Source organism: Dendrobates tinctorius, unplaced genomic scaffold (assembly GCF_039654945.1).
Source record: "Dendrobates tinctorius isolate UK_male_01 unplaced genomic scaffold, ASM3965494v1 ptg000011l, whole genome shotgun sequence".
Classification (NCBI taxonomy): domain Eukaryota; kingdom Metazoa; phylum Chordata; class Amphibia; order Anura; family Dendrobatidae; genus Dendrobates; species Dendrobates tinctorius.
Genome location: NW_027361679.1, coordinates 95,696,434 through 95,840,612, shown reverse-complemented (window position 1 = coordinate 95,840,612; position 144,179 = coordinate 95,696,434). Strand labels below are relative to the sequence as shown.

The window sequence follows — 144,179 nt, the reverse complement described above, 5'->3', positions numbered from 1 at the left end:
ATGACTCATTAAGAAACCCCTTCCCTTTGATACATATGGTTTAGGGTCTTGAGTCAGCGCCAAGCGGTGACACTGCATAGCGCCGCAGTGCTCCCAGCATCTATTACACGCTCAGCCAGAGAGTGTCCTCTGCACAAGACACCTCTGTACCGCATACGCCGCAGTGTCCGTCTCAGCGGTGCCGTGCACAGTTATTGCTTTCCAGCGCTAAGCTTGAGCTGGTTAATGGCATCCGCCAGGACGGCGCTGTACACACGCAGTGCGGTAACACTACTGTCGGCTGTGTTAATCCCTGGCGCCGCAGTAGCGGTTCCTTTAGCCATAGCCTGTGAGGTAACAGGCTTTGGCGTCTCTTTCTGCGGCTCTGTGCTGTAACAGAGTTTGCTCCTGTGCACACAGGGTCTGCAGTTACTCCGCCGGTGTTCAGTTGGCGTCCGCCATTACCGAGCAGCAGTTTGTCATCTCTGCACGGTGGACTCCGGGTTGCGATCGCACTTTATTATATTTTATATTTAGTGCGATCCCTAACATTATACTAGCGCCAGAGTCTGGCTTTAATAGCGGACGAACAGCGACTTCTTGCGTGCATCCGGCAGCTGGAGGGCAGGTTGGTGGCCCTTGAGCGTCCAGCCTCAGCTGCGGATGTTACCGCGGTCGCACTGCAGGCAGCCACTGAGGCTGTCTCCCGTGTGTCGACTGCCATCCCTGTCCCGACTTTGTCCCACCTTCCACTGCCCGACAAGTTCTCGGGCGATAGTGTATCATGTAGGGGTTTCGTGAGCCAGTGCGCTATACAGCTACAGTTGCTGGCTGCACGATTCCCCTCCGAGCGGGCTAAGGTGGGATTTATCATTTCCCTCTTGTCGGGCAGGGCTTTGGAGTGAGCCACACCGCTGTGGGAGCGTGGTGATCATGTGGTGCAGAGTGCCACTCTAAAGCAGGTCTTCTTGGGGCCTCAAATCACCCATGACACCGCGCTCCGGCTGCTGGCATTATCACATGGCTCGTCTTTGGTCAGCCACTTCGCCATGCAGTTCAGGATGCTGGCCTCTGAGTTAGAGTGGCCAGATAAGGTCCTCATACCGGTGTTCTGTAGAGGTTTGGCTGACCATGTGAAGGACACCCTGGCCACCAGGGAGGTTACCGCCACACTGGATGAGCTCATTACTGTCTCCACCCGAATTGACCTTCACTTTACCTAGCGAAGGTTGGAGCGGTCCCAGTGTAGGCAGAGGTTTAGGTTGGCACCTAGTTTTGCCAAACCTCTGGAATCTCCCAATCGGGCGTCCGAGCCTCAGGTGGCCATGGGGTCTTCTCGTGCGGGATCCAGGTCCCGGTCCGCTCGAGTACCTGTGGTCTGTCCTGTTTGCCGGCAGTCTGGTCACCTTGCCAATCGGTGCCCACAGCGGCCGGGAAAACGCTCGCCTCTAGTGGTCATAGGAGAGGGTTCACTAGAATCCGCAGCGTTTTCCTCCAAGCTGACCTTTAAAGGAAAGCTTGAGGCTGGTTCTTCCACTCTGGCGGTGGAGGTTTGCGTGGACTCCGGAGCGGAAGGCAATTATAGGTCTTCAGCCTTCGCTCAACAACACGCAATACCCCTGGTTATGATGGCCAAGCCAGTCACTGTCAGGGTGGTGAACGGCATGACTCTACCCTATCCAATTACCCACCAGACCATCCCGTTGATACTCTCGGTGCCTCCATCTCATCAGGAAACGATATCCCTTCTCGTCATGCCCAAGGGTATCGGTCAGGTCCTCTTAGGGGTTCCCTGGTAACGGTTCCACTCTACCCATATAGAGTGGTCCTCGGGGAGGATTCTCGGTTGGGGTAAACTTGTGAGGGTGGATGTCAGAGGGAGTGCATTCAGGTTACTTCCACCGAAGTCCCCGCAGATCTTTCCTACTGTCACGACTGCGACCGAGCCGGCACCTCCACGTCGACCGACCACTCCGACGTGGGGCGAGCATCCCAGGTGGGGATGGAATGTGGACCCACTGGACCACAGGGGGGACCCGGGCCTACCCGGACTAGGGAAGAGTAGCGACCGCGGTCTGTGGCAGCTGAGCATGTGGACGAGGAGGCAGAATGACATGACACCGCACAACTTCAGGTATAGACAAAGTTTACTCAAAGTCAAAACAAAGTACATAAATAGAACATAATGCCAGGCTCCCGATTCCGCACATCAGGGAAGGGTACACATCTCAGGATAACAGACGAAGGAAGGAGGACATCACAGATTGATGCAGTCCAGGGTTGTCTGGCAAGGGCATACTAGGGCGGCCTCTTCCTCAGGCCTCAGGCGTAGCACAGGCTCAGCAGGAGAACATCAGACACATACCCAGGACAGACGTCAGATGATGGCAGGAGTCATCACGGGTTGATGCAGTCCAGGATCCTCTGGCACGGGCATACTAGGACGGCCTCTCTTTCAGGCCTCAGGCGTAGCACTCGCTTAGCAGGAGAACATCAGACACCGATCCCAGTGGGACATCATCACTGGGTGGACCTCAGGGAATTGGCAGAACAGTGGACACAGGCAGGGCATCAGGAACACAAGTAGGACATCAGGAACATGGACTGGACATCAGGAACACGGACTGGACATCAGGACACCAGGAACATGGACAGGACATCAGGACACAGGCAGGGCATCAGGACTCGGATCTCAGATAGAGCATCAGCACACTGGCATCGGACTCCGGACATCTGGCAGCGATCGACAGGCTCCGGACATCAGGCCGCAGTCATCAGGTTCCGGACCACTGGCAGCAATCGTCAGGCTCTGGACATCGGGAAGGGAAGCATAGGATCCGCACATCTGGCGGAGGACAACAGGCACAGCACATCTGGAAGGGGGTCGTCAGACACCAAACATCAGGCCGTGGTCATCAGGCTCCGGACGAGAGGCCACGGACATCATGCTCCGGTCAACTGGCAGCGACCTAGAAAGGAACCCCAGCGGTCTGGTGCAAACCCTGCCAGGTTGGACTGGAACCGGCAGGGGATTGCACCGAATCCCCAGCTGAGCACAGAGTGGCAGAAACTCAGCGGACACACCGGACTCTTACTTCCAGGATGAACCCAGGTTAAATCACAGCAAGTCAGGTAGCAAAGAGTCACAGTCACTGGGCACAGGGTTCAGGACAAGGAAGGACCTCAGGAACATAACACACAGGGCACAGTTCAGACAGGGTCAGGTTCATGAACAGATCCAGGATTCAAGACACAACATGGACGGGCCTGGATATGCAGCCTCCAGGAAGGGCGGTCTGGGTATTTCTGCCCCCAGAGCAGGCAGACAAACAAGACACAATTCAGACAGGTTCAGGTGCAGAAACAGATCCAGGATCAGGGATTCAGGAAACAAGACACAACATGGACAGGCCTGGATATGCAGCCTCCAGGAAGGGCGGTCTGGGTATTTCTGCCCCCAGAGAAGGCAGACAAACAAGACACAGTTCACACAGGCACGAGGAGCAGCAGCTCCCCCAGAACTGATCACAATCACAGCAGGAGCTGAACACATAAACTCACATGGCTAGGTTCAGGAACTCAATGCAAAGATCTGGCAACGCCCCACAGGGCAGGGAACTTTTATATATCAGCTGCCTCACAGCCATTGGCTGGAGCAGCAATTGTAGCACACAACCATTCCTCATAAAAGCAGGGGAGGTGTGGCCGCGCGCACCCTAAGCAAGGCCAAACAGAAATCAGCATTGCAGAGGACACCTGGCGAGAGCTGCAAGCCTGAACACACGTGATAAAGCTAGTTTCATATTTGCGTTTAAGGCAATTTGGTGTGGTCGGCGCAGCATCAAAAGGACGCATGCGCTGCCAAACGCATACCTGCGCACGGCCTGCGTCCCCAGTGCTAAAGATAGGGGACGCAGGACGCATGCAGCGTCATGCGCCTGTAGGCGGAGCTACTGGCGGAGGCACAGCAGGGGGCGGGGCTTAGCGGCGGCCTTAAACGCAAATGTGAAACTAGCCTTAGCCATACATAATGCAAAGGACCTATACCCACGGATAGCTTTCCACAGCAGCAGCCAGGGACCGTACCAGCGGGTGGTCTTGCAAAGCAGCGGAGCCACGCACGCATGTACGGCTATGCAGTGGGGCAGGGAACTGAGCAGCATCCATAACGGTAACAGGCAAGAGTATTCCTACTAGTTAGGAGGAGAGGAGCAAAGGGTTAATGCAGACATACAGAGTAACGCCGGGGAAGCAAAGTACAAACACATCGGCGTTACACCTCTCTCTCCAAACACTATCAACAGTATGCAGACGTGTTCGCCAAAAGAGCGGCGGAGACTCTTCCACCCCATTGCCCCTACGACTGTCCCATTGACCTCTTGCCTGGTGCTGAGCCTCCTCGGGGTCGAGTCTATCCCCTTTCCCTCTCGGAGACAGAGGCCATGTCTCAATATATCAGGGAGAATCTGGCAAGGGGGTTCATTAGGTTAGGAAGTCGGTGTCACCTGCTGGGACGGGATTCTTCTTCATCCTGAATAAGAACGGAGAACTACGTCTCTGCATCGATTACAGGGGTCTTAATGCTATCACAGTTAAGAATAAATACCCTTTGCCCCAGATATCAGAGCTGTTTGATAGGCTATGGGGAGCGAGAGTGTTTACCAAACTCGATTTGCGGGGGGCTTACAACCTGATTCGCATCCACGACGGGGACGTATGGAAGACAGCATTTAACACCAGGGACGGGCACTATGAATACCTGGTGATGCCCTTCGGGCTCTGTAATGCCCCAGCCGTCTTCCAAGACTTTGTGAACGATATCTTCCGGGATATGCTTACCACCTCGGTAGTAGTCTATCTGGATGATATTCTCATCTACTCTCCAGATATCGACTCCCACCGGAGAGATGTTCGCAAAGCTTTCGACCTCCTGCGGGCAAACTCCCCCTATGCCAAGTTTGAGAAGTGTGTGTTTGAGCAGGAGTCCTTGCCTTTCTTGGGCTATATCATCTCCGCCCAGGGATTGGCTATGGATCCTGCCAAGCTACAAGCGGTGATGGTTTGGCAGGAGCCCCATTCTTTCAAAGCAGTGCAGCGATTTATGGGGTTCATAAACTACTATCGCCAATTCATCCCCCACTTCTCGACTTTGGTAGTCCCCTTGGTGGCCCTCACCAAGAAGGGCGCAAATCCCAAGTTGTGGTCGGTGCAGGTCTCCGAGGCCTTCTCCTCCATTAAATCCCATTTCGCTAGTGCTCCCATTCTACATCACCCCAATGTAGATAAGCCCTTCATATTGGAGGTGGATGCCTCTTCCGTCAGTGCTGGAGCGGTCCTTTTTCAGAAGGATACGCAAGGTCGGAAGCAGCCATGCTTCTTTTTCTCCAAGACCATCACACCGGCGGAGAGGAATTATTCCATCGGGGACAGGGAGTTGCTAGCGATGAAGCTGGCCTTTTCGGAGTGGAGACACTTCCTGGAGGGGGCTCGCCACCCTTTCCAGGTGTTCACCGACCACAAGAACTTGGTGTATTTGCAAACGGTCCAGCGGCTGAACTCTCGCCAGGCCAGATGGTCCCTGTTTTTCTCCCGGTTTCACTTTACCCTACATTTTCTCTCCAGTGAGAAGAACGTCCCCGCCGATGCTCTTTCTCGCTCCGTGGTGTCATCAAAGGAGGAGGAGCCTCGGTTGATTGTCCCATCCGAGAGCCTGAGGACCGTGGCTTCGGTCGCCCTTGAGTCAGTCCCTCTGGGCAAGACTTTTTTCCCTGCCCGTCTGCGACTGGAGGTCCTCTCTTGGACTGACTCGTCCAGGGTGGGTGGACATTTTGGGACAAAACGGACCTCTGAGCTTCTGGCGAGGACATACTAGTGGCCGCATGTGGTCCGTGACGTCAGGCACTATATTCAGGCGTGCGTCTCTTGCGCCCAGAATAAGTCTCCTCAGCAGCGGCCCACTGGGCTACTTTACCCCCTGCCGGTAGCGGACAGGCCCTGGGAAATGGTGGTTTGGACTTTGTGGTGGGACTGCCCAAGTCCAGGGGCAGCACCAACATTTGGGTTGTCACCGACCATTTCTCCAAGATGGTGCACCTGATACCATTCTCTCGGTTACCTCCTGCAAGATTGTCAGCGACCGGGGTCCTCAGTTTGCATCTCGGTTCTGGAGAGAGCTCTGTACCCTGCTCAGCATTGAGCTAAACCTCTTCTTGGCCTATCATCCCGAGACGAACGGGTTAGTACACAGGGCCAACCAGACCCTGGTCATATATCTGCGACATTTTGAGCTCTCATTTCTACATTTGAGAGGTCCCTCCCTCATTCCAAATTGTTAGCTAGATAGTTGAATACATATTCCCCATCACTATGCCATTTCAAACATGCCCATTTGAATTTTGAGCTTCGCCCGCCACCACCACCACCACATTCACCGCCATGTCATTTTGCGGCCTTCGCTGACAATTAGCAGAGGACCACCAGGTGCTGTGAAACCTGTGTTTTGTAAGATCCACAGTTCATTTTTGCTACCGGATCCCATTGGAGCCACTGTTATAGAGGGTGAAGCCGCTGTAAGGTGAATATAATACAGGAGTTGGGGTAGCTGTATGATCAATGTCAGTAAATTGGATTCTACCAGACACCAAAAGCATTATAATTAATTTCTGAATACAGTGTATGCAAACGAGGGCCTGTATTGTGATCAGTCTGTCAGGCCTGAAACTCATGTCAGGAACATGTACAAGCCTCATTTTACTTGGTAACAGCCTCCTCAAGGGAAAGAGACAGGAGTGCCATTGACCAATCTGCACAAGCCTACTGTACGCATTTCTTCTGGAAATTACCCAACCAGGCAGAATGTATCTTTTGAATGGTTTTGAGCAACAATGGAGTAATTACAGGATATGCCCCAGAGAGTGTCGAGGTCTGTGGAGTGTATTACTCATGTGACAGGCAGTGATACAGAGCTCAGGTAAAGGCCTTAGCGTGGCAATGACCATGTTCCAATATGCGTAAGGCTGTGGCCTAAAAAGGACTGTGGAGCACATTAACAGTCTCTTAGATGTGCTTAAAATGTACAGAAAAATGTATTTAAACTGCCTAATACCCCACTAAGATTTTTTTGTAAGGACCCAAATTTTGAAAATGTAAGGGAAGCGACAGTTTAACAAAGAGACAGAAGTCTTTAGGAGCCTTAAAAAGTCAGCAGTGGGTCTTTGGTCAGACAATGTAAATTGCTAACGAATATGTATACCCTATCTAACTAACAATTTGTGAACATACATATATGCTGACAAAGGACAAGGGAACACTGTGCTGGGACAACAAACTGGACGTGGTTGCTGACTGTTGAGTCTGTGCAACTGCAGGTTGTGGACAGAAGGCATCAGTGCCTTCTTCCTGGACAGTAGATTGGGAAGGACGTAACACAGGGGATGGGCCAGTGGCTTCACCGTCAGACACAGATTTTGTACCCAGGCGTTCCGCCCACCTACTGGGGTGCTGCATATATGAGCAGTATATGTTGTATAACAAAGGTATTATGTCGAATTTCCCTTTATAAAGGGATGTGTGGGAAAGATTTTCGAACTAGCAGCATATATATAGAGCAGGTGTCTCCAACCTGTAGCTTGGGAGCCACATGTGGCTCGCGGTCCCATGAATTGTGGCTTGCAGCTGTCTTCCAGCTTGGTGCATAAGCTCCAGGTCTAACAATCAGGTATGAAGAGCAAATCTCAAAAAGGTGAATTTTGTGAGTAGCCCTGCACCGACGAGCAGATCTGGATGCACATGTGCTGGTCTTAGGGGTTTAGAGATAATTTAAGTAAGGTACGCTGGAGACAGGATGATGCTACCTGTCAGAGGAGGTGCCTGAAGCTAGATGAGACAGTGTGTTGGAAGTGTTGGATGGGAGAATACTGATTGGGGGTATTTTGGGGATCATTGGATCTTGGTATACTGCTTCAGGATGAATTCTGTGGAAAAGCTTTGGTTATCATTATATCTGTAATGGGGGCTCTGGTTGCCTCTACTGTGAAGAGGGAGGGAACTGGATGTGGCTTGCGACCCTTTCTCAGAGCAGAATGTGGCTCTTTAGGTCAGAAAGGTTGGGGACCACTGATATAGAGCATGTTTCATTAGTCATATTATTATTGTGTTATTCCCATCGTCCTTATTGTAACATCGGCCGTGGTCACTTCAATTTATATAGTACACATAATCACCCATGGTAGGACCCATAGGAGATATGAAGGGAAGAGACAAAGTAATATTAAAAATAAATGTATTTATTGACAAAAATTTAAAAATAGTAGGAACAAAATTAAAAAACAGGACAAAAAATGGACCTCCAAAAAAGGGGAAGGGGAGGTAAACACCAGCACAACCCTAAATGAGATAACTATGTAATTCATAAACAATGATTAAATATAGTGCAAAGTTGCATTGTAATTAATTTACAAATAATTGCCTAAAAACCATAGAGTAATATACTGTATGGTTAGAAAGTGCACTCAAGAATGTCAATATTGCCAGAAAAGAAAAGGAAAAGAAAATTAACCCTTGCTAAAGTGCTAATGCCAAAAATGCAAAAAATAGGTATGGTGGAAAAATATATTATTGCACCTACAGATGGTAAGGCAATATTGATATTGCTGTATTAACCACCAATGTGAAGCACAATTTCCACATCTAATAAAAAGCTTGGCCAATGGTGATATACATAATATATATTGGCAAACTGTCGTTTTTCATAACAGTGGTAAGGCAATATAAATTTGCTGAATTATCCACGCAGCGTAAAGGCACTAATTTATATAAATATGAGAAGTAATCCTAGCCAAGATTTTGGAACATAAAATGCCATTAGGCATAAAGGAGGCACCAGAGGTAAATACCTTAGTGTAGCAGGGTATTGGATAGATGTCACAAGGCAGTGCACGGAAGTGAAGGCTGGAGGACTCCCCACCTCCCGCCCGACGAGCGCCGTTTCGCAGACTTGCTTCTTCATATCTCCTATGGGTTCCTCCATGTGTGATTATGTGTACTATATTATTATTGTGTGTAAGGCTGAAACCTGAAGAATTGTTTGGAGCATATTGATGCATTCATATTCCAAAATGTCCACGTATAGACCTAAAAAATCAACATCAGGCTACCAGATACCCACTTAAAGAGACCGTGAGAAGGGAAACACAATAAAAAAAAATAATAAAATAGAATATATAGAGATTGAGAGTAGAAATTTGACCTTTGCACAATGTACAAAGGTTTCCAAAAAATTACCCCAAGGGGTCTGTATCAAACACAGTGAAAGAGGCCGTGACGGAGACTTTACAATAATTTAGCAGTTGTTGCAAGAGGTAGAGATAGGGAGTACAAGTTTCACCATTGCACAATGTGCACAGTTTTTAAAAAGTAAAAATTAAACATTACCCACGTGGGGTATACATAGATGACCACTAAGTACTTATTGCAGAAGCAGAAGGAAGATGAGGAGAAGGTGATTTCCTGAACAAAATGGGTTTGAATGGTAAGGGATGGATGTTAAGACAACTTCCAAAAACAACCAATTGGGCTGCATTTACATAACGTTGCTGTCATCCATAGGGCTTACAAAGTCAGAGGAAATTCAGCCCTTGTTAAATTTTAGAAGAGTCATCCTGTCTGCATTTTCCATTGACAGCCGTGTGCGCCTATCCGTTATGATTGCACTGGCCTAACTAAAAACCCGCTCAGACAACACACTTCCGGCAGGGCGTGGCAACACCTCCAAGGCGTACAAGGAGAGGTTGAGCCAAGTGTGCAGCTTGGACAACCTATAGGTAAAGGACACTGGTATGGTCACTTAAGTAGTCCTTCACCATCTTGGTCATCTTCTCCCTCCTTGTCATAGACTCAGGGGTGGATTAAGGGTAACCAGGGCCCCGGGCTTTTCAGACTCTGTGGGCCCCCGGTCATGTGACAGGGTCATGTGACGCGGTCAGGAAGTCACTAAAATACTTAAATACTGCGGTAAAAAACTCAGCAAATACACAAAGTGTGTACGAGGCCTCATAAATACTGAGGTAAAAAACACCAAATACTCAGCGTGTCCATGAAGCCTTACAAATACTGAGCGAAAAACTCACCAAATAAGCATGTGCACGAGGCCTTATAAATACTGAGGTAAAAACTCACCAAATACTCAGCGTGTGTACGAGGCCTTACAAATACTGGAAGTCTTCTACCCAACATCTAGTCCTGACTCACCTGTACCTAACATCGAAACCAGCTAATAGTCTGCAATCACCTGCTGACCTGGACCCATGACCTGTCAGAGAAGTTACTTCACATGAGTCACACAGAGCCTTCTGCTTCATGAACTTCCCCAGATAGAAGAAGTAGCCTCCGATGTGCAGCCTGTGGCTGGAAACACAGGAAGAGACGCTCCTCGTCACAGGCTGTGCCCAACATGGCAGCAGAGGGGTTAACGCCACAGACAAGTCGCCGTCTCCTTACACACTGGGCATGACGCTGCATCTGGCGACGAACAAGCGCACGTTGCGCAATGTTAGTCATGTCCCAGATGTTCAGCATGTGGAGGACCAAGAGGGGACCAAAAAAGACCCCAGGATTGGAACAGGAGCATGGGAAAGTGGACGGCGGTCGGAGGGGCAGGGTTTATGTAGGGGTCGGACTAAGTAAATATATATATACATATATATACAGTATATACACACACACATATTACTACATGCGGGCAGCGCACACATGCACAATCCTCAGGTTAAAACATTTCTCTCAGTAGGCCTAGAAAGAAATGTGGCAGGAATAAAGTACACCTCATAGTAAGTTATGTGTGAGGCAGAGGTGACAAGACCCGCCATCTCGTGCCCACCTTTCTAGAGGTGCCCACTGCCCACATATAACAATGTTGATGGAAACAGACGACTTCCACTATGATGATTGGTTACCGGCCGCCCGACCACACCCATTTTACAACTAGACACACCCGTGTCCACACCCCAACCACACCCATTTAGCACTGCTGATCACACTGACTGGTACTGAGGGCACTGTGGCTGGCATTGTGGGTACAGTGGCTGGTACTGTGGGCACACTGACTGGTACTGAGGAAAAGAAAGAAAGAACAGAGAGAGAAAAAATAAAACAGAGAGAGAAAGAAAGGAGAGAGAAAAAAACAGAGAGAAAGAAGGAAGAAAGAGAGAAACAGAGAGAGAGAAAGAAAGAAAGATGGGAAACAAAGAAAGAACAGAGAGGGAGAGAGAAAGAGGGGAAAGAACAGACAGAAAGAGAGAAAGAAAGAGGGGAAAGAAAGAACAAAGAGAGAAAAAATGAGAAAGAAAGAAAGGGGAAAGAAAGAACAGAGAGGGAGAGAGAAAGAAAGAACAGAGACAGAAAGAAAGAAAGAACAGAGAGAAAGAAAGAGGGGAAAGAAAGAACACAGAGAGAAAGAAACAGACAGAGAAAGAAAGATTCCATAAAGATACTATACCAGTCCAGCTCACATTGTGGTGCCCACCTGAGCCTCCTGGTGCAGGACATATCATGATCAACTCACATGGCTGACAGCCCAGAGTCCAAGGCGATCCTGCTGTCCACGCTGTCGGAGGAGGACATGGTGATGATCTGAAGCATTCCCTGAAGTGCCCCCATGGTTCCGTCACAATCTCCTCCCAAAATTACCTAATTTCCGGTCAGCTTCCAGCACATCACTTCCGATGGAACGTCATGTGCGAGCTTTCAAGTGCTCCTCGGGGCTCTGCCGTGTACTCCTGTGTCCACAGGAAAAGTAAGCTCATGGTAGGGGCAGTGGGGCAGACTGTCAAAATCTGGGATGGTTGGGAGGTATGAATGCTCCCCATCATACATCTTGTACACGCATGGCTCCGCACACCTCATACACACACTGTTCCGCTTTGTATGCCTCGTACACACACGGCTCTGCTCCGTACACCTCGCACACACACGGCTCCACTCCGTAAACGTCGTGCACATGCGGCTCTGCTCCGTACACCTTGTACACACGCAGCCACTCTCCGTACACCTTGTACACACATGGCTCCGCTCTGTAAACCTTGTACACATGCGGCTTTGCTCCATACACCTCGTACACATGCGGCTCCGCTCCTTAAACACACGGCTCAGCTCCATACACTTTGTACACCTCGTACATGTGCGGCTTCGCTACATACACACACGGCTCAGCTCCGTACACTGTGTACACGCGTGGCTCCGCTCCGTACACCTCGTAGGCGCGCGGCTCTGCTCCGTACATCTTGTACACACGCGGCTCCGCTCCGTACACCTCGTAGATGTGCGGCTCCGCTCCGCACACCTCATACACATGCAGCTCTGCTCCGTATACCTCGTAGGCGTGCGGCTCAGCTCCGCACACCTCGTACACGTGCGGCTCAGCTCCGAACACCTCGTAAACGTGGGGCTCCGCTTTGCCTGTACACCTCGCTCATGAGTGGCTCCGCTCGGTACACCTCGCGCATGCGTGGCTCCGCTCTGTACACCTCGCGCATGCGTGGCTCCGCAGCGTACACCTCGCACACGCGCGGCTCCCCTCCGTACACCTCGCACACACGCAGTTCCGCTCCGTACATCTCGTACACACGGCTCTGCTCCGTACACCTCGTACACATGCGGCTCCGCTCCGTACACCTTGTACACATGGGTCACCCTCCCAGGGCCGTGGGGTACTCAGTACCGGGCCGTTGTCAGTGGGATGTGTCACAGCAGCAGTGACCCGGTCCGTGGCCCTGGGCGCCCAAGTATTAGGTGAAGTTGAATGGTGGAATGTAGTTAATGGAATAGTTCGTGACGCCACCTGTGGTGTTCGGCAAGTGAGATGTTAAGCGACTCTGCATGCAGATCCACTGGGACTGATGGTATGGTGCAGCAAAGATGTAAAAGCTCCCCACAGGTGAAGCTTTAGACCCAGGGCAGTGTAGATGTGGTTGGCACGGGGATGTAGCAGAGCCGGAAGGGTAGGAAGCAGACGAAGACACAGCGGGGTGCAATTTCTGTACCTTTACTTGATAAATGCAGTCCAGGGTCCTGATTACAGATGGTACCGGAGCAGGCTAGCCTGGAAGCAGCTCAGGGATTCTCTCTCAGCAGATGGGCTGTGCAGTCTCCTTCCTAGCGCTTACTTGAGTGAAGTACTCCTAGTACTGAGTTACACTGAAGTTCCTCCTAATTCTCTTCTACTCTCACTCCTCGTATGGCAGACAGCTGTAGCCGCTATTCCTCTCCTGGCTCACTCCGTGCTGTTGTGCCTCCGAGTCTTAGATGGGGGTAGGGCATTTACAGCCTCCTACTCCTCTGGTGTCTGTTGCAGGATCCTTAGTATCCATACAACCGTGGAGACCAGGCTCCAGTTCATGCGCTCTCACTGTGAGGGAGCTCTCTTTCCTCAGCTCAACCTCCAGCTTCTCTCCACACGTTTACACACGTGGACCTCCTCACACTAACTGACCACTCCTTCCTCTTGGCCCTCAGAGTGCACTCCTCCCTTCAAATCCGGTTCAGAATCCCCCCTGCTGGCCTGGAGTGGAACTGTGTTGCATGTATAGGTTAACTGCGAGAGAGACCCTTCACTGCTTCCAAGCCTGGCATTACCCTCTCTGGAGGAAGGCAAAGCCACTGTGGTGGCCATACTCCTGGGGGCGCAACACACACATGGCTCCACTCCGCACACCTCGTACAGACACGGCTCCGCTCCGTACACTTCGTACACACGAGGCTCCGCTGAGTACACTTCGTACACACACAGCTCCGCTCCGTACACCTTGTACACATGCAGCTCCACTCCGTACACCTCATACACAGACAGCTCTGCTACATCCACCCTGTAAACCCCTCCTGATGCCAAACATACTTCCCTCAACCAGCAACGATGACAACCAGCACAGCATAGTCCTGCATACAGGACCTGTGATGAGGTCACAGGAGGGGAGGAGTCAGGGGTCACATTATCAGGGGCGTCCGAGGCCCCTGATCATGTGACCCCTGTCTCCTCCCCTCCTGTGACCTCATCACAGGTCCTGTGCGCACAGAGCAGTGATTTATCAGTGAGGGGCTGCGGTGGCCGGTGGATCTGTCTGGGAGGGCAAGAATGAGGTCGGTGCATGGGGGGGCGTGGCGCTATGGTGGCGGATTACAATGGGGAAATTTACCCTGGGCTGGTGGGCCCCCCCACACCACTGGGCCCTGGGCTACTGCCCAGATTGACCTTATTATAATCCGCCACTGGTCTAAGTTACACCCACATATAGCCTTTACTGATGTGATGGTTTCATGAAAATGGCCCAGTTGGTGGACATCCCCCCCTGAGTTTCACCTGGTGTGCATGACCCTCTCCTGTACTGCTTGTGGGTGAAAGATGCAGTACCTCTGCCACCAGCGTGTTGTCTGAGTGCAATCTTTTTCGCAATTCTTCCACAATGGCCCTCTAGCATGCATGCACTGAAAATAGCACATCTGCCTCCGATATGAGAGAAGCAAATTTTGGCTTGTAATGTGGGTCAAGAAAGGTGCACAGCCAGCATTTCATGTTGGACAAAATGTGTTTCACGTGAGGGTCTTAGGAAAGGTATATGGACATGAACTCTGACATGTGTGGCAGACTACAAAGAGTCAGACGTTCAGTGTCCTCACCAAGAAAAACACTAGCAGTCATCTCCTGCTCATGATGCATAGCCTCTTCCTCTTCTTCAGGCCATCCATGTTGGACAGGCATGAATCTGGGATTGGGAGTCCCCTCTGTAGCACAGACCAGAAATACCTTTTCCTTCTTATCCTCCTTCTCCTCCTTCTGTTACTCCTCATCACGCAATGTGGCCTGAGAATAATGTTTGAGGCTGGGCTGTGTGTTATCAGCCACTGTAAAATCTTGCTCTAAAGTCACCTGCTCGGAATTCAAAGCTTCCTCTTTGAAATTCTGCAGCGAATGTTTTAATAGACAGAGCAGAGGGATGGATACGCTGATAACAGTGCCATCAGCGCTCATCATCTTGGTGCAGTACTTAAAGTTTTGAAGAATCTTGCATATGTCAGCGATCCACACCCACTCGGCACTTGTTATGTGTGGGAGCTGAGTGTTACTCTGACGGCCATTGAAAGCTGGAATCCAGACACTGCCCTCTGCTGCTCACTAAGCCTTGCCAACATATGAAAGGTCGAATTCCAGCATGTGGTCAGGTCACAAATGGGTCAGTGACGAGGCAAATTAAAGCGCTGCTGCAGCCTGAGATGACTTTCGGAAATGTGCGCTGACATGATATACCTTGGTAAGTAGGTCCGGCAAGTCAGGGTATGTTTTTAAAAACCGCTGTACGATCAAGTTCAGCACGTGGGCAATGCATGGAACTTGTATCAGCTTGCCGAGCTTTAAAACCACCACCAAGTTACCCCCATTATCGCAGACAACCAGACCTGGTCGGAGGTTCAGCGGGGATCGGTCTGTTCTTTTATCCATTTTGAGAGCTAGGCTGCGTTGTGAGCTTTATCACTTAAACAGATGAGCCTCAGCAGAGTGTGCTGCCGCTGCGCCAAGGCAGTGCTGCAGACTTCCCAGCTGGGGAGTGATGGGGAGTCTAGTTTTGCTGATGATGAGGAGAGACAAGAACTGAAATACGAGACTGAAACCCTGATGGAAGTTGGGCCCGCTATTCTTAGTGTGGATAAGATGTGTCCTGTCCCATCCGCTGACTCTGTCCCAGACTCCACCAGGTAAACCCAGTGTACTGTCAGGGAAATGTTTCATCCCTGACCACAAAAACTTGTCCACGTGTCTGTGGTTAGGTGGACCTTCCCTGCGACTGCGTTGGCCAGAGCACGGCTGATATTGTGTAACACGTGCTTATGTAATGCGGAGATGGCACACCGGGAAAGATAGTGGCGGCTGCCACCACCAAGAGGAGGCAGAAAGACTCAGTTCCCACAAGTCGAAACGGCAAAATTTACAGGGTTAGCAATCTGGCAATGTGAGTGTTTAGCATTTGTTTGGGCCTGTTAGATATTTCTGCCTTCAGGTAAACGTCTGGGGTAGGGACAACTGAACGCTGCATTGCGTCAACAAACCGGACGTGGTTGCTGACTGTTGTGTGTATGCAACTGCAGGTTGTGGGCAGGAGGCATCAGAGCCTGCTTCATGGCCAGCAGATTGGGAAGGCCTTAACATGGAAGTGGCAGTGGTTTCACCCTCAGACACATATTTTGTACCCAGACGTTCCGCCCACCTACTGGGGTGCTTGGCTGTCATGTGCTTTTTCATGCTGGTTGTGCGAAGGTCGGCAGTATTCTTGCCTCTTCTTGCTTGGTTTGGCAGATGCTGCAAATTACAGTTGTTTTGTCTGAAGGAATTTCAGAAAAAAGCTGCCAAACGGGGGGGAACAATGCACCATTGGACTATAATCTAGCCGAGTGCGGGGGCTCTGTGGAACAGTTGACTGAGTTCTCCCTCTGGAACAAACCACTACCTCTTCTTGCCTGTTCGCGTGCTATGGATCTATCCCTCTCTGCACTGCTGTGCTCGCTAGGCGTGCCACCATGCCAGGTTGGATCAGTGGCCTCATTATCGACCACGTCATCTTCCAATACCTCAATTTGATCCTCCTTCTGAGTTGCGATTTGAGGCTGACCTGATGGAAACTGTGCGTCATGATTATCCTCCACCTATTCAAACATCAATTGACCTTCCCCAATGTGGCTTTCTCCTGGCCTTGGGTGCTCAAATGTTTGGGCATCACTGCCCTCCACCTCCTCATGGCCCTCTTTAATGGTGCACATTGAGAGGCCTGACCAATTACAAGGGAACGTAAACAATTCCTCAGAGTGGCCAGCATTGGGGTCATATGTCTCCTGGGACTCTTTATGGTGGGAGAAAGGCGGACCAGGTTGGGGATTATATGGTCCAGCCTCTTGGATACTGAGACTGGACCATGTTGAAGACTTTGTGGTGCTGCTTGTCACTTGTAAGGAGAGCTTTAAACTAGAACAACATGGGAAGGGAAGCAAAAGACCAGAAAAAGCCATACACCTGACAAATGCTATCGAGAACTCTGCTATTAGAAGTGGAAAGGAAGAACAAAGACGAAAGAATCTAATTAATAAAAATATTGGAGAAAGAGAAACCAATCACAAACTAAAATGTTTCTATACTAATGCACAAAGCATGGGCAACAAACAAGGAGAATTGGAACTACTAACACAGGAAAAGAAATATGATGTCATTGGAATCACTGAAACTTGGTGGGACAATACACATGATTGGAATACAAGACTAGAAGGATACAACTTATTTGCAAGAAACAGACTTGTAAACGAGGAGGGGGTGTCGCATTGTATGTTAGAAACAAGTATATATGCACAGAGATTGAAGCTTCAGAGACTGGGAGTTCTGTGGAAACTGTTTGGGTAAGAATACAAGGACAGAACAATGGAAAGGACACCATTGCAGGCATTTACTACAGGCCGCCTGTGCAAGCTGAAGATATGGATGAACTCTTTATGCATCAAATGGCCAAGTTCTCCAAAAAATATGACATAGTTGTCATGGGAGATTCCAACTATCCAGACATTTGTTGGGAATCTCTCTCAGGCAAAACTAACAGGTCAAGGAAATTCTTATCCTCTCTTGCTGACAACTTTATCTTCCAAAAGGTAAGGGAGAAAACAAGGGGAACTGCTACCTTGGATCTAATCCTTATAAACAGGGAGGAAATGGTTGAGGAGGTAAAAGTGGCTGGGACCCTAGGAGGTAGCGACCATGCTATTTTAGAATTTTGGATAACTAGAGGCGGAAGACCTGTGAAGACTCAGACGTCAAGGTTAGATTTCAGAAAGGCAGATTTTAAGGGATTCAGAAAGAGAATTGGAGGGATCCAATGGCTGGATATCCTAAAAGACAAAAATGTCCAGGAGGGATGGGAAATCTTGAAAAATGAAATTCTCAAAGCACAGTTGTTAACAATTCCGAAAAGAGGGAAGAATAGGAAGCATTTAAGGAAACCAGGATGGATGAACACAGAACTTAAGCACATGCTAAAAAGGAAGAAAAAAATGTTTATAAAATGGAAAGAGGGAGGCATATCTAAAGAAGAATATAATGCTGTCTGCAGAACCTGCAGGGCACAAATCAGATTATCTAAAGCTGAAAATGAATTGAGGCTTGCAAGAGATGTCAAAAGCAATAATAAAGGATTTTGGGGATATGTCAAAAGTAAAAGAAAAGTCAAAGATGCTATAGGATTTTTACAGGATGAAAATGATGAAATGGTAAGACAGGATGTTGAGAAGGCTGAACTTTTAAATTCCTATTTTGCATCTGTACATTTCCTCAGAAAGGAAATGTAACATCAACTGTTATTCACTGTCCTATTAAGGGAATAGAAGAATCCAGGATATCTATAAACAGAAAGATAGTGAGGAAACACTTAGCTAACTTAAATGAATTCAAGTCTCCGGGTCCAGATGAATTACACCCCAGAGTACTGAAGGAGATAGCAGAAGAAATTTTTGAACCCCTCTCCATAATCTTGAAAAAAGCATATACAGAATGGGAGGAATAGGGCTAAGTGACAGCACATGTGAAAAAGACTTGGGTATACTAATAGATCACAGACTGAATATGAGTCAACAGTGTGATGCAGCAGCAAAAAAGGCAAATGCAATTCTAGGATGTATTAACAGAAGCATACAGTCTAGATCACGTGAAGTCATTATTTCCCTCTACTCCTCTTTGGTCAGACCTCATCTGGAATATTGTGTCCAGTTTTGGGCACCACATTTTAAAAAAGACATCAACAAACTGGAGCAAGTTCAGAAAAGAGCGACCAGAATGGTGACCGGTCTGCAAACCCTGTCTTATGAGGAAAGGTTGCAGGATTTGGGAATGTTTAGTTTGCAAAAGAGAAGACTGAGAGGAGACTTAATAGCTGTCTACAAATATCTAAAGGGCTGTCACATTGTAGAAGGATCAACTTTATTCTCATTTGCACAAGGAAAGACTAGAAGCAATGGGATGAAACTGAATGGGAGGAGACACAGATTAGATATTAGAAAAAACTTTTTGACAGAGTGATCAATGAGTGGAACAGGCTGCCACGAGAAGTGGTGAGTTCTCCTTCAATGGAAGTCTTCAAACACAGGCTGGACAGACATCTGACTGGGATGATTTAGCGAATCCTGCTTTGAGCAGGGGGTTGGACCAGATGGCCCAGGAGGTCCCTTCCAACTCTACGTAAAAAATTAAAAAAAAAAAAAAATTCCTCAGAGTGGCCAGCATTGGGGTCATATGTCTCCTGGGACTCTTTATGGTGGGAGAAAGGCGGACCAGGTTGAGGATTATAAGGTCCAGCCTCTTGGATACTGAGACTGGACCATGTGGAAGACTTTGTGGTGCTGCTTGTCAACACACTGGAGTGGAGTCTTTGTCTGCCATCCAACCAACAATATCCTCGCACTTGTCTAGGTTCATTAGAGATGTAGCGAGCTGACCAAATTTTGATAGGAAACTAGAATGATATACTGTCTCCTTCTGATCTGTAACACGGCCTTGGTGGGCACCACCACATCCACGTCCCTTAACGTCACCCTTTCTCATATTGAATGTGTTATGCTTATGACAATAAAAAATACTGGCTTTATTTTTCACAAGTACTCTCAAAAAGGTCTTATGTACAAATTCATTGTATCTAACAATGTGTGGCTATTGTTTTTTTCAGATCTCAGCTTTATTATACACGGCAACAGCAGACTGAGATAAATTACAGGTAAGTAGTCACATTTGCGTATCTCTTCAGGCTTTGTGCAAGTTGCACACCTGCTAGATAAAGATAAGCTATCTATTAAACCAATAGAAAATGATTTTTTTTATATAGCCTTGGTGACACACTGCAACAGCAGACTAATGAAAGTTATTGCCACTGGTACATTTTGACGTTTGCTTAATTTATCTCTACCCGGATTGCGCAAGTCGCACAACTGCTAGATAAAAATACGCTATTTATTAAACCAATAGAAAATTAAATTTTTTTTATATTGCTTTGCTGACACACTGCAACAGTCAAGTAATGAAAATTATTGCCACTGATTACTGATCTTTATTGCCCCCAATACTGATTGGCAGCTTTTTGCCCATGCAAAGTAAACACAGAAAGCTGTCAATCAGTGGTGAGGACGGATTTATGAATATGCCTGACTACCTGGCAGCAGGTCTACTAGGCTTCTAATGATGATCCCATGCAATTGCATGCAGCACTTGAATTCAGCCTGTTTCTATTATTGGGATGCTTATTGGTTCAGGGGCTGGCTGGCCCAGGAGGCAGGGAGGCAAATGCCCCCCAGGCCACTACCCCAGCAGCTGTGCAGGGCCGGCCACCTGATGGATGCACACGGCCGAGTCTGCTGTGCTGTGATGAGGCCCGGCAGTAGAACAGCCACGCGCATCAGTTTGTCTCATAAGTTTGTAGACCATGGCTTGTGAGACCTCAGCGTGCTCATGCAGGGGGCGTGATTATGTCATTGTCTGCCACTCTACTTGCTGCAGTGCCAGGAATCAGGATGAGGTGAGTATAAACATTATTTTTTATATAAACAGGCTGTGGGGCCATCCTACTATGTATATGGAGGGGAACTGGGGCCATCTTACTGTATATATGAGGGCTGGGGCCAACCTACTATATATATATGGAGGGGAACTGGGGCCATCATACTGTATATATGGGGGTTGGGGCCATCATACTTTATATATGAGGGGAACTGGGGCGATCATACTGTATATGGGGGCTGTGGCCATCATGCATCATATATGGGGAACTGGTACCATTATACTGTATATATGGGGGCGGGGGGCCATCATACTTTATATATGGAGGGGAACTGGGGCCATCATACTGTGTATATGGGGGAACTGGGGCCATCATACTGTATATACGGGGGCTGGGGCCATGATACTTTATATGGAGGAACTGGAGCCATCATGCTTTATATCTGGGGGGGGACTAGGACCATCATACTGCATATATGGGGGCTGGGGCCATCATACGTTATAGGGAGGAACTGGAGCCATCATACTGCATATATGGGGGCTGGGGCCATCATGCGTTATATGGAGGAACCGGAGCCATCATACTGTACATATGGAGGAACTAGTACTATCATACTATATCTTTGGGGGCTGGGGCCATCATACTGTATATATGAATATATATATATATATATATATATATTCAAATTTCAAATTCAAAGAAACTTTATTGGCAGGACTAAATACACATTAGTTTTGCCAAAACAAGTGTACAAAAGGGAATAGGGATAGGGACTGTAGGGATGTTGGGTAGGGGCTGTAGGAAAGGTGGATGGGGCAGATCCAGGATGGGGCTATAGAAGTCCATGGCATAGGGAAGGTGGATGGGGGGCATGGGACAGATCCAGGGTGGGGCTATAGAAGTCCATGGCATATCATAGGGGAGAACTGGGGCCATCATGATATATATAGGGGAACTGGGGCCATTATATATATATATATATATATATATATATATACACACTCACTGGCCACTTTATTAGGTACACCTGTCCAACTGTGTGTTAAGACTTAATTTCTAATCAGCCAATCACATGGCGGCAACTCAGTGCATTTGTGCATGTAGACATGGTCAAGACAATCTCCTGCAGTTCAAACCGAGCATCAGTATGGGGAAGAAAGGTGATTTGAGTGCCTTTGAATGTGGCATGATTGTTGGTGCCAGAAGGGCTGGTCTGAGTATTTCAGAAACTGCTGATCTACTGGGATTTTCATGCACAACCATCTCTAGGGTTTACAGAGAATGGTCCGAAAAAGAAAAAAAATCCAGTGAGCGGCAGTTCTGTGGCCGGAAATGCCTTGTTGATGCCAGAGGTCAGAGGAGAATGGGCATACTGGTTCGAGCTGATAGAAAGGCAACAGTGACTCAAATTGCCACCCGTTACAACCAAGGTAGGCAGAAGAGCATCTCTGAACGCACAGTGCGTCGAACTTTGAGGCAGATGGGCTACAGCAGCAGAAGACCACACTGGGTACCACTCCTCTCAGCTAAGAACAGGCATCTGATGGCTACTTTCAGCAGGATAATGCGCCATGTCATAAAGCTCGATTCATCTCAGATTGGTTTCTTGAACATGACAATGAGTTCACTGTACTCAAATGGCCTCCTCAGTCACCAGATCTCAATCCAATAGAGCATCTTTGGGATGTGGTGGAACGGGAGATTCGCATCAGGGATGTGCAGCCGACAAATCTGCGCCAACTGTGTGATGCCATCATGTCAATATGGTCCAAAATCTCTGAGGAATGCTTCCAGCACCTTGTTGAATCTCTGCCACGAAGAATTGAGGCAGTTCTGAAGGCAAAAGCGTGTCCAACCCGTTACTAGCATGGTGTACCTAATAAAGTGGCCAGTGAGTGTATATATATATATATTATATAAAGCTTAAGTGTGTGTATGTATGTATGTATGTATGTATGTCCGGGATTGGCATCAGCACCGTCGCAGCTACAGCCATAAAATTTGGCACAGTCACACGTCTGGACCCCGAGAGCGTCCTAGGCTATGTTGTGAGGCAAAATTTTAAGCCCGCGCATTCCAATTCACCAAACAATTTTGCTCCTATCTACATAATGGGGGAAAAAGTGTGTGCGTATCAAGCCCCGCCCCTCATTATGATGTCATAATGGTTGCAATGGCGACGCTGATGTCATCATAGGTTGCAAGCTCCGCCGCTCACTATGATGTCATAATGGTTCACTATGGGATGGAGCATGTGTGATGGGTATATGGGCACTGGACTATGGGATGGAGGATATGTATGACGGGTATATGGGCATGGCACTATGGGATGGAGGATGTGTATGATGGGTATATGGGCATGGGACTATGAGATGAAGGATGTGTGATGGGTATATGGGCATGGGACTATGGGATGGAGGATGTATGATGGGTATATGGGCACTGGACTACGGGATGGAGGATATGTATGATGGGTATATGGGCACGGGACTATGGGATGGCGGATATGTATGATGGGTATATGGGTACCAGACTACAGGATGGAGGATATGTATGATGGGTATATGGGCATGGGACTATGAGATGAAGGATGTGTGATGGGTATATGGGCACTCGACTATGGGATGACGAATATGTATGATGGGTATATGGGCATGGGACTATGGGATGGAGGTTGTGTGATGGGTATATGGGTATGGGACTATGGGATGGAGGATGTGTGATGGGTATATGGGCACATGACTATGGGATGGAGGATATGTATGACGGGTAAAAATAAAGATAATGTTTATAGATGGTGAAATACGTGACGCCACCTGTGGTATTCTAGTCAGAGGTGACCAGCGCTGTGGTGTTGCTTCTCTGGGATGGATGTTGGGCACAGCTATGATGCTGTAGCCCTCCACAGGTAGGGCTGTAGTCCCAGGGCAAAGATGTTAAATAAATAGTAAAAATGGCTGTAAACGTTGGGGTGCAGATAAATGAGAGAAAGACACAGAGAGGTGCAGTTTCTTTACCTTTTACTGGTAATAGGTTGCAGTCCGAAGTACCACATACAGGTGATGGAATGAGTCCGGCTCGCCTGAAGGCATTCAGGGGATCCACCTTGCCAGGTGGGGATTTAGGACCTTCCTTTCTGCGCTTTGTGTGTGGGTCTCCGCTGTATATAACTATGCTGCGACCCTCTATTCGTGATGGATTCACTAACCTGTACGGCTGTCAGTGTGAGCCTATTCCACGGGTACCGTTCTCTTCACCGTCGGCCCCTGGCTCCTTATCCGCTGCCGTGCCCTCAGGTGATTAATGTGCACCGGAATTTACAATCCCTTGTACTTTCAGATTCGGCTATCAGGGAGTACAGCTCCTGTCAGCCTAAGACTCTGATGTCCCTTTTCTCTTTATTAGCGCTTTGCTCTGGGGGTCTGCTATATGCAGTATTTTAGCTTTCCCAGAGCCTCTCCGTCTCTGCTCGTGTTCTATTCCTTCTTCACAGATCAGCTCTGCCTATCGAGCTCCTCACCGATCAGCTCCCTGTCTTGAACTGCCAGGATCTTCCAGAAAGATCCTTTTACCTCACATCCTCACATTTAACTGTCATCTTTTTCCTCACAGCTCACAGCTGTTTCGTTTCCATGACAACTCCCTCAGCTGACTTCTATATGTGGTGAAAACTGAGGCCATATATAGGGGCAGTGGGGACAATGATATTCTATACAAGGGGCAGTGGGGACAATGATACTCTATACAGCGGGCAGTGGGGCCCATCATACTATATATACGGGGCAGTAAGGACATCACATTGTATATAGGGGCTATGTAGCCATTTTACTATATGGGGAGCTATGAGGTCCTCAATGTATAATAAAGGACTTTGAGGACCACCATATTGTGTATTGGGGACTGTAAGACCATCATTCTGTGTATGCAGAGCTGTGTGTGCACTCAGGACACTATTTGTTATAAATGGGGACATATTAGTTTTGATAGGGGCACTCAGGTTCCAATATTTTTTTGGGTTGGGGACATTGTTAACTTGAAATGGACACTCAAGGGCATTTGTTGCTGGAAGAGGGTACTTGGGATATTATATCCTTCAAAGGAGCATACAGGTCTATGCACAGTAGGGGCATTAATACTTTCTATGGGACACTTTAATTTTTGGGGGAGGGAGTAATCCTCGTAATGACACATTTTTTAAATATCGGGGTCAGTATTCTATGCCTCAGATGCATGCAGTGTGAAGAGTTTTTGTAGGTTGGGAAAAGATGGAGACATCACTAGAAATGTGAGTAGTCAGATGTGTTTTTGTTGTAATCTGTGCAGACGAGTTGTGGCTGGAGAAGTGGTAATGAACGTCTGGGCCAGATGGAAAAGACAGGAAAAGAATATGTAACTGTACTGTACTCAGGTGTATGTTCTGCGGGACTGGTATCTACCAATATATGGTTACAGTAAGGTGGTAATATTGCTCTTTTTAGTAGTCTTTTTTTCCTTTTTTTTATTTAGTAACACCTAAATTTGTTTCAGTCTTTATGTAGTAGAAGGTGTATGGTGGTGTCATTGGTGTCTGTATAGTGTTTTGTTATGTAGAGGTAATGGTAATTTTATTAATTCACTGTTAGTGGTGATGGTGGTGGACATTGAGTAGTTTTATTGTTTTGGTCTTTTATAGTAGTAATTTTGATAATATTGGTCTTTGCATTGTATGTTTTTGGTTAGCAACAGTGGTATACTGTAGTTGGGTCGCCCTCCCAGGGCCGTGGGGTACTCCGTACCGGGCCGGTGTCGGCGGGATGTGTCACAGCAGCGGTGACCCGGACCGTGGCCCTGGGCACCCAAGCAATAGGAAGATGTGAATGGTGGAATGTAGTTAATGGAATAGTTCGTGACGCCACCTGTGGTGTTCGGCAAGTGAGATGTTAGGCCGACGCTGCATGCAGATCCTCTGGGGCTGGTGGTGTGTTGCAGCCAAGATGGCGAAGCTCCCCACAGGTGGAGCTGTAGCCCCATTGCAGTATAGATGTAGGGGTAGAGGAGAGGCGCAGGCGGTGTAGAAGCTGGTACCCAGATGTAGCGGTGCTGGGTGCGCTGGCGCAAGAATCAATGGAGGACACCGGGGCTTGTAGTTCCAAAGCTTTAATCACAGTCTGTAGTACACACAGGTGCCTTCCTCTGTGCGGTGTCCTCCGGGACAGGGATTGAGTCAACCTCCAGGCAAGATGGAATGCTCCCTTCCAACACTCCGCCAACATGTGCCTTTCTGAACGTCTCCTCTAGAGCGCCTTTAAGTGTGAAGTACTCCCAGTACTGAGTTACACTGGAGTGCCTCCTGACAGATGTTCCCAAGAACTCTACTTGTACGGCAGACAGCTATAGCCTGCTTCGGGGACTCCTTACTCCTGAGTCCCGGCTCACTATCCAAGTTGCTGTTGTTCCCCCAAGTCTTAGATGGGAGTAGTGCATTTACAGCCCACTACTCCACCGGTGTCTGCTGCAGAACCATTAGTGTCCATACAACCTCAGGGACCGGGCCCCGGCCTTGCGCTTAGAACTTCTAGTCAGGGTTCTTTCCGTACTTGTCTTTCTTTCTTATGGAAGCTCAGGCTTCAGTTCAATGTCTTTCTCCTTCTTTCCTTTCCCGTGCCAGCTGGCTCAGATCACTGAGTGCTGCACTCCTTCCTCCATCCCTCTTCCAGGGATCTCCTTTCCTCACTCCTCTCTGAGTGACTTCCTCCCTCAGACTGACCTACTGACTGGCTGACTGAAATTCTAAACCTTCCCGCTCTTTTATGTATTCTCAACTCCACCCGCCTCCCAGCACGTTTAGTGTTCCAAGCAGGGAGCCACCAAAGGTGCTCTGCTACACTCCAAGCAGGGAGCCGCAATGTGGCTTTGCTGAACTACTCTGTTGTGTGGGGTGCGAGTGTTGGAGCGTGGTCAGGAGCCTTCAACTTACGTGGATGGTGGGGCACCACACCTCAGGAGGAGGTGCAGTACCTCTACATCTATAGATGCTCTTTTAAATTGCTATAGGGGGGTTAGATGGGGAGACATGCACTTTGAGACTTCGACCCCTGAACTTTTAGAACCCTAGCAATGTCCTTGCCGTACTGTGTGTTTACTTGTCAGTGTTTCTAGAGAAATATTTATATTTGTAAGTAAGCTCAGTTATGGTACCATATCTAAGCAGTAAGCTTGGTTCTGGTACTGTATTGATGTAGTAATCTAGATTCTTGTAGCACATGCATGCCGTAAGCTTGGTTCTGTTCCCGTATCTATCTAGTAAGCTCGGTTCTGCTCCCTTATCTCTGTAGTAAACTTGGTTCTGCTCCCATATTTCTGTAGTAAGCTCAGTTCTGCTCCCATATTTCTGGAGTAAGCTCAGTTCTGCTCCCATATCTCTGTAGTAAGCTTAGTTCTGCTCCCTTATCTCTGTAGTAAGCTTGGGTCTGCTCCCTTATCTCTGTAGTAAACTCCGTTCTGCTCCCCTAGCTCTGTAGTAAGCTCTGTTCTGCTCTCATATTTCTGTAGTAAGCGCAGTTCTGCTCCTATATTTTTGGAGTAAGCTCAGTTCTGCTCCCTTATCTCTGTAGTAATCTCAGTTCTGCCCCCTTATCTCTGTAGTAAGCTTGGTTCTGCTCCCATACCGCTGGAGTAAGCTTGGTTCTGCTCCCTTATCTCTGTAGTAAGCTCCGATCTGCTCCCTTATCTCTGAAGTAAGCTTGGTTCTGCTCCCATATCTCTGTAGTAAGCTCTGTTCTGCTCCCTTATCTCTGTAGTAAGCTTGGTTCTGCTCCCATATCTCTGTAGTAAGCGCGGTTCTGCTCCCTTATCTCTGTAGTAAACTCCGTTCTGCTCCCCTAGCTCTGTAGTAAGCTCGGTTCTGCTCACATATCTCTGTAGTAAGCTCAGTTCAGCTCCCTTATCTCTGTAGTAAGCTAATTTCTGCTCCTATATTTCTCTAGCAAGCTCAGTTCTGCTCCCATATTTCTGGAGTAAGCTCAGTTCTGCTCCCATATCTCTGTAGTTAGCTCAGTTCTGCTCCCTTAGCTCTGTAGTAAGCTTGGTTCTGCTCCCTTATCTCTGTAGTAAACTCCGTTCTGCTCCCCTAGCTCTCATATCTCTGCTTGGTTCTGCTACCATACCGCTGGAGTAAGCTCTGTTCTGCTCCCATATCTTTGTAGTAAGCTGTTCTGCCCCCTTATCTCTGTAGTAAGCTCAGTTCTCCTCCCATATTTCTGTAGTAAGCTCGATTCTGCTCCCATATCTCTGTAGTAAGCTCAGTTCTGCTCCATATCTCTGTAGTAAGCTCAGTTCTGCTCCCTTATCTCTGTAGTAAGCTTGGTTTGCTCCCTTATCTCTGTAGTAAGCTCGATTCTGCTCCCTTTTTTCTGTAGTAAGCTCTGTTCTGCTCCCTTATCTCTGTAGTAAACTCTGTTCTGCTCCCCTAGCTCTGTAGTAAACTCTGTTCTGCTCCCATATCTCTGTAGTTAGCTCAGTTCTGCTCCCTTATCTCTGTAGTAAGCTCGATTCTGCTCCCTTATCTCTGTAGTAAACTCTGTTCTGCTCCACAACTCTCATATCGCTGTAGTAAGCTCAGTTCTGCTCTGATATCTCTGTAGTAAGCTCAGGTCTGCTCCCTTATCTCTGTAGTAAGCTCAGTTCTGCTCCTATATATCTCTAGCAAACTCGGTTCTGCCCCCATTTCTCTGGAGTAAGCTCAGTTCTGCTCCTATATCTCTCTAGTAAGGTTGGTTCTGCACCCTTATCTGCTTAGTAATCCATCCTTCTCATGTCTATGTAGTCAGATTGCTTCTGTTACAGTATCTATGTAGGCACTAAGCTTGGTTCTGCTCCCATATCTATGCAGCAAGCGCCATTCTATTTATATAACTATGTACAAGCCTGTTATCTCTGCTGCTTTAATGCAGCAGCCAGAGATAAGTTTAGCAAAGGTGGGCGACTGCAACTCAAGGGCCACTGCCTTGTGATTGCCCCCCAGGCTGAAAAGTGACAGCCAGCTCCTGTATTGGTTAAACTAATTTTTTGGGGGGAAGTATAGATAAGTTGAGCAACTGTGATTGTTATTTTGCTCAAACAAAAAACAAGGGCACCATTCTGATGTTAAGGTGACATTGATGATAATGTGGCGCCCCCAGGAGTATGGTCGCCACAGTGGCATTGCCTTCCTCCAGGGAGGGTGATGTCAGGCTTGGAGGCAATGAAGGGTCTCTCTAGCAGTTAACCATGTCATGCAACACAGTTCCCACTCCAGGCCAGCAGAGGGAGCTCTGAACCAGAATTTGGGGAGGAGTGCTCTCTGAGGGCCAGGAGGGGAAATTAGTTAGCTAGTGTGAGGAGGGCAACGAGTGTAGACGTGTGAAGAGAAGTTGGAGGTTGAGCTGAGGATAGAGAGCTCTCTCCCAGTGATAGCGCATGATCTGGAGCCTGGTCTCCACGGTTGTATGGATACTGAAGGTCTTGCAACAGAAACCAGAGGAATAGGAAGCTGTAAATGCTCTATTCCCAACTAAGACTCCGAGGCACAACAGCGACGGGTGAGCCAAGAGAGATAGAGGGCTACAGCTGTCTGCCATACGAGGTAGTTCTAAGAAACGATAAGAAGGAGGAACTTCAGTGTAACATTGTACTGCATGTACCTCAAGCCAGCGCTAGGAAGGAGACTACACAACGCATCTGTTAGAGAGATTCCTGAGTTGCTTTCAGGCTAGCCTGCTCCTGTGCCATCTGTAATCAGGACCCTGGACTGCGTTTGCCAAGTAAAGGTAAAGAAACTGCACCCTGTTGTGTCCTTGCTTCCTTCCTGCAACATCCTCAGCACTGCTACATCTCTGTGCCAAACACTGCACCCTCTTCCTAAACACTCTGCTACACTGCCCTGGGACCAACAGCCCTACCTGTGGAGGGCTACAACATCATTGCTGCACTACACCATCTGTCCCAGAGGATCTGTCTGCAGCGTCGGCTTAACACCTCCCTTGCCGAACACCACAGGTGGCGTCACGAATCACTTATAAACTTTGTACCACCACTCAATCCCCTTTTTACATGGGCGCCCATGGCCATGGACCGGGTCACCGCTGCTGTGACATTCCCCTCTGAAGGACCGGCCTGGTACCGAGCACCCCACAGCCCTGGGAGGGCGACCCAATAACACCCTCATTGACCTCTCCAATGAAGTGTCCATTTCCACTTTGTCCCCCGCATACCATAAAGCATCACGGGATACAGCCTCCCTGAGTCACCATATTTCATATTGTGAACAAGGTATCATGTCAGAAAAGTTTGTGAATGGCTGTGACAGTCTTGGCTCTGGGAAGCTGACCAAAAGTAGCTGGCTAGCGAAAACTAATAAAAGAAATAAAGGGGGGGGGATATTAGAGTGGTTATTGTATGCCATATTGTATGTCCTATGCTTCATTTTGTATGCTTTCAGCTAATTATGTTGTAATCTATTAGTGTATAGCTTTTCTTAGAGTAATCGTTATCTTGTGAGACGCTACATGGGACTGCCTGGATAGGTAAAATAGTAGATACACCACATAAAGTTGATTTCTGTCCATTTGCGCATTATGAAATTAATCATAAGACTTCTTTGTTGTATAAGGTTATATAATTCAGTAAAGTTTACCCCGGACTCCTGCATGTAAGTGGTGTTCTCTTTGGATGCAATAGCTCCCTACTGACAAAAGGAATGTAAGATATTCAATGTTTTATTTGCATATGTGAATAAGTGTATAGAAACTATGTAATCTACAAAGGGTGGCAATGAAATCTCTTATAGAAAGTCTGCTTGTTCACATCCTAAAATGTAAAATGCTATTTAACCCCTTATCGACCACTAATACAACTTTTTACGGCTGTCATTAATGTGCTTTAATCTTCAGAAATGTTTTTTTTCTTAAGGGTACCGTTACACTTAGCGATGCACCAGCGATCCTGACAACGATATGGATCGCTGGTGCATCGCTAAGTGGTCGCTAGTGAGCTGCCACACAGGCAGATCTTACCAGCGACATCGCTGGGGTCGGGGGTCGCTACTTACCTGTCAGACACAGCGATCCTGACGTCCTCCCGCCCGCATCCACGCGCCGCTCGTCGGCGCCACAGGAAGCCCAGCAGGAAGCGCCCGACGAGAAATGATTCAGGACCTTCTCGCGCGACCAGCGATAATCAGCGGGGGAGCCGGTCAGAGATAAGTATCACATGTAGCGATATCGCTAAGAATATCGCTGCTACGTCAAAAAATCGGTGACTTTACAGCGATATTGCTAGTGATATCGCTATGTGTAACGGGGCTTTACAGTGCTGAGGATTAAGTAAATTGCACCTTCCGATGTGCAAAACTGCAGTGGATGTAATCTGTGTATATGTATATATTATAGCTGACACCATCTGCTTTGTCACAAGGGTCTGGCTGGGTCGGAGGGCAAAAGAACACATGCACACCCCCCCAAGCAGGTCCCACAGCAATTATACAGAGTTGCTCGGTCACCTGCTTCTTTATTAGCTGGACCAGCACTGCTTTGAATGTGTTGGTGTGCCGGCCCATCCACATCACAGTACAGCAGACACTGTGTACAGCCATGTCTAATAAAGTGCCACATTCCCACCAGAGAGGAACTTAAATCAAGTTTAGGGGCTGGACAGGAGACAAGCCTGGAGGAGGTTGGTTCTGTGTTCCCTGAAGCTCGGAGGTAAAACCAACCTCATGAAAGGGGTTGTCTGGTCAAAACCGATAATTCTGCAGTTACTCAGTGTGACTGTAGACTTATAAATCCCTCTAGGGCACGCAATGTGCGCTGCGGGGATTTGCCAGTTTTAGACTCAGGAACACATTTTGGAAATTATAACCCTTCGGGAATTTATCTACAGATGTTGTGACAATTTTGACTCCATTGGTGTTTTCCAGAAACAGGCAGCAGTGGATGTTGCTGAGTGAAAATTGAAAACTGCCGTTGTAGTCACCAGTACGTTGCAGTCACCAGTACATTATGCCCAGCTCATGCTTCTGGAGACACGCACCTGTAAATTAGGCGGGCTCTTATCAGAAATGCCAAACTTGTGGATGCTAAATGTTGTTTAGGCACACTGGGGCTCAGAAGGGAGGGGAGCATTTGGATTTGGGAGCGGAGAATTTGCTGAATTTCTTTTGGGGAGCGAGTAGCCATTTAGCTTTTCCAGAGCCTTTGTGCTTCCAATAACATGGAAGTCCATATTTTTCCGTTAACAGATGACGGACCTGAGTGAGGGCTTTTTTTGTGAATTGAGTTGAAGATTTTATTGGGAACATTTTACATAACATTAAGGATCACAGTTATCTGGCGCTCTACGCTGAGCACTTACTTTGGGGTTTCCATCTAAATGTCCAAGTAATGTGACGGATGAAACCCCCAAGGGATCCATTCACTATTATGAGGCAGCAGATTTACTCCTAAAAATCCTAAAAAGACAGACACCTCCGGATCACAGGTCCTATGGAGTCCACAGTGACTCTATCTGCCTCATTTTAGGGAATCACGTATTTCAAAGATTTACACGGAAACCTCGGTGTTAGCGCTCAGCACAGAGCGCAGGATAAACGTGCACCTAGCCTTACTGCGATCTTTGGGAGGCAGAATGAAAAAAATGAACAGTCGGCGAAGAATTGGTTTCATTTATTTTTTTATGCCGTTACTTGTGCGGTATAAGTGATTAGGCGACTTTATACTTCGGGACGGTGCAATTACAGTGATACCAGATTTATATTGGGTTTTTATGTTTGGCTGCTGTCACACACTGAAAGACGATTTTTTATTGCAAAAACCAGTTTTTACGTCACCATATTTTAAGAGCTATAATTTTTTTCATATTTCGGTCCACAGAGTAATGTGAAGGCTTATTTTTTTGCAGCATGAGCTGAAGTTTTTATTGGTACTAGTTTCGGGCACATGACATTTTTCATTGCTTTCTATTCTGATTTTTGGGAGACAGAATGAACAAAAACAAACAATTCAAGAATTGCTTTTTGTTTTTGTTTTTTTATACCGTTCTGCGTGTAGTAAAATTGGTACGGCAGCTTTATTCTTTAGGTCAGTACGATTACATTTGTAGGGAAGTGGACTGACCTATGGACCTGTCTGAAGTAGGAAAGTGAATATAAGATATGCAGTAGATATACGTGACGTGAATTTGTATGGACATGTGGGGAGACAGCTAGAGACAGTGAAAGATGGTGAAGTACTGGTCTTTGACAACTAGGGGGAGACCAAGAACAGCAGGAAAAGGGAGATGATGCAGTACTAAGGTTTGGCCACAAGATGGAAGCAGAGAGCAATGAGGAAAGGGCTTAACAGCAGCTTAAGGCTAGGAAACCGCATAGTCATGATGGGCGGAGTTACAGGGACTCTAGAGGGGAATTCCCATGGAGGGGAATAAAAAGGGAGAGAGAGTTCCAGAAGGAAGCCAGTCAAGGAGGAGGAGTTCAGCAGAGGAGGAGATGGAAGGAGGAAGAGACTGAGGGAGGAAGAAGTCCGGGAGGGACTGGAAGGAGAAACAGTCGGGGGGTGGCCCTGACAGGAGAGCTGCAAGACAGAGGAAGCCCGGGGGTACTAGACGGACTGACTCGGATAGGCGAAGCACTGTGGTGGTAGGCCTAGGGCATCCACAGTGATAGAACCGCGAGGGACGTCAATTTAGGAAAGAGAAGAAGGTGAAAGGTACCTGGGCCTGTGTGTACAGAAGCTGTCATGCTGCTGTGGTTGTCGGGAGGACAGCCAATAAAGAGGACCTGTTGAACGTGCATCGGTTTCTGTCTCCAGTCTGTTTGCGGCGAAAAAGAGACCACCTCCCAGTCGGCACACGTACTACACATTTATATCTTTAGTTATGCTTTGGTGCTTTTACACAATAAAAGCTATTTTATAGAAAAAAATGTTATTTTTGCATCTCTTTATTCTGAGAGCTTTAACTTTTATTTTTCTGCTGATGGAGCTGAATTGTGGCTTTTTTTGCTAGACAAGATGAAGTTTCAGCTGTACCATTTTTATTTACATCCGTTTTTGTTTGGCGGTATGATGATAAAGCAGTTTTTTGCCTCGTTTTTTTTTTTTTTTTTTTTACAGTCGTCACTGAAGGGTTTAACTAGTGGGACAGTTTTATAGAGCGGGTCGTTAAGGACAAGTTGTGGTGTACCTTATGCCCAAAATGTTACACCATGTCCCCGACTGTAGTAAGATTTGTGGTGTGGCACATGCCATCTTTCATACTTGCCTGATTTATTAAGAGACATATGGTCTCTTTACCCCTTTACCACCAAACATGTATGAGTTATTTTTTATTTAAGTGTTGAAACAAAACAAAAATCCAAAATTTGTAAAAAGCCCCAAAAATAGTGCCATTTTCAGAGACCCATAGGGTCTCCATTTTTCATGATCTGGGGCTGGGTGAGAGTTTATTTTTTGCGTGCCAAGCTTACTTTTTTTATGGCATTTGCGGAAGATACGATGTTTTGATCGCCTGTTATTGCATTTTATTGCAATGTTGCAGTGACTAAAAAAACCATAGTTCTGGGGTTTTGATTTTTTTCTTGTTACGCCGTTTTCCGATCAGATTAATCCTTTTTATATTTTGATAGATCGGGGATTTCTAAATGCAGCGATACCAAATATGTGTATTTTTTATTTATTTATTATTAGCGTGTTTTTTTTGAATGGGTCAAAAGGGGGGTGATTTGAACTTTCGTATTTTTTTTTTTAACCCCTTACCTACAATTGACGTAATATTCCGTCCATGTGACCATGGACCTAATTACCATGGACGGAATATTACGTCATCGCGATCAGCGGCGCCCACGTGGTGAGCGCCGCTGATCGCGGCCGAGTGTCAGCTAATTATCATAGCTGACACCCGGCACAATGTGTCAGGGGCGGTCACGGACCGCCCCCGACACGTTAACCCCTTGCACACCGCGATCAAACGCGATCGCGGTGTACCGGGGGTTAAAGGGAAGCATCGGCAGGGAGGGGGCTCCCTCCGTGCTTCCCTGAGCGCCCCACGGCAGCGCAATGTGCAGCGCTGCTGCGGGGGGCTCTTTCCCTACAGGCCCCCGGATCCAAGATGGCGACGGGGGCCTGCAGGGAGCTGACTTCCTCACTGCCTGCAAAGCGCAGGCATGAGGAAGTCTGCAGCAGTGCCTGTGACAGATCGCTGATCTGTCACAGTGATCTGTGATGTGACAGATCAGCGATCTGTCACAGGACAGTGATGTCCCACCTGGGACAAGGTAATAAAGTAAAAAAAAAAATAAAAAAAAAAGTGTTAAAAATAATTAAAAAAAAAATCGCTAAATAAATCAGTAAAAAAAAAAAAAAATATTCCCCAATAAATCCATTTTTTTCAAAATAAAAAAACCCAAAAACAATAAAAGTACACATATTTGGTATCGCCGCGTCCATAATGACCTGCCCTATAAAACTGTCCCATTAGTTAACCCCTTTAGCGAACCCCTTAAAAAATAAAAATAAAAAACGAAGCAAAAAATAATGATCTATTATCATACCACCGAACAAAAAGTGCAATAACGCGCGATCAAAAAGACGCATATAAATATGCATGGTACCGCTGAAAACGTCATCTTGTCCCGCAAAAAACGATCCGCCATACAGCATCATCCGCAAAAAAATAAAAAAGTTATAGCTCGCAGAATAAAGCAATACAAAAATAATTATTTTTTATATAAAATAGTTTTCATTGCAAAAAACCGACAAAACATAAAAAAACGACCTAAATGAGGTATCGCTGTAACCGTACTGACCCGAAGAATAAAAACGCGTTATCAATTTTACCGCACGCGGAACGGTGTAAACGCACCCCCCAAAAGAAATTCATGAAACGCTGGTTTTTGTTCATTCTGCGTCCCAAAAATCGGAATAAAAAGCGATCAAAAAATGTCACGTGCCCGAAAATGGTACCAATAAAAACGTCAACTTGTCCCGCAAAAAATAAGACCTCACATGACTCGGTGGGTCAAAATACGGAAAAATTATAGCTCACAATATGTGGTGATGCAAAAACTATTTTTACAATAAAAAGCGTCTTTTAGCGTGCGACAGCCGCCAAACATAAAAACCGCCATAAATCGTAAATCAAACCCCCCGTTATCACCCCCTTAGTTAGGGAAAAATAATAAAACTAAAAGAAAATGTATTTATTTCCATTTTCCCGCTAGGGTTAGGGCTAGGGTTAGGGTTAGGGCTAGGGTTAGGGTTAGGGCTAGGGTTAGGGCTCAGATTAGGGTTAGGGGTGTGTTGAGGTTCGGGTTGGAGTTACAATTGGGGGTTTCCACTGTTTGGGCACATCAGGTGCTCTCCAAAGGCAACATGGCGTCTGATCTCAATTCCAGCCAATTCTGCGTTGAAAAAGTCAAATGGTGCTCCTTCCCTTCCAAGCTCTGCCATGTGCCCAAACAGTGTTTTACCCCCACATGTAGGGTATCAGCCTACTCAGGACAAATTACAAAACAACTTTTGGGGTCCAATTTCTCCTGTTACCCTTAGGAAAATAAAAAATTGGGGGCAAAAATATAATTTTGCGGAAAAAAATGTTTTTTTTATTTTCACGCCCAGGCGTTATAAACTTCTGTGAAGCACTTGGGGGTTCAAAGTGCTCTCCACACATCTAGATAAGCTCGGTGGCGGGTCTAGTTTCCAAAATGGCGTCACTTGTGGGGAGTTTCAATAGTTTAGGTACATTAGGGGCTCTCCAAACGCATATGACACCCGCATACCAATCCATCAAAGTCTGCATTCCAAAACGTCACTACTTCCCTTCCGAGCCCCGACGTATGCCCATACAGTAGTTTTCTCCCACATATGAGGTATCAGCGTACTCAGGACAAATTGGACAACAACTTTTGGGGTCCAATTTCTCCTGTTACCCTTGGGAAAATAAAAAAAATGGGGACTAAAAGATGATGTTTGTTGAAAAAATACGATATTTTTATTTTCACGCCCGGTCGTTATAAACTTCTGTGAAGCACTGGGGGGTTCAAAGTGCTCACCACACATCTAGATAAGTTCATTAGGGGGTCTAGTTTCCAAAATGGGGTCACTTGTGGGGGGTTTCCACTATTTAGGTACATCAGGGGCTCTCCAAACGCAACATGACACCCGCAGACCATTCCATCAAAGTCTGCATTCCAAAACGTCACTACTTCCCTTCCGAGCCCTGACGTGTGCCCATACAGTAGTTTTCTCCCACATATGAGGTATCAGCGTACTCAGGACAAATTGGACAACAACTTTTGGGGTCCAATTTCTCCTGTTACCCTTGGGAAAATAAAAAAATGGGGACTAAAAGATCATGTTTGTGGAAAAAATACGATTTTTTTTATTTTCACGCCCGGACGTTATAAACTTCAGTGAAGCACTGGGGGGTTCAAAGTGCTCACCACACATCTAGATAAGTTCCTTGGGGGGTCTAGTTTCCAAAATGGTGTCATTTGTGGGGGGTTTCTACTGTTTTGGTACATCAGGGGCTTTCCTAACGCGACATGGTGTCCGATCTCAATTCCAGCCAAAAACGTCAAATGGCGCTGCTTCCCTTCCGAGCTCTGCCAAACGCCCAAATAGTGGTTTACCCCCACATGTGGGGTATCAGCGTACTCAGGATAAATTGCACAATATCTTTTAGGGTCCTGTTACTTTTGGAAAAATAAGAATTGAGGGTGAAAAGATCATTTTTGTGGAAAAAATATGATTTTTTAATTGTACTGCTGTACGTTATAAACTTCTGTGAAGCCCTTGTGGGTTCAAAGTTCTCACCACACATCTAGATAAGTTCCTTGGGGGGTCTAGATTCCAAAATGGTGTCATTTGTGGGGGGTTTCCACTGTTTTGGTACATCAGGGGTTTTCCAATCGCGACATGGTGTCCGATCTCAATTCTAGCCAAAAACGTCAAATGGCGCTGCTTCCCTTCCGAGCTCTGCTATGCGCCCAAATAGTCATTTACACCCACATATGGGGTATCAGCGTACTCAGGACAAATTGCACAATAACTTTTAGGGTCCTGTTACCCTTGGAAAAATAAAAATTGGGGGTGAAAAGATCATTTTTGTGGAAAAAATATGATTTTTTAATTGTACCGCTGTACGTTATAAACTTCTGTGAAGCCCTTGTGGGTTCAAAGTTCTCACCACATATCTAGATAAGTTCCTTGGGGGGTCTAGTTTCCAAAATGGGGTCACTTGGGGGGGTTTCCACTGTTTAGGTACATCAGGGGCTCGCCAAACGTGACATGGCGTCCGATCTGAATTCCAGCCAATTTTGCATTGAAAAAGTCAAACGGCGCTCCTTCCATTCTGAGCTCTGCCATGCGCCGAAACAGTGGTTCCCCCCCACATATCAGGTATCAGTGTACTCAGGACAAATTGCACAATAAGTCTTGCAGTCCAATTTCTCCTGTTACCCTTGGTAAAATAAAGAAAATTGAACCTGAAGTATTTTTTTTGTGAAAAAAAGTTAAATGTTCATTTTTTTTTTTAATATTCAAAAAATTCCTGTGACGCACCTAAAGGGTTAATAAACTTCTTGAATGTGGTTTTAAGCACCTTAAGGGGTGCAGTTTTTAGAATGGTGTCACTTTTGGGTATTTTCTATCATATAGACCCCTCAAAGTGGCTTCAAATGTGAAGTGGTCCCTAAAAATAAAATGGTGTTGCAAAAATGAGAAATCGCTGGTCAATTTTTAAGCCTTATAACTTCCTAACAAAAAAAAATTTTGGTTCCAAAACTGTGCTGATGTAAAGTAAACATGTGGGAAATGTTATGTATTAAGTTTTTTGTGTGCCGTATCACTGTGATTTAAGGGCATAAAAATTCAAAGTTGGAAAATTGCGAAATTTTCAAAATTTTCGCCAAATTTCCGTTTTTTTCACAAATAAACGCAAGTTATTTGAATGCAATTTTACCACTAACATGAAGTACAATATGTCACGAGAAAACAATGTCAGAATCACCGGGATCCATAGAAGCGTTCCAGAGTTATGACCTCATAAAGGTACAGTGGTCAGAATTGTAAAAATTGGCCCGGTAGTTAACGTGCAAACCACCCTTAGTAGTGAAGGGGTTAAATAGTTTGAAAAACATTTTTTTTACTTTTTACTTGCTTCAATAGTCTTTATAGGATACTTGAAGCTGCGATCTTCTGATCACTTGTGCAACATACAGCAGGACTTCAGCCCTACTATGTGTAGCAGAAATGCTCATCTGCTATGAACGCCGGCCACTGGACGGCGCTCATAGCAGATCTGAAATGACAACCACAGGCATATCCTGTAGTCCCTGGGGTTGCCATGCCAAGACATCATGCCAACCCGACCATGTGACAGGGGTGCCGATGGGCGGACCTAGTAACACGCTTCCGGCACGGACATGTTAAATGATGCTGTCAGAAATTGACAGCAGCATTTAACATGTTAAAAGCCGCAGGTGGATCATGATTTCACCAGCGGCTGTTAGAGTCACATGACAGTTGATCAGTTCAGCTGTCGTGTGCCTGAAAATATGCAGGCTCCGTGCCGGAGCCCGCATCAAAGAAGGGGAGGTGACCTATGATGCATCTATACATCATAGGTTAAAAAGGGGTTAATGAATCAGGAGCGTCTGATTCCAGTACGCCTGGTCATTAAGACCGGAGTTGTCCATGCTAGTCTTGATGAATCAATTCCATAATCTTGAAAAAAAGCTGTAGAGAAAAAAGTTGAACAAGAGAATATTTCAAATTCTATGTTGCTTCCTGCCTTGAAAAGAAAAGTTTCTGATGATAAAACCTTGTTTTAGGCTGGGGTCACACTAGCGATCATTATGGACGAATGCTATGCGATAAAACATGATAAAACATCGCATAGCACTCGGACCAGTATTCATCTATGGGGCAGCTCCCATCAGTGGTTTTTCCACGGCCGTATTCTATGTGCGAGTGAAATCGCAGCATGCTGCGATTGTCACCGACACTCGGCCGAATCTCAGCTCATTCGCACCCATATAAGCCTATGGGTGCGAGTAAGACAACGCACATCACTCTGGTATCATCCGAGTGATGTGCGATATACGCTGACCCCGGCAATGGAGGACATGGAGAAATTAATTTCTCCGCCTCCTCCACAGCTGTGCTCCGATCCGCTCTGTGCGAAAGGTTCGGAGCACAGACGCATGATACTTGGCTCCCGTTCGCAGCAGAGCAGGAGCCGACGGTCATTAGCATATCGCTTCCGATGCTCTCACATCAGATGCCATACCCTAGTGTGACCCTGTTCTTATACTGCTATCCATAAAAAATTAATGATTGGCTGGACATAAAGGGATTACAGTCTTCTCAGTTAAAGGGATTCAGCGGTGGCTGTGTGTGGTCGGAGGAGGGGTGGATGTGGTGCTTGGGTGAGCTAGTGATGCTACTTTGTGCAGTGGGCAGGAGATTTTGTGGTTGTTAGGGGTCGAATAAGGCACTGTCTGAAAAGGTGAAAAGATGCAGTGTCTTTGACTTTTGTAGCATAGTTGGGAAGGACAGGGTTAACTCCCAGCTCTGCAGGTCTTGATTACAGTAGATTAACTTGTAATGTTTTGCTAAGAATCAGGAAGTAGATTCATGGAGTGTTAGTCTCCTGAGGGTGCGTTAGTCTGCAGAATGTTGAGCAGAGTTGAGTGTGCTATTAGTGAGTGGCCAGCCAAAATGTGAGCTGTAGCTAAGAGAGACATGCTGGGGTCTCTCTCTGAATGGAGACGGCGCTAAGCACTGTTTGTTAGAGTGGCAGAGAACAGTGTGGAAGCTGTAGCCTAGTGGGCCCAGAGTTCAACACTTCTATTTGGCACTGGAAGCTGCTGGAGTTCGGGCTGAAGGGGATACTGAAACTTGTGGGATCGTGCCCCTTTTGTGTATGAAGTATGCGCTGGGAGAAAGGACTGTAATCTGTTTGGGTGAGCCCACACTGATATGTGATCATGAATAAACGCACAGGCCGTGTGCAGAGAACCACAAGTATGCGTGGTTGCTATGGACAAAAGTGGTTTTGTTTGACCGAGTTGGGGCTAACACAGCCATGTATGAGTAGCCAGGGTCTGTTTTGTTTAGTTGGACAAGGCTATGGATTTACATTTATTATTTGGTTGTTTTGGAGTCGAGCAACCTGTGGAAAGCAATAAAAACTGCACGTGTTTGGACCAAAACTACATTGCCTGTGTGAATGCTACCTAAGGCCTTCTGCCTACCAGAGAAAGTGAATCCCTACACCTTATTAAGCGACTATTTGTCTTACAGAGGCACACTTAAAAGCACATTGGTTTGAGCAGGAGTTTCACTCTATTTTTTTTTCATCTTAGGCTAAGTGCACACGTACCGGAACTCTCGCGGAAATTACCGCGAGAGTTCCGGAATTCCAGTCCGCAGGAAAATCACATTTTAAATTCCCGCGATTTTCCCGAGGAAAAACTAGCATTTTGCAAGCGTAATTAGCTTGCAAAATGCTAGCGTTCTCCAAGCGATCTGTAGCATCGCTGGGAGAACTGAGTGACAGGTTGGTCACACTCGTCAAACATAGTGTTTGACAAGTGTGACCAACTTTTTACTACTGAGGCCGCCTATGCGGCATCAGTAGTAAAAGATAAAATGTAAAAAAAAATAAAAAATACTGTTATTCTTACCCTCCGACTTCCCGCGCATCCGTTCCCAGTAATCCTTTGCGAAAATGCCGGCGATGACGTCAGTTCTCGCGGGATCGCGAAGTCTCGCGGTAATTCGCGATGACGTCGCGCGAATGACCGCGAGACTTCGCGATCCCGTGAGATCGGACGCCATCGCGGGCATTTTCGCAAAGGACTACTGGGAACGGGAGCGTGGAGAGAAGCGGGAAGGCTGCGCGGGACGCCGGAGGGTGAGAATAACAATATTTTTTATTTTTAAATTCTTTTTTTTACAGGGATATGGTACCCAAAGCCTGGAGGACAGTCTCCTCTCCTCCGGACCGTGGGTACCGTCCGCAATTGTTCTGCTTACTTTCCGCATGTTGTGCACAGCCACATGCGGGAAGTAAGCGGAACAATGCATTCCTATGGGTGCGGGATCGCCGCGATTCCGCAAATTAATGAGCATGCTGCGGTTTTTACCGCGAAGCGATTCCGCCGCGGTAAAAACCGCAGCATTAGCACAGCATTGTGGAATCCCATAGGAATGCATGGGATGCTTATTTTTCGCGTTTTCGCGGCAAAATCGCGCGGTTAAAACAGCCGCGGAAACGCGAAAAAAACGCCACGTGTGAACCCAGCCTTAATGTTGTGGAATGAGTGTGCTCATCCATAGGGATGTAGATTTGAAAGCTGTAGAAGTCTTGGTCAGGGCCAGTTTTAGACAAAGTGGGGCGCTGGGCAAAAGTTTAAAGTGGGGCCCCAAATGTTTACATATTGCACCGTCACACAGAAACATTTTGGTTGCATTTGCATGCGCTGAGTTCAGGCCGCTAAACGAGTGTGATCGGCAATAATGAAATCGTTTGATGCTTGTTTGCCAGACTCTTTACACCGGCTGAGGAAGAATGAACAGCACAGAATGATCACTAGTAGATGAATCTATCCCCGTATAGTATCATGTTATCAGCAGCATATCTGCAGTTTTCATCGGGTGATGTGCTGATGAGAACAATGATTTTTGTTCTTGCATAAACAATCCAGTCACTCTATGAATAGGCAGCATTTTGCTCATTTAGTCTAATGCACCCCATAGTCCTCCATATAGTATAATTCAGCCCCCATAAAGTACATTTAGTATAATCCACTCCCCCAAAGTCCTTGATAGTGCAATAAAAAAGAAAAAATCCAGCGTGGAATGAAAAAGTAAAAATGGACTTTATTACTAGATACTAAAAGGGAAAAACATTTTCCATACAAGCATGCAGGAAGTTACAGCTCCATGTAGGACAAGTGAGACAGATCTACACGCTTCAACGCTAGTCTTTTTCTAGATCTTTTCAGTATCTTGAAAAAGACTTGCGTCGAAACGCGTAGATCTGTCTCTTGTCCTATATGGAGCTGTAACTTCCTGCATGCTTGTATGGAAAATGTTTTTCCCTTTTAGTAACTAGTAGTAAAGTACATTTTTTACTGTTTCATTCCACGCAGGATTTTTTCTTTTTATTGCACTTTCCCAAACCCAGAACACACTTCAAAAAGCACTAGAAAATGGTTTGAGAGAAAGCACTGGAGACTTCTAAGGTGGCCAGCAATGAGTCCAGACCCGAATCCCATAGAACACCTGTGGAGAGATCTAAAAATGGCAGTTTGGAGAAGGCACCCTTCAAATATCAGGGACCTGGAGTAGTTTGCCAAAGAAGAATGGTCTAAAATTCCAGCAGAGCATTGTAAGAAACTCATTGATGATTACCGGAAGCAGTTGGTCGCAGTTATTTTGGCTAAAGGGTGTCAATACTTTTGTCTGGCCCATTTTTGGAGTTTTGTGTGAAATGATCAATGTTTTGCTTTTTGCTTCATTCTCTTTTGTGTTTTTTCATTTAAGACAAATTAAATGAAGATAATACCAAAGAATTTGTGTTTGCAATCATTTTCAGGAAGAAACTGAGTATTATCTGACAAAATTGCAGGGGTGTCAATACTTTTGGCCACAACTGTACATAATGGGGAAAAAGTGAAAGGAAAAGTGTTGGAGGCAAATTGACAGCTGCCAGATGTGAACAAGGGGGACTGAAAGAATGAGAGCGATGGCTCCAAGGAGTATATACCGTACAGTTGCTAAGGTGGGGCCCTGACATGGGATACTCACCACACACGGGGATATGAACACACACACAAAATGCGCCACACACTACCACATGCTTCAACACATATACCACCCTCAGCACACATTTCACCACACATACACCAACCTCGCCACAGAAAAGTCGAAACACAAAAGTCGCCACTCAAAACTCGCCACGGTGTCCCAGAGCTGTTTAAAAGATGAAAAATGAGCTGTGATTGGTTGCTATCAGCAACAGTTTTCTTTGTAGACAGTTGTGGTAACTGAGGCCTATTATTCTTATCATTTCTATGGTGTTATCGTCCTTCTGTAAAGCTGGAAATAACACAATTTATTACCGTGCCAACACAGACCGCCCTCTGACACAGACTGCAGGGGGAGCCCAGTATCACACAGGATAGGATTAGATACACGGCTCAGCAGTCAGTGTCACACAGGAGAGGATTAGATACACAGCTCAGCAGTCAGTATCACACAGGGGAGGATTAGATACACGGCTCAGCAGACCGTATCACACAGGAGAGGATTAGACACATGGCTCAGCAGTCAGTATCACACAGGGAAGGATTAGATACACGGCTCAGCAGTCAGTATCACAAAGGAGAGGATTAGATACACGGCTCAGCAGACAGCATCACACAGGATGGGATTAGATACACAGCTCAGCAGTCAGTATCAGACAGGATAGGAATAGATACACAGCTCAGCAGACAGTATCACACAGGATAGGATTAGATACACAGCTCAGCAGTCAGTATCACACAGGATAGTATTAGACACATGGCCCAGCAGACAGTATCACACATGATAGGATTAGATACACAGCTCAGCAGTCAGTAACACACATAAGATTAGATACACAGCTCACCAGTCAGTATCACACAGGGTAGGAATAGATACACAGCTCAGCAGACAGTATCACACAGGATAGTATTAGATACACTGCTCAGCAGACAGTATCACACAGAATAGGATTAGATACACAGCTCAGCAGTATCACACAGGAGAGGATTAGATACACAGCTCAGCACACAGTATCACACAGAATAGTATTAGATACACGGCTCAGCAGACAGTATCACACAGAATAGGATTAAATACACAGCTCAGCATTCAGTATCACACAGGATAGGATTAGGTACACGGATCAGCAGTCAGTATCACACAGGATAGGATTAGATACACAGCTCAGCAGTCAGTATCATACAGGATAGTATTAGACACATAGCTCAGCAGTCAGTATCACACAGGATAGGAATAGATACACAGCTCAGCAGACAGTATCACACAGTATAGGATTAGATACACGGTTCAGCAGTCAGTATCACACAGAATAGTATTAGATACACGGCTCAGCAGACAGTATCACACAGAATAGGATTAGATACACAGCTGAGCAGTCAGTATCACACAGGATAGGAATAGATACACGGCTGTGTAGTCAGTAACACACATGATAGGATTAGGTACACGGTTCAGCAGTCAGTATCACACAGAATAGTATTAGATACACGGCTCAGCAGACAGTATCACACAGAATAGGATTAGATACACAGCTGAGCAGTCAGTATCACACAGGATAGGAATAGATACACGGCTGTGCAGTCAGTAAAGGCCCTTTTACATTTAGCGATGCACCAGCGATCCAACCAGCGATCCGACCCGGTCAGGATCGCTGGTGCATCGCTAAATGATCGCTAGTGAGCTTTCATACAGAAAGATCTCACAGCGATGCAGCAGCGACGCAGCGCACGATACTTACCATTCACACACAGCGATCCTGCGTCCTCCCGCCCGCCTCCACGCGTCGCTGGACGTCACAGCAGGAAGTCTCAGCAGGAAGCGCCCGACGAGAAATGGAGCCGGACATTCTCGCGCGATCAGCGATGGACAGCGGGGGAGCCGGTCGTTGGTAAGTATCACACATAGCGATATCGCTAGCAATATCGCTATAACGTCACAAAACCAGTGATGTTTTAGCGATATTGCTAGCGATATTGCTTAGTGTAAAACCCCCTTAACACACATGATAGGATTAGGTACACGGTTCAGCAGTCAGTATCACAGGATAGGGTTAGATACAACGTTAGGACAACATTGGACCATTCAGAGATCCACAATGAACTTCTGGAGTGAGTTTGCTGCACTGAAAGTAAAGGGGCCGAATAATATTGCACGCCCCACTTTTCAGTTTTTGACTTTCCACAAAAATTTAAAATAACCAATAAATTTTGTTCAACTTCACAATGGTGTCCCACTTGTTGATTCTTCACCAAAAATTTACATTTGGTATCTTTATGTTTGAAGCATGATATGTGGGAAAAGGTTGAAAAGTTCCAGGGGGCCGAATACTTCCGCAAGGCACTGTATATTCTCACGGATTAAAAAAAGAAAAAAAAAAAAACATACTCACCTCTCCACGTTCCCCTGCTGCTTTGGTCTCAGCATTTTGTCTGCATAGCAGTTCCACTGCCCAGTACAGCGCTGCGTGCGATGAATTGACGTCATTGCGCCTGCTGAGTCAGACGTCAGACACAGAGGTGGAACTCATGGCAGAGGAAGTGTCACCGGACGCTCTCTTCTTCATCATTGCTTTCAACTGTAGATGTTGGGGGAAGGGGTCGGAGCTGGTACCGCCCCCCCCCGACTCATGTGCCCCATAGTGGCCACAGGCTTGGAACTCCTGGGGGGAGTGGGGGCCTTAGGCAAACACCTAGTTTGCCTACCCCTAACGCCGGCCCTGGTCTTGGTGGATAGGGAAGGTAGGTTTTCTTTTGATTGTATACTGGCAGGTTTATCTTGTATTTCACTGTTTAGTTTCCTCCATACTCTCCAATGGCCATGTATAACATAATGGATTTCTTCTCTATGTATATGTGGGGATTTTAACTGTACTACTAATTATATCAGATGGCCCACACTGAGATGTAATCTCTTTTCAAGTTCTGGTTCTCTTTCTTTACACATATACGTGTTCATACATTGCTTTTATTGCTACACTTCACAGATTGGTACATTTCTGCAGAAAGACCGTTTCACAGTCTCTGTAAATTAACAAAGAAGCTAATTCCAAAGAGAATGCAAAAATGTATTGACATCTGTGCAAGACAACCCAAGCTTTCTACATATACCCTCCTCAGACTTTTAGACTGCTGTCTAGCTAAGGAGAGTGAGGGTATGTGCACACATTGCGGATTACCCTGTTGATTTTTCCACGCAGATTTTGTTAAATCCGCAGGTAAAATGACCTGCGTTTTACCTGCGGATTTAGTCCAGATTTACTGTGGATTTACCCTGCTTTTTGACACCTGTGGATTCTTATAATGGAGCAGGAGTCAAAACGCTGCAGGTCCGCACAAAAGAATTGTCATGCTGCGGATTCAAATCCACAGAAAATCCGTGTGGATAAATCCGCAGCATGTGCACAGTGTTTTTTGATTTACATAGATTTTAATGGTACTGTACACCGCAGCAGAATCCGCAACGTGTGCACATACCCTAACAGTACAACAGTTCAATGATATGTTGCCAGCGATTCAGTAATAATTTTCATGACTATGGGATTCCGAATATAAAGTAGTTCCTATAGCCTGCTGTATGTTACGTGTTCATCAGTTGTGGTGGATCCTCTAGTTGATGATACAGTGCGCACAATTTGCTTGACAGCATGTAGATCAGCACTGAGCGGACAGCAGAGTGGGCAAGCCAGCAGGCAGACAAGTGGAGTGGGAATCATGAGAAGACACAAAACTAGGAGTGTAAACATACACAAGAACGGTAGATGTTTAGTCAGTCCAGAACTTGTAGCAAACAAATGTAAAAAGGGAACCTGTCAGCAGGATTGTGCTCAGTAACCTACAGACAGTGTCAGGTCGGCGCCGTTATACTGATTACAATGATACCTTGGTTGATGAATTCCGTCTTGTGGTTGTTGTGTAATCTTTATTTTCAGTTTTGAGTTAATGATAGGCTCGTGCACGGGGAGGACGGTGGGGGGTTTTCATGTGGTGCTCTGATTAGGTATTCATAATGGAGACTGCTGACAAGTCACTGGTCCCTAAGCCACCCGCATCCTAGTTTACATAATGAATATATATATATATATATATATATATATATATATATATATATATATATTAAAAAAAAATCTCCTTCTGCAGGCAGGCGCAGGTGCCATCTTGCTATAGAAAAAAAATTGGCGCCTGCACAGTAACATAGTAATATAGTTTTGAAGGCAGAAGGAAGACCTTATGTCCATCTAGTTCAGCCTATTTTTAGTGCAGCTGTTCTGCATTGTTGATCCTGGGAAAGGCAAAAATCCCACAGAGTAGAAGCCAATTTTCTCCATAGGGAAAAAAATTCCTTCCCCTAAGCTGGGTCAACCATCTACCTATAATATTCTGTTATTCGTAACCTTCTATACTGTTACTCACAAGAAAAGCATCCATTCCTTTCCTAAATTCATTCAATGAGTTGGCCATCACCACTTCCTCAGGAAGATAATTCCAGAGCCTCACTGCTCTTACCGTGAAGAACCCTCTTCTACGCTGGTGCAGAAATTGTCTTTAATCCAAACGAAGAGAATGCCCCCTTGTTCTTGTCACGGTCCTTGGTACAAACAGTTCATTGGAGAGATCTCTGTATTGCCCTCTGATATACTTGTACATATATATTAGGTCTCCCCTAAGTCTTCTCTTTTCTAGAGTAAATAGACCTAATTTTGATAACCTTTCTGGGTATTGTAGTGAACCAACTCCATTTATCATTTTAGTAGCCCGCCTTTGAACCCTTTCAAGTTCAGTAATGTCTTTCTTGAGCACCGGCGTCCAAAATTGCTCACAATACTCCAAGTGTGGTCTGATGAGTGATTTGTACAGAGGGAGAATTATGTTTTCATCTCGTGTCCCCAGATCTCTTCTAATGCATCCCATCACCCTATTTGCTTTGGTGGCAGCTGCCTGACACTGGGCACTCCAATTTAGCTTCTTATTGACTAAGATGCCTAAGTCTTTTTCCATGTCTGATTTCCCCAGCAGTTTCCCATTTAGTAAGTAATTATAGCATCTGTTTCTCCTTCCCATGTGCATAACCTTACACTTATCTGTGTTAAACCTCATTTGCCATTTTTCAGCCCAATTCTCCAATTTACTCAAATCTGTCTGTAGTTGCAAACTGACCTCCTTTGTGTTAATTACCTTACATAGTTTTGTATCATCTGCAAATACTGATATTTTACTGTGTAAGCCAAGCCATCCACTAGATCATTAATAAATATATTAAATAGTAGGGGGCCCAATACAGAACCCTGTGGTACCCCACTAGTAACCTTGGCCCAATCTGAGTATGCACCATTAATAACCACTCTTTGTTTTCTATCACTAAGCCAGCTACCTACCCATCTACACACATTTTCCCCTAACCCAATCTTTCTCATCTTACTTACCAATCTTTTATGTGGGACAGTGTCAAATGCTTTAGAGAAGTCGAGATAAATGACATCCAATGATTCTTCTTGGTCCATTTGAGAGCTTACATCCTCCTAGAAGCTGATCAGGTTAGTTTAACAGGAGCGATCCTTCATAAATCCATGTTGATATGGAGTTAAACATTTCTTAACATTGAGATATTCCATAATGGTATCCCTTAGAAACCCTTCAAAAATTTTACCCACAACAGATGTTAAGCTTACCGGCCTATAGTTTCCAGGTTCCCTTTTACACCTCTTTTTGAATATTGGTACCACATTTGCTTGCCACAAATCAAAAGGAACAGACCCTGTTTCTATAGAGTTTTTAAATATAAGGAATAGAGGCCTGTCTATCACATTACTCAACTCCCTTAATACCCGAGGGTGAATGCCATCAGGGCCTGGTGATTTGTCAATTTTAATCTTACTAAGGCGGTTCTGCACTTCTTCCTGGGTTAGGCAGGTAATACTTAATGGGGAGTTTACATTATCACTCTGCATTTCCCCTGGCAAATCCTTTTCCTGTGTGAACACTGTTGAGAAAAAAGTATTTAAAACATTTGCTTTTCCCACATCGCTCTCTATGATTTCACCCTCATTGTTCTTTAAAGGGCCGACACCATCAATTTTAATCTTTTTACTGTTTATATAATTAAAGAATAGTTTGGGGATTGTTTTACTTTCCTTAGCAATGAGTCTCTCAGTTTCCACTTTTGCTAAATGTATTTGTTTTTTTACACATTTTATTTTTTTCTCTATAACTTTTTAATGCTTCTTCATTGCCTTCTTGTTTTAGCTTCCTAAATGCCTTGTTCTTGTTATTTATTGCCCCTTTTCATCCTTGTTTAGCCACATTGGTGTTCTCCTGTTCCTAGCCCTTTTATTTCTGTACGGTATGGCTAGCTCGCAGTGGGTATGTAAAACTGATTTAAATATTTCCCATTTATTTTCTGTGCTCCTATTTTTGAGGACATTGTCCCAATCAATTCGGCGAAGGTCCTCTCTAAGCTGTTCAGACTTTGCTTTCCTGAAATTCAGCATTTTTGTAACCCCCTTCCAGGGCACCTTACTGAAGGACAAGTGGAATTGTATTATATTGTGGTCACTGTTCCCTAGGTACCCATCGACTCGTACTTCTGTTATTCTATCTGGCCTGTTGCTTAAAATTAAGTCCAGAAGGGCTGTCCCTCTAGTTGGGCCCTGCACAAGTTGTGACTAGTGTTGAGCGATACTTTCCGATATTGAGAAATATCGGATCGGATTGGACCGATACCCAAAAAGTATCGGGTATCGCCAATTCCGAAAGTCCCATTCAAGTCAATGGGACAGAAATATCGGAATAAAAAAAACCCCTTTCTTTACTTGCACATCCTGTTCGGGAGGGGGGAAGAGTGTGGGCGGTGCGTGGGCGGACACTGTGCGTGTGGGCGGGGTCTGTGCGGGCCTGCCGGGTGTCTGTACGGGCCTGCCGGGGGTCTGTGCGGACTGCCGGGGGTCTGTACGGGCCTGCCGGGGGTCTGTGCCGGCTGCCGGGGGTCTGTGTGACTGCCGGGGGTCTGTGCGGGTCTGCCGGGGGTCTGTGCGGGCCTGCCGGGGGTCTGTGCGGACTGCCGGGGGTCTGTGCGGACTGCCGGGGGTCTGTGCGGGCCTGCCGGGGGTTGTGTGTGTGCAGGCATCGTCCGATGGGACTACAAGTCCCATCGGGCTATGCCTGCTACAATGACAATGATTGACACATTAGCCAATGATGGGACAGTAGTAGTCCCATCATCCGGCTAATGTGTTGAATGTTAAAAGAAAAAAAATATATTTCTGCGGATCAGGGAGTATATTGCTTGTTTGTTTTTTCATATTTTTCACAGTGAGATGACACTGGCTTCGGGGAACAAAGTGACAAGTGATGGTGAGTATGTACTCTATGTTATATGTACTGTATGTCTGTATGTATTGTATGAATGTATGAATGTATTGTATGTAGTATGTATGTAGTATGTAAGTTGTATGTATGTAGCATGTTGTATGTACTATGTATGTATGTATGTTGTATGATTGTAGTATATATATAGTATGTATGCAGTATGCATGTATGTTGTATGAATGTTGCATATATGTCGTATGCATGTATTATGTAGTATGTATGTATGTATGTATGCTGTATGAATGTAGTATATATGTAGTATGTATGTATGTTGTATGAATATAGTATATATGAAGTAAGTATGTTGTATGTATGTATGTTGCATGAATGTAGTATATATGTAGTATGTATGTAGTATGTAGTAGTGATGTATGTTGTATGAATGTAGTATATATGTAGTATGTATGTAGTATGTATGTTGTATGAATGCAGTATATATGAAGTATGTATGTAGTATGTAGTATGCATGTATGTTGTATGAATGTTGTATATATGTAGTATGCATGCATTATGTAGTATGTATGCTGTATGAATGTAGTATATATGAAGTATGTATGTAGTATGTATGTATGTTGTATGAATGTAGTTTATATGTAGTATGTATGTTGTATGTATGTATGCTGTATGAATGTAGTATATATGTAGTATGTATGTATGTTGTATGAATGTAGTATATATGAAGTATGTATGTAGTATGTATGTAGTATGTATGTGGTATGTATGTATGTTGTATGAATGTTGTATTTATGTAGTATGTATGTATGTTGTATGAATGTTGTGTATATATATAGTATGTATGTAGTATGTATATATATATATATTTTTTTACATTCAACACATTAGCCGGATGATGGGACTACTACTGTCCCATCATTGGCTAATGTGTCAATCGCTGTCATTGTAGCAGGCATAGCCCGATGGGACTTGTAGTCCCATCGGACGATGCCTGCATACACACACAACCCCCGGCAGGCCCGCACAGACCCCCGGCAGTCCGCACAGACCCCCGACAGCCGGCACAGACCCCCGGCAGGCCCGTACAGACCCCCGGCAGCCGGCACAGACCCCCGGCATGCCCGTACAGACCCCCGGCAGTTCGCACAGACCCCCGGCAGCCGGCACAGACCCCCTGGCAGGCCCGTACAGACCCCCGGCAGTCCGCACAGACCCCCGGCAGCCGGCACAGACCCCCGGCAGCCGGCACAGACCCCCGGTAGGCCGCACAGACTCCCGGCAGTCCGCACAGACCCCGGCAGCCGGCACAGACCCCCGGCAGGCCCGTACAGAACCCCGGCAGTCCGCACAGATCCCTGGCAGGCCCGTACAGACCCCCGGCAGGCTCACACAGACCCCCGGCAGGCCCGCACAGACCGTGCATCATGATGACATCATTTCAGCAGCCAATCACAGCCTCAACAGTGGCTCATTGCATTATGGGAACTTCCGATTCCGGTATCCGATATTGTAAAAATATCGGTACTCGGTATCGGAATTCTGATACAGCGAATATCGGCCGATACCAGATATTTGCAGTATCGGAATGCTCAACACTAGTTGTGACAGATAATTATCCTTGGTTACTGACAGAAATTGGTTTCCTTTCTGAGATACGCAGGTTTCAGTTTCCCAGTCTATGTCGGGGTAGTTGAAGTCCCCCATAATAATCACCTCACTGTGATTTGCTGCTTTGTCTATTTGTTTCAATAATACATTTTCAGTGGTTTCTATTATTTGGTGGCTTATAACAAACCTCTAAGAGGATTTTATTACTTTTACTTCCTTGTATCTCCACCCATAGAGACTCCACCTCTTCATTTCCCTCTTGTATATCTTCTCTTAGTGTGGGCTTTAAATTGGCTTTATATATAGACAGACTCCACCCCCTTTCCTTTTTTTACGATCCCTCCTAAACAAATCATATCCTTGCAAGTTAGCTGCCCAGTCATAGCTGTCGTCTAACCATGTCTCAGTTATTCCTACTATGTCGTATTTTTCCTCATACATTACCAACTCCAGATTTTCAATCTTATTGGTCAGACTTCTTGCGTTGGTCAGCATGCAGGAAAGAAGTTTTGCTTCCTTTTTCTTAGCTTCCTTCTGAGTACCCTGTCTTGGGTCCTCTTTACCACATCTAGTATCCTTGATTAGTTTGTCCTTCTGCTGCATGTTCTTGTCTGCTGTTTTTCCTCCCATCCCCTGTTCTTCTAGTTTATAGCCCTCCTGATGAGTGTGGCAAGTCTTCTGGCGAATGTGTGTTTTCCAGGTTTTGTGAGGTGTATCCCATCTCTTGCGAGAAGTCCATCATAGAGGTAATTCACGCCATGGTCCAAGAATCCAAATCCTTGCTGCCTGCACCACCGTCGTAGCCAGTTGTTCACCTCTAGTATCCTATTCCATCTTCTGATGCCATGACCATCAACTGGGACGATTGATGAGAAAACAACCTGTACGTTCCGTTCCTTTATTTTCTTCCCCAGAATTTCAAAGTCTTCGCAGATAGTTGGTAGGTCATTTCTTGCCGTGTCGTTTGTGCCTACATGTATCAGTAGGAAAGGGTAGTCGTCCTTGGATTTGAGGATAGTTGGTATCCTGTTGGGCACATCCTTGATTTTTGCTCCTGGGAGGCAGCATACTTCTCGTGCGGTTATGTCTGGCCTGCAGATAGTTGCCTCCGTGCCCCTTAGTAGTGAGTCGCCCACAACTACCACTCTTCTTTTCTTTCCAGGCGCACTGCTTGTTGCTCGTTTCTGAGTGTCATTTGTTTCCGCTTTTGTTGACAGAGTAACTTTTGTTGATAGTGTGTCTTCTCTTGTAGATACGGTATCATCCTGAGCTGTGCCATTTTCGTTCTCCAGCATGAGGGCTTCATATTGGTTGCTAAGCTGTGTGGGTGGTGATGACTACTTGATCCGTTTGCTTCTTTTCGTCACATGGCTCCACTTTTCAGCCTCTGTATGTGCTCTGAAGCTTTTCTCCCTTTCCGTATCCTGAACGGTTGCTTCTGCTTCATCCAAGAAGTCCTCATGTTCTTTAATTACCTTCAATGTTGCTATTCTTTCTTCCAGTCCCTGCACCTTTTCCTCGAAGAGGGCAAGAAGTTTGCACTTCTGACAGGTAAAGTTGAGTTTTTGGGCCGGAAGATCCGTAAACATGTAGCATGTGTTGCAGGTGACCATGTGGATTTTCTTCTCCTCCATATTGCTGATGCAGGCTATGATGGGTGGAAACTCGCACGCCGTCAGGTCCCAGCGATCGATCAGCTTAAGGCGACTATTCTCCTCTTCCCAGAATGCACCGGAAATATGCAGATGACCTTCCTGCTTCTCCAATCCCTGGAGAAGCAGTAGCGTCTATCGCATTAGTATCTATGGCATCTATGTACTGATAGATGGAAAGACTGCCACCAACAGACACATATTGTATACCCACAAAAGGAGTGATATACTGAATATTGTTTCCCCTCAGTATTATGTGCTATTACCAATTCAATTGTATTAATTTAATTAAAGTTTTTTATTAGGGTCTTTAAAAAGGGGTCTTTAGTTGCCTTTGGCAAATCGTGTGTAATAATTTATCAATTCGAAACTCGCAGTTTGATAATACACAGATCATGTACTGCAAATATGCCAGGTACCCACATATACTGTAAGGGTAAGTGCACATGTTGCGGATCCTCTGCAGATCCGCAAGTGATTTACAGTACAATGTTATTCTATGGGGAAAAAAAAACGCAGTGCACATGCTGCAGAAATATTTGCACGGGAACGCAGCAGTTTATTTTCCGCAGCTTGTCAATTCTTTGTGCGGATTCTGCAGCGTTTTACACCCATTCCATTCTAGGAATCCGCAGGTGTAAAGATGCAGGCCAAATCCGCACAAAATACACAATAAGGCTGTGTGCCCACGTAGCGATTTTTAAGCATTTTTGCCGCAATTTTTGGCGCGAAAATGCTGCGAAAACGTTTAAAAATCGTGTACAGAACGCCCCCCATGCATTCCTATGGCATTCCGCACATGCTGTGCTAATGCTGCGCTTTTTTCCGCGGCGGAAACGCATCACGGAAAAAAGCGCAGCATGCTCATTCTTTTGTGCGGAATCGCAAAGAATTGCCGCGATTCCGCACCCATAGGAATGCATGAGAATCGCTTACTTCCCGCATGTGGCTATGCCCACCATGCGGGAAGTTAAGTGTCTCATGTGCGGTTGGTACCCACGGTGTGGAGGAGAGGAGACTGTCCTCCAGGCCCTGGGTACCATACCCCTGTAAAAAAAAAAGAATAAAAAATAAAAAAATCGGGGTATATTTACCTTCCGATGTCCCACGCTGCATTCCCGGCCTCAGCGTTCCCAGTAATGCCTTGCGGCAAGGCCCTGTAATGACGTAGTCTCGCGAGATCGCTATAGTAACGCGAGACCAACGTCATCACAGGTCCCGCAAGGCATTACTGGGAACGCTGAGGCCCGGGATGGCAGCGCGGGACGTCGGAAGGTAAATATACCCCGATTTATTTTTTTTTCTAGCATTTTAACATCCTATCTTTTACTATTGATGCCGCATAGGCAGCCTCAATAGTAAAAACCTGCTCACACTTGTCAAACACTATGTTTGACGAGTGTGACCAACCTGTCAATCACTTTCCAAGCGATGCTTCAAATCGCTTGGAAAGTGCTTGAATATCGCACGTGAAAATCGCGGCAAAATCGCAATCATAATTACGGTAAAATCGCGGTGAAATCGCGCGGAAAAAACCGCGCGATTTCTGGGAAGGAGTCCGGTTTTTAGTGAGCGTTTTAAAACACTACGTGGGCACATAGCCTAAATCTGCAGGAAAGGATGCAGATTCCACACGGAAAATTCCGCACAGCAATCCGCAATGTGTGCACTTACCCTTATTCCTCTGTCTTCACAAGTGGTTGCTGCTCAGACTTTGCTATAAAGATGGCTGTTAGTAAGGGAAGGTTCTCGTGACCGCTCTCTTCACATCTATAGAAAACGGTCAGATAAGAATTTGATCAAAGTGGCATCGATCTTTCTCGAACGTAGAGAGAAAATGAAAATATTTTTCCACCTTCTCCATTCTGTCTATGAAAATCAGAGCGCACCCAGATATCATCCGAGTGCGGTCCGATGGTTTTCACAGACCCATAGACTTGCATTGTAGATTTTGAGCTGACACACGGATCAAAATTGGACATGTCTTTTGATTTTTTTCTGCTGACCACTTGGTCCGAGGAAAAAAATCGGACATGTGCACAGCCCCATAGAATATCATAGGTACGAGTGCTAGACGTGAAAGCCACAGATGGCACACGTGCAAGAAACCGGACGCGTGCGTGAGCCCTATGTCTGAGACGTAAGAAAGGAGCGGCGTCAGGGTAGAGGAACATCAAGAAGATGGGGGGCTACCAGGCATGTTTCTTACATGGTCACTGACTGGAGGGGATCTACAGGCTTTATTACACACCTAGGATCAAATAACACAGGCAGTGGAAACACAAATATTAATTACTATGATTAGTATGACTAAAATACATTCTTGGGAAGTTTTCTAATAGGTGGAAAAATCCCCTATTATTTCGAAACAATAATCTGTGTCTCTTCCACCCTGGCTCCTGCAGACTGTGGGAGGGTCAGGAAGAGGCTGACACTGTGGGAAGTGGCTCTGTAGGTATAAAGAAGTTGCTTCCACTTTCTGGAGCAGACACTGCACAATCATGAGGGCTGCTGTGCTGCTGGTCACGGTGTGCCTGGCAGGGGCTTACACTCAGCTGGTGTGTGACCACCCTCCAAGAGACTGGTGCAGCACCTGGGAGATTGCTAAAGCCTGTAAGGTAAGAAGACTGAGGCACTGCTCACTCCTGGCAACACTCTCATTACAGGCTTTACTAGGCTTCTTTAAGTTACATTACTTTGTTATCCAAAGGTATTAATAGGTACTGCTGTATGATGGGGCAGGGGGGGGTACTGCTGTGTGGTGGGATGCAGGGGGGGGGGGGGTACTGCTGTGTGGTGGGATGCAGAGGGGGGGGGTACTGCTGTGTGGTGGGATGCAGGGGGGGGGTACTGCTGTATGATGGGGCATGGGTGAGGGTACTGCTGTGTGGTGGGATGCAGGGGGGGGTACTGCTGTGTGGTGGGATGCAGGGGGGGTACTGCTGTGTGGTGGGATGCGGGAGGGGGGTACTGCTGTGTGGTGGGATGCAGGGGGGGTACTGCTGTGTGGTGGGATGCAAGGGGGGGGGTACTGCTGTGTGGTGGGATGCAAGGGGGGGGGGGTACTGCTGTGTGGTGGGATGCAAGGGGGGGGGGTACTGCTGTGTGGTGGGATGCAGGGGGGGGTACTGCTGTGTGGTGGGATGCAGGGGGGGGTACTGCTGTGTGGTGGGATGCAGGGGGGGGGGTACTGCTGTGTGGTGGGATGCAGGGGGGGGGTACTGCTGTGTGGTGGGATGCAGGGGGGGGGTACTGCTGTGTGGTGGGATGCAGGGGGGGGGTACTGCTGTGTGGTGGGATGCAGGGGGGGGGGTACTGCTGTGTGGTGGGATGCAGGGGGGGGGGGTACTGCTGTGTGGTGGGATGCAGGGGGGGCAGGGCCGGACTGGGACTAAAATTCAGCCCTGGCATTTGAAGTTACACAGGCCCACTAGTCACATGGTGACTATATAATATCTTTGTACACTTGTAGTTTACAAGAAGTGAGAGGAGATTAACACGACTATATAACATGTAGCCAGAGCTGTGCCCAGTATTTCAGCTCAGTCCTATTTATTGCTCCTCCCAAATCTCTGTCCCCTTTTGTTTGCATGATTACAGAATTCCTGGCAGAACTGCTCTCTATTGGGCAACCAGACCCCCTGGTCATAGCCGCCCCTATCATACCTCCCAACTTTTGAAGAAGGGAAAGATGGACAAAGACTGCGGCGCACAGCGCGCCGCTGCAAATTTTGGCCACGCCCAGCCACACCCATTTCACAAATAGTCACACCCATGTCCACACCTAATCGCACCCATTTAGCACTGCTGATCACACTGACTGGTACTGAGGGCACAGTGGCTGGCATTATGGGCACACTGACTGGCACTAAGGAAGAGAGAAAACAGAGAGAGCGAGAAAGAAAGGGGAAAGAAAGAAAGAACAGCGAGAGACAAAGAAAGAACAGTGAGAGACAGAGAAAGAACAGAGAGAGAAAGAAAGAAACAACAGAGAGAGACAGAGAAAGAACAGAGAGAGAAAGAAAGAGGGGAAAGAAAGAACAGAGAGAGACAGAGAAAGAACAGAGAGAGAAAGAAAGAAGTAAAGAAAAGAAAGAAAGAACAGAGAGAAAGAGAGGAAAGAAAAAGAAAGAGGGAAAGAAAGAACAGAGAGAGAAAGAAAAAGAGAGAAAGAAAGATTCTACAAAGATACTATAGCAGCCCGGCTCCCATTGTAGTGCCCACCTGAGCCTCCCGGTGCAGGACCTATCATGATCCACTCACATGGCCGGCATCCCCGATTCCAAGGCGATCCTGCTGTCTGCGCTGTCGGAGGAGGACACGGTGATGGATCTGAAGCATTCCTGGTTCCGTCACAATCTCCTCAAGAAATTATCTCATTTCCGGTCAGCTTCCAGCATATCACTTCAGGTGGAACGTCATGTGTGTGATTTAAAATGCTCCTTAGGGCTCCGCCGTGTACTCCTGTGTCCGTGGGAAAAGCACGCTTCGTATGCTTTGTACACACTTGGCTCCACTCCGTACATCCCGTACACATATGGCTCCACTCCATACACACACGGCTCCACTCTGTCCACCTCGTACACGCGTGGCTCCTCTCCGTACACCTCGTACACACACGGCTCCGCTCCGTACACCTCGTACACACACGGCTCCGCTCCGTACACCTCGTACACACGGCTCCTCTCCGTACACCTCGTACACCCACGGCTCCGCTCTGTACACCTCGTACACCCACGGCTCCGCTCCGTACACCTCGCACACACGCGGCTCCGCTCCGTACACCTCATACACAAGCGGCTCCGCTCCGTACACCTCGTACACCCACGGCTCCGCTCCGTACACCTCGTACACCCACGGCTCCGCTCCGTACACCTCGTACACCCACGGCTCCGCTCCGTACACCTCGTACACCCACGGCTCCGCTCCGTACACCTCGTACACACACGGCTCCGCTCCGTACACCTCGTACACACACGGCTCCGCTCCGTACACCTCGTACACACACGGCTCCGCTCCGTACACCTCGTACACACACGGCTCCGCTCCGTACACCTCGTACACACACGGCTCCGCTCCGTACACCTCGTACACACACGGCTCCGCTCCGTACACCTCGTACACACACGGCTCCGCTCCGTACACCTCGTACACACACGGCTCCGCTCCGTACACCTCGTACACACACGGCTCCGCTCCGTACACCTCGTACACACACGGCTCCGCTCCGTACACCTCGTACACACACGGCTCCTCTCCGTACACCTCGTACACCCACGGCTCCGCTCCGTACACCTCGTACACCCACGGCTCCGCTCCGTACACCTCGCACACACGCGGCTCCGCTCCGTACACCTCGCACACACGCGGCTCCGCTCCGTACACCTCATACACAAGCGGCTCCGCTCCGTACACCTCGTACACCCACGGCTCCGCTCCGTACACCTCGTACACACACGGCTCCGCTCCGTACACCTCGTACACACACGGCTCCGCTCCGTACACCTCGTACACACACGGCTCCGCTCCGTACACCTCGTACACACACGGCTCCGCTCCGTACACCTCGTACACACACGGCTCCGCTCCGTACACCTCGTACACACACGGCTCCGCTCCGTACACCTCGTACACACACGGCTCCGCTCCGTACACCTCGTACACACACGGCTCCGCTCCGTACACCTCGTACACACACGGCTCCGCTCCGTACACCTCGTACACACACGGCTCCGCTCCGTACACCTCGTACACACACGGCTCCGCTCCGTACACCTCGTACACACACGGCTCCGCTCCGTACACCTCGTACACACACGGCTCCGCTCCGTACACCTCGTACACACACGGCTCCGCTCCGTACACCTCGTACACACACGGCTCCGCTCCGTACACCTCGTACACACACGGCTCCGCTCCGTACACCTCGTACACACACGGCTCCGCTCCGTACACCTCGTACACACACGGCTCCGCTCCGTACACCTCGTACACACACGGCTCTGTTACATCCACACTGTAAATCCTGACCCCACACATACTTACCTCAACCAGCACCATGACAACAGCAAAGCAGAGTCTTGCAGACGGTAGAGGCAGGCTGAGCGCACAGGACCTGTGATGAGGTCACAGGAGGGGCGGAGTCAGGGGTGACATGATCGGTGGTCTGGACAAAGGCTCCTGATCATGTGACCCCCTGACTCCTGCCCTCCTGTGACCTCATCACAGGTCCTGCGAACAGAGCGAGCAGGCAAGCGAGTGCGACGCTGTGAGTGGCTGCGGGGGGGAGGGGGTCTCATGCTAAGGCGAGGATGGGGTGCGAGGGGGGGGCGTGGCGGTTTATCTCCCTGCAGTGCAGGAGGAACTTGGAAACTATCACCGCCGTGCCCGCAGAGGGCTGGCGGCAGGAGCAACAGTGGCCACAGCAGCTGGCAAGCGGCCAGATGATCGGGTGCTGCCGCCCGCGGCCCACATGACAGCGGCCCAGCGGGAAAATGCCCGGTTGGTTATATTGCCAATCCGGGCCTGAGGGGGGGGGGGTACTGCTGTGTGGTGGGATGCAGGGGGGGGGGTACTGCTGTGTGGTGGGATGCAGGGGGGGGGGTACTGCTGTGTGGTGGGATGCAGGGGGGGGTACTGCTGTGTGGTGGGATGCAGGGGGGGGTACTGCTGTGTGGTGGGATGCAGGGGGGGGGGTACTGCTGTGTGGTGGGATGCAGGGGGGGGGGTACTGCTGTGTGGTGGGATGCAGGGGGGGGGGTACTGCTGTGTGGTGGGATGCAGGGGGGGGGGTACTGCTGTGTGGTGGGATGCAGGGGGGGGGGTACTGCTGTGTGGTGGGATGCAGGGGGGGGGTACTGCTGTGTGGTGGGGCACAGACTGACATGCTTACAGGACTACATGAAATCTTCACGGTTGTGTACGCTATGCAGGTAGCATTAAGCTATGTTCACATGTTGAGGTTTGGTGTGTGTGTGGGTTTTTTTTTTTTTTTCTTCTGCAGGCAAAACCTTCCTTCTCTCCTGGAAGTAAAGGAGTTGCTTGCAAAAAAACAGGTTTTGTTGTGCTTGGTGCCCAGGACCCCAAAAAAACATGATTCAACATCCTTAAGGCTTCTGCACAAAAACCTAATACTTGTGTTTTGTTTTGTTTTTTGCACTCACCCTTTGTTTCTTATGGGTGACATGACATGCTGCAGTTGTTAAAATATAGAAGTCCAAACTTCAGAGTTGTCAATTATTTGATAAAAACCTGGCCTGTACAGTATGCCGGGTGTGTGTCACAGATCAGGTGAGTTCACTTCAATACAGCCCATGGCCAGGTATCTGCTGAGTAACCGCTCATGTTCTTTGCACTTCTTTTCTCTCCCTCCCTTCTTTCAAGAGGTGTGTGTTTTGTTTTGAGGTTCCTTAAAGGGGCTGTCCTGTCCAAATTGATAAGCCTGCAGTCACTGTCTGCAGACTTATGAATCTCCCATGCCCCTCACGCACTGTCCTCTGCAGGGATTTGCTGGCTTCTGAAGCCACTGGGTATGTGTATATATATATATATATATATTTTCTCCCGATGCTATCGAGAGGGAAGTGTGTGTGTGGTATTTAAATGGTTAAAAGGCAACAATTCAAGATGGTTTAACCCCTTCATGACCAAGCCTATTTTGACCTTAATGACCAGGCCATTTTTTGCAATTCTGACCAGTGTCCCTTTATGAGGTAATAACTCAGGAACGCTTCAACGCATCCTAGCGATTCTGAGATTGTTTTTTTGTGACATATTGGGCTTCATGGTAGTGGTAAATTTAGGTTGATAATTTTTGCGTTTATTTGTCAAAAAATCAGAAATTTGGTGAAAATTTAGAAAATTTTGCAATTTTCAAATTTTGAATTTTTATTCTGTTAAACCAGAGAGTTATGTGACGCAAAATAGTTAATAAATAACATTTCCCACATGTCTACTTTACATCAGCACAATTTTGGAAACAAAATATTTTTTTGTTAGGAAGTTATAAGGGTTAAAAGTTGACCAGCGATTTCTCATTTTTACAATAAAATTTACAAAACCATTTTTTTTTAGGGACCACCTCACATTTGAAGTCACTTTGAGGGGTCTATATGGCAGAAAATACCCAAAAGTTACACCATCCTAAAAACTGCACCCCTCAAGCTACTCAAAACTACATTCAAGAAGATTATTAACCCTTCAGGTGTTTCACAGGAACTAAAGCAATGTGGAAAGAAAAAATGAACATTTTAATTTTTCCAACAAAAATTTTCTTTTAGCATCAATTTTTTGATTTTCACATGGGATGGGAAACAGGATAAAATGGATCCTAAAATTTGTTGGGCAATTTCTCCTGAGTACAATGATACCTCATATGTGGTCATAAACCACTGTTTGGGCGCACGGCATGGCTCAGAAGGGAAGGAGCGCCATTTGACTTTTTGAATGGAAAATATGCTGGAATATTTAGCGGTTGCCATGTCGTGTTTGGAGAGCCCCTGTGTGCATAAACATTGGAGCTCCTCCACAAGTGACCCCATTTTGGAAACTAGACCCCCCAAGGAACTTATCTAGATGCATAGTGATCACTTTGAACCCCCAGGTACTTCACAAATTGATCTGTAAAAAAAAAAAATACTTTTTTTTTTCACAAAAATTTTCTTTTAGCCTCAGTTTTTTCATTTTCACATGGGCAACAGGATAAAATGGATCCTAAAATTTGTTGAGCAATTTCTCCTGAGTGCACAGATACCTCATATGTGGTCATAAACCACTGTTTGGGTGCACGGCATGGCCCGGAAGGCAAGGAGCACCATTTGACTTTTTGAATGGAAAATTAGCTCCAATCGTTATCGGACACCATGTCGCATTTGGAGAGCCCCTGTGCACCTAAACATTGGAGCTCCCCCACAAGTGACCCCATTTTGGAAACTAGACCCCCTAAGGAACTTATCTAGACGTGTAGGGAGCACTTTGAACCCCCAAGTGCTTCACAGAAGTTTATAACGCAGAGCCGTGAAAATAAAAAATATTTTTTTTTCCTCCAAAAAAATGATTTTTACCTAGCAATTTTTTTTTTTCACAAGGGTAGCAGGATAAATTGGACCCCAAAAGTTGTTGTCCAGTTTGTCCTGAGTACGCTGGTGCCCCATATATGGGGGGGAACTATTGTTTGGGCACACGTAAGGGCTCGGAATGGAAGTAGTGGCGTTTTGAAATGCAGACTTTGATGGAATGGTCTGCGGTCGTCATTACGTTTGCAGAGCCCCTGATGTGCCTAAACAATAGAAACCCCCCCACAAGTGACCCCATTTTGGAAAGTAGACCTCCCAAGTAACTTATCTAGATGCCTGGTGAGCACTTTGGACCCCCAAGTGCTTCACAGAAGTTTATAACGCAGAGCCGTGAAAATAAAAAATTTTTTTTTTTCCTCCAAAAAAATGATTTTTACCTAGCAATTTTTTTTTTTTTCACAAGGGTAGCAGGATAAATTGGACCCCAAAAGTTGTTGTCCAGTTTGTCCTGAGTACGCTGATACCCCATATGTGGGGGATGACCACTGTTTGGGTACACGTCGGGGCTCGGAAGGGAAGTAGTGACATTATGAAATGCTGACTTTGATGGAATGGTCTGCGGGCATCATGTTACATTTGCAGAACCCCTGATGTACCTAAACTGTGGAACCCCCCACAAGTGACCCCCTTTTGGAAACTAGACCCCCTAAGGAACTTATCTAGATGTGTGGTGAGCACCTTGAACCCCCAAGTGCTTCACAGAAGTTTATAACGCAGAGATGTGAAAATAAAAAAATATTTTTTTTTTCCTCAAAAAAAATGACACTTAGCCAGCAATTTTTTTTTTCACAAGGGTAGCAGGATAAATTGGACCCCAAAAGTTGTTGTACAGTTTGTCCTGAGTACGCTGGTGCCCCATATATGGGGGGGAACTATTGTTTGGGCACACGTAAGGGCTCGGAATGGAAGTAGTGGCGTTTTGAAATGCAGACTTTGATGGAATGGTCTGCGGTCGTCATTACGTTTGCAGAGCCCCTGATGTGCCTAAACAATAGAAACCCCCCCACAAGTGACCCCATTTTGGAAAGTAGACCTCCCAAGTAACTTATCTAGATGCCTGGTGAGCACTTTGGACCCCCAAGTGCTTCACAGAAGTTTATAACGCAGAGACGTGAAAATTAAAAAAAAATAATTTTTCCACAAAAATATTTTTTTAGCCCCCAATTTTTTATTTTCCCAAGGGTACCAGGAGAAATTAGACCCCCAAAGTTGTTGTGCAATTTTTCCTGAGTACGCTGATACCCCATATGATGGGGTAAACCACTGTTTGGGCACACGTCGGGGCTTGGAAGGGAGGAAGCACCGTTTAACTTTTTGAACGCAAAATTGGCTGGAATCAATGGTTGCACCATGTCGCGTTTGGTGACCCCCCTGATGTGCCTAAACAGTGGAAACCCCTCAATTCTAACTCCAGCCCTAACCCCAACACACCCCTAACCACAGCCCTAACCCCAACACATCCCTAACCCTCTTTCCAAGCCTAACCCTCTTTCCAAGCCTAACCCTCTTTCCAAGCCTAACCCTCTTTCCAAGCCTAACCCTCTTTCCAAGCCTAACCCTCTTTCTCTTTTTAAGCCTAACCCTCTTTCTCTTTTTAACCCTAACCCTCTTTCTCTTTTTAACCCTAACCCTAAAATAAAAATAAAAATATTTTCTTTATTTTATTAGTTCTGCCTACCTATGGGGGTGATAATCGGGGGGTTTATTTACTTTTTCTTTCATTTTGATCACTGTAAGAGTGGCGGCGCCCATCATCCGGACCCGAGGGACACCGGGAGGGACGGGGGGACTCGGGGGGGGGGGGGGGGGGTGAGGGGGGATCGGAGGCTGGCGGGGAGCAGAGGGAATGGGAGGGGGGCAGATGATGACAGCGGCGGCAGATCGCCGCTGTCATTCAGTTGCGGGGGGGCGATCGCCGGTGGGGGGGGTGGAATCGGTGTCTCCAGCCATGTCCGATGCTACAGCAGCGTCGGACATGGCTGGATTGTAATGTTTCATCGATTTTAATTGAGGAAATATTACTATCGCTCTGATTGGCTGTTAAAAGTGAAACAGCCAATCAGAGCGATCGTAGCCACGTGGGGGCGAAGCCACGCCCCCTGTGGTGAATTACAAAGCCCCCTGTATCTGCGGGTCGGGTGACCTTTCAGTAACCCCGGTCACCCGACCCGCAGGGGGGCTTTGAAGTCATGACGCCACATAGGCGTCACTGGTCAGATTTGAACCAGGTTTCATGACGCCTATGTGGCGTCGTTGGTCGTGAAGGGGTTAACCAGCTGCTGTTACAATAAAATGAGGGCTGTATATCGCAGCGACCTCTTCTGAGTGTGATGTGCTTTCCACTCCTAAGCCCACTCCACGCTGCCACATGTGATAGCACTATTACATGTTGGTAAAGGGTTAACGTTGTAACTGACATTTAAATAAACAATCCAAAAAAAAGGTTATGGGGTTTTCTTATACACTGTTCCAAATTATTATGCAAAAAGAGTTTAGGAGTGATAAGGTTAGAATTATTTTGTCATTTAAACTCATTGATGGTGATGTGTGTCAGGGCTCTTTCTATCACTGAAAGCAATTGCAGATACCTGTGCAAATTAGTTTGGCAGGTGTGTCCAAATAAAGGCAAGACTACTTAAGAAGGCTGTTCCACATTATTAAGCAGCCTACATTTTTTGCCAAAATGGGAAAGAAAAAGGATGTGTCGGCTGCGGAGAAGCAACAAATTGTGGAGTATTTAGGTCAAGGCATGACTACAATCAACATTGCCAAGACACTTCATCGTGATCATCGCACAATCAGGAAGTATGTAGCCGATTCCCAGCACACACGTGTGTGCGCTGATAAGGAAAAATTGAGGACTCTTTCCAACAGGCAATTGTGTCAGGTTAAGGCTAGTTTCACATTAGCGTTTTTTTGCGCAGCGCATAAAAAACACAAACGCAAAACAAACGCGCGGTTTTTTTTTTTACATCATGTGCACGCTGATGCGTCAAAAAAACGCAGCGTTGCTTGCGTTTTACATGTGTTTTTGCACGCGTTTGTGGTTTTTTATGCTCATGCATTTTTAGGTGTGACATTTTTTCCATTGTCTAGAGAACATTCTAGACTTGTTTAACTCAAACGCATGCGCAAAAAAACGCAAGTGTGCGCAAGACCATGTGCACGCATGCGTTCCCATAGACTTCAATGTGGTGGTTTTGCGCATTCCATGCGCAAGAATGCGCATGCGTTTTTTTGCCGAGACAGGGCGCACCGAAAAATGCAACATGTTGCGTCTGGCGCGCCTGGCACGAAAGACAAAAAAACGCATGTGCACGAAAACGCTAGTGTGCGCAAGACCATGCGCACGTCATGTTAAACATAAGTGCGCACGATACTCTGCGCACAAAAGCGCTAATGTGAAGCCAGCCTAAAAGAGCAGCTGCAAAAATGCCTTGTCATAGCAGCAGACAAGTTTTTGAAGCTGCTGGTGCCTCCAACGTCCCCCGAACAACAAGATGCAGGGTCCTTCAGAGGTTTGCAGCTGTGCGTAAGCCATCCTGTCGACCATCTCTATCCACTGCACACAAGCAGAAACGGCTCCAGTGGGCCAAACGATACATGAAGACTGACTTCCAAACTGTTTTGTTCACCGATGAGTGCCGTGCAACGCTCGATGGTCCAGATGGATGGAGTGGAGGACGGCTGGTTGATGGACACCCCATGAAAACACGACTAAAGTGCCAACAAGGAGGAGGTGGAGTAATGTTTTGGGCTGGAATCATGGGGAGAGAGATTGTTGGCCCCTTTAGGATCCCTGAAGGGGTAAATATGAACTCCATAATCTATGTGGAGTTTCTAAAACAGCAATTCCTGCCATGGTTCCAAAGGAAGAACGTGCTTTCCGCAGCAAGATCATTTTCATGTGTGATAATCCACCGTCTCATGCTGCAAATAACACATCTGCATCTCTGGCTGCTATGGGAGGACAAACTTATGGTGTGGCCACCATCTTCCCCTGACCTCAACCCCATTGAGAACCTCTGGAGCATCATCAAAAGGAGTGTCTATGATGGCGGGAGGCAGTTCACATCTAAGCAACAGCTCTGGGAGGGTATTCTGTCCACATGCAAAACAATTGAAGCACAAACCATCCAAAAACTGACAAATTCAATGGACGAGAGAGTTCAGAAGCTTCTTTTGAGCAAGGGGTCCTGTGTGCAAATGTAACATCACCTAGAATCAAGTTTTGACTTGAAAACTGTCTGATTTCGTTTTGTAATAAGCTGATAATGATTATAATTTCACAATTGACCATTTTTTTGTTCAAAATAAAAAGGTTGAAAACTCTGCTGTGCATAATAATTTGGAACATGCATTTTGAGTGTTTTATTTTTAAAAATATACTGTTTTCATAGGCAGTTTGTTCAAAAACATTGCAATTATACTAGAATATTAGATGACTGGAAAATAACAATGACTGCAATTCATATAGGTAATTTAGAGAAAATATGAGGAAATATTTTTTTTGCATAATTTGGAACACAGTGTAGTGTGGCTCTACTTGGTGTTCAGGTTGTATATCCATACTGATCTGACTGCTGCTGGTCAATTTTACCCAAGTTCTCCTCTGGTGGTCAGTTCTCTGCATAGTGATTCACTTCATTAACTACTTATTGGGATAGGGTCTTGGAGATGGGAATACCCCTTTAAGCTTTCTCAAATATGATTTTGCACGTTCTCACCGCCCTGTGGTGCTGGAGATTATACACACTAAGGCCGGGTTCACAATAGCGTTCAGGGGCTTTGTGGAGGGCTGCGTACTTCCTCAGTTAAGCTCCGCATACTTCTGCATGCGTCCTGCACACCTATCTATACCGTTAGGTACGCAGGACATGCGGATGCTTTGTTTTGACCCGACCACATGGGAACGCAACAAGTTGCGTCTTGTGCGGATGGCAGAACTATGCCTCAACAAACATCCACATGTCCTGAGTACCCAATGTTAAAGATGGGTACGCAGGACGTATGCGGAAGTAGGCGGAGCTTAACGGAGAAAGTACGCAGCCCTCCACAAAGCCTCCGAACGCTAATGTGAACTTGGCCTAAAGTGCTCATTGCTCGAACCAAGCAATTCCTACTACTTGCATGCTCGTAATGAGTATAATGGATGTCAATGGGGAAGTCTAGCTTTTTCTGGTAGACCTAAAAGAGAGGTCTGAGGGGGATAATGAAAATGTTGGAGTAGAAATAGAACAGTATAGGGAAGACCCCCTGGAAGCATCTGCTGCTGAGAACAATGGTGTCATACTTTTACTCCACCTTTAAGGACTGACAATGAAACATTCCAAAACTACGATAAATTGCACTTTACAGGGAAAAAAGTTTTTAAACTTTTTTTTTTTTTTTTTTTTCCCTTTATAGCTTTATGATAGAAGCCCCCTAGAAAGTGCTTTATGTGGACAGGATCTGGACAGTGCATGGCCCAAAAGTTATGCCATCTGTGCATTAATGACACGGTGGCTAATGAAACCCCTGAATCTTCCAGTACCCTGAGGACTCTCTTTAGAGCTGAGGTAGAAAAGCACCTGGTCCCATTCAGGGGAACACCAAAGGGGATAGAACCGAGAGGTCACCGTTGGTATCTTCGGACGAGGGAGTTCTGCAGGACACTTCGGATTCTTCCTCGTCAAAGTGACTCGGGCTTTGGTTACTGCTTCCCCCTGGAATAAGTGGACAAATTAGTTAAGGCGGTGAGGTCCACGATGGGGTTGGTGGACCAGAAGCCTAAAAGATCGATCCAGGATATTATGTTCAGTACCCTGGGTAAGAGGAAGCATAGAACCTTTCCCATGAATGACCAGCTACAGTCTCATTACTAAGTAATGGGAAAAGCCAGATAAAAGGGGTCCCCTGCCACCTTCCTTTAAGAGAAACTACTCTTTGAAGATGAGGTGTCTTTGTCCTGGGGCAAAGCTCTCAGGTTGGATGTGGCCATATCTAAAGCCTCTAAGAGTTCACCCCTTCCTTTTGAGGACTCTGGGTTACTAAAAGACCCTCTTGATGGAGGGGTGGATACTTTTCTCAAAGCTACATGGGAATCGTCAGCAAGGGTGTTGAGGCCGGCCATCGCAGCAACTTGTACAGCAAGGTCTCTTATGGTATGGCTAAACACATTGGAAGATCAGGTGGGTAGGGATTCATCTACTGACGTCGTTAAAACTGCGCTGCTGATGATGAGGGGTGTAGTGGCTTTCCTAGCGGACGTATCGGCCGATTCAGCCAGGCTGGCCACAAGATCAGCTGCACTGTCTAGCGCAGACTGGAGGGCGGTCTGGTTAAAGAGCTGCCCCGGTGATGCTCAGACTAAAGAGAAGTTATGCTCCCTTTCCTGCGAAGGACAATATTTATATGGCCCAGCTCTAGATAACCTTTTGGAAAAGGCAGCCGAGTGTGAAACCACTGAAAATGTCTTGTATTCCAGGTTCTTCAAAGTAGCCACCTTTTAGCTTTGATTACTGCTTTGCACTCTCTTGGCATTCTTTTGATGAGCTTCAAGAGGTAGTCACCGGAAATGGTCTTCCAACAGTCTTGAAGGAGTTCACAGAGATGCTTAGCACTTGTTGGCCCTTTTGCCTTCACTCTGCGGTCCAGCTCACCCCAAACCATCTCGATTGGGTTCAGATTTGGTGACTGTGGAGGCTAGGTCATCTGGCGTAGCACCCCATCACTCTCCTTCTTGGTCAAATAGCCCTTACACAGCCTGGAAGTGTGTCTGGGGTCATTGTCCTGTTGAAAAATGATGGTCCAACTAAACGCAAACTGGATGGAATAGCATGCCGCTGCAAGATGCTGTGGTAGCCATGCTGGTTCAGTATGCCTTCAATTTTGAATAAATCCTCAACCGTGTCACTAGCAAAGCACCCCCACACCATCACACTTCCTCCTCCTTGCTTCACGGTGGGAACCAGGTATGTAGAGTTCAACCTTTTCTGCGTCGCACAAAGACACGGTGGTTGGAACCAAAGATCTCAAATTTGGACTCATCAGACCAAAGCACAGATTTCCACTGGTCTAATGTCCATTCCTTGTGTTCTTTAGCCCAAACAAGTCTCTTCTGCTTGTTGCCTGTCCTTAGCAGTGGTTTCCTAGCAGCTATTTTACCATGAAGGCCTGCTGCACAAAGTCTCCTCTTAACAGTTGTTGTAGAGATGTGTCTGCTGCTAGAACTCTGTGTGGCATTGACCTGGTCTCTAATCTGAGCTGCTGTTAACCTGCGACTTCTGACGCTGGTGACTCGGATGAACTTATCCTCCGCAGCAGAGGTGACTCTTGGTCTTCCTTTCCTGGGGTGGTCCTCATGTGAGCCAGTTTCTTAGTAGTGCTTGATGGCTTTTGCCACTGCACTTGGGGACACTTTCAAAGTTTTCCCAACTTTTCAGACTGACTGACCTTCATTTCTTAAAGTAATGATGGCCACTTGTTTTTCTTTACTTGGCTGCTTTTTTCTTGCCATAATACAAATTTGAACCGTCTTTTCAGTAGGACTATATGCTGTGTATCCACCAGACTTCTGCACAACACGACTGATGGTCCCAACCCAATTTATAAGGCAAGAAATCCCACTTATTAAACCTGACAGGGCACACCTGTGAAGTGAAAACCATTTCCGGTGACTACCTCTTGAAGCTCATCAAGAGAATGCCAAGAGTGTGCAAAGCGGTAATCAAAGCAAAAGTTGGCTAATTTGAAGAACCTAGAATATAAGACATATATATCTTCAGCGGTTTCACACTCTTTGTTAATTATATAATTCCACATGTGTTAATTCATAGTTTTGATGCCAAACTTTTGGTCTGTACTGCGTGTGTTGTGTGTTTATAAATTTTTTTTTTTTTTCAAGCTAGCGGAAGGCAACATCCTATCACTGTTGGCCCTGGTTCTTCCGGCTGAGGAGTATGTCAGTCACAGAACCCTGGGTTCTTCCGGCGGTCCCGGACCTTCTAGCTCAAGGGCCTGTGCATCATCCTCAGGTGACTGGGCTGCACTTAACAGCCTGGAACTTGAGGCCAGTGCTAGAGATGGTAGGGGATACTTAGCGATCCTGACTTCCACCTTGCTTGTAGGAAACCGGTCACTACAAGGATTTATGGTAGGACTTGGAAGAGATTTCTGTCATCTACAAGGTGTTCTCCAGAAGGGAAGGTACCCCCTGAGAGAGATCCTGGAGTTCCTTCAAAAAGGACAAGATCAGGTCCTAGCACTAAGAACGTTAAAGGTGCAAGTGTCCACACTGGGGGCGCTTTATAACTACAACTTAGCAGGTAATGTGTGGGTGGTTAGATTCATTCAAGGCCTGCACTAGATCCAGACTAGCCCTGATAGCCAGGGTCCCTCCATGGGACTTGAACTTGGTACTTAATGCCTTGACTTGACCCCCCCCATTTGAGCCATTAGCAGATGCATCCATAAGTTTAAAACCATATTCCTGTTAGCCCTTACATTGGCACGTAGAATTGGTGTGGGGAAGGTGACTTGACGGACAGACGTGACTGGTAGTGGGAGGGGACGGTTTGTGCACAAGAAACGGAGATTGAAAGGATAGAAGGGTGACAGCTGGGAAAGGTGGATAGGAGTGCAGTACCTAGAAATGACCACAAGATGGCAGACGGGGGTAGCTTAGGACTCAACATCAGCTTATGGCTTGAGTAACGCTTAGTCATGGGGGGTGGGGAGATGGGAATTCCCAGTGAGAGAGGGGATAAATAGAACAGGATAGGGTTCCAGGGAGGAGCTCGGTAGAAGAAGGTGAAGAGAAAAGAGCTCGACCGGGGGACGGACAGCAAAGAAGTCAGGGGGGTGGCCCTGACCTGACGGACCGCAGGACAGATGAGGCCCCGGGGGTACCGATTGGACGACTACCTCGGGCAGGTGAAGCGCTGGCGGTAGATTGGTCTAGGAAAGCCCCAGCGAAAGATCCGTGAGGGACGTTTCTTCAACTGGTGCAAAGGTGCAGGTACCCGGGCCTGGAGATAGAGAACAGAAGAAGCTGCGGTGCGTGGTTGTGGTCGTCAGGAGGACGACAAATAAATCCGGAACTGTTACTAGTGAAATCTGTGCCTGCCTCGTCCTTGCATTGCCTGGTGTCTGTCATCCGGACAGGGTAAGCAGTGGTCTTCCCCGCCCCCTACCACATTGGGGACATACAGGCCCTTTCAGCAGATCCTCCCTTCCCAGTTGTAATGAAAGGCTGGATCAGGCTTCAGGGCTACTCTACTTGCACAAAGTAGTGTAGAGGTTCCATAGATTGCAAGAGAGATCCCTTGTGTCCTCACCCAAAAAATAAGGAAAATGTCATAACCTAGATGTCCGGAGGTGTCGCCTTCACTATTTGCAGGCAACAAAGTCTTGTAGGAAGGATAGGGCTCTGTTTATCTCCTTCCAGGGTTCTAGGAAGAGGATGGGAGCCTCGATGGGTACCCTATCCAGGTGGATAAGGGAAGCGATCAAGCTGGTCTATATATGTGTGGGAAGACTGGGCCTGGACGACCTGAGGGCCCACTCTACAAGGGCGATGGCAACCTCTTTGGGCAAATGTCTACCGAGCAAATCTGTAAGGGAGCTACGTGGTCATCGCCATCCACCTTTTTATAGTCGCTATAGACTGGATCTTTCTGTCTCTTCTGATTTCACTTTTGGGAAAAGGGTTCTACAAGCTGTGGTCCCTCCATGATAGAGTAATTCTCTCATTGTTGCTGTCATGGGTGCTAGAAAAACACATATATTACTTGCCGGTAATGTGTTTTTACGAAGTCCATGACAGCACCCATATATTCCCCCCTGTTACTAAGTTTTCACCCCTTGGTTGTTGTATATAGCTTCCACTTTTTTACATATATATAATTTTAAGAAGTGCCAAAAACTAGGAAACGCCCTGTATTGGTAACGGTATATAACATGGATGTAATCCAGATTATGGAATACTCTGAGCAATATAATAACATGGGAATGTGCACACATTTAGTAAAACTTCTGCATCTCTTGGCAGGAAATTGTTGCACCATTGAGTAAAGTCAATGGTTCAAAAGTGCAGAGAATTGACATGCTGCTGACTTATTTTCTGCACCAAATCTGCAAGTCCAAAAATACTTACGGTAACTTGTGCATGACACTCTAGGGTTCTCATTCACTTTGTTGGCATCAGGTTTTGATTCAGGCTTTGTGACATGCACTAAACCTGCAATGTCTGCAAGCAAGCCTGAAATTTTGAACGAATTTTGAGGCTTGTATAACAATCTACCCAAGAATATGTAATATCCTATGGATGAGCAATATAATACCGATGCATAATTTTTTTTTTACTTGTATACCACCAAAATGTGACAAGGCACACAATCTCTGGATGAGTAATCTAATTGAAATATTTTTCAACAATTTTTTTGAGTCTTACATACCACCATAATGCAATAATAACCATGTTAAACTGTAGATCCATACAATTTAATTTGGTTATTGCATTAGTGGTATGTAAGACTCAGTGTAGAAATCACTGAATCCATACAGAAATTTAGAAAGTAAATATTTTGTAAGTGTAGTTGATGTACTTATACAGTCCTAAAGGCTTTGCAGAAAGTTTTTGTCTAGCTTTGCACTATAGTTATCCATAGTCCCCTGAGGGTATGTTCCCATGGTCAGGAATGGCTCAGGATTTGACTCAGGTGAAATCTGCACTAAATCTACATCTGAGGTCACAGGCAGGTCACCTGCGTTTTTGATGCTTTTTTTTTTTTTTTTTTTTTTTTTCATTGCATGCGTTTTGTTTTGCTTTTTGTCACTTGAAATAAAGCTAATTGAAAGTTGGCTTCTGGGAAGGAAAAAAAAAATGATTTCCTGTCTGCAGATATATTGGGGTATGTTGCCACAGCCGGTAAACCCTTGCGTACATCCGCAACGTCCAACCCGCAGCATCCAGCTGTTACAGCATAGTGGATGGGATTTTTTTGAAATCCCATCCACTATGCGTGCACCAATGCCCGCTGCTCACCTGCAGAGACGGACATGCGGCACATCTTTATAGACCACAGCATGTCAATTTATGTAGCGGAGACGCTCCGTCTCCGCTGTGTAATTTACCCATAGTTTCCTACAATGCTCTGCTGGAATTTTAGACCTTTCTTCTTTGGCAAACTGATCCAGGTCCCTGATATTTGAAGGGTGCCTTCTCCAAACTGTCATTTTTAGATCTCTCCACAGGTGTTCTATGGGATTCAGGTCTGGACTCATTGCTGGCCACCTTAGAAGTCTCCAGTGCTTTCTCTGAAACCATTTTCTAGTGCTTTCTGAAGTGTGTTTTGGGTCATTGTCCTGCTGGAAGACCCATGACCTCTGAGGGAGACCCAGCTTTCTCACACTGGGCCCTACATTATGCTGCAAAATTTGTTGGTAGTCTTCTGACTTCATAATGCCATGCACAAGGTCAAGCAGTCCATTGCCAGAGGCAGCAAAGCAACCCCAAAACATCAGGGAACCTCCGCCATGTTTGACTGTAGGGGCCATGGTTTTTTTTCTTTGCCTCCCTTTTTTTCTTTTTCTCCTGTAAACTCTATTGATGCTTTTGCCCAAAAAGCTCTACTTTTGTCTCATCTGACCAGAGAACATTCTTCCAAAACGTTTTAGGCTTTCTCAGGTAAGTTTTGGCAAACTCCAGCCTGGCTTTTTTATGTCTCGGGGTAAGAAGTGGGGCCTTCCTGGGTCTCCTACCATACAGTCCCTTTTAATTCAGACTCTGACGGATAGTACGGGTTGACCCTGTTGTACCCTCGGACTGCAGGGCAGCTTGAACTTGTTTGGATGTTAGTCGAGGTTCTTTATCCAACATCCGCACAATCTTGCGTTGAAATCTGTCAATTTTTCTTTTACGTCCACATCTAGGGAGGTTAGCCACAGTGCCATGGGCTTTAAACTTCTTGATGACACTGCGCATGGTAGACACAGGAACATTCAGGTCTTTGGAGATGGACTTGTAGCCTTGAGGTTGCTCATGCTTGCTCACATTTTGGTTTCTCAAGTCCTCAGACAGTTCTTTGGTCTTCTTTCTTTTCTCCATGCTCAATGTGGTACACACAAGGACACAGGACAGAGGTTGAGTCTACTTTAATCCATGTCAACTGGCTGCAAGTGTGATTTTAGTTATTGCCAACACCTGTTAGGTGCCACAGGTAAGTTACAGGTGCTGTTAATTACACAAATTAGGGAAGCATCACATGATTTTTCGAACATTGCCAATACTTTTGTCTACCCTCTTTTTTTTATGTTTGGTGTGGAATTATATCCAATTTGGCTTTAGGACAATTCTCTTTGTTTTTTCATTTAAGACAAATTAAATGAAGATGATAATACCAAAGAATTTGTTTGCAATAATTTTCAGGAAGAAACTGAGTATTATCAGACAGACAGAATTGCACGGGTGTCAATACTTTTGGCCACAACTGTATGCTGTAACATCTGGCCACTGCAGGATTGACACTGCGGATGTATGCAGTGTCCATCCCGCAGTGTTTACTGACCATGCAAACATACCCTGAAAGGCAACAACTTACAGGTCTCATTCAAATATTGAATATTACAAACACTTTTTGTGCCGCTGTCATCTGGTGTGGGCCAATCCAGCCTTTGTTCATTTTGTTGAGTGAGCCTGTCAGCATTCCCAGTTGACAAGCCTGTCTATTATGACCTGCCCCCCTCCTCAGGAGCACTAAAAACCCATTTGTGGCAGGGCAGCACAACACCTCCAAGGCAGAGGGACAGTTCCTGTCAGACTTTGAGACCCCAATAGTGGAAAAGACGCAGAGGAAGTAGGGAGTACGCTGGTTTGGTCGGCCAGGTATTGCTTGACCATCTTTAAAAACTTTTTCCCCTCCTCCCAAGACAGTACCACCTAAGGCTAGTTTCACACTAGCGTTCAGGACGGCTACAGATGGCAGCCTACTTCCTCCTCCTTTCCTCCATGAAGCTCCGCCTACTGCCGCAGGCATCCAGCGTTTCCCTGCATACCTAGCTTTACCATTGGGTATGTAGGGACATGTGTTGTATGCAGATGCGTCCGCATGCGGCGATTTGACTTGTGCAGCGACCACATGGAAACGCAAAATTTTGAAAAGTGAAACTAGCCTTAGAGAGATCCATCAAGGACATGCAAACCTGCTAAATAAAAGGGTGGTATATCTCCTTCACATCAGTTTGTTTTCCTGTCCTTGAGGGAAGCTAGAGTGGTATGGTTTGGACTTGCCCAGGTCCATGGACAGGAAGCCTTCTGGCCAACAGTGACATGTCCAGTCTGGGTGTGCAGGCAGAGACCTCTTGATTAAAGTCTATTGCTGACACAAGGTCCCTGGTCTCCGCATGCTGGGGATGTTGGAGTGCCCCATGCTAAGTGCATCGGGACATGCTGCCGGGTCTGAGGGGGTTCGTTGAAGGATCAGGCGCATCCCTGTGATGAGCCCGCCAGAAAGCATTGGCCGCACGGGTATGTGCACGGCAAATACAGGAAAATCTGGCACACCCTGGTGACACAGCATGCCACAAAGCAAGCGGTGACCCAGTCTGCACATGCACAGGGCTAGCTGAGGCTCCCTGCACACAGCGTGACGGATCAAGTCTGACTCTGTAGAAGCTGGGAAGGGGCCAGAAAAAATGGAGTTGGTGGCAGGAGCATCCCGTGTGTGTGTGTGTGTGTGTGTGTGTATATATATATATGGTCACAAGATGGCAGCAGCTTCAGCCTGGATAATGGATGCACTTCAGGAGCATCCACCATCAGGGACACAGCAGTGGCAGTTTGAGAAATGACAGCAAGACCAGCCAGAGGAACAGGGCAGGTCGTGAGCCCACTACCTCCAGGGGAGAACAAGTATGTGAACTGATCCAGCCTCCCTCTTCAGCACCCTAGACACTGAACGGCAGATTGGTGATTGATCTTCGTGAAAGTTCACCATGTTAAATGGCCCTTTCTCTTGGTGGTGGTGTTTTTTTTTTTTTTTTTTTTTTTTTTTTTTTTTTTTTGACCTGGTTGAAATCAGAAACCCTTCTTAGATGAAAGCCCCAGCCTTGCCTTTGATTTACAATCCTTAATTAAATCAGAAGCTAAAGACTCCCTAAAATCTGATTAAGCAGAGGGCTATTGGGGGGGGGGAAAGAAAAAAGCTGCAGACATATTATTCAGATAGGCTAGTTTCTGACTAGCATTTTTGGCCGCAGTGCATGGCGCCGCTAAGCCCCGCCCCCTCCGGTCATCTCCGCCTAGTATCGCATATCGCTGAATAGGGTACGCTTGCCGTGCGCTAGTAGGATTTTGCGTGCGCTGCGCCCTTCTGACGGTGCGCCGACGTGTGCCGAACGCACCATGTTGCATTTTGGTGTGCTCGGCGCACCGTTAAAAGGACACAGCGCACGCAACATCCTACTAGCGCACGGTCTGCGCACCCTATGCTAAAGATAGGGTGTGCAGATCGCATGCAGCGACGTGCGATACTAGGCGGAGATGACCGGAGGGGGCGGGGCTTAGCGGCGCCATGTGCTGCGGACCAAAACGCTAGTCTGAAACTTGCCATAGAGATGTGTCAAACTCCTCTTCTGTCTCCTCCTCAGATAGTGATACAAGGGGTAGGCCGTGTTTTCCGGTGGAAGACGGACAAGTTTGGTAAAGGCGATCAGAACAACCATGGGTATATCGGATTGTAAAACCCCTAGTCCAGGGCATCATGTTTGGGGGGTATTCTCTTCATGAAGAGGAAACTGCCATGTGGGATAAAACCACTTAGGTTTGCAGCAGGACATACATAAAAAAGAGGGCGACTTAGTGGTTGGAATTTGAGTGTGGTGGGTTTTTTTTTTTTTTTTTTTCTCCAAGGGGTCCTTGGTCATATCAGATCCAGGATGTTAACGTGACAGACTCAAGCTCCAAGGGATGGGGACCACATCTCAGAGATTGCCTAGTCCAGGGAGTTTGGTCAAAGACCAAGAGACTATTCCTCAAATATGCAAGTTGTTGCAGGAAGAAATGCAGAGATAAATCTCCATTCCCACCTTCAAAGGCATCATATTCGCATCATGTTAGACAACCAGATAAACGGTTGCCTGTATCCACCATCTAAGGGACTTGAGATCATGCCCTTTTATGTGGGTAACAGAAGAGACCCTTCAGTTCGCATAACATCAGTTGATTCTGACAGCACATTGCACATAAAAGGGAAGGAAAACAAAAGGGAAAACTTACTCAGTCAAAATGCACTAAGGCAAGGGGAATGGAAATTTAATTCAGTGGTATTTCAACAGATTGGCACAGTGGGGGTAGGCAGGGATAGACCTGTTTGCGAGGAAAACTGAAAACTTCTGCTTTCTGAATCCACGAGAAAAACCCTATGCAGTGGACGTGCTGCACATTCCCTGGGACTTCAAACTGCCTTTTTCCCCCGTTGAAGGTCTGGGAGGAGCGAGCGAGGATCACTTTGATTGCTCCATTCTGGCCCAAGAGACCATGGTTCACATGCATGAGGATGTCTGTATCAGATTCATGGGTCCTCCCAGATGTTCCATATCTCCTCAGGCAGGACCCAGTTTTCCCTCCTCAAAGATCGGGCCTTCATTTGACGGCCTGAAGTTTGAAAAGGCATTATTAATCCAAAAAGGCTTCTTCCTGAGCTTAGTCTCTACTCTGCATAAAAGCAGAAGGTTGGTAACAACTAGAATATATGGTAGAACATGGGAAAAGTTCTTGTCTAGTTTGGCACAATCCTTGAAGTGCAATTCCTGTAGAGGCCATATTAGAATTCCTCCAGAAATGTATGGAAATGAGCATGGCTACTAGCACGATTAGGCCATTTGCACACTGATTATTTGGTGAGGTGTGGGTTCCCCCCCCCCAGCATTTGTAAGCCAAAACCAGGAGTGGAACAGTCAGAGGAAATGTATAAAAGAAACATTTGCACCACTTCTGCATTATTTTTATTTTATTTTTTTAACCCTCTCCTGGTTTTGGCTTACAAATACTGGGGTAAAAAACTCACGAAATACTGAACGTGTGCATGTGGCCTTAAGGTGCATATGTCGACCCTAGAGGCCTTGTATAGTTATAATTTGGCAGCAGATAGGTGGATAGTTGGGTTCATCAAGGCATGTGACAGATCTAGACCGACATCTGTTGAAGAATGCCTCCCTGGGATCTAAACCTGGTCTTTGGAAGTGTTAACAAAACCTTCCTTTTGAGCCTTTAGAAGAATTTAAGAGTCTTATCTCCTATAAAAACTGATGTTGATGGCCCTAACTTCAGCCCACAGAATCGGTGACATACTGTACAGTTGCTATCGGTTAACCACCTACACGGGTCACTGAATAGATGCTGGGTCCTATTATCACTATATCTTATGAAATGTGCCTCTGAATTCCATAGGAGCCAGGAAATTGTTCTCACCCCCCCCCTCCCCTTTTTAGGATTATGTAACTTTTTTTTTTTTTTTTTTTTTTTTTTAAACTGGTCGTGGTAGAACACTTGGCTATAGCAAAACCATGAAGGAGTGAATCCTTATTTCCTTCAAGGGGGTTAGGAAAGGCCTCAAGGTAACAGGGGGTACCAAAGCTAGATAGATCAGGAGCACCATTAGCTTAGCCTACTCCTAGCAATGTATCAGTTCCCAAGAATTTAAGGTTTTCACCAGGGCCGTGGCTGGGCTGAGAAGGTGTGGGTGTCTTATCGACATATGTAAGGCAGTAACATGGTCCTCTCCTTCCACGTTCTATAAGCATCAACTTTATCTGTCCTCCTCTGCTTAGCTGTCCTTTGGTGTTACAAGTTGAGGGAGGTGATCCCTCCCTAAGATGTGTTCTATATAAATCTCACAGGTGACATGGTCATGGGAGAAGGGGGGGGAAAAAAAATCTTACCAGTAATGTGATTTTACAGAGCCTATGACCGGACCTTTTTATATTTCCTCCCTCTTTCACTTCTTGCTGTGCACTATGTATGGCTGTATAGTTAGAAATGTTGTTTGATGGTTGTATTAATGACTGTCTGGAGGTCCTCTCATGCTCTGAAACCCAACTGATGTGGATGCGAGGTACTGGCCTTTTATTCACTAGGTTTCCTGTCCTTGATGGGCTGAAACCCTCTCAAGTGATGCTGTCACGGGCTCAGTGAAATCCTGTTACCGGTAAGTAACTAAGATTTTCGATCCTTGTCATCAGGCCCTGGACGTTGGGCTGGAGTCGTGAAATTGTCCCCCTGCCTCTGCTGTCTCTATGGTTTCTCCTTGGACAAGGAAGTTTGCCGCCTATCATTAGCGCTACTAGTGGGAATTTTTTCAACATATTTTCCACAATGGCCTTCTGGTACAGCACTATTTTAGAAGACCTCTCCACCTCCAAAAGAGATGTAAAGTTCTTCCCCTTTTTTTTTTTTTTTTTTTTTTAACATCATTTATGTTGCTTTTGTAATGAAGTTGCATATTACAAGTTATAAACGTTGCATTGAATTGTTACAAAGAACATATTTAAACCTGCTTATCACCTAAGCCTGAATAGAAGCAAAACTAAACTTTTATTTGTTATCAAACCCCCTTACGTCCACATTTTCATAGATTACATTGACTGAAATCAGACACCTTATCTCCAGCTCCAGGTTATCCTCCATATAGCTCATATAACACATTTCAGTTTACCCAGATTACCACTCAAATCCTCTAATAGATACCAATCCAAATCCAGTAAAGTTCTTCTCGTAGCGTGGGTCTAGCAGGGTGAACAACCAGTATGGTGTGTGGGTTTTTTTTTTTTTTCCCCCCCGGCCAAGATGAATGTAACTTGAGTCATGTGGAAAGGCAGCAGTACATAAAGTTGGTTAAGCTTCATACAGCGATTACTTCCATGACTCCTCTTCCTCCTTAGCCTACCCTCGTAGGTGAGGTGGGATGCAGGCTGTGTTGCGCTAGTCACCAGTTCCTACTCGGCATCTACCTCCTTCATTTTTACCCAATCAACGCTGAGCAGATGAGGCTGTGCTGGCTAGAATCTCTGTGTTATGTCTTCCTCCATCTCCACCTGGTCCGCATGCAAAGCTTCATGTTTAATTGTGAGCAGCGCCTGTTTAAGTAGGATAGTTGCGCTGACTATGGCATAATTGCTGCTCACCATCCTTGTGTAGTCCTTAAAGTTTTGGAGAACCTCACAAATGTCAGACATACATGCCCACTCTTATGTGCGGAGGCTTACCCGAATATCAACAGGTGTTTTGGAGCTGGTACTCATCCACTGGCCTCTGCTGCTTACACTCCACATGCTGTCAAGGCTTTGTGGAGTTCCAGTATGTACACCAGTCGGTGAGCTGGCACTTGAATGCTCTGCCAGGGTGGCTACAGTTGTATCCAACTTGCAGAAATGACTGCAACAGGGCACCTGGGTGCACCACTTTATAAACACACAAAATGAACAGTAGGTGCTGCAGAATGTATGGAAACAACATGTTTGCGCTCCCAGACTTCAATGGTCTTACCAGTAAACACCCATATACGGGCGATGATGTTAGACAAATGGGAGGAAGCAGAGAAGAGATTGACTATCCCCAGAGATTTCAGGCTTCGCCTGCCGTTTGACCCAGAGGAGGTCAAGATCTGGGAAGAGGTTCCTAAAATAGATATCCCAGTAGCTAAAGTATCTAAAAAGACAGCTATTCCGTTCGCGGACTCCTCAAGCTTAAAGGAGCCCCTAGATCGGAAGGCAGACTGCCTCTTAAAGAGGGCCTGGGAGAGTTCAGCAGCGGTCATAAAAACAAATATAGCCACGACATCAGTGGCACGCTGCATGCATCTATGGATAGATGATTTGGAGGAGCACCTGTCGGATAGAACTCTGAGAGAAACCATCTTGAAATCCCTTCCCTTACTAAAATTAGCTACGGGGTGTTTGGCTGACACCTCAGCAGAGTCCGTTAGGTTCTTGGCCAGAAGCCAATCCCTGTCCAACACAGCCAGAAGGGCTATCTGGCATAAAAGTTGGTCAGGTGACATGCAGTCATGCTACCCCAAAGGGGGCGAAGGTAGAAATGGGAACAGAGATACCATCTTCTCCGGCCCAGGGTCTAGCTCCCAGAAAAAATGACTCCACCAGAGTAGGAGGGGCGATTGCTCAAGTTCAGGGGAGAATGGTGGGGGGGTTACCACCAGCCCCGGGTACTACAGGTCATTTCTCAGGGGTACAGGATAGAATTCAACTACCTACCCCCGAACAGATTTTTAGTGACCAGCTCTCAACTCTGTCTGACTTCCCCCATGTGGTTGGATATCCAGGACCTCCTAGAATTGGAGGCGATCATGCCAGTACCCGCCCAAGAAGAAGGGAGAGGACACTACTTGAGCCTCTTCGCAATAGAAAAACCGTCGGTGGAGACCAGAACCATAATAAATCTCAAGCCCCTAAACAAGTGGGTAGCATACAAACGCTTCAAGGTGGAATCAATAAGATCCACGATTCCTCTGCTGGGAAAAGTGGTGGTAATGTGCACGCTCAATCTAAAAAATGCGTACTACCACGTCCCCATCCACCCAGACCACCAAAAATATCTCAGGTTTGCGGTCGAAAAGGAGGGCAGGATACACCACTACCAGTTTCGCTGCCTCCCCTTCGGCCTAGCATCAGCCCAAAGAGTCTTCACAAAATTAATGGTAGAAGTAGTGGCCTACCTAAGAACTCAAAACATCACGGTGGTCCCGTACCTAGACGACTTCTTAATCATAGCAGATTCAGCAGCTCGGGGTTGACTGTCAGTCCTCGATCTCCACGCTGCAAAGGTTGGGTTGGGTCATAAACTGGTCAAAATCAGATCTCATACCCAAGCTCAGAATAAAATTTTTGGGGGTCATGCTGGACTCGGAAAGAAGAATGTCCTATCTCCCAGAGGGGAAGCAGACCAGCATGCCAAAGAAGATTCGTCAATTCTCAAAGAACCGGGTATCGATCAGAGATGCAATGAGGATCCTGGGGCTGATGACTTTGTGCATTTCCTGTGTCAGTTGGAGTCAATTCCACTCCTGAAAACTACAACGGGCAGTCCTAGCATCCTGGGACAGAAGGCAGGACTCACTGGACAAGAAAATACAGTTAATCCCCCAGGTCAGAAGGTCGCTGCTGTGGTGGATCGTCCCGAGAAACCTAAAAACCGGTGTCTCATGGATTCAATCTCCAGAAATCGTAGTGACCTCGGACGCGAGTCTGTATGGCTGGGGTTGACATGTCGGAGGAGGGTACTACCAGGGACAATGGAGTCCAGAGGACAGCAACAGGTCCTCTAACTTCAGGGAACTACAGGCGGTCTGGAAGGTACTACTCGTCGCCCTGTCTCTGGTGAAGAACAAGCATGTCAAAATACTGTCAGACAATACCACGACAGTAGCCTTTCTCTGCCACCAGGGCGGACCAAGACGCCCGGCACTTCAGGGCTTAGCAGAACAGATCTTCAGTTGGGCGGAAAGAGAGGTCCTCTCAATCTCGGCAGTACATCTGGAAGGCACCAGGAACCAAGTTGCAGACTTCCTCAGCAGAATAAGAATAACCGCGACCAGGGTGGATTTGATTTAAATCTAACTGATTTAAATCACTAGTCAGTAAGGCTTGATTTAAATCAGTGATTTAAATCAAAGTTTCTACCTAAACTAGTTCTTGCTACTTTAACATGCAAGTAGATGAAGATTTTTAGAATCCCTTTCTATATTACTTTTTTCTCCCCAGTTTAATGGGTTAATCATTCATATTTGGACACCACTGTTCTGTTGTACTTAGGAAGGAGAAAAATAATCCTGACCTTAATAACAATTTAAATAGATTTATTCAACTGAAACAATAACAACATTACAGCATAAGTTATTTGCTTAAACAAACATCCATGTTTGTTAACTAATTTGGCTAAACAAAATATATATATATTTTAAGAAACTTAGACTGTCAGCCCAGCCGACACATGAAAAACTTAAATACTACTGTCCCTGCTGTCCTCTGTAGCTCACTTGTCGTCATCTTCATCATCATCTTCTTCTTTGTTCCTATTCATAATCTGGAAAAGAAAAACAAGCTTTCCTGCTTTATTGGGTCCCAACCGATTTCTCAATTTAGAATGAATGAGTCCAAAGGAAGAGAATATTCTTTCAATGCCTGCAGAAGAAGCTACTGCTGTTAAAAGTGAAATCATTACTTGAACAGTCTCTAAATCCAAGCGCTTAAGTGACTTCCACCAGTTTACTGGTGTGACCTTCCTTAAAATATCTTCAGCAAACATATATTTCTTGAATGGTTCCCCCTTAGCTCTGAAGTTTATTATAGTTGGCATTAAAGATGGATGATTGCTGGATACCCATGTCATATCTAACTCCTCTTCCTCAGCACTCAGGTTTTGACCCTGATATTGGATATTGACAATATTTGCCAAAAAATGAGCTGGAGTCAGTGCTTGTCCCATTCGTTTGTTTACTGCTTGTAATTTAATTCTGTCCATGTGTAGTTCTGTTTTTAAGTGTTCACTCAGTTCCTTCCAAATTTCAACAGCATCCGCAATAAAACAGCTATTTTTCTGTATTTTGTTTAAAGCTTGAGAGATGGGTTTCAGGAAGCTCAGCATATGTTCAACATTTCTCTTAAGCCCAATGTTGAGGATTTTGGCCGTGACAGTGCCATCTATTTTATCTCGATTTTCTTCACAAAGTGTCATCAGAATAGGCCAGTTTTTGATATACTGCTCAAAACAGTCCACCACAGAGTTCCATCTAACATCTTGTGGGAGCGTTAGCTTGGTTCCACCCATCCTTTTCAGAGCTGCTGCAGCAAAATGATTATTACGGAAGTATTTAGCAATTTCAACAACATTAGCCTTTATTTCTGGAACACTTAAGTCTTTGGCTAAGAGGTGCAGCAAATGAGCACTGCAACCATATGTTATTAGCAGCTTTGTATTCCCTCTCTGCTCTTCTAAATCTCTTCTCATCTTGGATACGTTTGCAGCATTGTCAGTGACCAAACTGCGTACTAGACATTTGAATTTTTGTTCACATGTCGTTATAGCTTTTACTGCCACTTCTTGTAAGTATTCTGCTGTGTGTGCATTTCCTGACGTATCAGTTGTTTATGCAAGGAAGACTTTACTTACTTCTGTTGTTATACAAGCACATACAATAGGATCATTGTGGACATTACTCCACCCATCAATACTTAGGTTAACAATTTTACCCTCCAGAGCTGTTGCACATTGCTCCATTTCTCTGTCATACACTTGATCCAGCAGTTTCCCTGCAACATCAGCTCTGCTGGGTGGACTGTATCCTGGTCTCAGTGACTGAACCATATTAATGAAATGTCGGTTCTCAGACGGAAAGAAGAGTTTGTTGCATAAATAAACTGGGCAATTTTTTCATCAATCAACTCTTTTTCTAATCTGCTAGTTCTTATCACAAACCTATCTATGGTGGTTCCAGGAGGTAAAGGTTTTTTCTTCCTTTTGGGTGATGGTGATATGTGGCTGTGGGTGTCTGATGATGATGATGCTGCTAATGAAGCACTATCCTGGATGGATAACTCTGAAACTGTAGAACAGGATGATGGTGATCTTGGAGGTGGATAGTTTCCAGAATCCATGAATTCCCCTAAACAAAAAAGTCAATGCTGTTATTTTATTGTTTATACAATTTCTGCTTATTGTACACAACACATCACTGCCCCTGCCCCAAAAGGAATATTTGTTTTTCTTCATAACTGTACCAAATGGCAGTAATAATAAGAAATATAATTTTTCTCACACATGACAGTTCAGTCTTTAGAAATAGGATTCAATAAAAATGTTTACCAACCTGAAGATCCTGCCTGTTCAGAAGTGTTTCTTTGGTCATCTTCATCACCGCACTTCTCATGATGTTGCCTCATTCGCGCCACCAGGCCTTTGTTGCATCGTTTGCATTTTGCACGCATGCCTGCCTTACCGATAGGCGAAGGAGCTTCATTAAAATATTCCCAAACTGGGTCTCTTTTACGGCCTGCTGCCATTACAAGGAAAGAATGTAATAAACCTCAGATCGTACACACAAACAGATCCAGACTTGTCTGTCTGTGGCTATGCTGCAGTATTGTGCTCAAAGTTTCACTTTCATTTTCTTGTCTGCTTGCCCTTCCTCCTCCTCACACTTAGATTCACATTCTTCTTGTGTTGTGCAGATCTATTCCACTCCAAACAATCAGAAACATATTGTCTAACTTTTTGGACTTGGCACTGAAGGGGTTGATTCTGTATTCATAGGTTTGTAGAACAATAGGATTAAGGTCTTTTTCTCAACTCTGTTCATGTTGTAACATTTTTGCCGTGAAGAAGAGGCTGGGACCTCTGCGGAGTCAAATTCAGTTTTGAGAACTGCGTAAGTAAAGCGAGCGTCTGTGATAATATAGGAGAGAAACTGCCCACTAATCCTACAGAAACCTCTGTAAGAGCATGGCATTGTGAATGTTACACATATACAGCCTTTATTCTACTGAGTTAAACAACTCAGCTTTATCTCATGATGGAAGAACCTTTTGGATGGTAAAATATTTTCCTCAAAAAGCAGTTTATTGAAAAAAATCCGATTTAAATAAAAAAAATCCGATTTTTGATTTTTTTTTTTTTTTTTTTTTTTTAAAAAAAACATTGATTTTTATCCACCCTGACCGCAACAGATTGGCTACTCAACGATGAAGTGTTCAGCAGCCTGTGCGACCGTTGGGGACAACCACAAATAGACCTATTTGCAGACAAATGGAACACAAAGGTCAAAGCCTTTTACTCCCTGAACCCTGTGGGAAACCCGACAGGGATAGACGCTCTGTCACAGTCCTGGAACAGAGGCCTGTTGTATGCCTTCCCGCCTCTAGCTCTCATGCCACGGGTTCTCGGGAAGGTCTACGAGGACAGAGCCAGGGTCATATTGGTGGTCCCCTATTGGCCAAGAAGAAGTTGGTTTCCTCTACTCAGGAAGATATCAGGGGAAGATTCTATTCTCCTGCCAAAAAAGACCTCCTCCACCAGGGTCCGGTCTTCCGCCAGAAGCGCTCCAGTTATCCTGGATCCTGAGCGGCAGGTCCTAAGAGCAAGGGGTGTTATGAATGGGTCACCGAGGAGGAACAACAAAAGCCAAGTCCCAGAAAACCAGAGAGGTTGGTCACTATGCAGATTGCAGATCCCTGATCTTAACCACACAACTAACAGTAACAGTGGAGCGTCCCTACGTTGTTCCTAGATGCCTCGTCACCGCCGGAGGACTACATAAACCTAAAGCAAGAAAAGGGAAAACTAACTGCCCCAGAGCAGACCCCCCCCCCCAAAAGGAATAGACAGCCCCCACACATGTACTGACGGTGAAGCAAGATGAAAACACAAACACAGGCAGGAAAATAGGCTGAGCAAACTATGGGGCCCGACTAAATAGAAAGGAAAGCCACTGTCTGCAATCTGCCAAAAAACCCTACCAAAATAATGTCCAACACGTCTGATAGCAAAATTAACCCTGAAGTCACTAGACTTCTCCCACTATATCAGCACTCTGAAATATTCTGAAACAGAGCAAAAAGAGGCCAATCTAATAAGGGACAAAAAGGCAAATTGGCAAATACAGATAAATAGGAGTGGAAGTTCAGCATAGCCCCAGCAGGGGCAAGCTAACCACACAAGAAACTGAATTGACCAACAAGCGCAAGTGTGATCATCAGCAAAAAACAAACTTATCTTGAGAAGACTGGAAGAGAGCTGAAGTCCAAGACCTGAGAAGCATACTGAATCACCAGCAACAGGATAGGGCGTCGGCTGTCTTATATCCAGTCTGATACTCCAGAGATCCAATCGTTATCTTCCTCATCAGGTGGCAGATCACTACCAATTAAACCAACCTCACTAACTCCTGTCACCAACAGAGGGAGAATGGAAGGAGAACTCTCAACTGGTGGAGCAGAAAATGAGCTCATAACAAAGGGGTCTATCGGACGAAGTCATATCTACCCTACAAGCAAGTAGAAAACCCATCAACGCAGCAATATATAACAAGATCTGGAAGAAATTTTGCAGCTTTTGTGGAGAGGTGACAGTCGAGACTGACCAACCCCCACATCCCGAAGATCCTTGACTTCTTGCATGCAGGGTTCAAAAAGGGCCTTAGACCCAGCACTCTGAGAGTACAGATTTGCAGCCTTAAGCGTGTTCTGTGACGCAACCCTATCATCACACCCTTGGATAGCCCAGTTCTTGAGGGTGGTACAGAGGCTTAAACCCTTGATAACTAAGACCGTCCCTCCTTGTGACCTTTTAACCTAGTGCTCAATGTGCTATGTAGACAGCCATACCAACTAGGGGTAGAAATAAGTATAGGTAACCTCTCTCCTGAAGACGGCTTTCTTAGTGGCAGTTACGTCAGCCAAAAGACTAAGGGCCTGAAGTTCCCCATCGGTCCAAGATCCCTACTTACAAATATTCGACCAGTTAGTCCTAAAACTCGACCCGGCTTTTCTCCCCAAGGTTATCTGAGACTCGAACATGAATCAAGAGGTAGTGCTCCCTTCATTTTGTCAGTTCCCTAAAAATAGCAAGGAGAAAGCTTACCATAACCTGGATGTCAGGGAAACAGTGCTCAGGTACCTGGATCGAAACAGGCCTTGGAGGCAGGATAATCTTTGTCCAGTACAGAGGCCCTAATAAAGGGAAGAAGGCGTCGAAATCCACAATAGCAAGGTGGATTAAATCCATTATTAGCGCAACTTACAGTTGTGGCCAAAAGTATTGACACCCCTGCAATTCTGTCAGATAATACTCAGTTTCTTCCAGAAAATGTTTGCAAACACATTCTTTGGTATTATCTTCATTTAATCTGTCTTAAATGAAAAAAACACAAAAGAGAATGAAGCAAAACATTGATCATTTCACACAAAACTCCAAAAATGGACCAGACAAAAGTATTGGCACCCTCAGCCTAATACTTGGTTGCACAACCTTTAGCCAAAATAACTGCGACCAACAGCTTCTGGTAACCATCAGTGAGTTTCCTACAATGCTCTGCTGGAATTTTAGACCTTTCTTCTTTGGCAAACTGCTCCAGGTCCCTGATATTTGAAGGGTGCCTTCTCCAAACTGCCATTTTTAGATCTCTCCACAGGTGTTCTATGGGATTCAGGTCTGGACTCATTGCTGGCCACCTTAGAAGTCTCCAGTGCTTTCTCTCAAACCATTTTCTAGTGCTTTTTTGAAGTGTGTTTTGGGTCATTGTCCTGCTGGAAGACCCATGACCTCTGAGGGAGACCCAGCTTTCTCACACTGGGCCCTACATTATGCTGCAAAATTTGTTGGTAGTCTTCTGACTTCATAAGCCATGCACATGGTCAAGCAGTCCAGTGCCAGAGGCAGCAAAGCAACCCCAAAACATCAGGGAACCTCCGCCATGTTTGACTGTAGGGACCGTGTTTTCTTTGAATGCCTCTTTTTTTTTTTTCTCCTGTAAACTCTATGTTGATGCCTTTGCCCAAAAAGCTCTACTTTTGTCTCATCTGACCAGAGAACATTCTTCCAAAATGTTTTATGCTTTTTCAGGTAAGTTTTGGCAAACTCCAGCCTTGATTTTTTTATGTCTCGGGGTAAGAAGTTGGGTCTTCCTGGGTCTCCTACCATACAGTCCCTCTTCATTCAGATGCCGACGGATAGTATGAGTTGACACTGTTGTACTCTCGGACTGCAGGGTAGCTTGAACTTGTTTGGATGTTAGTCGAGGTTCTTTATCCAACATCCGCACAATCTTGCGTTGAAATCTCTTGTCAATTTTTCTTTTCCGTCCACATCTAGGGAGGTTAGCCACAGTGCCATGGGCTTTAAACTTCTTGATGACACTGTGCACGGTAGACACAGGAACATTCAGGTCTTTGGAGATGGACTTGTAGCCTTGAGATTGCTCATGCTTCCTCACAATTTGGTTTCTCAAGTCCTCAGACAGTTCTTTGGTCTTCTTTCTTTTCTCCATGCTCAATGTGGTACACACAAGGACACAGGACAGAGGTTGAGTCAACTTTAATCCATGTCAACTGGCTGCAAGTGTGATTTAGTTATTGCCAACACCTGTTAGGTGCCACAGGTAAGTTACAGGTGCTGTTAATTATACAAATTAGAGAAGCATCACATGATTTTTCGAACAGTGCCAATACTTTGTCCACCCTCCTTTTTTTGTTTGGTGTGGAATTATATCCAATTTGGCTTTAGGACAATTTAATTTATTTTTAAAAATTAAATGAAGATAATACCAAAGAATTTGTGTTTGCAATCATTTTCAGGAAGAAACTGAGTATTATCTGACAGAATTGCAGGGGTGTCAATACTTTTGGCCACAACGGTATAGAGCACAGGGTCAGAGCCCCCCAGGGAGTCTTAGAGCCCACTCAACTAGGCCCATGGCCGCATCATGGGCAGAGAGGGGGGGGGGGGGCCCTCGGCAGAACAGATTTGCAGAGCAGCATCTTGGGCCAGTCTCAGTACTTTTTCTAAGCACTATAAACTAGACGTGGCCTCCACACAATTAGTATTTGGGAGAAAGGTACTCCACGCGGTAGTCCCACCCTAGGACCAATATCCTCTGGTACTACTCCAGTGTGCTGTCAGGTGGTGACCTGGAAAACTGTAATTAGACCTACTGGTGATTGTGTTTCCAGGAATCCATCCTGACAGCACTATTTGTTCCCTCCCGAGGACACTTTCCATACAACTGTGATGAAGAATGTTGGTTTAAATAAAGTCTATGTTTTCATCCATCCAGACGTGTTACTTTGTGAAATCACTGAAGGGTGGTAGGGGGAGGATCCTTTTAAACTCTCGTGGTTTCCTGTCCCACTACGAATAAGGACGTCCTCCAGTGTGCTGTCAGGATGGATTCCTGGAAACCCAATTACCGGTAGGTCTAATTACCATTTTTGATACATCACATATGATTTATAATATAGAATAGAGTATAAAATTTATTTTATTAATTAGCCAAAACTCTGCTCTTGTAGAGGCAATTTTGCCTCTCCAGTTTTAGCGCTAATACACTCCAGTACTGCAAAGAGCTTGTAAGAACTGCACTCCTTGCCTAGACTGGCCACCACTGGTAAGTCTGCTGTGGTGGCTGGTAAACTAGGCTACAAGCAGTAGTAAATGGTGAAATTGATGATCTCTACTTTCTTGAGACCTGAGAGGCTTTTTAATTTAAAAAAAAAATATATATATCTCTAGTTCCTCTTTTGACTATTTTGTAAAGTCTTGTTCAACCACCCCTCTTTAATCAGTGCTGTATTTTCATGCTAATGTATGCAGATACAAACTTAAAGTACTGTTAATCTGTATAGTTGTTTTTGTGCTATTTCCATCCATAAAGGTCAGTCTTGTAGAATGTGGATGTTCGGTGCAACGTTCCATCCTTTCCCCCACCCCTGTGTGCAAACAGAGATGGATGTGCGCACACTGACTCTGCTCCAGTTGTGATGTGTACACTTCTTGCTACAGGGTCAGTGTGGGTGCGCACAGATGACTTTTCAGTTCAGACAGCATTATCAATCAGCCAAGAGAGTGGTTGGACTAGGTTGCATGATGCCAGTTGTCCTGTAACCATCTCCTGATGAAACGGCAAAACCCAACCCAGTAATTCATACCACTGTAATCTGGGGTCTGCACCATAATATAGGGGCACTCGGATTACTTGGCAAAAACCTGGTGACCTATTCCCTTCTACAGGGTACACAGAGCGCATATGCCCACATGCTTGGTATCAGCAAATCAATTTCTACTCTCGACAAAGTCATTAATAAATATATTTAAAAAAAACTCAATTGCCCCCTGTGATAAGTTGGTGTTCTGTCATTAATCACACTCCACCCTCTATAATATATCACTGAGCCAGTTATTAACCCAATTGCACATATTTTCCTGTAGTGCTCACTCTATGGAAGCATCTTTTTGTTTCTGTAAAATGCTAGGAGTCACAGCTTTCCCCCAGCCTTTGTGCTTGGGCAGTACAATATGCAAGGCAAAACTAAGACATTTAATAGGACGGCACTGGAATTTTCCACTAAAAAATTTTTTTTTTTTTTTTTCTTAATCTGGCCCAGACTGTTAAGATGGGATCTTCCATTCACCTCTTGTCTCTGCACAATGTAGAACGGACATCTTTAATTCATTGGTTTTTTTTTTTCTTTGTTTTTTTTTTTTTTTTTCCCCCAGCACAACACAACCTGCCTATGACCACTAGATGGTAATGGCGCCCCCTGTCTTCCCATGGTAATAGTACTCCCTTTGTGCCTTGTTCCTTCAGATTCTCCTTCTGCATCACCTATGGCTTTCTGTCCACAGCAATTACTTCAGAGTTATCTCTGTGGTGGAATCATGCATAGGATATGATTCAACCTGGAAGCAAGTGACCGTTTGCACTTATTAAATTGGGGGATCGTTAGCGCAGAATCTGGGATGCCAATATCTATAGACTACCATTGCTGGGCTTTTGCAGAGTAGTAGGTTGCCCTGTGTTCCCACACGGTAATTTTGACCCTAACTTCATCACCCCTCCATCACTTCTAGGTTTGTCTAGTTGTGCAGAGGCCACCGCCAACAACATCAGTAGGGTGTCACTTTGCTTTTATTAATGAAAGGGGGATTAGGACGTGATGCATCCTGAAATCGCTGTTCCAACAACTGATTCTGGCGAACAGGCTTGGATGTCCTCTCCGGCAATGGACATGGGGAAATTCTGTCCTGTGAAGAACAGGCCTGTGAGGGTGTCGGAACCCTGATGGCATATGTTGGTGGAAGAATGGGCCACCTAGCCTAATAGTACTGTTAGTAAACTATGTGTTTGGGAGGACACTCTTCAGTATAATGAAGGTAAAACGTATCCTGTCAGTTATCAGTTCCCTTGTCTGTCGGAAGTTTTGACTCGCCTTATTTTGAAAGTGTGATTGTGAGATCTTATTAAACCTGAGAGTTTTGTGCTATTGTGTCAGTAGCTAGTGGCCTACCACAAGGAAGGTAAACTTCTGCTTCCATTAGAAGATGGCAAAGCACCATGCATCAGCCTTGCAAAAGTGTTAAAACAGAATAAAATTGCAGTATTCATCACACTGCCGTTAAAAAGAAGTTTGTTTTTTTTTGTGTTAAAAATAAAACCTTTTCTATGTGATTTCCATGTTGTGTGGGTTTTTTTGTTTTTTTTTTCTATTTGACCTATATCTTCTTGAAATGTGGTAGTCATTATAGCTGTGGGTTGGATCTCATGATTATTCGCTTGTGGTGCCCCCTTAATTCTTTATATGCATTATTGATTTTCCATAATGTAATAGTGTTTCGTAAACACCGTTTTCAAACAAAATAAGCATAAAATCCATACCACCAATGTCAAGGTGTACCCAAATTTGGGACGGTCCTAACCTCTAGTATTAAAACCTTTAACATGTATCATAGTGATTCATTGTGAATAAGGGTTAAGCAGGACTGGGTCCCAAACATGCGCACGCAGGAAAGGGAGGTTGGAACCATCCGGAAATTGGGTACACCTTGACAATGGTGGGATGGCTTTTATGCTGCTTTTGATCAAAACCAGTGTTTTCTCAATATTTATTTATATGCACTATTGCTTTTACATCAGGATATATTTTGTGGAGGATTAATAACGAAAAATGTGCAATATAACAGAACTGTAGAGAAATGATCTCGCATACATAATAAATATTGCTAGAATTATTAATAGAATTCAAAAGTAAATGCAACACCGTTCTGAATACCAACGGCTAGCTGTCTCTCCTCCCCACTGCACCTTCCACACCCAATTTTTAAAGTTAGAGACTGCAGCAGGAAGGGTGTTCAACAAAGATTTCACCTCCCCATGCTGGCAAAACTTCTCTGAAGCGGCAGAGTAAAGAGACCTAAAGAAAACAAGGAAATTCTAGCAGTATGGAAGATGTGTGGGGTATATTAAAGAGTGCAGACATCAGTAGCCTGGATACACGTAGGCTTCACATCCAGCCTAAATTACTGGGAGAACCCCCCCCACCCCTTCAAGAGAAACACTTGAAACTTGGGTTGTGTGTGGGCTTTTTTTTTTTTTTTTTTCCCCGCCCTCCTCAAACCTACTATTTGGTTCCACCACATCTGCAGGAGTCTAGTCTATCAAAAATAAGACTTCACCATGTGGAGACACATGAGGGGGGTGTCTGGAATCTCTCGTCCACTGGCCCGAGACCGCATGGATCAGGGCTCATTCCACTGTACTCCAGTTCTCCTCTTATCGTGGGCATAATACTCATAGCAAAAAATCGTAGAAAAGAGCGGCACTCACCGCGTAGTGTAGTCAAGACTTTATTATAAAAGCATATCAGCGGGAGAATGGGTGCAAAAAGGAGATAGCAACAACTATCGTTTCACGCTGCAAAGGCGCTTCCACAGGTTGGAAGCACCTTTGCAATGTGAAACGATCGTCATTGCGATCTCCTTTTTGCACCCATTCTCCCGCTGATATGCTTTTATAATAAAGCCTTGACTACACTACCTGGTGAGTGCCGCTCTTTTCTACTATTTTTTGCTATGTGGATTAGCATATTTTCCATGAACGTGCACCTAAGGGTAAAACAGTTGTATTGCCGGCTGCGTCTTTTATACACGTATGATGGTTCGGATGTGTGGACTATTGTGATGGTGCTCGCCTTCTACTTCTGGACTTTGTATAGTGGGGGGTTTCCTTCTGCAATTGGAACTTTTGTTTAAGTGCAATATAAGGTGTTGATGTTAAAAACTTGGGCTTATGTGCACATGTTTAAATATCTTAGTTTTTGTACTAGAAAAATCTTCTGGAGTGTTTGGTAGGAAAAAAGCTGCTAAGATAATGGTCTACTTTTCCCCATGATCAGCAATTGCACAGAATTAAGGATTAACACATTTGTAGCCTCAATATCTCCATTTCTGAGAATCTCCAGCTACATGCTTGACATCCTATATTTTTTTTTTTTTTTTTTTTTATATATGTGCTACATTTTTTCTTCCAAAATACAGTATTTATACTCCGTTAAGAAGCCAGTGATATCAGTTAAGAGTCTCAAGAGCAAGATGCCTTAATTCATTCCAATCAATTAAATCTGCAGACTAACAATAAACATAATTTGGGTTGGTGCCCAAGAAACCATGATTTTTAGCAAAGCTGATGACCATTTACATTGGGTTTGATTGTCGTAGAAAAAGGCAGAGCATTGACAAATGGTTTCTGTAATGCTCATTAAATCTTAAAAAGAAGGCAAGGTAAACTAAACAAGGGGATCTGTGCCTATAGGAATAATAAAAAAAAAAATCAAAGGGGGTTTTTGGAGATCAAAAAAATGATACCAAAGCTGTTTGTTTGCGATGGTGCTTCTTGTGTCTTTACTGTACTACAAAGATGTCAAGCCAATCTTTTTTTTTTTCAATTTTGGACATCCCCATAAATCAACACAGGTCATTATCAACCAATTAATTGGGACACCTTGAACTGCTTATTTCATTATGTCATTGGAGAAAAAATAACTTATGTTTGCTCCATGTCTGTTTTTTTTTTTATATAAATGTGACCAATGTATGTCTTAATTTGCAGGTAGAACAACAGTGCATGAAATACATTTCTCACAACCAGAAGAATAAAAATGAGCCGGCTGTTCAGGTTGAACTGTATTATGAGAGCCTTTGTGGAGCTTGTCGAAAATTTATTGTTTTGCAACTCTTCCCAACTTGGCTAATGTTAAATGAGATTATGAATGTTACGTTGGTGCCTTATGGAAATGCCCAGGTAAGAACTGATGCCAAGACTTGTGGCTAAATCACGTCCTGAACTACAAACTGGTCAATGTATCTATATATTTTTCTTACTGAGATGTCTTTGCTTTAACAGAAAAAGTTCCACTACCTCTTTGTCACCTTTCTGTAGGAGCTTCTTCCAGATTTGCTTGTTATAGGTCCAACTTCTATTGATCAGACAGGCTGTAGAAACTTAGCAACTTGGTGTTTGTCTTTCCCAGAAATCAAACTCCTTTATCATGGATGATTTAATTTATTTTGCCACCCGTTTGAAGGTTTCTTTTCATTTTAATGCCTGTATCTGATGTTCCAAGTTAATTTGTTTGCATCTGGGTCCAGAAAAGACTAAACACCACTGTGGAGCTTATTTCTCTGAAGTTCCTTGCACCTGGTATCATACTTATTAGCCAGCCTTCTGTTGTTGGTGCCGCTCTGGTCCTCTTCTGCAGGCTGTGAACACCTGGCTCGCCCAACAAACAATGGAGTGATCCAGAAGTCACTGCTCCAATGTAAGTATTGGTGTCAAAGAACGAGACTCTTCAACACTTGCTGGAAGTCAGCACGAACAGTCTTAATCTCTCCACGTAAGTCAGGAGCTGCGGTGGCAAGAAGGTGGAGCAGGACTAGAGCGATGCTGGTAAGGGCAGAAGACCGTGACTGCTAGTTATATTTCTAGGTGCGGGGAACTTAGATTTCTAATGCCACGCCTGAGCTGAAATTCCAAGTGGTGCTTTAAAGGAGGCCTAGAAAAGTCAGATTAATTCTCTAAACAAAAAATAAATCCTGTTTTGTCTAGGAGAAGAATGTATCTGGAAAATGGGAGTTTACGTGTCAACATGGACCAGATGAATGCTATGTAAACACAATCGAGGTCTGTATATTAATGCAAACATTACACAACATGCCGGCCGTGGACCATAATTTACATCAACTCCAGTAACCTTTAATATACCGTACATATTTCAGGGGGAAAAAAACATTACTTCGATAATGCCTCAAAATAAAGAAAATACTTCAACTGTGCATATCGTCTCAACCAACTAAGTAATCCGTCATCTGTCAGACCAGATGGCAGTCTGTCCTTCCTATTCCATACCTCCGAAGGGTCAACTATCATTTTACCCATAGCTATGATCAAAATGAAATGCATATGCTTCCTACAGCAGGAGCGGTTATCAGAATCCATCCACACAATTCAAAATTTCTTTAATGCAGTCTAAATATAATTACGGTAACGTGTCTGTTTTATGATTGTTATGGCTGTAGACTACCACAACAACCTCTAGCACCACAGTATAGGCTGACACCATAAACGTCAACTGGGAAAGCATTAAAGTAGCACAACTTTTATTTTGTTCTTGGATTTCTGTCTGAACTTTGCTTTTGTATGCACTTTATTTTAGGCCTGTGTTATGTATCACCTGAAGGACCTACAAAGCTATTTTTCCGTGATTTTCTGCATTGAACAGTCCTCTAATTTGACAAGTGCTTTGGAGCCAGTAAGTAAAAATGAAATAAGGGTTTGTAATATATAGGAAGAAAAAAAATACTTGTTGGCTTATAGTGAACACAGATCATTCCTGAGGCATACTTATTTCACCTGATAGTCAGACACATTCTTTGGAGACCAAGTCATCTGTTTAGTATTTGAGCATGGTAATGCTTAAGGAAGTGATCCTAAACCAAGACATTCAGGATGAAAATATATAATGTAGTAATCTAATGGTCCCCATTTAATTTTTTTTTTTATTAAAGCATATTAGAAAAACCGCTTTTTAACATGATTTAATTTTTCTACCTACTTCCTATTCCACATTTCGTTTGCATATTGCATGCACTGGGATTCTCAATCAAGACCTCAGGGGGCAGAGACTGCGGTCACTGTCGCAGTCTCTGTCCCCATCCTGAATCGGTGTCGTCAGTGACATGCATTTGAGGATGGGCTAGTCTGAGCTGGCATGCATCGGCTGTCAATTATGAGTATGAGCTCCCTTCTTACTGTGCACCATTTTCAGTTCAGTGACAATGCGCTCCCTCTCTGGCTTTAAAGTTACAAGCCAACAAGAGGGCAATGTCCGTGCATGTTGTAAGGTGAGAAGACAGCAAGCAAAAGCCAGTCCCGCACCCAATTACCTACACTTTTGCCTTCTGAGTTACAATATTTGCTACATCTGTTTTGCAGCGTTGACACTATACACTATACCTTTTGCTTTTAGAAAAATTGGGTTGATGCCAGTCAGCCATACAATATATTGCACGTTGTCCTTTCATAACAAATATGAGTAACTGTATTTCTGAAAATAAACTGCCTTTGGGAGAAGACTAGAGACTCATACAATGACTTGTTCCCACCTCCAGAGACTATCATGGGGGCAAAAAGCATCTGCTCAGACATGTATGATTCATCAATGATCACTATTACATGGAAATAATTCTTTAAGGGACAGCTGACCCACAGTAGCTGAGAGATCAGAATTATCTAAAGATGTATTAGACATTTGAGGGGACCAAAGAGGATGTCAATATTACAGTTGTTACTATATGAAGGGCCCCAAATCTATATTTTTCTCAATTAAAAATGTGTGTATATTATTATTGTTATTATTCTGATCTACAGTTTCCCTCCATCACCAGATCGCAGCTTAGGGCTACACAAAAATGACACGCGACTCCTCCACCCTTTTATTTGGGAGCTTGCCATGTCCAGATCACAGCTGTGGCCGTCACTGTAGAGGAGATGTCGTCAGACACTCGCCAGTCTCCTATGGCATGCGGGTTCTGTATTTGCTGTGTAAGCATTCGATCTAGGCAGCATGAAGAGATTCTTAAAACATAATGTTTTACTAAGTTGTATAAAACAGGGATATTTCCAAGGGAAAGAAACGCATACAAAAGTACATATACCAATACTACAAGTGCGTAAGGAACATATAACTGTATAGAAGGTGCCATAGTGCATAAAAAGATGGTTTAGATCTCACCCATTTTTGACATGAGGATGTAGAAGTCCATGGAGTCCCACGAGCAGCAGAGGTCAGGTGTAGACCTTATCTACCCTGTCGTGCCCTATGCACATGCTCCCGCCCGAACAAGGGCCCTAGTGTAGTGCTGACCATATTATCCCAAAATAAATGGTTCCCTTGGATGCGTTTCAGTCTCAAAAATGAGCTATCGGGAATGTACATGTAGGGGGAAGAACAAGGCATGTATTGCCCAAAATGTACAAGGCAGACACGTCGGTGTCTATAGAGGATAAACATGGGGATATATCTTAAGAGGTTCCCTACACTCGTATGCATGACCTTCACTCCTGGAAATAAAAATGGCAGCCCCAGTGGCTGCAGAAAAAAATAAAAATGAAGGGCACGGTTAACATTTTTATCTTTTTAAAATAATTGATACAAAAATAAAAAGCATGACATGTTTCCTTTTTAATGCATAAATTCTTAACTTCTCTTCTCTTGTCATTTACTCTTCCAGTGCCTTGCAGCATATCAGCCTGACTTGTCGGCCAAAACTGTTATGGACTGTGTGAATGGTGACCTAGGGAACAAAATTATGCATGAAAATGCCATAAAAACAGATTCACTAAATCCACCACATGAGTTTGTGCCATGGGTGGTTATTAATGGGGTAAGTTGCGTACATGTGGTGATGTAGATGAGCAGTGTGTTACACAGCAACTTAAGATTTAGGAGCGCACATGGTTTAAATGTTACAAATTGTCTTCCTGATGGTTTCTTACCCTCAGTTCAGATCTGAAAATCTACCACGAGGTTTCTCCTAACAAATGGACAAAATTACAAAGCAATTTAAAAAAAAAAAAAAGAAAAAAGCAAGCTTGCATTTTTACCATTTAATAAAAATCCCCTCTGTTCTTAAGGATGAGGGGCTTTTGAGTTTCTAGTTTACAACTTTGCCTACGTTGCCACCCATCTCTGCAGTTTCTCAAAGGTGGGAGTTTTCCTAGACAAGAAGTAAGCACGTGCAAGCTTTACTGTTGGCAAATTCTGCTGTGAGGATGGCTATATCTAGCCTTTGCCCCTGCATTCTGCCCCACAATATGGCCAGCTGAGGCACCTCTGCTTCGGCAGCATCAGTGTTAAGTTTGGGGTAGTGGCTTGGCTATGCTGCTGGTTTTGAACTGGCAGTCTACAAGATCAAATGGCCTCCCCATTCCCAACCAGTGGGCAGGATGCAAAAAAATTAGCTCTTAAAAGGAATCTTTAAAGCTAGCTGTCAGCAGGATTTTAAGTAAACTATAGACTTTATAAGAAACTTGTATACACTGGCGCTGACCACCCGGGGAGGGAAGGTTACTCAGATGCTGCTGGTGAAAAACAGGTTCTGTATCTGTCCCTGTTAATGGGTAGAACTATGATAAATAAATGCAATATTCACCACGCTATGCTGAGGGTAAAAAATAAACCTAAATAGTGATATTCGAGGGGTGTCTCCCCTCTACGTCACGGCTAGTATTGCTAGTGTATTGATGTAAAACTCTTAACAGGTGTAGGGTCATGGGCCGGGCTGGGGGGTGGTCCCTCTGTATACCGCACATAGATGTCACAGACAAAAGATGGAGGCAGGTTTCGGGTACAACAGGTCCAAGTTTATTCCTCACCGTCTGACTGACGGTCTCAGCAGTATAACGTAATACCTTCACGGCCTTCCGTTTCCAGGCCTCGCTACACACACTGTACTTTTTCACCAGGGACGTAAACACACGTACCGTCCCTTTTTTCACTTGGTGACGATCCTGTCAGCACAGTCACTGTGGCCGCCTTAGGCCCGTACACCGTCAGCACTTTTACTGGTCAGTTATCGTCTTCAATACGGTATGCTTTTCCCCGGGGCCTCGTCTGTACTGCGGTACTTCATGTCAGGACCACCCTCCTGACTTTCTCTCTCCTCAGTCCCCTGGTTTGGCTCTCCTCACAGCACACAAACTGTCAGACTTCTGGTCTATTGAGCACCTCCCGGGGACTGGAACTTTCTGGAACCCTCCTGTCAAATTTATAACTTTCCTGGTTCACTGTAACTCCGCCCCCCCATGACCAACTGTTTCTAAAGCCCTAAGCTGCTGTCAAGTCCTGATCTCACACTCCTCCCTGCCATCTTGTGGTCAACCCCAGGTACTGCACGTCACCTACACTTTCCTAGCTGTTTCCCCACTGTCATAACTGCTATCTGCCTAAAATGTGCAAACCCTCCTTCCTACTTGCTGACAAGTCCGTCAGGTCACCTTCCCTACACAGGCGTTGGCTATAGCTTCTTATCGGCAATCATCCCATGTGTATACAATGACAGCACCTATTTGCAGCATCAGGCACCTGCCTTCGCTAGCTATACGCTGCACCCCCAACAACACTACAAGTAAGTACACTGTAGACATTACGTATACAAACTAACCCAGAATAGATATCAGCTACAGTTTTTACTTACAGAAACCATCCAATATATACATTATCTCTAGGTCATCCATATTCACCTATTGGACCAAGGCCCTCATGTTCTATCTACAGGCAGCACCCTAATCTAGTAAGTGCTACACCTTATATAACAAATATCGCCTTGCATCCTAATATCATATCCCTTTGTATGGAATCCATTTATTAATTACATTATTACCGTAGAACTTTCCAGTCTCTGCATCAGCAGAAAATTGTTTCAACATCGCGGCTGAGTTTTCAGTTGACTACATTTGTTTACATAACCACTCTGAAGGATAAAACTTCGACGCTCATCATTTGTTGATCCCAGTAAGTACCAGGGCTGTGGAGACGGTAAGCCAAACCTGCGATTCCGACTCCTCAATGACTCCAACTCCACGACTCCGACTCCCATATATTGCTTATATTTAAGTGAAAAATTTATTGTAGTACAATGTGAACATCAGACTTTTAATCATTTCTATGATCCAATAATCAAGATATTTAGATAGAACATAATATTTATTTATTGGAATACAACTTTAGAACACAAAACTGTAATAAATTGTAAATATGTAATACACTGTGTACATGTATACGGTACAGACCAAAGTTTGGACACACCTTCTCATTCAAAGAGTTTTCTTTATTTTCATGACTATGAAAATTGTAGATTCATTCTGAAGGCATCAAAACAATGAATTAACACATGTGGAATTATATAATTAAAGTGTGAAACAACTGAAAATGTCTTATATTCTAGATTCTTCAAAGTAGCCACCTTTTGCTTTGATTACTGCTTTGCACACTTTTGGCATTCTCTTGATGAGCTTCAAGTCGTAGTCACCAGAAATGGTCTTCCAACAGTCTTGAAGGAGTTCCCAGAGATGCTTAGCAGTTGTTGGCCCTTTTGCCTTCACTCTGCGGTCCAGCTCACCCCAAACCATCTTGATTGGGTTCAGGTCTGGTGACTGTGGAGGCCAGATCATCTGGCGTAGCACCCCATCACTCTCCCTCTTGGTCAAATATCCCTTACACAGCCTGGAGGTGTGTTTGAGGCCATTGTCATGTTGAAAAATAAATGATGGTCCAACTAAACACAAACCGGATGGAATAGCATGCCGCTGCAAGATGCTGTGGTAGCCATGCTGGTTCAGTATGCCTTCAATTTTGAATAAATCCCCAACAGTGTCACCAGCAAAGCACCATCACACCTCCTCCTCCATGCTTCACGGTGGGAACCAGGCATGTAGAGTCCATCCGTTCACCTTTTCTGCGTCGCACAAAGACATGGTGGTTGGAACCAAAGATCTCAAATTTGGACTCATCAGACCAAAGCACAGATTTCCACTGGTCTAATGTCCATTCCTTGTGTTCTCTAGCCCAAACAAGTCTCTTCTGCTTGTTGCCTGTCCCTAGCAGTGGTTTCCTAGCAGCTATTTTACCATGAAGGCCTGCTGCACAAAGTCTCCTCTTAACAGTTGTTGTAGAGATGTGTCTGCTGCTAGAACTCTGTGTAGCATTGACCTGGTCTCTATTCTGAGCTGCTGTTAACCTGCGATTTCTGAGGCTGGTGACTCGGATGAACTTATCCTCCGCAGTAGAGGTGACTCTTGGTCTTCCTTTTCTGGGGCGGTCCTCATGTGAGCCAGTTTCTTTGTAGCGCTTGATGGTTTTTGCCAATGCACTTGGGGACACTTTCAAAGTTTTCCCAATTTTTCGGACTGACTAACCTTCATTTCTTAAAGTAATGATGGCCACTCGTTTTTCTTTACTCAGCTGCTTTTTTCTTGCCATAATACAAATTCTAACAATCTATTCAGAATGACTATCAGCTGTGTATCCACCAGACTTCTGCACAACACAACTGATGGTCCCAACCTCATTTATAAGGCAAGAAATGCCACTTATTAAACCTGACAGGGCACTCCTGTGAAGTGAAAACCATTTCCGGTGACTACCTCTTGAAGCTCATCTAGAGAATGCCAAGAGTGCAAAGCAGAAATCAAAGCAAAAGGTGGCTACTTTGAAGAACCTAGCATATAAGACACAGTATTGTTGTGAGTTCATTTTCCCCTTCGCTGCTGAGGTCTGGTGAACTCCCTCTTCTGGTAAAGGAAGGTAGTGAGCCTGATTATCAAGCACCTGAGCCTAATGATGATGACTGGCTGAGTGGAGTTACAGACTGGATATAAGGCCGGCGACGCCCTTCTGCCTTGCGGGTGATTTCTCTGAGGCATTCTTGGAGACCAGTCTGGATTCCTACTCCTCAAAAGCTAAGTTTTCTGCTCTGCTTTTTGCATTTGTGTTTTGATTTTGTTTTGCTTTGTTTTTCTAGATTTCTGCCATTCCCTGTTGGGTGAGCTGAATTCCTATTAGCTCTGTCTTCAGAAAATACCTGAGTACTGATATAGTATTTTTGAAGCCTAGCGTCTTCAGGGCCTTTTTCCATATCTGTCTGTTGGCTTTTGTCTTTGATAGGGTTTTGGCAGATTGCAGACAGCAACCTTTCCAATTTAGTTAGCTTGGGCCCCATCGTTTGCTCAGCCTATCTTTCTATCTGTGTAAGTGTTTTTTCATCTTGCTTCACCGTCATTATATGTTGGGGGCTGCCTATTACTTTGGGGTCTGCTCTGGGGCAGTTTAGATTTCCCTTTCTGTCTTTAGGCTATTTAGCTCTCCGGCTGTGATCGAGGGGTCTAGGGCACCGTAGGAACCCCCCACGGCTACTGCTAGTTGTGTTGATAGGTTCAGGGGTCTGCAATCTCATAGCTGCCAACTTCTCTGGTTTTCTGGATGTAGCGACTATTTTTGTTTGCCTCCTACGGTGACTCTTTCATAACATAGTATTGTCAGTTGTTTCACACTTTTTGTTAATTATATAATTCCACGTGTGTTAATTCATAGTTTTGATGCCTTCAGAGTGAAGCTACAATTTTCATAGTCATGAAAATAAAGAAAACGCCTTGATTGAGAAGGTGTGTCCAAACTTTTGGTCTGTACTGTGTGTGTATATGTATGTGTGTATATACGAGGGGCAATCCAAAAGTAATGATGATCAATAATAAACACAATGAATATAGTCAAAAAAAATTTATCTTTCTACATAGTCTCCTAACAAGTCTATACATTTAGTCCATCTCTTTTCTAAACTTAGAATTCCCTTCGAAAAAAATTCTTGATCTTGACCCTCAAAAAAACTCCCCAACAGCGGTTATCACGTCGCTATTGTCAAATTTCTTGCCCCGGAGGTGTTCCTTGAGCCGAGGAAAGAGAAGTCACTGGGGGCTAGATCTGGCGAATAGGGGGTGTGTTCCACCAGTTCAAAGCCCGCTTCTTGAATGGTAGCCATGGCAACTGCAGCTTTGTGAGCCGGTGCGTTATCTTGGTGAAACAGCACTCCAGCCCGCAGTTTGCCGCGCCTTTTCTCCTTGATAGCCTCCCGCAATCTTCTTATTTGTTCTGTGTAGTAGGAGCCCGTAATAGTGGCTCCCTTCTCTAGATAGTCCACTATAATAATTCCTTCAGCGTCCCAAAAAACGGACGCCATAACCTTCCCTGCTGAGCTTGACACTTTGAATTTCTTCGGCGTCGGCTCGTTTCCATGTCATCGATTGTTTAGTTTCGGGATCAAAGTGGTGGATCCAGGTCTCATCCATGGACAAAAAATTCTCCTTGTCTGCTTGGAACTTTTCGAGATTTGCTATTGAAATGTCAACTCGTTTCTTCTTTTGCTTGTCGGTTAACATTTTTGGCACCCAACGCGCGGAGACCTTTCTCTTATGCAATTCTTTTGCATGGATTCTTTGAATACTGCCATATGAGATCCCTGTGACCTCAGCTACATGACTGATAGTCACTCTTTGATCTGCCAACACAGCTTCAACTTTTTTCACGTTTTCTTCATTGAGGGACGTGGATGGGCGTCCTTCGCGATGTTCATCTTCCGACGATGTTCTTCCCAGCTTAAATTCCTTGGCCCAGTGTGCAACTGTGGAATATGGAGGAGAAGAGTCCCCCAATGCTTCCACCAAGTCGCTGTGTATGTCTTTGGTAGACATTTTTTTCAAGCAGAGGTATTTGACAGCTCTGAGCTCGTTTTTTTTCCATTTTGATGTTCACTCCTTGGCAGTTCATATTCAAATGAATGTAGCACCTGGGAATCGTGGCTTATTTACCGTAAGTGGGTTTTTTTTTTTTTTTTCCTGGACTAGTGGGTACCTAAGAGAGAGAGAGTGTGTGTGTGTGTGTGTGTATATGTGTGTGTAATATATATATATATATATATATATATATATATATATATATATATATATATATATATATATATATATATATACACACACTCTCACACTATGACTTCTCGGCTAAGATAAAGCCTAGATCCTCAGGCTACATTCACACTATGGGCGTAGCCAGGATCAAACCGGGGGGGGGGGCAGAATTTCATACTGCACACCTCAGCTGCTGCAGAACCTCATACTTCACACCCCTACACTTGAAAATAAAGCCTGAACCTTAAGAAGATGTGGTGATGAGTGCAGTCTATTTATTCCAACTGTCAGTTGATGTTACTGAAGACGAACAATGCCTGTCCTGGACGTCCTTTTGGGCAGCTATGAGGTGTACCTGACTGGTGCTAAAAAAAAAAGGAGTGTTAGTCTGTGTGCTATCCGGCTTTCATTCTTTTTGGTACAGATATTATATGGATAGACAGATATGGATATATAGAGCAGATTTCTAATCTGCTTTTGCTATTGAAAACATTATCTATGAGCTCAAAAACCTTTCAGGTGATGCGGTTTTTTAAAAAGCTGATCTGCTTTTGCAACTGAAAAACGTATCAAACGCAGGAAAAACGCTGTGTGTGAATGTAGCCTTAGATCAGGAATAGAAGTCATTTATAGGACATTTCATAACTTTCCCAAATTCCTATGAAAAAATATTCAGCACATTCTGCATTGAATTACTGTACCCAATTTATTATATATTGTCGGAGTCGGTCCATTTTATACCGACTCCACCAAAATGAGCACCGACTCCGACTCCACAGCCCTGGTAAGTACACAGGCGTCTACAGTCAGCTTTGTATGTAATCTTATACTAAATCTATTAATCGGGTATTAACTATCACGTATACCATTATTATCCTACCAGCATCTAAATCCACTATTGAATACACCACCTACCTGTGGACTTATGACTTTTTTTGATATCTCTATTTCGTTTATAGAAAGATTTATTTTTTACCCTCAGCATAGCGCGGTGAATATTGCATTTATTTATCAAACTATAGACTTTGACGGTATTAAAATGATACCAGGGGTGAAGAAATCCATCTTGTAGTTCTCCTGTAAATCTTCCTGCTCTAAGGCCCCCGTCACACATAGCGACGCACCAGCGATCCCGACAATGAAATGACCTTGTTAGGATCGAGGTGTGTCGCTATATGATCGCTGGTGAGCTGCCAAACAGGCAGATCTCAGCTGCGATCAGGACCAGTGACAACGCGGGTATCAAGCGCGCGTCGCTTAGTTACCCGCTGTGTACCTCAGATACCAGCGTGCTGATGCAGGGAGCTGGTATCCAAGGTAAACGGCGGGTTTCTAAGCGGTGCTTTCGAGCATGATCAGTGATACCCGGCGGGGGGGTGGGGTGGTCGCTGATAAATGTCACACACAGCGATATCGCTGGTGAGAGCGCTGTTGCGTCACAAAACTTGTGACTCAGCAGCGATCTTGCTAGTGATCTCGCTGTGTGTGTGAGACTGGGGCTTTAGCCAGAGAAATCAAGTAAAGACCTGTCCACAGGTCACCCCATCATAGACTGCTTGTCCTCTGGTGCTGCCTTTCCTAAGCAGTCTACATGTGCATGCAGGTCAAGGTTAAAATACCTTGATATGTGCAATCCGATGTCTTATTCCAGAGAAATCCACATTTTTCTTATGTAAATGAGCTGTTAAGATATATGGGTGTGAAACATGTAGCTCAGGGGAGCAAGACTGTCATTACATGTCTCGCACTGGTAATAAACCCCCATACATTTAAAAGACGCTCTGGAAGCAGATTCTCAGGGAGATCTGTGTCCGGCTTATAGACCTTAATAGCTCATTAACAGTTTAAGAAAGTGTGGATTTCTCTGGAAGATGCCATCAGATCGCAAATATCAAGATATCATTTTCTTCAGCTTAGTATGATTCAAATGTTATGAACCCCACTTCTTTGGACTTAAAATACACATTTTGTTTGAGAAAAAGGTTGGGGGGGGGATCCTGTAGCCTACGGGGGTGGGAGCCAAGGTGGTAAGAATGGGGCTGTAGGCACTGGGCTGAGAGGAGGGGTGTGTTGCAGCAGTGTGAGGTCCATTGATCTCAAAGAGGTGGGCTTCAGGAAAATGGTGCAGATTTAGAGCTTGGCTCAATGGCTATCGTGAAATCTTTGAATAGGGTCCAAAGTGACAGGTTGTTGACCAGTGGCCTAGCACATTTTGGCTGGCTGATATCTTCATTTGAAATTCTTATCTTCTTACCCCAATTATTCTATGTTTTCTAATTCTTCAGCCTCTATAAGCCTTCTACAAGTTATCAGACATAGATTAGTATTATGAGGAACTGTCAAATCTAATTGTAAAAAACACTTACAATATGTTCATCAGTGCTCCACAATAGTTATTTAACCCCTTTATGACATTGGACGTAGTATTCCGTCCATGTGCCCTGGGACTTAATGTCCATGGACGGAATAGTACGTTATACGCGATCAGCCGCGCTCACAGGGGGAATCCTGGCACTTTATCCCCCGAAACACTGCGATCAAACATGATTGCAGCATTCCAGAGCGGCTGACAGCCCCTTTGCCTTTCGGCTCGGAGACCTCGTGTCATGACGCGGGGTCTTCATTGCTGCCTTGGAAACCTGATGTCATGAGGACCTCCTGGTCTCCAGCTGAAAGACTTCCTGTAATGCGCAGTGCATGTCAGGAAGTCTCTCGGGTCAGTGTAGAGAAGTTGCAGCGCTGACAGCTTCTATAGCATGCTATAGAAGCGGTCAGCCTGCACAAAATGAGTGTCTCATACTGGGACAAAGTGGAAAAGAATTTTTTTTTTTTTTTTTTAATAATTGTAAAAATATTTAAAGAATATTCCATCAATAAATATTTGAATTAAAAAAATCTAAAACCATAAAAGCACACTTAGTATTGCCGCGTCCGTAACAACCCGACCTATAAAACTGTCTTACCAGTTAACCCCTTTAGTGAACACCATTAAAGGCAAAAAAAAAAAATGCTTTCATACCACCAAACAAAAAGTGGAATAAACGTGGTACCGCTGAAAACGTCATCTTGTCTCAAAAAACAAGCCGCTATATAGCTCCATCACCGGAACAATAAAAGTTCTAGCTCTCAGAATAAAGCAATGCAAATTTTTTTTCTATAAAATAGTTTTAACTGTATAAAAGCGCGAAAACATAAAGTTTTATAAATGAGGTGTCGCTGTCATCGTACGGACCCGAAGAATAAATCTGCTTTATACCATTCCATAGAAATTCATGAATTGCTGTTTTCTCCCTCACCCATGACAGCACCACGGAGAGAGGGGGTCCGCCCATCAAGGACAGGAACCTACAGACAAAAGAGCGGCACCTCTCCTCCGCCCCCAGTTGGGTTCCTGTCCTTGACGGGTGAACCACGGCAGCAGGAGCGCAGCGCTTACCGGAAGGTGAAGATCCGGGACCGTCCCGTCCGCGGTCAGACAGCGGGGAGGCCCCTGTCGCGGCGGGGTCGGTTGCTGAAGCCGCCACCGCTGCAGCTGAGGGGCTGTCCAGGGTGAGCGGGCGGGGAGGACCGGGCCGCCGCTCCGGGAGGAGTAGGGGACGCCGGTATAGGGGCAGCGCCGGGTACAGAGGTGTACCAAGATGGCGCTGCCCCGGAAGTAGAAGGAGGAACTTCCGGGTCCCCGCGGTCGGCACATGCGCAGTACGCACTCCCCGGGGAGAGGCAGCGGTGCAGGCCGGGAAGACAGGTGACGCCAGGGCGGCTTATTCAAATTTGGAACGCTGAAGCAGCCTCAGGGCTGGAAGCGTTCAGGCGCGATGGATAGCGACCAACATGAGGAGCTACAGCAGCCGCAGCAGCAACATAGGCAGCATCACCAGCACCGCCAAAAGGATAAAGACGGACGGGGGAGCCGGTCCAGTAGCCACTCCACGCAGCATTCAACTGCAAGGAGCAAGTCACCTGCCGTGGATCGCCCAGTGAGGGATTTGGATCCACTTCCAGAACCGGTACCTGCAACCGCGCATGGGGGGTAAGTGGATCTTCGTGAATGTTCCCCATTGTAATAGACTTCTTTCCCTTAGGGAAAGAAGAAAGAAAAAAACAAGAACAGGGAATGCCCCACCTGTAGGAAACCATTACCAACGCCCTGGGAGAAAAAATTGTGTGACTCCTGTATACAGGAGGTCCTCGGCGGTGAAACCCCAGATCATGCCGCAGACCTAAGGGTGGTAATCCGCGCAGAAATTCAGAGTGCCCTTTCATCCAAAAAACGGGAAAGGAAAGGAAGGAAGGGGGACGTGGTAATAGAGTCCCAATCAGAGAGCTTATAGTCAGGGGAAGTCACCTCCCATACTGTAAATACCGACTCGTCATCCTCCGAAGAGGAGACGGAAGGTCGTCATTGTTTCCCCCTAGACGAAGTGGATGCCTTAGTAAAGGCGGTAAGATCCACTATGGGGGTGGAAGACCCCCGGACTGATAGATCAGTCCAGGACATTATGTTCGGAGGACTGGGTCAAAAGAAACGGAGGGTATTTCCGTTAGTTAAGAACGTCCAAGGCCTCATAGATAAAGAATGGGAAAAACCGGATAGGAAAAACTCTATGGTTCCTTCCATCAAAAGAAAGTACCCATTTGATGAGGAGGCATCCACATCGTGGGATAAGGCCCCCAAACTAGACGTGGCGGTAGCCAAAGCTTCAAGAAGGTTTGCACTCCCCTTTGAAGATATGGGTACCCTGAAAGACCCGTTAGATAAAAAAGCGGATACCCTACTTAAGGGCACCTGGGAATCAGCAGGGGGAAACATCAGGCCGGCGGTAGCGGCAACCTGTACCTCCAGAGCTCTTATGGTATGGATAGACCAATTGGAGAGACAGATAAGGGAAGGGGTTCCCAGAGATAAAATCCTGGAATCCATGCCAATGATAAGAGGGGCGGCAGCCTTCCTGGCCGACTCTTCGGCTGATTCGATAAGATTGTCATCTAAAACGGCAGCCTTGTCGAATGCAGCTAGAAGAGCTTTATGGTTAAAATGTTGGCCTGGGGATCTCCAGACAAAAATGAAGTTATGCGCCATTCCCAGTGAAGGAAAGTTCCTCTTCGGGGAAACCTTGGATGGCATCCTCGAAAAGGCAAGCGACAAAAAGAAAGGCTTCCCAAACCTAGGACCAGTGAGCGCCACAGGCTTTAAACGGTCCTTTCGGAACAAAAAGTTCTTTCAGAGGAGACCCCCGAGAGACCAAAAATGGGAAGACAGAAGAAGGGACAGGGGGTTCATCTTCGGGAACTCGTCCCGGGATAAAAAACCCGCCAAGTGACTGTGGGCCCAGGGTGGGAGGGAGACTAAGGTTTTTCCTCCCAGCCTGGGAGAAAATATCCAACAATCCCTGGCTGATAAATCTTGTAAGATCAGGATTAAGGATAAACTTTTATTCTCTCCCGCCGCAAAAATATATAATTACCCCGATAAGGTCGTCAAAAAACGAACAGGACGCCCTCGAAAAGGAGGTCCTGAGTATGTTGGACAAAAAAGTCCTACAGGAGGTTCCCCCACAGGAGAGGCAGGGGGTTCTACTCGCCTCTCTTCCTGGTAACCAAACCAGACGGCACCTTCCGCACCATCATAAATTTAAAAAGACTAAATTGCTATATCAAGAACGAAAAATTCAAGATGGAATCGATCAAATCGACCATCAAAATTCTCTTTCCGCAATGCTTTATGGTGGTCTTAGACCTCAGCGATGCCTACTACCATGTCCCCATTCACAAAGAATCCAGGCAATACCTCAGGCTAGCAGTCTCGATAGCAGGAGAAATAAGAGAATTCCAATACAAGGCCCTGCCATTTGGGATCTCAGTGGCTCCACGGGTCTTTACGAAATTGGTGGCAGAGATGATGGCTCACATAAGAGAACAGGATGTTCTGATAGTGCCTTATTTGGACGACTTTTTAATAGCGAGCAATTCAGGCCAGAAATGCACAGAACAGAGGGACAGAGTGATGAGCACTCTAAAAAACCTCGGGTGGCTTCTGAACCTGAAAAAGTCAAGGCTGGAACCAAGGAGAGTCCAGGAGTTCCTAGGCCTGACACTGGATTCAAACATCCAAGTGTGTTACTTGCCAGATCACAAAAGGGACAGAATTATTCATATGGTACAAAAAGCGAGGCAAAACCCTTCTATGACACTAAGACGAGCAATGTCCCTGTTAGGGTCCCTCTCTGCATGCTTGCCGGCGGTCCAGTGGGCACAAATACACATGAGGGATCTGCAGTGGGATATCCTGACCAACCAGCGGGCCTTAGGAGACCACTTGGAACATCATATTACGCTAGTTTCAAAAACTATTCATTCCCTAGCCTGGTGGGAGGACAAAAACAACTTGTCCAAAGGGATCCCCTGGGAGGCCAAGATCACACATGTAATTACCACCGACGCCAGTCCTGTGGGATGGGGAGCACACATGGGCATCAGTGTGGCTCAAGGGGGATGGAGAAGTCAAGAACTAAAAGCCTCCTCGAATCAAAAAGAACTGCTAGCAGTAAATTATGCCTTGAGTCACTTTTTGCCAGCATTAAAGGGCCATCATGTCCGGATATTCTCGGACAACCGAGTAACAGTGGCCTATATAAACCACCAGGGGGGAACCAGGTCCAGAACGCTAATGGAGGCATCCTCCGAGATATTCAGGTTAGCCGAGGAAAACTTACTGTCCCTATCGGCGTTACACATACGGGGAGTATAGAACCAGACAGCAGACTTTCTGAGCCGTACCCAACTACATCAAGGGGAGTGGGCTCTAAATCAGTCCGTTTTTCAGAAGATTGTGGAAATGTGGGGAACCCCAGACATAGACTTATTTGCAGACCACACAAACAAAAAAGTGGAAGCATTCTGTTCTCTAAATCCCAAGGGGAATCCTCAGACCCTGGACGCATTTATGCTCCCATGGACACGGGGACTACTGTATGCCTTCCCACCGACCATTCTCCTCCCGGCGGTGATAAGGAAAGTCAGGGAAGAGGGGGCTCGGGTAATACTTATAGCCCCTTTCTGGCCAAAAAGAACATGGTTTTCATGGCTCAGAATAATGTCAGTAACCGACCCCTGGGTTCTACCAGATCTCCCCGACCTTCTATCGCAGGGTCCTGTGCTACACCCCCAAGCAGTGAACCTCCATTTAACAGCATGGAATTTGAAAGGTCACTGCTGAGGGGGAAAGGATTTTCAGAAAATCCAATTTCCACGTTACAAAAAAGTAGAAAACCAATTACAATCAAAGCCTATGGTAGAACCTGGAGGAAATTCCTATCCAGTTCGGGGGCAAAGGTTCAGGATGGAATACAAATGGATAAAATCCTGGAATTCCTCCAAAGGGGGTTAGAACAGGGACTAGCGACTAACACACTGAGGGTACAGGTAGCGGCCCTAGGCGCCCTCTATAATCAGGAGGTGGCGAGCGACCCTTGGGTATCACGGTTTATGAGGGCCGCAGCCAGGTCTAGACCAATAGCTACCCAGAAAGTACCATCATGGGATCTGAACTTAGTGTTGTCAGCCCTAACAGGACCCCCATTCGAGCCTATCCAGTCAGCTCCACTAAAGACCCTATCATTAAAAACGATACTGCTAGTGGCCCTAACATCGGCTCGCAGAGTGAGTGACATTTAAGCCTTATCGGCATTACCCCCATTCATTAAAATTATGGAGGATAGAATTATATTGAAACCTGACCCTGCATATTTGCCCAAGGTAGCAACACACTTCCATAGATCACAGGAGGTAGTCCTTCCTTCCTTCTGCCCAAACCCTACGAATAGAGGAGAGGAGAAATTTCACACATTAGATGTGAAGAGGTGCTTAGTGCACTACCTAGGGGCCACCAAGGGATGTAGGAAGGAAGGATCTCTCTTTGTGTGTTTCCAGGGACCTTGAAAGGGGCTCGGGGCGTCCAAAAGTACCCTGGCAAGATGGATAAGGGATGCGATTGCCCTGGCATACTCATGCAGCGGGAATACCATCCCGGAGGGTCTAAAAGCCCACTCTACGAGAGCAATGGCGACCTCATGGGCAGAAAGATCAGAGGTATCAATAGAACAGATCTGTAAGGCGGCCACCTGGTCAACACCTTCTACCTTTTTCAAACACTATCGCCTACATCTAGCCTCTGCGTCTGACCTGACCTTCGGGAGAAGGGTCCTTCAGGTGGTGGTCCCTCCCTAAGCTACCAATCTCTGAAATTCTCTCCGTGGTGCTGTCATGGGTGAGGGAGAATAGCTTAGTTACTCACCGATAACGGTGTTTCTCGGAACCCATGACAGCACCCGCTTAATTCCCCCCCTTTTTTTCACACGTGCGGTGAGCACGATTTAATGTGTGTAGAGTGTTCTTAGACACGAGGCTTCTCTATAAGTATACAAATTATAATGTTATGTATATACTTTTGTTGTTAACTAACCGGGAGACCCTCTGATGCTCTGTAACCAACTGGGGGCGGAGGAGAGGTGCCGCTCTTTTGTCTGTAGGTTCCTGTCCTTGATGGGCGGACCCCCTCCGTGGTGCTGTCATGGGTTCCGAGAAACACCGTTATCGGTGAGTAACTAAGCTATTTTTGTTCATTCTGCCTCCCAAAAATAGTAATAAAAAGCGATCAAAAAAAGTCATGTGCCCGAAAATGGTACCAATAAAAACGTTAACTCGCCCCACAAAAAGCAAGACCATACGTAACACTGTGGGCCAAAATATGGAAATTACAGCTCTCAAAAAAAAAAAAAAAAGTGGTGATGCAAAAACTATCTTTTAGTATGTGACAGCAGCAAAACATAAAAACCCATTATAAATCGTAAATTAACCCCCTCCCTTTATCACCTCCTTAGTTGGGGAAAAATAAAAAATGCATTTCCATTTTCTCGTTGGGATTGGGGTTAGGAGTGTATTGGGATTAGGGTTGGAGTTAGAATTTGAAGGTTTCCACTGTTTAGGCACATCATGGGCTCTCAAAACACGATATGGTATGTGATCTCAGTTCCAGCCAATTTTGCATTGACAAGTCAAACGGCGCTCCTTCCCTTCTGAGCTCTGCCATGCGCCCAAACAGTGATTTACCTGCACATATGGGGTATCGGCGTACTAAGGATAAATTGCTTTTGGGGTTCAATTTCTCCTGTTAACCTTGGTAAAATATTTCCCACATGTCTATTGTTTTAAGTATTTTGTGTGACATATCTGTTTTAAGGGCATGAAAATTCAAAGTTGGAAAATTGCGAAATTTCCACTTTTCACAAAGGCAAGAGATATCAAACTTTACCACTATAATGAAGTACAATATATCATGAGAAAACAATGTCATAATCACCAGGATCCATGGAAGCGTTCCAGAGTTATTACCTCATAAAGGGATAGTGGTCAGAATTGTAAAAATTGGCCTGGTCATTAAGGCTACTTTCACACATCAGTTTTTTTGCGACAGGCAGGATCTGGCTATTTGTTAAAAAACCGGATCTGTCGTAAATTTTGGAGAACTGAAGAAACGGATCAGTTTTTCTGCCGGATCAGTCTAGCAGGTTTGTTTCCTGGGGGCTGGCCAATTGGATCTGAGCATGCGCAGACTTAAAAAAAAAAAAATATGGATCCAGTAGCCGGATCCGTCTTTTCTCGGATTCGGTGCATTCCAGCGCCCATAGGCTTCCATTATAGCAAAAAATGGAAACGTCAGATCCAGTGCTGTCCGGTTTTTCGCCGCAGACAAACGTTACTAGAGATGGTTTTTTCCAGAAGCTGGAATTAAACATTTAGCCGGATCCAGCGAAAACCGGAAGAAATGGAAGGCCATGCAGCAGGATCCGGCGCTAATACAATTCAATGAGGGCAAACTGGATCCGGCAGCAGCTTTCGCTGCATTCGGTTTTCTAACAAATAGCCGGATCCTGCCTGTCAGAAAACCTGATGTGTGAAAGTAGCCTTACATGCAAACCACCCTTGGGGTTAAAGCTGCATATGGGCACACTTTTTGTCTACATGAGCAAATAAACAATACTAATTATAAAAAGAACTTTGTATGCGCTAAAAATAACTGGTGTCAGAAGCCTTCCTGTGCTTCTATATATCTGTGATGTGGCGTGCTATCCTTGGTTTCACCCAAAGGTATGAAGATGGGATGATTCGGCTGTCCTGATCCACCCAGAAGTGGTAAGTCACCTGTCCTGGATCCGTGCTTGATCCTCCATAGACCACATGCTGGCCGGTCACGTCTGTTTATGCAGATCTGCCAAAATCTGCCGTCTTGTGCCTGTGTGATGTCACTAAAGCCGAAGACTTTCCTTCCCAAAGGGAGAGTCCGACTGTTCATCTAACACTTTTGAGGCTCTGACTTGCTTTGTCAGATGAAGGGTTCAGAAATGTGTTGGATCAACAGCTGGACTGTCTCTCCCTTTGGGAAGGAAAATCTGAGGCTTTAGTGGCGTCGCACAGGATGGCAGATTTTTGCGGACCAGTGTGAGAACAGATGTGACCGGCTGGCACACGGTCTACGGTCTGCAGTGAATCAAGCACAGAATCAGGACAGGTGACTTGCCACTTCTGGGTGGATCCAGGACAGCCGAATCATCCCGTCTTCATACCTTCGGGTGAATCCTAAGATGGCATGCCACATCAGATGTATAGAAGCACAGGTAGGCTTCTGACAAGCACCAGTTATGCTTAGCGTATAGAAGACTATCATTGTCGTCCAATGTTTTATATAACTTGAAATGTCTCATGTTCTTTGTTTTAGAAACACAACGATGCACTACAGGATTCAGCCATAAGTGCACTGTTCAACCTTGTCTGTGACATGTACACTGTGAGTATTATGCTTGTCACAATTCATCCTATTCTTGTGCAGTAGTACATATGATGTAGAACACTGCATCTTAACTTTTTTTTTTTATATATCACGTTAAGGTAAACCTGATGTGTTGTCCCATCCACCGTTGTCACATATCAGGCACTGGCTGTGTATGTTGCCAAGAAAAGCTTACTTTAAAAGCACCTTGGAGGAATGGACAGGCCGGTCCCTGGCGGCTTCTCCCAGCCTTCTGCCAATCACTGACAGGTCGCTCACTATGCGCACATGCAGGGAGAGACAAGTCAATCCAGTGCAGCAGGAGAGAAGCCATCGGCGACCCATCTGTCTAACTTGTCTACTATGCAGCTCTGTCCCCAGCGGCTTTTAAAGTGTATTTCTCTCAAACGCCGCAGTGTTTCAGAGTCAAAGATGCCTGACTGTGTGATCATGCTGCCGCTGGCTCTAACAGCATGCATCTGCTGTAGGTGTTAAGTGTGGCATTGTGCAGAAAGCATTTGAATTCGCAGCTCTAGATTTGAAGAACAGTAAAAACAATTTTGAGAATTATCAAACTAAATGCACCATGATAAAGGCCGTGGTGTGTGGGGTTTTTTTTTTTTTTTTTTTTACACTTGTCTAACTAGAGTGCAGATTTTCGGGAAAGGGGTGTGACAACGTGCACAATTCTTCCAACTATTAACTGGTGGAGCTGTGTTTCCACAAACTGCAGTGTGTGTGTGTTTGTGCTTACACAGCATGATCAAGTGCTGGTGCCAGTGATGAGTGTTTTACCCCTCTGATGCCACTATCAATAGTGACTGCAACACTGATGGGCATCGAAGAGGGAGCTCCCAATTTGTACATGTGTGCCGATCTTCTCCATGGTGACGCCAGACTCAAAAATGGCCGCAGCGTCACCCATGGATGGTGGCCTGTAAGCGCCTGCTCAGCGGATGAGCTGCCACGCCTCCTCCCGGAGTGCGATGCACTGTTCTAATGCTCTGCAGTGCAAAAGCATTACATAGTATTAGATCAGCAACCAGCACAGGGAAAGTTGATGTCTCATTCTGGGACAATGTAAAAAGGTAAATATTTTTAGTAACTTAACAAGACCAAAAAATTGGTAAGTAATCCAAAAAAATTACTTATGTGAAAGCAAAAGTACACATTTTGGTATTGCCACGTCCAGAACAACCTGACCTATAAAACTGTCCCCCTCAGTGAACACCATAAAGAGAAAAAAAAAAACTATACTTCATCATACCATCAAACAAAAAATGTAATAAAACAAGGACAAAAAGAGTAATGGAAAAGTCATCGTGTCTCGCAATAATCAAGACACTATACAGCTCAATCAGTGGAAAAATAAAGTTCTGGCTCTCAAAATGAAGCAATGCAAACAGTAATTTTTCCATTAAATAGTTGTGTAAAAGTGACAAAACATAACACACTTGTAATTATTTTTATATTTTTTTTTCTCTGTAACCGTACTGACCCAAAGAATAAAGCAGCCTTATCAATTTCATCACACGCAGAAAGGCATAAAAAAATCCAGAATTGCAGATTTTTGTTCATTCTGCCTCCCACAAATTTGAATAGAAGGCGATCAAAAAAGTGTAATGTGCCTGAAAGTGGTACCAATAAAAACATCAGCTTGCCCCTCAAAAAAAAAAAAAAATCCATCACATGAATGCCAGCCGAAATATGGAAAGGACGGCTATCTAAATACGGGGATGCAAAAAAGTAAGAAAAAGCTTCTTGGTGTCAGCAGCCAAACAAACTATATAAATCTGGTATTGCTGTAATTGCACCAATCCAAAGAATAGTCATCTAATCACTTATACCGCACGAACGGTGTTAAAAAGGAATAAAACCAATTCTTCTCCTGCTGTAGATTTGTTCATTTTGCCTCTAAAGATTGCAGTAAGGCTAGACTCATTTATCCTGCGCCCTACGCTGAGCAGTTACTGCAAGGTTTCTGTGTAACTCTGAAATGCATGATTCAGATGGAACCCCCGGTGGACGATCCCTATAATGAAACAGGTGGAGTCACTGGATGCCGTCTGGCCTGTGATTCGGCGGAGTCCGTCTTTCTTAGGCGTACGTAAAAGCGCTTTCTGCCACAGTGGTTCTGCTGCCTCATTATAGTGAGTGGCTCCCTCAGGGGTTTCATCTGAATCGCGTTACTTTGGGATTTCCATCTAAATCTCCGAGTAAGTGCTCAGCCTAAAGAGCAGGATTAAATGTGTTCCCAATAAGTTTCAATTAAATCAACAAAAAAAGCAAGTCCCCACTCAGGTCTGTTATTGGAAATATAGGTGCTTCCATGTTACTGGTAGCACAAAGACTCTGGAAAAGCAAAATGGCTCCTCGCTCCCCAAAAGAATTCAGCAAATTCTCCCCTCCAAAATCCAAATGTTCCTCTCACTTCTGAGCCCCAGTGTGCCTAAACAACATTTAGTGTCTACATGTCTGGCATTTCTGTAGCAATGAGAGCTTGCCTAACTTTGTGTCTACAGTAGCATGAGCTGTCCACTACAACGTACAGAAAATACAATGGCAGTTTACAAATTTTCACTCCAATATCCAAAGATGCTTGTTTCTGGAAATCTCCCATGGAGTCAAAATTGTAACTACACCTGTAGATAAATTCCCAAAGGGGTATAATTTCCAAAATGGGGTTACTTGAGGGGGATTTCTGCTCTTCTTACACTAAGGGGCTCTGTATATGGAGTCCACAAATTATTCTAGGAAAATCTGCGCTCCAGGAGGCAAATTGCGCTCTGTCCCTCCCGAGTCTCATCGTTTGGCTTAGCAGTACTGTATTTCCACATTCAAAAGAAATTGTGGGACAAATTTTGGTGCCTTTTTTACCCATTTCTCAGTGTAAAAATGTAAAATCTGTGGCTAAAATATAATTGTGGTGGTAAAAATGTAATTTGTCTTCATTGCACAATGGTATACAATTCTGTGACACCTGTTGTGTCAATATGATCACTGCACCCCTAGATGAATTCATTGGGGGTGTAGTTTTGTAAAATGAAGTCCCTTATGGGGGGTGGGTTCTGCTGTTCTGGCACCCTCAGGGCCTCTGCCAAAGTGACATGGTGACCTCAAACCAGTGAAGCAAAATATGAACTCCAATATGGCACTTCTTCCCTTTGGAGCTTTGCACTGTACATCTGAAAGTAGTTTTCAACCTTTATATGGGGTATATGTGTACTCAGTTTGCACAACAAATTGAGGTCAACTTTCTCCTGCTATCCTTGGCAAAATGAGACATTTGCGGCTAAAATAACATTTTTGTGGGAATTGTATTTTTATTTTTCATTTTCACAGATCAACATTGAAAAATTCTGTTCAGCACCTGTGCTAGATTAGTTCCTTGAGTCCAGTTTCCAAAATGGGGTAACTTAGCGGGGGTTTACACTCTTTAGGCACATTAGGGGCTCTCCAAACACGACATGGTGTCCCATAATGATTCCAGCAAATTTTGCATTCAAATGGTCAATTGGTGCTCCTTCCCTTCTGAGCCCAAATAGTGCGCCCAAATAGTGGTTTTCCTCCACATACTGACATACTGTGTTTTTTTTTTTTTTTTTTGTCAGACTTCCTCGGTCACTTCAAGTGTGGTGTGGTCCCCTCCCCCACAATCGCCACACCAAAAAAAGTAGATTTTGTTGTTAAAATAAGAAATGTTAGTTAACTTGGCTCGTACGATATGGCTTTTATGGCCTTAAATCAGTTTGAAAATTGCAAAATTTTGGCCAAACTTGCATTTGTGGGGAAAAGAGAAGTGGTAACATTTCTTGGATATGACTTCAATCATCGTTTACAGTATGTCTCAAACACTGGGATCCGTTGAGGCGTTCAAGAGTTATAACCTCATAAAGTGACACTAGTCAGAATTGTAAAATTTGGCCTGGTCAGGAAGGTGAAACCAGGCTTGGGGAGGGGACAAATGGGTTAAAAGGGCACAAACTTGAGGAGCGGGGCACAGTCGTGGGTTGGTATTGTAGCCAGAGGTTTGCTGTGCTTGCTATTATGTTCATCCTGTGGTCTAGGCTGAGATTGCACAGGCTTGGTAAAATAACTTAGAATGAGATCGTTTTCCATTTCTCCCTAAACTGACTCAAAATCTTGGACACCATTTATCAAGTCATGCAATATAAACAGTATACAGCCCACCTAATAACGAGGGAATGCGTTTTCTTTAAGACTCTCCAACATTATTCCAGTATGTATTAATTTAAAATCTACTTTGTTCTTTATGGAAAAACCTTGAGGGTTTTCCAACGAACACCATTTCGTACTCTACCCACAGGTCACCCATGCAAGCTGTAATGCATATAGACTTTGCATGGATCAACAGACTCTCTTCTAATAGTGTTGGTAGTGCAGCACTGCACTTGTATGGGCACTGCTCCATTATTGGGCCTTCTTTACACATCTGTTTTGTCACTGCTATCCACAGGGTCAGATTGGGGTGTCTGGGGCCCATAAGTGGAATGAACTCTAGGGCCCCACCCTACAGCTATTTTAAATATCTGTTAGCCTTTACCCTTGATACAGTGGAGCATCAACTGGAAAACACAGGAGGCTCCTGCACATCTATGCGCACACCATAACTACGTATGTACATTTACAATTACGGTAGTTAACGTGTTTTCACCAAAGAACCCTTTAATGTTATCACCAATCCACAGGTAGATGATAACTTTGAGGAGTAGAATCCACCCATTGGAAACCGCACCGATTGGAAGAACGGGGAACTTTTATCCCCATTTTAAAATGGCGTGGCAGATGGGATGTCTGACCACAGCTCCCTTCTTTGGGAGCTTCCAGAAAAAGCCAAGTGCAGCCCCTTAGGGAATGAATGGATCAGTGGTCGAGCTGTATATGCTACTCCATACAAATGGGAATAAAAGTTGCATATTCTGCAGATCTGTGCAGGTCCCAGAAGTCCGACCCCCACCAATCTATAACTTATCCTTTGACCACATTCACACGTTCAGTATTTTACATTGGTATTTGTAAGGCAAAACCAGGAGTGGAACAGAGAAATTATAATAGAAACACGTCACCACTTCTGAATTTTATCACCCACTACTAGCTTTGGCTTACAAATGCTGACCAAAAACTAAATGTGTGAACATGGCCATAGGCTTTCATCAAGCCCTGTAAGTACATATTTGCTGCTGTATAAGTCACAGGACAGAGAGGGGTCAAGTGTCCAAGTATTTGATATCAATTAGGGGGAAGATTATTTCCAAAAGAGATAACAAGTGACCTCCATACACAACACAATCCCCCTATACAAAGACCAATGATGCCACATATAAGGAACAAATCCCACCACACCATGACCAGATGACATTACCACCACATAGTGACCAAATACCACATACTACCAGATACAGGGAACAAATGCCACTATACCATGTCCAGACTATGGGTTTGCGTCACCATCGCATGGTTCAGGTAAACACTTTCTTACACTCTTGCAGCATACTATATGTATATTTTGCTTCTGTAGCACTATGGAATCTGCCCTATGTTCTTTATATGCACTCTGCACTTTAATGTGAGTTAGGAATGCTAATTTACGCTTAATCGTATTCAGTTTTGGTGGTATAACCTAATGGACTTGCAAATTGCTTTTTGCTGCTGTCAATGATTGCCTGCCATCCTATGTTGCCACTTATATTTTGTCTCACTATTGTACATCCTTTAGGCCCACAACTTTTTAATGTCGTTTTAAGTATGAGGGTCTTGGGTATCCACAATTATGACCAATAGCCACTAAGGCACATGTGGAATGGGACAAAACGAATCAGAAAAACTATACGGTTTCTAATTGGAGGTATTCGCTAATATTACACCTACTACATATTTGGATAGGATTTAGGAAATGGAAATGCACATTTTAGTATTATTAGTAGTATTATGCCATTTATTCCATGGCGCTTTACATGTGAGGAGGGGTATACATAATATATACAAGTACAGTAATCTTAAACAATACAAGTCACGACTGGTACAGGATGAGAGAGGACCCTGCCTGCGAGGGCTCACAATCTACAAGGGATGGGTGAGGATACAGTAGGCGAGGGTAGAGCTGGTCGTGCAGCGGTTTGGTAGAACGGTGGTTACTGCAGGTTGTAGGCTTGTCGGAAGAGGTAGGTCTTCTGGTTCTTTTTGAAGGTTTCCATGGTAGGCGGGAGTCTGATATGTTGTGGTAGGGGGGATGTGCGGGAGAAGTCTTGTATGCGATTGTGGGAAGAGGAGATAAGAGAGGAATACAGAAGGAGATCTTGTGAGGATCAGAGTTTTCGTGTAGGTAAGTACCGGGAGACGAGGTCACAGATGTATGGAGAACTCAGGTTGTGGATGGCTTTGTATGTCATGGTTAGGGTTTTGAACTGGAGTCTTTGGGTAATGGGGAGCCAGTGCAGGGTTTGACAGAGGGGAGAGGCCAGGGAATAGAGGGGGAACAGGTGGATTAGTCAAGCAGCAGAGTTTAGAATAGATTGGAGGGGTGCTAGAGGGGAGGCCACAGAGCAGGAGGTTGCAGTAGTCCAGGTGTGAGATGAGGGCATGGACTAGGGTTTTTTGCAGATTCTTGGTTGAGGAATGTTTGGATCCGTGAAATTTTTGAGTTGAAGTCGGCAGGAAATGGAAAGGGCTTGGATATGTGGTTTGAAAGAGATCAGTGTCAAGGATAACCCAGAGGCAGCGAGCTTGTGGGACTGGAGAGAGAGTGGGCAGCCGTTTACTTTAATGGATAGGTTCGTGGGGGGGGGGGGTCACGTGAGATGGGGGGGTGGAAAGATGACTAATTCTGTTTTGTCCATATTAAGTTTTAGAAATCTAGCAGAGAAGGATGAAATGGCAGACAGACATTGAGGGATTCTGTTTAGTAGGGAGGTGATATCTGGTCCAGAGATGTAGCACTGTGTCATTAGCATAGAGGTGATACTGAAAGCCATGAGATTCTATGAGCTGTCTGAGGCCGAAGGTGTAAATGGAGACGAGCAAGGGCCCTAGGAGTGAACCTTGCAGGACTCCGACGGATAGGCGGCGCAGTGAGGAGGTGGTGTGCGAGTGGGAGACGCTGAATGTCCGGTCTGTTAAGTATGACGCAATCCAAGATAGGGCCAAGTCTGTGATACCAAGAGATGAGAGGGTCTGTAGTAATATGGAATGGTCCACTGTGTCAAAGGCAGAGGACTGGTCCAGGAGGAGGAGGACAGAGTAGGGTCACTTGACCTTGGCGGCTAGTCATTGGTGATCTTAGGGCAGTTTCAGTGGAATGGTGTGGCCGGAAGCCAGATTGTAATCGGTTAAGGACGGAGCAAGAAGAGAGGTGGGAGGATAGTTCAAGATGGACGTGTTCCAGTAGTTTTGAGGCATAGGGAAGAAGTGATATAGGGCGATAGCTAGAAACAGTGGATGGGTCAAGAGAGGGCTTTTTGAGGATAGGTATGATTAAGGCATGTTTAAAGCTTGAGGGGAAAACACCAGTTGTTAGTGATGGGTTGAAGAGATGGGTTAGGGTTGGGATGAAGACTGTGGTGAGTTTTGGAATGAAGTGGGAAGGGATCGGGTCACATGCACAGGTAGCAGGGTGGATAAAAATCAATGTTTTTTTAAAAAAAAATAAAAAAAAAATCGGATTTTTTTTTATTTAAATCGGATTTTTTTCAATAAACTGCTTTTTGAGGAAAATATTTTACCATCCAAAGGTTCTTCCATTTATGAGATAAAGCTGAGTTGTTTAACTCAGTAGAATAAAGGCTGTATATGTGTAACATTCACAATGCCATGCTCTTCCAGAGGTTTCTGTAGGATTAGTGGGCAGTTTCTCTCCTATATTATCACAGACGCTCGCTTTACTTACGCAGTTCTCAAAACTGAATTTGACTCCGCAGAGGTCCCAGCCTCTTCTTCACGGCAAAAATGTTACAACATGAACAGAGTTGAGAAAAAGACCTTATTCCTATTGTTCTACAAACCTATGAATACAGAATCAACCCCTTCAGTGCCAAGTCCAAGAAGTTAGACAATATGTTTCTGATTGTTTGGAGTGGAATAGATCTGCACAACACAAGAAGAATGTGAATCTAAGTGTGAGGAGGAGGAAGGGCAAGCAGACAAGAAAATGAAAGTGAAACTTTGAGCACAATACTGCAGCATAGCCACAGACAGACAAGTCTGGATCTGTTTGTGTGTACGATCTGAGGTTTATTACATTCTTTCCTTGTAATGGCAGCAGGCCGTAAAAGAGACCCAGTTTGGGAATATTTTAATGAAGCTCCTTCGCCTATCGGTAAGGCAGGCATGCGTGCAAAATGCAAACGATGCAACAAAGGCCTGGTGGCGCGAATGAGGCAACATCATGAGAAGTGCGGTGATGAAGATGACCAAAGAAACACTTCTGAACAGGCAGGATCTTCAGGTTGGTAAACATTTTTATTGAATCCTATTTCTAAAGACTGAACTATCATGTGTGAGAAAAATTATATTTCTTATTACTGCATGTTACTGTCATTTGGTACAGTTATGAAGAAAAACAAATATTCCTTTTGGGGCAGGGGCAGTGATGTGTTGTGTACAATAAGCAGAAATTGTATAAACAAAATAACAGCATTGACTTTTTTTGTTTAGGGGAATTCATGGATTCTGGAAACTATCCACCTCCAAGATCACCATCATCCTGTTCTACAGTTTCAGAGTTATCCATCCAGGATAGTGCTTCATTAGCAGCATCATCATCATCAGACACCCACAGCCACATATCACCATCACCCAAAAGGAAGAAAAAACCTTTACCTCCTGGAACCACCATAGATAGGTTTGTGATAAGAACTAGCAGATTAGAAAAAGAGTTGATTGATGAAAAAATTGCCCAGTTTATTTATGCAACAAACTCTTCTTTCCGTCTGAGAACCGACATTTCATTAATATGGTTCAGTCACTGAGACCAGGATACAGTCCACCCAGCAGAGCTGATGTTGCAGGGAAACTGCTGGATCAAGTGTATGACAGAGAAATGGAGCAATGTGCAACAGCTCTGGAGGGTAAAATTGTTAACCTAAGTATTGATGGGTGGAGTAATGTCCACAATGATCCTATTGTATGTGCTTGTATAACAACAGAAGTAAGTAAAGTCTTCCTTGCACAAACAACTGATACGTCAGGAAATGCACACACAGCAGAATACTTACAAGAAGTGGCAGTAAAAGCTATAACGACATGTGAACAAAAATTCAAATGTCTAGTACGCAGTTTGGTCACTGACAATGCTGCAAACGTATCCAAGATGAGAAGAGATTTAGAAGAGCAGGGAGGGAATACAAAGCTGCTAATAACATATGGTTGCAGTGCTCATTTGCTGCACCTCTTAGCCAAAGACTTAAGTGTTCCAGAAATAAAGGCTAATGTTGTTGAAATTGCTAAATACTTCCGTAATAATCATTTTGCTGCAGCAGCTCTGAAAAGGATGGGTGGAACCAAGCTAACGCTCCCACAAGATGTTAGATGGAACTCTTTGGTGGACTGTTTTGAGCAGTATATCAAAAACTGGCCTATTCTGATGACACTTTGTGAAGAAAATCGAGATAAAATAGATGGCACTGTCACGGCCAAAATCCTCAACATTGGGCTTAAGAGAAATGTTGAACATATGCTGAGCTTCCTGAAACCCATCTCTCAAGCTTTAAACAAAATACAGAAAAATAGCTGTTTTATTGCGGATGCTGTTGAAATTTGGAAGGAACTGAGTGAACACTTAAAAACAGAACTACACATGGACAGAATTAAATTACAAGCAGTAAACAAACGAATGGGACAAGCACTGACTCCAGCTCATTTTTTGGCAAATATTGTCAATATCCAATATCAGGGTCAAAACCTAAGTGCTGAGGAAGAGGAGTTAGCTATGACATGGGTATCCAGCAATCATCCATCTTTAATGCCAACTATAATAAACTTCAGAGCTAAGGGGGAACCATTCAAGAAATATATGTTTGCTGAAGATATTTTAAGGAAGGTCACACCAGTAAACTGGTGGAAGTCACTTAAGCGCTTGGATTTAGAGACTGTTCAAGTAATGATTTCACTTTTAACAGCAGTAGCTTCTTCTGCAGGCGTTGAAAGAATATTCTCTTCCTTTGGACTCATTCATTCTAAATTGAGAAATCGGTTGGGACCCAATAAAGCAGGAAAGCTTGTTTTTCTTTTCCAGATTATGAATAGGAACAAAGAAGAAGATGATGATGAAGATGACGACAAGTGAGCTACAGAGGACAGCAGGGACAGTAGTATTTAAGTTTTTCATGTGTCGGCTGGGCTGACAGTCTAAGTTTCTTAAAATATATATATACTGTATTTTGTTTAGCCAAATTAGTTAACAAACATGGATGTTTGTTTAAGCAAATAACTTATGCTGTAATGTTGTTGTTTCAGTTGAATAAATCTATTTAAATTGTTAAGGTCAGGATTATTTTTCTCCTTCCTAAGTACAACAAAACAGTGGTGTCCAAATATGAATGATTAACCCATTAAACTGGGGAGAAAAAAGTAATATAAAAAGTGATTCTAAAAATCTTCATCTACTTGCATGTTAAAGTAGCAAGAACTAGTTTAGGTAGAAACTTTGATTTAAATCACTGATTTAAATCAAGCCTTACTGACTAGTGATTTAAATCGTGATTTAAATCAGTTAGATTTAAATCAAATCCACCCTGACAGGTAGTGAGATGTGATCTTGAGAGTAGAGTGGAGAGTCGTTCTTCTGTAATGGTAGAGAAGTTGGTTTTGGAGGCGGGGGGGGGTTGTTGACCAAGACTGTCTCTGCCTCATTTTTCAAGGTGATTGATAACATCAAAGTCTTCAACTGAGATGAGGGAGGAGGTGCTGGGGGGCGGAGGAGAGAATTGAAGGTGTTGAATAAGGGTACCGTTACACTTAGCGATGCACCAGCGATCCCGACAACGATATGAATCGCTGGTGCATCGCTAAGTGGTCGCTAGTTAGCTGCCACACAGGCTGATCTCACCAGTGACATAGCAGCAGTCGGGGGTCACTACTTACCTTTCAAATGCGGTGATCCTGACGTCCTCCCGCCCGCATCCACGCGTCGCTCGTCGGCGCCACAGGAAGCGCCTGACGAGAAATGATCCAGGACGTTCTCGCGCGACCAGCAATGAGCAGCGGGGGAGGTAAGGAGGTAAGTATCAGACATAGCGATATCGCTAGCAATATCGCTGCTACGTCACAAAATCGGTGACGTTACAGCGATATTGCTAGCGATATCGCTATGTGTAACGGGGGCTTAACTGTTTAGAGTTGTGAGACAGGGAGGATATGAGAGATGAGAAGTAGGTTTGTTTTGCTGCAGCGAGTGTGGCCTTGAAAGTAGTGAGGGACTGTTTGAATGAGATGAAGTCCTCATTGGAGTGGGATCTTTTCCATCTCCGCTCAGCAGCCCTGGAAGCCTGCCTCAGTTCTTTGGTCAGACTGATGTGCCAGGGCTGTCTGTTGATTTTGCGAGCTTTGGTATGTTTGAAAGTGGGAACTGATTCCAAAGCTACAGCTATTGTGGTGTTATATAGAGCTGCATCTGCATTGTGTAGGGAACTTATGTCTGTAAGAGGGAGGAGGGATTCAGACAGTGAGCATAGATCAAGGTGTTGAAGATTTCTGCGAGGGTGTGCAAGTTTTTTGAGGTGGGGATTATGGACCTGAGGAGGAGAGGGTAGAGAATGTAAGTAGGTTGTGGTCAGAGAGAGGAAGAGGTGAGTTAAAGGCCCATTACACATAGCGATATCGCTAGCAATATCACTGTAACGTCACTGGTTTTGTGACGTAGCAGCGATATTGCTAGCTATATCGCTACATGTGCTACTTGCCTCCGACCGGCTCCCCTGCTGATTATCGCTGATCGCGCTAGAACGTGCTGGACCATTTCTCGTCGGGCGCTTCATGTGGCGCGGATGAGCGACGCGTGGACACAGGCGGGAGGACGTCAGGATCACCTCGTCTGACAGGTAAGTAGCGACCCCCGACCGCTGCTATGTCGCTGGTGAGATCTGCCTGTTTGGCAGCTCACTAGCGACCACTTAGCGATGCACCAGCAATCCTGACCGCGTCATATTGTGGTCGGGATCGCTGGTGCATCGCTAAGTGTAATGGTACCCTTAGAGAAGCTAGATGGGGAGCAGAGGCGGGTGAAGATGAGGTCTAGTGTTTGGCCATCTTTGTGAGTGGCTGCAGAAGACCATTGAGTGAGGCTGAAGGAGGAAGTGAGAGATAGAAGCTTAGTGGCAGCTGAGAGGGAAGTGTCAATGGGGATGTTGAAGTCACCCAAGATGATAGTGGGGATGTCGGTGGAAAGGAAATGAAATAGCCAGGTGGTGGTTGGCCATGGAGGGCAGTATATGACAGCTGGTTGGAGGAAGAGTAGATGCGCACAGAGTGCGCCTCAAAGGAAGGGTGGGGGTGGCAGTGGGATTGGGGTTAAGGAGCAGTTATCTGACAGGAGAAAACCAACTCCTCCACCATGCTTGCTGCTGGGGCGGGAAGTGTGGGAAAGGTGGAATCCACCATACGAGAGTGCAGCAGGAGAGGTTGTGTCAGAGGGGGGTGAGCCAGGTTTTGGTGATGGTGAGGAAGGAAAGTTTGTTAGTAATAAAAAGATCATGGATGAAGGAAAGTTTGTTGCAGACAGAGCGAGCGTTCCACAGAGCTCCTGTTAGTGGGACTGGGCAAGCTTTTAGATGTAATCCCACTGGAAATGCAGACTAGTGCTTGCCACCACATGTCTCATAGTTTCATCCTCGGGGGATTTTTATCTGTATATTAACCCCTTCATGATATTTGACGTGTGTGTATATATTTTATTACGTTGCCAGTGACCTTGTCACAATATATCACTTTGCTATCTTCCCTGATGTGAAAACCCAGAAGTCTCTCTGCAGCATGTTATGTGCTGAGGGGTTAATCAGCCATGACAGGGTTGGGTTTTTTTGTGAGTAGCTGTAAGATGGACTACTATCCATATCTCCACCCCAAAGGTGTGGTTCAGCATGTGAAATGTCCTGCTACTGTTTGTATTCTGTCCGAGTCTGGAGGCAGGAACTGTACTGGGCTCTGATTGTACCCTGAGTGGTCAGCTCTCTGCAGGCATATGGTCTGTGCTGTACGTTATCTTTTTGGTTCCCGGTTTTGCCAGAAAGGACAGGTTTATTTTGTCTAACCCTGCACTGGGTTATGCTGTGAGTTAAATAAACCAGCAGGAAAAACATTCATGTGTCTACCTCTGTGAGCAGCTGAGTTTACCTACCACAAAACATGTATATGTCTCTATTTCACTGCCAGGTGTTCAGCGAACATTACAGATGACACCTGGCTCTCGTTTCCCAGAGCAGTGCCTGCACCTCTCCTGGCTGTTTAACCCCCTAAATGCTTCAATCGAGATAGAGCACAGCATTTAGATGGGAGGCGATATGTATGTAACCCCTTCTCATGTACAGCACCATGGAACCAAAGGTGCTTTATAAATAAATAATATGAGGGGAGAGCCCCTTCCTCTTCCATGTGATGTCTTCACGAGGTCCCGATGGATGCCACGGAGACCTGAGGTCATCAGGACTACGTCTGGGTCATCGGACTCTCAAGCTTGTTAGACCATGCATGGTCTAAAAAACATGTCAGTGCAGAACTGACAGTTCTAAAGCACTGCAGTGCTTTATAATGGCGTTCAGCCTGCTAAAATGGAAGTCCCATAGAGAGAGACTATAGTTTTAATTTTTACTTTAACTTATTGTACCCATAAATGCATATTTTGATGTAAAGATAAACAAAAGTACATATTTGGCATCTCCACGTCCAGAACGACATGACCTATAAAATTGTCACAATAGATAAACACATAGAATGTAAGTCCGCAAGGACAGGGTCCTCTCCCATCTGTACCAGTCTGTCATTGTAAATTTGATACTGTTAACGATATTTATAACTTTGTATGTAACCCCCCTTCTCATGTCCAGCACCATGGAATTAATGGCACTATATAAATAATAATAAACACCGTGAAAAGTGAGTAAATTAACAAACTGCATTTTGCTGCCGAATAAAGTGGAATAAGGCTATGGGCCCACCTAGCGTTTTATTCCGGACACTAAAAACCGGACTCCTTCCCAGAAATTGCGCGTTTTTTTCTGCGCGATTTTACTGCGATTTTACCGCGACTTTCTCAAGCACTTTCCAAGCGATTTGAAGCATCGCTTGGAAAGTGATTGACAGGTTGGTCACACTCGTCAAACATAGTGTTTGACAAGTGTGAGCAACTTTTTACTATTGAGGCCGCCTATGCGGCATCAATAGTAAAAGATAAAATGTTAAAATGCTAAAAAAAATAAAAAAAATCGGGGTATATTTACCTTCCGGCGTCACGCGCTGCATTCCCGGGCCTCAGCGTTCCCAGTAATGCCTTGCGAGACCTGTGATAACGTTGGTCTCGCGTTGCTATAGCCATCTCGCGAGACCACGTCATCACAGGACCTTGCCGCAAGGCATTGCCGGGAATGCAGCGCGTGACGCCGGAAGGAAAATACACCCCGATTTTTTTTTTTTTTTTTTTTTTTTTTTTTTTTTTTTTTTTTTTACAGGGGTATGGTACCCAGGGCCTGGAGGACAGTCTCCTCTCCTCCACACCATGGGTACCAACCGCACATGAGACGCTTAACTTCGCGCATGGTGGGCATAGCCACATGCGGGAAGTAAGCGATTCTCATGCATTCCTATGGTTGTGGAATCGCGGCAATTCTTTGCGATTCCGCACAAAAGAATGACCATGCTGCGATTTTTCTTTTTTTTTTCTTTTTTTTTTCCCGCGATGCGATTCCGCCGTGGAAAAAAGCGCCACATTAGTACAGCATGTGCGGAATGCCATAGGAATGCATGGGGTGCGCTCTGTACACGATTTTTAAACGTTTTCGTGCCGAAAATCGGGCAAAAATGCTTAAATCGCTACGTGGGCACACAGCCTAAAAGACTAATGTAAATAAAAATGTATAGCTGAAAACGTCATCTTGACCCACAAAAAAAAAACAAGCTGCCATACAGCTCCATCGGAGAATAAGTTATAGCGCTCAGAAAAAAAAAATGTTTGCATTGTTGTATTCTAAGTTTGTGTAAAAGGGGCCAAAACATATAAAAAAAATAAATGTGGTGGCTCTGTAATCGCACTGACCCGAAGAAAGCTGCATTATCAATTTTACCACATGCGGAATGGTATAAAAAAATGGAATGAAGGCAATCAAAAAAAAAAAAAAAATTGAGACTGAAAATGGTTACTAATAAAAACCAACTCGTCCCACAAAAAACAAGCACTCAGATGACTGTCGGCAGAAATGTGGAAAACTAATGGCTCTCAAATATGGTGCTACAAAATCTTGTCTTTGCCCCAAATTTATCTTGTGATGTCAGCCAAACAAAGAAAGTTATAAATCTGGTATCGTTGTAATCGCACCCACATGAAGAATAGTAATCTAATCACTTATACTGCACAAGGAATGATGTAAAAAAATACAATTAAAACCAGTTCTTGACCTGCTGCTTTGTTCATTCTGCTTCCCAAAGATTGCACTAGGGCTCTGCGCACATTAGTCCTCTGGTCTACATGGAGCGCTTACACTGGGGTTTCCTTGTACATCTCTGGTGTCTTACACCGGGGGTTCCATCTGAATCATGCATTTCAATGAGGCAGATGAAGGAACACTGCCTGGCCTATGACTTGGCGGTGTCCACATCTGTTTTGTGCACTTCTGAAAAGGACACCACTGAGAAGAAGCCAGATGGTGTACAGAGCAACTCTGCATCCTCATTAGTGAATGGACCAGTCAGGAGTGTCATCTGAATTGCGTCATTTGGCGATCTAGTTGGAAACCCTAATGTAAGTGCTCAGTGTAAAGAGCAGGATAAGTGTGATTCCAAATGTTACGTAAAATGTTCTCAAAGGCTTTTACTCGATCCACAAAAAAGCCCCCACTCAGGTCCATCTGTTAACAGCAATACATTACTAGTAGTACAAAGGCTCTGGAAAAACACTGTGGCTCATCGGCCCCACACCTCCCTTCTGAGCCCCACATTATGACAAAACCACATTTAGTGTCCACATGTTTGACCTTTCTGTAGTGAGGAGAGCCCGCTTAATTTACAGGTGCATGTCTCCAGAACCATGAGAAGGACATAATGTAATCCATCACTACATCTGTAGATAAATTCCCAAAAGGGGTATACGGTAATTTACAAAATGGGGTCAGTGGAGGGGGGGTATTCTGCTCTTCTTGCACTTGAAAGGAGTCTGTATATAGTCTGCAAACTTTTCTAGGAAAATCTGTACTCCAGGAGGCAAATGCTACTCCATCCCTCCAGAGTCTCGCAGTTTAGCTAAGTGGTACTGTACAGCCACATATGGGGTATAATGGGACAAATTTTGGTGCCATTTTTACCAATTTCCTCTTGTGAAAATGTAAAATCTGAGCCTAAAACAAAACTTTGGTGGTTAAAAATGTAATTTTTCTTCACTGCCTTATGGTATAAAATTCTGTGATCCCCACCCATGGAGTCAACATGATCACTGCACCCCTTAAGGAATTCATTGAAACGTGTAGGTTGTAAAACTTGGTCACTTAGGCTGGTTTCACACTTGCGTTTTTTTTGTGCTGCTTTTTTGCGCATAAATGCGCATGCGTTTTTTCCTACACTTAACATGGGTGCGCATAGTCATGCGTTTGTATGCGCATGTGTTTTTTTGTAGTGTGCGCCCGGGCGCACAAAATGCATCCTGTTGCATTTTTTGTGCGTCTGACCTGTCTCAAAAAACGCATGCGCACAAAATTCACCCAAAAACAGTCTATGGGAGCGCAGACGTGCACATGGTCATGCGCAAAAAGCGCGTGTGGTTTTTGTAAAAACCATGCACAAAAAACAAGAAACCACATAACAAACGCATGATGCGTTTTTTTATGCGCGTTTGCACTGCGCACGCAGCGCAAAAAAAAGCAAGTGTGAAAGTAGCCTTATGGGGGTTCTGCTGTCCTGGCACCTCAGGGGCTCTCCCAGTGGGTCACGACACTCGCAAATCAGAAGTTCTTCTTCCCTTTTGAACTTTGCACTGTGCCTGAAAAGTATTTCCTGATTTACATATAGGGTATTGGCTCACTCTGCACAACAAACTCTGAGGTCCATTTTTTTTTTTTTTTTCCTGTGTGCGCCAATACCCTATATGTAATCCGGAATTGCTTTTTAGGCACAATGCACAGCTCAGAAGGGAAGGAGCGCCATATTATAGTGCATATTTTACTGTTATGGTTTGCCGAAAAAAAAAAACACAAATTGAGCTTGGTTTGAGTTGGTATACATGCAGCACACAAATGCATGTTCAGATTGGCCATAAAGCATACAAAACCTACAAGAGACAAAATGAGCAAAACCCTGCTATAACTAAAGCAAAAGTGCATTTAAATAATGGAGTTCTTGGTAATACTGTTTTTGATTTAAAAAAATGGCATAAAAGCCGTCAACTTTGACACATGGTAAGGTTTCTAATATTAGACAGTGTAGGACCGCCCCGATCAGAGCCACTTTGACTGTGGCACGGCTTTTATGCTATTTTTGATCAAAAGCAGTATTGCTAAGAACTCTATTTAAATGCACTTTTGCTTTTTACTTAGTTACAGCAGGGTTTTTGCTCATTTTGTCTCTTGTAGCTTTTGTAATTTTTGCAGGTGCCATGACCCGCTGGGAGAGCACCTGAAGTGCCAGAACAGCAGAAAACCCTCATAAGTGAGGCAATTTTACAAAATGCATCCCCAATGAATTCATCTATGGGTACAGTGAGCATGATACCACATGTGCCTGGCAGAATTTTATACCATTGGGCAGTGAAGAATGAATTATATTTTTACCACTAAAATGTCTTGTCCCCAAATTTAATTCCATAGCGGGCTAGTGCCTGCTCTTACCATAGCTATCAGTTGCCTGTAAGTGCAGCAACCGTAGTTGGATCTGATTGCTGCAGTTTAACCATTCTCATCATGCCCTGCCATGCCACTGTGATCGCATGGAAATAATGGTTACAATGTCAGTTTGAATCCTGATGGGCCAAAGCTGTCATCTTGGTCCTCCTGTGAAGCTCAACCATGGACTGGGCTTCATGTCAGACCTGCATTATTGTGTGGTGAGGTCTGCTCTCATTGTATAGCGTTTCGTGGGGAGGGAATGTTTTAACAGCTTTTTATATTTGAGTTTTTCTCTTTCCCCCATGACGGCACCATGGAGAGAGAGGGATCCGCCCTCAGGGACAGGAAACCTACAGATGAAAAAGGCGGTACCTCTCTCCCACATCAGTTGGTTTCCTGTCCCTGACTGGGAACCTACAGCACGTACCTGACAAGTCATCGCAGGATTCCGGGGACCGATCCAGTCCGGTGATAGGCAGCGGGGCTCCCTGCCTCAGCTGGGTCGAGGCCTTGGACAAGCTTCCCCCCGAAGCACCACCACCGGGGTCGATGGACCTTGAGAGTGAGTGGGGAGAGGCAGTGAAGAAGCCAGGAGAAGTCTGCCAATCCCAAAAATGGGGAAAAAAAAAAAAAAGAGGGGGGGGGGTGGCTCCTGAAGTATAGTGGCGGTCACTACAGGAGAGCCCTGCTGAGCCGGACAAGGCAGCCTGTGCAGGTGGCGGCGGTCACCGGGGGCCACAGGTCAGAGACTGCCATACCTTGGAGTGGGGGAGGCGGCGGCAGCCACCGGGAGCTACAAGGCAGGCAGGCCTCTGCAGCGCAGAGCAGGGGTGGCGGCGGCTACTGGAGCCTCGAGTACAGGACACGCCGGGAGGGCGCAGGATACCCGGCGGGGCGCAGGGATCCCTGGGAAGGGGGCAGTGGCGGCAAATTTGAAAAAACAAACAAAAAAGGGAAATAAGGTTTAAAAAGCCACCCCTGAAGGAGAAGGAAGCTGTCACCATGAGTGGGAAACCGCAGAGGGAGAAGGAGACACGGCGGCGGTCCCCGAAGCAGGGACCACAGCAAACGCTGGAACCGCACCAGCACCTGCAGCGCCATCGTGACTCTTCCCAGCAGCGAAGCAGCAGCGGTCATACAGGATCGCGGCGCAGCCAAAGCTCCACCATGGCGGCACAGCCAGAAGTGGATTCAGCAGTGGAGATAATCCCTACGCCCGAGACGATATCGTTCATTCCACAGGAGGGTGAGTGATCTCCGTGAATGCCCGCTCGCTAAATTGCGATTATTAATTTTTCTTTTTCAGGGGCGTAAATGCACTACCAAATCTAAACACATGGTATGTGCTATATGCACGGAGGAGCTACCCCCTACGTGGGAGAAAAAGCTCTGTGCGGCTTGCATAGAGCAGACAATACAGGAGGAATCCCCGAGGTTTGCTTTAGACCTCAAAACATTAATAAAAACCCAGGTCGAAGATGCCCTTAAGGGCACCAGAACCTCAAAGAAGAAACGCCGGTCCAGGCATAGATCCCCAGAGTCGAGCGTCAGTGAGTCGGGAAGTGAACTATCCGACTCAAGTAACTCATCATCCTCCCAGTCCTCTTCATCATCCTCAGAAGGGGGACGCAGCTGCTTTCCCATTGAGGAGACGGACGCCCTGGTAAAAGCTGTGAGGACAACTATGGGACTGGTAGACGAACGCCCTAAGAAAACCGCCCGAGATATAATGTTCGGAGGGCTAGAGCAAAAAAAAGGAGGGCTTTCCCGATTAATGAGAAAATCCACTCCCTTATCAAGCTAGAGTGGAAAAAGCTGGATAAAAAAAAGTCCTAACACCAAAGAGAAAATACCCTTTTGACGACCCAGCCTGCTCCTTATGGAGCAAAGCCCATAAATTAGATGTAGCGGTCACCAAAGGGCAGGGCAAATTTTTTTACAACCTTTTAAGACATGGGTACCCTGAAGGACCCAATGGATAAAAAAGCTGAAACTTTTTTAAACGCTTGGGAAGCAGCAGGAGGGGGGCTAAAGCCAGCCATAGCCACGTGTACGGCACGCGCCCTGATGGTCTGGCTGGACCATTTAGATTCTCAGATAAAGGGGAAAGTCCCAAGAGAAACAATGCAGAGATCAGTTTCGGTAAGGAAGGGGGCAGCAGCTTTTCTGGCGGATGCGTCGGTAGACTCAACCAGGCTGGCAGCCATGACAGCGGCCTTCTCAAATGCCGCAAGACGCGCCTTATGGCTGAAATGCTGGCCGGGAGATTTGCAGACAAAAGCCAAATTGTGCGCAATCCCATGCGAGGGGGAATTCTTATTTGGCCCAACGCTGGACGACATCCTAGACAAAGCAGGGGACAAAAAGAAATCCTTTCCCAGGTTCCCCAGCCAGTCATACAAACGGCCTTTTCGGAACAGAAGGTTTATGCGGTGGAAGCCCCCAAAAGGGAACAAAGAAGGATGGGAGGATAGAAGGAACAAGAATAAAGGCTTCATGTTTAACAACCCCCCCCCCCCGACAATTAGAAGCCACAATGAAGGTACTCCCTGGGTCGGGGGAAGATTATCTTACTTTCTCCAGGCCTGGGAAAAAATATCCGCAAGTTCATGGATACTAAACATAATAAAGGAAGGCCTGAGGCTAAAATTCATTGCCCTCCCAAACGATTCTTTTGTGATAACGCCCCAAAGGACATCACACGAGCAGCTGGCTCTACAACAAGAAATAACGAATCTAAGAGAGAAAAACGTGTTACAAGAAGTCCCCTACCAAGACAGGGGCAAAGGCTTCTACTCCCCTCTCTTCCTTCGCAAGAAGCCAGATGGATCGTACAGGGCGATCATAAATCTGAAAAGGCTGAACAAATTCCTAGAAATTCAGCACTTCAAAATGGAGACAATAAAATCTTGTATAAAAATTCTTCCCCATCTTGCTTAATGGCCGTATTAGACTTAAGAGACGCATATTACCATGTGCCTATTCACAGAGAATACAGGAAATACCTCAGGGTGGCGGTGACAATCCAGGGGGAGATAAAACATTATCAGTTCAGAGCCCTCCCCTTCAGGCTAGCCATTGCTCCAAGGGTATTTACAAAGGTAATGTCAGAAGTAATGGCCCACATAAGAGAGCAAAACATTCTGATAGTCCCATACCTGGACGATCTCTTAATAATAGGGGTCACCTTTCACCACTGCAAACAACAATTGGACATGGTCATGAGGTCTCTACTGAGTCAAGGGTGGATGCTGAACTTGCCCAAGTCCAGACTCATACCAAGTCAGGTGCAGGAGTACTTGGGGATAACACTGGACTCAATCGAACAGAAATGTTATCTTCTGCAGACGAAGGTTCAAAAAATGGCACAAATAGCGTCACAAATGATAGCTTCCCCAAACACTACCCTGAGAAAAGCAATGTCACTATTGGGGTCAATGACAGCCTGCATGCCAGCAGCTCAGTGGGCACAGAGCCATACTCGAGACTTACAGTGGGAAATATTAGGCGCAGACGTTTCCCCACATGGGAATTTAGACATGCAGTTAAACATCTCACCAGAGACAATACATTCCTTAACATGGTGGACAGTTCCAGCCAACCTAGCCAAGGGGGTTCCTTGGGCATTGCCTGCGACAAAGATCCTAACTACGGACGCAAGCCCCTGGGGGTGTGGTGCACATCTAGGCAACCAGGTGGCACAAGGGCCCTGGACCCAGGGAAGAGAGTCCGCTTCCTCAAATATGAAGGAACTGCTGGCAGTAAAACTAGCTCTCATTCACTTTCTAGATTCACTTCGTTCCCATCACACACGGATCTTCTCAGACAACCAGGTAGCGGTAGCATATCTAAACCACCAGGGGTCACCAGATCTCGACCACTGATGGAGATACCTGGCAGAACACAATCTAGAATCCCTGACAGCCCTTCATATAAAGGGTTCAGAAAATCGAACGGCGGACTTCTTAAGCAGGACACGTCTAAAACAGGAGGAGTGGGAACTAAGCCAGTTAGTCTTCAACCAGATCGTGAAACTCTGGGGCCGGCCAGAAATAGACTTATTTGCGAACAGTCAGAACCGGAAGTTGGAAACCTTCTGCTCAATCGATCCCTGGGGGGGCCCAGTAGCTCTAGACGCTTTCACGATACTCTGGGATTGTCATCTGCCTACGCTTTCCCCCCCAATATCTCTCATCCCCTTAGTACTGAGGTAAATATGGGTGGACAAGGCGACGGTAGTGGTCATAGCGCCCTTCTGGCCATGGAGAATATGGTTCTCCTGGCTGAGAAGAATGTCCATAACGGATCCCTGGGTTCTACCAGAAACTCCAGACCTGTTATCCCAGGGACCAGTGTATCACCCCCACATAAAAAACTTACACATGACAGCTTGGCTTTTGAGAGGGAACTCCTAAGTAACAAGGGCTTCTCTTAAAACTAGGTAACCACGCTACTACAAAGCAGAAAGCCAGTAACCACTAAAGCATATGGCAAAGTGTGGAACAAATTCATGTCAGTGTCAGACTCCGACCCAACGGGCGAAATCCCTATAGACAAGATTCTGGAATTCCTATAGAGGAGGTTGGAAAAGGGATTAGCTACCAGCACCTTAAAAGCCCAGGTGGCGGCCTTGGGAGCTTTGTATAACCATGACCTAGCCAAAAATAGATGGGTTATGAGATTCATTAGAGCCTAAAGTAGATCCAGGCTGGTCCCCCTACGCACCCCCCCCCCCCCCGGGATCTAAACCTAGTGCTAAACGCACTAACCAAATCCCCCTTCAAACCCCTAGCCGACACTCCCTTAAAAATATTGTCCCTTAAGACCTCCCTCCTCGTAGCCTATTAGTGATATACAAGCTTTGCCTGCCCACTCACCCTTCATGTAAGTGCTGGATGATAGGGTAATTTTTAGAACTGACCCAGCATATCTCCCCAAGGTGTCTTCACAGTTTCAAAGGACCCAGGAAATCTCCCTACCCTCCTTCTGTCCCAATCCCAAGAACAAAAGAGAAGAGGTATTACACACTTTAGATGTAAAAAGATGCCTGGTCCAATATTTGACAACCACGATGGAGTTTAGGAAGGATAGGGCTCTGTCTGTTTTCAGGGTCCACAGAAGGGTCAAAAAGCATCGAAGGCCACACTGGCAAGGTGGATAAGAGGCCATCACCCTATCCTACTCTTGCGGGGCGCCCATCCCAGAGGACGTAAGGACCCACTGAACCAGGGAAGTGGCATCATCCTGGGCGGAGAAAGCCGGCACTTCAAAAGACCGGATATGTAGAGCTGCCACTTGGTCTTCCCCCTCTACTTTTTTCAAACATTACTGTCTAGACTTAACCTCCTCTTCAGATCTCACCTTTGGGAAAAGGGTTCTGGAGGCGGTGATCCCTCCCTAGATGTACAATCTTTGTAATTCTCTCCGTGGTGCCGTCATGGGGGGAAAGAGAAAATCGTAGTTACTTACCGATAACTGTATTTCTCTGATCCCATGACGGCACCCGTACATCCCCTCCCTTTCACACACAGGTGTGCACATTAGAGTGAGTTAGTTAGTGTTACTACTTAGCCACACGGTGCCTCTATTAAGCTTAATTTGATTAATTTTGGATTTTTATAACCATTTGAGTTGCAGCTGAAAGTTCTGTGTAATGCTCTGTAAACCAACTGATGTGGGAGAGAGGTACCGCCTTTTTCATTTGCAGGTTTCCTGTCCCTGAGGGCGGAGCCCTCTCTCTCCGTGGTGCCGTCATGGGATCAGAGAAATACCGTTATCGGTAAGTAACTACGATTTTTTTTTCTTAGGAAAACCTTGTCATAACACTATCGTGTATCATACAGTACATACCCATGTGAATAACTATATGCGCAATGTAACTGCTTAAAGGGGAAAATCACGTTTAAACAGCAGAATATGTAGGTTTGTTGGAAAATACTCAGAACTTTTTTTCACTGAAATCCCAATGTCCCACCAGTGATTTGATTATGATTTCTGCATGCCATCATACAGGGAAGAATGTCTATCACTGAATAGGACTGCCTAGTGGACTCTTGTGTGTGAATATCAAATTTCAACTGATGTTTGCGCCCCTTTTAAGTTCACTTTCCATTATTAATGCTTATAACATGTTAACAACTTAACGTATGCTTGTTTTCTAAAACCAGGGGGTGAAACCAGAAGCTTGTTCAAAGGAAGTTACTCCATTAAGGAAGGATGCCGTCTGTTTCAACTGATTAGTGCCTACAAGAATTTTTGTCAACTGTGTTGAAGCAAATGTTAAAAAATGCATTCTTTAACAGTATATAGATAATAAAGTGTTTTGTTTTTTTTTACGAACTTGGTTGTCATTTTTCAGGATACAGTATTTAACCTTCGACTGGGACTATATAGCAACACTCGTTGCGCGACCTAAGTTTGCTAGATGTTTCTGCCACATTGCATTTTGAAACCGTTAGCATAGTAACCTTGACAAGCAAGAAATTCAACCGCACTGGAGATGTATAATATGTACACTGCTCACAAAAAAAAAAATAAAAGGAACACGTGTGCGGCCGGAACAAACAAGCCAGCTCACGTCGAACCCTGATGCGGCCAAGTATAAACTGGCAAGGTAGGCCACAAATGTCTGCCCAGTACTCAGTTTTTCTCTATGCAGAACGTGAGCTGAACTCACGAACTCACAAAGCGCCCAGCACCTTGCTTTCTGGCAGTTACCGGGCACGCTACACTTTTGTCTCTCTCTGTCTCTACCCCCTGCTTCCGAGTGCAAAGGTCTGTCTAGTCTCTTCCATTTTTTTTTTTTTTTTTTTTTCCCCATGGTCAACAGAGGAGACAGCCCCGACTGTTCCGGACCCGACACAGGACAGGTACCCACGGCCTAGTTCTCCTCCTTTAAAAAGCGACACCAATTTGTGCATCAATTTATCCTGCTGTTCTGCAAATGGAACAGACAACAGGTAGGAATGATAGCAAATTAGTAACACAACCCACATAAGAGTGGTTGGTTCTAACCACCCTAGCGGTACAAAAATGCGGTGTCTATTGTACTAACAGAAGTTGCACAGTTAGTGCAGCTCATCAATGCAAGCTGTTGCAAGAAGAGTAGCTGTGTCTGTCAGCAATCTCCAGAGCATAAAGCAGATACCAGGAGATGTGGGAAACTACCCAGCAGCAGGACTGCTACCTCCTTTGTGCAAGGAGGAGCAGTGCCAAAGCCATGCAAAATGACCTCCAGCAGGCCACTTACATTCATGTGTCTGCTCAAACTGTCAAACAGACTCCATGAGGGTGGTATGAGGGCCCAATATCCACGTGTGTGTGTGTGTGTGTGTGTGTGTGTGTGTGTGTGTGTGTGTGTGTGTGTGTGTTCTGCTTACAGCCAAACACCATGCAAGGTGATTGGTGTTCTCTGGAAAATGCTAGTCGACATTTGCTCTCTGTACTCTTCACACGCTAATCACATGTGACAGTCTGGAGACACCATGGAGAATGTTCTCCTGTCTACAACATCCTCTAGCATGACTGGTTTGGCAGTGGGTCAGTAATGGTGTGGGTAGGCATTTCTTTGGAGGGCCGCACAGCCCTCCATGTGCCAGCCAAAGGTACCCTGACTGCCATTAGCTACCAGGATGAGTTCCTCAGGCACATTGTGAGGCCATATGCAGGTGCAGTGGGCCCTGGGTTCCTTCTGATGCATGACAATGCTGGGCCTCTTGTGGCTGAAGTGTGTTCACAGTTCCTGCGTGATGAAGGCATTGATGCTATGGACTGACCTGCCCATTCCCCAGACCTGTATCCAATTGAGCACATCATGTCTCGTTCCATCCAGCAATGCCACGTGCCACCACAGACTGTCCAGGAGTTGTCTGATGCTTTTATTCAGGTCTAGGAGGAGATCCATCAGGAGAACATCCGCTGTCTCATCAGGAGCATGCCTAGGCGTTGTAGGGAGGTCATACAGACGCGTGGAGATTACACACACTACTGAACATCATTTCCTTGTCTTGAGACATTTGAACTGAAGTTGGATCAGCCTGTAATTTGATTTTCCAGACTAATTTTTAGTATCATTCCAAATCCAGACCTCCACTGGATATTTAATTTTGATTTTCAGTGATCATTTTTGTTCTATTCTCAACACATTCCACTATGTAATGAATAGATTTGCAACTGGGATACTTCATTCAGTGATATCTAGGATGTGGTATTTTAGTGTTCACTTTCATATACCATATACACTGCTCAAAAAAACAAAGTGCGGGAGTCAATATGACAAGGTGCTTAGGTAAGTTAATACAAAGATCCCATATATGGTGGGTGGGGATCCTGAATGGAAATAAGACCATGCTAGACCATATGTATGAGTGAAAAAAAATAAGTATCCAAATGTGACTTAAAACTGTGCCGAAAATAGTGACCTGTGCGAAACCTAAAACACTTAAGGCAATTACAAATAGTCTAAAATAAACATTTCTCATCAATATAATTTGACAGAGATTCATATGAAATGTAAAATGACAAGAAGAAATAGTATTTTGATTGAAATACCTGGAACCTGAAAAACCCATCTTTTCAGGAAAGCTTACAGCCTGCAATAACCATTCTGCCACCTCATCACCACCAGAGCTGCTGCACCCCCGACCTTCTGTCTCTTCCCACTATCCCGTAGAATGTAAGTCCGCAAGGACAGGGTCCTCTCCCCGCTGTACCAGTCTGTCATAGTAAATTTGTTTACTGTTAACGATATCTATTACTTGTATGTAACCTCTTTTCATGTACAGCACCATGGAATTAATGGCCCTATATAAATAATAATAAAGAGGCTATGGATCAGATTAAATGCTTCATGATATAGTTATATCACAATGCCAATAGATGAGGTAACTATAGATGAAACCTCTATTTAATTGGAAAAAAATAGCAGCATAGGTAATAGATGAAGGTGGACAAAGATTAGGTATATCTAAGCAACAAAGTTAAGGGGTTTGTGCACTACTAGGACTACTAGCTGATCCCAGCCTTCATGTTCAGTTTGACCAAAGGCGGAGACCGTGACGCCAGTGCTGATTTGGGTGCCAGGCATCACGTGTCATTTCACCGTATCACAACCCCAGGACTGCGAGTCCCGACACAGCTTGATCAGACCCGGCACGGGAGGTGCATAGGCATAATTATTTTATTGGGCCGGAATATTTAGATTAAGAAGGGGTTGTCCTAATAGTGGACAACCCTTTTAAACTAGACTATAAAGGCAGAATTTAAATACTGAATAGAACTTAGATGTTATTTATTTTACTCATTTATATAGCGCCATTAATGCCACAGTGCTTTACATACATTATCATCACTGTCCTCGATGGGGTTCACAATCTAGAATCCCTATCAGTATGTCTTTGGAGTGTGGGAGGAAACCGGAGAACCCAGAGGAAACCCACATAAACACTGGGAGAGCATAAAAACTCCTTGTAGATGTTAAGGAACGGAGAAAAACGAGTTTACCATATACCATGAAAAGTACGTATGTATTAGTGCAAAAAATTCCTCAATTACATACATACATTTTTATACATTTTAGTTTATCACAATCAATATGTATGGATATAAATGATCCACAAGGTAAGTGGCCACAGACTACATGCAACACACACTAGCAGGACAGAGCATAGATTAATCATTTCAAGGTAGTGGTGTCAAAATAATTCTAATTCGAAGTAAACATCAAACAGCTGACCATTTGAAGATAAATGGCTCAC

At 45.3% G+C, this 144,179-nt stretch overlaps 3 protein-coding genes across 3 annotated transcripts; 2 read left to right on the top strand and 1 right to left on the bottom strand.

The window, feature by feature from the left end:
* The first annotated feature begins 56,390 nt into the window (after nt 1–56,390).
* On the top strand, nt 56,391–140,759 carry IFI30 (IFI30 lysosomal thiol reductase). Its single transcript, XM_073544982.1, has 7 exons — nt 56,391–56,560; nt 95,662–95,853; nt 96,658–96,732; nt 97,265–97,360; nt 99,342–99,494; nt 116,342–116,410; nt 140,592–140,759. The coding sequence occupies exons 1-7, from the start codon at nt 56,444–56,446 to the stop codon at nt 140,658–140,660; spliced, it is 771 nt and encodes a 256-aa protein (XP_073401083.1). The 5' UTR covers nt 56,391–56,443; the 3' UTR covers nt 140,661–140,759.
* Nucleotides 83,514–86,709, bottom strand: LOC141048893 (uncharacterized). The gene is made up of 2 exons (XM_073544978.1): nt 85,876–86,709; nt 83,514–85,671 (listed from the first exon to the last, which is right to left on the bottom strand). Exon 2 carries the CDS (start codon nt 85,014–85,016, stop codon nt 84,042–84,044), a length of 975 nt encoding a protein of 324 aa, XP_073401079.1. The 5' UTR covers nt 85,017–85,671; nt 85,876–86,709; the 3' UTR covers nt 83,514–84,041.
* LOC141048908 (uncharacterized) lies at nt 123,211–126,888 on the top strand. Its single transcript, XM_073544981.1, has 2 exons — nt 123,211–124,853; nt 125,063–126,888. The coding sequence occupies exon 2, from the start codon at nt 125,361–125,363 to the stop codon at nt 126,690–126,692; it is 1,332 nt and encodes a 443-aa protein (XP_073401082.1). The 5' UTR covers nt 123,211–124,853; nt 125,063–125,360; the 3' UTR covers nt 126,693–126,888.
* Nucleotides 140,760–144,179: the final 3,420 nt, after the last annotated feature.

What these genes read in the sequence shown, in the direction of transcription:
- IFI30 (XM_073544982.1), top strand. Translation starts at nt 56,444, where the DNA reads ATGAGGGCTGCTGTGCTGCTGGTCACGGTGTGCCTGGCAGGGGCTTAC. An exon ending in TGCCTTATGGAAATGCCCAG is followed by an intron (nt 95,854 to 96,657) that starts GTAAGAACTGAT and finishes TGTTTTGTCTAG; the next exon opens with GAGAAGAATGTATCTGGAAA. An exon ending in TTGTCTGTGACATGTACACT is followed by an intron (nt 116,411 to 140,591) that starts GTGAGTATTATG and finishes TTCTAAAACCAG; the next exon opens with GGGGTGAAACCAGAAGCTTG.
- LOC141048893 (XM_073544978.1), bottom strand. Translation starts at nt 85,016, where the DNA reads ATGAGAAGAGATTTAGAAGAGCAGAGAGGGAATACAAAGCTGCTAATA.
- LOC141048908 (XM_073544981.1), top strand. Translation starts at nt 125,361, where the DNA reads ATGGTTCAGTCACTGAGACCAGGATACAGTCCACCCAGCAGAGCTGAT.